Source organism: Pelobates fuscus, chromosome 5 (assembly GCF_036172605.1).
Source record: "Pelobates fuscus isolate aPelFus1 chromosome 5, aPelFus1.pri, whole genome shotgun sequence".
In the NCBI taxonomy this organism is placed as follows: domain Eukaryota; kingdom Metazoa; phylum Chordata; class Amphibia; order Anura; family Pelobatidae; genus Pelobates; species Pelobates fuscus.
The window spans coordinates 260011626-260155804 of NC_086321.1; the positions used below are offsets into that span (position 1 = coordinate 260011626).

At 44.8% G+C, this 144179-nt stretch overlaps 1 protein-coding gene across 2 annotated transcripts; it reads left to right on the forward strand.

Moving 5' to 3' along the window:
* Positions 1 to 12736: 12736 nt before the first annotated feature.
* Positions 12737 to 88684, forward strand: LOC134611398 (prostaglandin reductase 1-like). Of its 2 annotated transcripts, none has more exons than XM_063455262.1 (10): positions 12737 to 12861; positions 27343 to 27457; positions 29801 to 29846; positions 47477 to 47536; positions 47627 to 47794; positions 62161 to 62278; positions 80056 to 80211; positions 81886 to 81991; positions 87077 to 87201; positions 88454 to 88684. In XM_063455262.1, exons 2-10 carry the CDS (start codon positions 27352 to 27354, stop codon positions 88562 to 88564), a joined length of 996 nt encoding a protein of 331 aa, XP_063311332.1. In that variant the 5' UTR covers positions 12737 to 12861; positions 27343 to 27351; the 3' UTR covers positions 88565 to 88684. The 2 variants fall into 2 exon arrangements, with proteins under 2 accessions (XP_063311332.1, XP_063311330.1); XM_063455260.1 differs by having other exon boundaries at positions 12738 to 12861; positions 27314 to 27457.
* Positions 88685 to 144179: the final 55495 nt, after the last annotated feature.

Genomic DNA, 144179 nt, shown 5'->3' on the forward strand with positions numbered 1-144179 from the left:
ACTGCAAGCATCACTAGAGGAATATCCTACACGTGGGGAGTTTAAATACCACTGTATGCTGTTTTACTCAGAGCTGGTCATAGCTCTTCAAATTGTAAGTTGGCACTCTTAGGACCTCAGTGTTGTCTGTTGTTGCAGTATTACCTAAGTTATTGCACCATTGGGTTTTTCTCTCTTTAATAAATTTTATATGCTGACGTCTGCCTCAGAAGTTGTAAAGAATCGTTTGGAGATACTTCCAATTGCCCAGTAATATCCTACATGTGGGGAGTATTAAATACCACTGTATGCTGTTTTACCTAGAGCTGGGCTTAGCTCTAAAAATTGTAAGTTGGCACTTCTCCACGTCTGTGTTGTTTGTGATCCTTTCAGCATTACGGTTTTGCACTATTGGTCTCCCCCTTCTCTGCTTTTGTTTTCCATTTTCAACTACTGAGGTTCCAAAGCAAGAACAGTTACTCAAGGTCTACACTGTACCTAAAGATACTTTTTTTTCACCTTCTTTTATTTTATTTTATCTAGCGCACCCTGTATTTGCTGTCTTTTGTCCAGTAGCATGTTTGAGCCTGTCAAATAATTCCGTGATTAAAGGTATAGGGTATGCATTTTTGATGGTGATTTTATTTAGACCTCTATAATCGATACACGGTCTTAAATCACCTTCTTTCTTCGATACAAAGAAGAACCCCGCTCCAGCCGGAGAAGAGGATCTCCTAATAAACCCCTTTTCTAGTGATTCCTTAATATACTCCTCCATGACACAGTTTTCTTGAACAGATAAAGGGTACACCCTGCCCTTTGGAGGTATAGTGCCAGGCAATAAATCGATAGCACAAGCATAGGGTCTCTGAGGCGGTAATTTGTCAGCCTCCCTTTTATCGAAGACATTCTTGAGAAATAAGTACTTAGGGGGTATAACCAGGGGTGTATTTGCCGCGAGGCAAACAAGGCATTTGCCTTGGGCGGCATTTTCCAGGGGGCGGCAAAAAAAGCCGCCCCCAAACGCCCAGGGCAAATGCCTTGTTAGCCTTGCGGCTAACAGACACCCTGGGCTGGTGGCTGCTGGGCTGGTTGCTGGGCGGGCGGGCGGGCGGCTGGCGAGGGAGCACTTCCTCTGAGCTGTCTGCTCAGCTCCCTCGCGCGCCGCAGAGTGAGGCTGGGAGCCGGAATATGACGTCATAGTCCGGCTCCGCCTCCCAGCCTCACTCTGCGGCGCGCGAGGGAGCTGAGCAGACAGCTCAGAGGAAGTGCTCCCTCGCCAGCAACCAGCCCAGCAGCCCGACCGGCAGCCCCACTAGACCCCAGGGAGAGGGAGAACCCCCCCCCCAGCATTCCCAAAGGTAAGGAGGCTGGGGGGGTAAATTAAAAAAAAAAAGAGTTAATGTGAGTGAGTGTGTCTGTTAGTGTGTGTGTGTGTGTCTGACTGTGTGTGTCTGTTAGTGTGTGAGTGTGTCTGTTAGTGTGTGTGTGTGTGTGTCTGACTGTGTGTGTCTGTTAGTGTGTGAGTGTGTCTGTTAGTGTGTGTGTGTGTGTGTGTGTCTGTTAGTGTGTGAGTGTGTCTGTTAGTGTGTGTGTGTGTGTGTGTGTCTGTTAGTGTGTGTGAGTGTGTCTGTTAGTGTGTGTGTGTGTCTGTTAGTGTGTGTCTGTTAGTGAGTGTGAGTGTGTCTGTTTGTCTGTTAGAGTGTGTGTGTGTGAGAGTGTGTCTGTTAGAGTGTGTGTGTGTCTGTTAGTGTGTGTATGTCAGTGTGTGTGAGTGTGTCTGTTAGTGAGTGTGTGAGTGTGTCTGTTAGCAGCTAACAGACACACTCACACACTCACTAACAGACACACTCACTAACAGACACACTCACACTCACTAACAGACACACTCATACACTCACACACACACACTGACAGATACGCATCCATTAGCTAACAGTTAGCTAATGGATGCGTATCTGTCAGTGTGTGTGTATTTAGAAGGTGGGGGAAGGGTTGGGTGGGGGTGGCGGGGGGTGGGGTGGGGGTGAGGGGGGCGCCTGAGTTTTGTCCTGCCTAGGGCAGCACAAAACCAGGATACACCCCTGGGTATAACAGTAGACAAAGGAGGAGTAGTAGGAACATTAATAGAATTCAAAGGGGTGACTTCAATAGTACAAGACTCGTGGCAGGCTTCGCTCCATGATTTTATTTGCCCTGACTCCCAGTCGAAAATGGGATTGTGAGCATGTAACCATGGGTACCCTAACACGAGGTGTGAAGAGGGAGAGGTGATGACCTGGAACCGAATGGTTTCAAAGTGTAAAACCCCTGTATACATGTGTAACGGTACAGTTTCATGAGTAACAACTGGAGAACTTAATGGTCTACCATCTATGGCCTCAACGTCCAAGGGTATCTCCTTCTCTCTGATGGGAATGTTGTTTTTCTTAACAAAACCAGAGTCTATGAAATTTTCAGCTGCCCCGGAGTCAACCAGGGCTTGTATGTGCTCAGCTATGGAACTCTCTCCCATATGCAAAGAAACAGGGAGAAGCAAACGGTTAGGAGGCAATTTAGGAGACTTAGATATCACACCCAAGGCCAGTCCCCTATAAGGTCTTCGGTGCGAGAGTTGTCCGGAAGCAAGGGACATTCTTTTACCATATGGTCTCTCCTACCACAGTATAGTCAGAGTCTGTCCCTTCTCCTATGTAATTTTTCAGTATCAGAGAGTTTGGCAACCCCTAATTGCATGGGTTCCTCCTCAGATACTTTAACACTCTCAGGTTTATCAACTCTGGGGTTAATAGGTGTAACCAAACGTCTATTCCTATTTTTAGTATAGAGCCTGTCACGAATCCTATTATCTATATCAATAAGGTAGTCAATAGGGTCCTCTAATGCAATAGGAAGCTCCCTAGCTGCTACCTCATCCAATATAAACCCAGATCAGATAAACCCTCCATGAATGCAGTAGTTAACCCATTGTTGTTCCAATCTACCTGTGAAGCAAGGGTACGAAACTGAATGGCATAGTCAGCCACAGACCTAGAACCCTGTTTAATTCTCATTAATGCTCTAGCGGCATTTTTTGACCTTTTAGTTGTGTCAAAAGTTCTACGAAAAGCTGTAAGGAAACTATTGAAATCATGCACCAAAGGTCCATTAGCCTCCCAAATAGGATTTGCCCACTCAAGTGCTTTATCGGTAAGTTGGTGCATAAGGAACCCCACTTTAGACCTATCTGTGGGAAAGGAACGTGAATACATCTCAAAGTGGAATTCTATTTGATTAATGAAACCTCTGCATGACTTAGAGTCCCCTCCATACCTAGGAGGAGGTGTTAAATGGGCCAAAGTATTAGGCAAAGTAGATACTTCAGGAAGAAGAGGTGTAGGAGGGTTAGGTGTGGTTGCTGGAATAGTTCTAGATAAGAGTGTCTGGAGAGCCTGGGCTATTTGATCCATACGGTGATCCTGCTCTACAAATCTAGCCTCATGAGAAGCCATCTGCTGAGCTAAATCTGTGGGGTCCATGGCCCTATCGTAATGTAACGAAAATATACCCCAACACGCAGGATTCAACTCAACAGAAGACAACACAGAGGGAAGATACGTCTACTGGACCTTAGAATGGCCGGACTCGACGTATATGAGAGGAGTACAGAGTCAGGGCACAAAGAGACAGCGTAAACTAGGACTAGCCGGGGTCTGGTACACAGTAAACCGCAAGCCGGGACAGATAAGGATAACAGAACAGATAAGGATAAAGAGATAACATAGTCAGAAACAAAGCCAAGGTCAAGTACGAAGGAACACAACTGAACACAACAAGCGCTAAAGGGAACTGTAACAGAAACCACGACAGGGCAACGAACTAAGGGAAAAAGGTGAGTATATATGCCTTAACATCTATTTTGATTGGTCCCTGTCACATCCACGCCCCCAAAAGGTAAGTGTATGGGGATTGTGGCATGACAGGGACCAATAGGAGGCCTTTGCCAATTTAGGCTCCCACTGTCCCTTTAAGAGCGCGCCCGAGACCCGCGGCGCGCTCTTAGAGTCAGGCTGGACACGTGACCACTTCTCGCCGTCACTGCCCGCCTTTCTGTTACAGCCGTCGGATGAGCTGCACGCGGCTTGAACAGAGGACCCCGGCCGGCCCCTGGAAAGGGTAAGTACCCCTACACTCCGTTTGTCTCTCGGTTTTGGAGGGCTTTCAATAAACAATTGGATATTGAGTTGACTTTTTCTTCCTCCTACCACCCCTAAATCAATGGTATGGCTGAGAGGGCTAACCAGTCATTGGAATTATATTTGTGTTGTTTTGTTAATAGCACTCGAGATAATTGGTCCGAATTACTTCCATGGGCCGAGTTTGCTAGGAACAATGCTGACCATGACTCTTCTGGACATAGTCCATTGTTTGTTAATAACAGTCGTCATCCTACTGTTGTGCCGGCTGCTTTTTCTGACATGGCTATCCCCACTTTAGATGACCACCTTGCTTCCATTCGTGATACTTGGGTCAAAGTTCACTCCACTCTGGAAACGGTGACTGACCGTTTTAAACCTCATGCTGATAAACGGCGAGGTGCCAATCCTGTTTACCAAGTGGGTGAAAGGGTTTGGTTATCATTGCGTAACATCAAACTTAAATTCCCTAGCATGAAGTTTGCTCCTAGATTCCTTGGCCCGTTTGATATCCTTCGTAGGATTAACCCTGTCTCGTATTCTCTGGCTCTGCCTGCCTCCTTGCGTATTCCTAATACCTTTCATGTCTCTTTGCTCAAACCGCTTGTTTGCAATAGGTATACTGTCCCAAGTGCCCCCCCTCCTCCTTTGGTTGTTTCTGGACAGGAGGAGTATGAGGTCTCCTCTGTAATTGATTGCAGGTTTTCTCGTGGTACCTTACAGTATTTAGTTGATTGGAGGGGTTATGGGCCTGCTGAACATTCTTGGGTTCCAGCCTCTGACATCAATGCTGGCCGCAAGATCTGGTCTTTCTATGCCAAATTTCCTCTCAAGCCTGGTCCTGCCCGCCCGGCGTGCATTCTTCAGGTGGAGGGTAATGTAACATATTCATCCTCACCTTGCGGTATCTGCACCCAGCGGCCGTGCGTCTGTATAACTGACTCTTGCAGCATGTTTATCGACGCCGGCCGCTGCGGATCCACAACAAATTATACCCCCCACGTCCGCTCACATTAATGAGGACATCATTTTGATTTCCCTTTTTTCTGGTATCCCTGACTTCTGGCTTTCCCTTATCATTGTGTCTCTTTCTGTGTCCCCTGACCACGGCAAGTATCCTGACTATTCTTTGGTACGTTAAGTCCGGCAATTCGTAAGGCCCGGTAATATGTTACCTATTAGTCCTCAGTGTGACACAATCCTACTTGCTGGATCTATTAGTAATCCTAACAGATACCACCCTAAAACTTACCTCCATATTATAGGCATTATAGGCATACGGCCCAAGACAAATGCAACCTTCCTGCAATCGCTGGGACTTCCGAGGAGTACTACACCTCCAGTGATGCCAGCGACATCCGCATCCCAAGCATGGGACCCTGAGAGGACTGTACCATTTGTTCTCAGACACTGAGAGACCCGGGGACACTGAGCGACTTTGGGACACTGGGAGACATGGGGGCACTTGTGGATATAGACATGGGGACACTGGGAGACATGGGGACACTGGGAGACATGGGGACACTGAGACATTTGGGGACACTGAGACATTTGGGGACACTGGGAGAAATGGGGTCACAGACACTAGGGACACAGAGACTGGGAGACATGGGGACACAGACATTTGGGGTAACTAAGACACTAGGGACACTGAGAGACATGGGAACACAGATACTGGGAGACTAGGGGACACTGGGAGACATGGGGACACAGACACTAGGGACACTGGCTGGGAGGCATGGGGACACAGACACTTGGAGACACTGGGAGACATTGGGGCACTTGTGGACACAGAGACATGGAGACACTGGCTGTGAGACATGTGGACACAGGAAGACATGGGGACACAGACATTTGGGGACACTCTGAGACATGGGGACACTGAGAGACATGGGGACACAGACACTGGGAGACTAGGGGACACTGGGAGCCATGGGGACACTGGCTGGGAGAAATGTGGACACAGGGAGACATGGGGACACAGACATTTGGGGACACTCTGAGACATGGGGACACAGACACTGGGGGACTAGGGGACTAGGGGACATTGAGAGATGCTGTAACTGCATATCCCTGCCTCTCTCTATAGGCTTAAAAGTGTTCCCATTGGTCCACATCATTTCTGTGAGGAACTTTACAGAAACCACGATAGGGAAATAAATTGAGGCTTAAACAAGTCTTAAATAGGCTTAAAAGTGTTCCCATTGGTCCACATCATCTCTGTGACCCCAAACAGCTTGGGGTCGCCTAGATGATGTGGTCCCTTTAAGGTCATGACGTCATGGCAAATACTTTTATTTCTAGCGGCTGCAGTTCAGCCTGCAGACCCTCAGAGAGAGACGTTTGCGGGACGGAAGGGAAGTATTCTATTCCGGGCATTCGGGCCACGCCGCCTGAGGTCATGGGGACACACGGTGCATTCTGTCCGCGTTGCCAGAGGAGAGGAGAAGTGCAGACACCAGGCACAGGTAAGTTTGTGACACACGACACCTGCCGGGTGCACTCTGATGCATACTCCCACAAAATCCGTAGGCCAGTCTAGCTCGTGCTTACCTCTGTGGTGGCCAACTTTAACAGTCTAATCGACACTGGCCGCTGAGCATTAGAGCATTTTATGACTCTACCTTCTCAGCCCCTATTTCTGGCCACAAGCGTGCATCTGTCATCACTCTGACATACTACAAGCAAGTTACAATGTAACTTGACCTCCACTGTCCAATCAGAGCTATTTTTAGGCTATTTAAATTCAAAATAAATAGGTCTCTGTGCCGTATCATGGTTTCCCATTTGGTTATCCAAGAGAGCATTATTATCATTGATTTTTGTGTATTTTGACCTTGGCTTGTATTTTGACTATTCTGACTTCTGTATCCCTTGATCTGTGGAATATCTAACCATTTATGTACCTTTTATTTCCCTGACTTTGGCTTGTTCTATACTATTCTATTTATTAATATTCAATCAGGTAATTCAAAAGACCGGTAATATGTTGTAGTATTTCTTGTTATCATTTATTTAGTTAACTACAATTCTATCCTGACATTATCTTGCTTGATGTTGCATATTTCCATTACCTTGATTGGACATATAATGTGTTTTAGTATTTTACATATAGTAGAGCTTATTTGCAGCACTTAATTTGTACACGTTTAACCCCTTCAGGACCGGCCTGTTTTTGCGATGTTTGTACGTTAAGGACCAGAGCAGTTTTAACACTTTTGTGGTGTTTGTGTTTAGCTGTAATTTTCCGCTCTCTCATTTACGGTTCCCATACAAGTTATATACTGTTTTTTTCACGACAAGAAGGGCTTTCTTTACATACCAGTATATATATTATGTCATATATTGTATTTAAAAAAAATAATAAAATATGGTGAAAAATAAAAAAAAAAACATGTTTTTGGACTTTTACTTGAAAAATCTTTTACTTATCTACAAAAGCTAATGAAAAAAACTGCTAAATAGATTCAAAATTTTGTCCCGAGTTTAAAAACACCCAGTGTTTACATGCTTTATTGCTTTTTTTTGCAAGTTATAGGCCTATAAATACAAGTAGGAAATTGCTGTTTCAATATATATATATTTTAAATGTATCAATAGTGACATTGTTACACCGTTATCTGTCATAAATCCCCGAAACACACCTAACATGTACATATTTTTTAAAGTAGACAACCCAGGGTATTCAAAATGGGGTATGTCCAGTTTTTTTTAGTAGCCACCTAGTCACAAACACTGGCCAAAGTTAGCATTTATATTTGTTTGTGTGTTAAAAATGCAAAAAACGCTAACTTTGGCCGGTGTTTGTGACTAAGTGGCTACTAAAAAAAGCTGAACATACCCCATTTGCAATACCTTGGGTTGTCTTCTTTCGCAAATGGTATGCCATCATGGGGCTAATTCTCATTCCTTGGCTACCATACGCTCTCAAAGGCAACCTAACCAATCTGACAAATTTCAATAAAAAAAAAAAAAGTAAAATCAAGCCTTATATTTGACCCTGTAACTTTCACAAACACTATAAAACCTCTACATGTGGGGTACTGTTATACTCAGGAGACTTCGCTGAACACAAATATTAGTGTATCAGAACAGTAAAATATATCACAGCAATAATATCCTCAGTGAAAGAGCTGTTTGTGTGTGAAAAATGCAAAAAACTTCACTTTCACTGACAATATCATCGCTGTGATATGTTTTACTGTTTTGAAACACTAATATTTGTGTTCAGCGAAGTCTCCCGAGTAAAACAGTACCCCCATGTACAGGATTTAGGGTGTCATAGAAAGTTACAGGGTTAAACACAGTGCTAGCAAATTAAATTATCTGGACTTTTGGCCTGGGTTGGCAGGCAGGTCCCTCAAATTGCAATCATTAAAATTACTTAATTAGGTAAAAATATTACATAAATATGCACGCAGAATTTTAATATATATACATATTTATATATTTGACGTCTACGTGTATATTTATGAAATTATTTATGTAATTATGTATGTGGACATATGTATATTTCGTATTATTTTTATTTATTTATTTATACATAGATATATATATCATTACATTCTAAGTATATTTTGATATAAATATATATATATCAATATCAAAATACTGTTAGAATAAAACTGAATATATATATATAATTTTTTTTTAATTATTAAAAATTATTTTTATTTTTTGTTATTTATTTTTATTAACATATTATTTGTATTTTATAATAATATATATATACCATATATATAGTTATTATATATATTGTATATATTCGTGTGTAATTTAAATATAAGTGTATTTTTATAATTATATACGTATATATAAATATAAAAATACACTTAGTGTGACATTATATATATGATATATATACATATATTATATATAGGTATATATAGATATAATACATGTATATATAGCATATATATACACATATTATTTTTTTTTTTTTACACAGATTTTTTTTTTACACTTTATTTTGGATTTTTCACTTGCAGGGAGACTGCCTGTCAGCACAGACAGTCCCCCTGCAGGCAGACACATGGACACCTATTGCGGTCATGTGATCGAGTGATCACATGGCCGTGGGGTCCTGATCTGCCGAAGGGGGACTGCCTGGGCAGACAGGCAACCCCCCTGGACCGGGTGGAGCACTGATCGCCGCCGTGGGACCGACGGCGATCAGGTAAGTAGCCCAAAACCGTTATGACGGTTCAGGACCGTCAGCGGTCCAAACGCACGTTTTACCGCTGACGGTCCTGAACCGTCAGCGGTCGTTAAGGGGTTAAAAAAAATCTGTTTTCGCAAAAATTTTATGAGGGTTGATTCACATTGTTTGTAACCACACCTTTGGGTGGAGATCTTTAACTGTACAATTAACTATTGCATTCAAATAATGTGACTTTATGCCCCAATCCACCTTCTTGGCTGACCTCATCAGAACTGATGATGCAATTCAGGGGCGGGGCCAAACACCACACTAGTCAATCAGCATCTCCTCATAGAGATGCATTGATTCAATGCATCTGTATGGGGAGTGTTCAGCATCTCCATGCAGAGTGAGCTGTAGTTGTTCTGGTGACTATAGTTTCCTTTTAACCTATTAAGATCCATATGAACGTTGCAAGTGCATCCACATTGCTTGAATGTATTCTAAACTAACTTTTAAGATAATTAATACACGTGTGATTGTTATATTATTAATTTTGCCATGTTTTATTGTCGTTATTTAGCTTATTCGACCTTAAATTGATCAAATGGATTAACGAGGAATGGTTAATTAAAGTTGTTTGAACGCATCAAGTCAGCGGAGCATTTCTGATTGTCTGATTTTAAGGTTGTCTTTTTTAATTTTACTTTGTTATTTTTTCAAATTTGTTTAATTTAATTATCTATATATAGTATTAACAATTGAAGTGACCGTGACTTGGAGCTGTATGGATGTGTTTTCCTGAGCTCCGATTGTAAAGGACCCAAGGCATAAAGAAACTCAACGCATTTTATTTAATAATTGAGACTTACCAACAACTCCCAGTGTCTGAGTGGGGCAAAACAAGGGCATGAAGGATGGACTGAGTGCCATTTTTATTGTCAAAATTGCAGCTGCAAAATTGCGTAGATCAGGCCCAAGATGGTGGCACAGCCGCACTCAGCGCAGACTCACCATCTGCTCCAGGATCCCCAGTTTCAACTGCAGAGGATAAACCAGTAACTTCACAGGAAATGTATTATATTCTAGCTGACTTCTGCACCGACTACACACTTCAAAATCTTGTAGGAGGAGTTTAACACTATAGAAAAGAATAATTTAGGTTTCAGGCCCCACCATTAAAAAGGTGAAATTACTTACCTTTTTCTAGGGCTGTGCAGGTCTCCTTGCAGCTAGCTCCACCATCACTCTGCCTCCTTGACTGAGATCATCATTTTGCAGGCCATTTTAAATATGGATTCCATTGAGTCTGTGTTTGCTATATACAGCAGCTTTAAAACACAACTTGGGGAAAGATGCAAAGCCAGTGAACCACTCATGGACAGCTGTTTCATTGTTAACATAAATCATCAGCATGAGGTTGGTTATTGGTTTGCTATTGAGGCTTGGTAGTGCTGGGGAAGCAAAAAGGTTATGGTGGGGAAAACATTGTGATTGAAAACCCTTTCCACCTTCAATCACAATGTTTTCCCCACCATAACCTTTTTGGTTTTTGCTTCCCAAGCTTCCCAAGCACTACCAAGCCTACTTGTATACAGCAAACACAGACTCAAAGGAATCCATGTTTGAAATGGAATGAGGCAAAAATGTGATTCTTTGTTAAACTAATTTGCATCCAGAATCCTTTGCGGTAGAGTCTTTTGTGATTTATCATTTGTAAATTTGTGATTAAAGTGGGAAAAGCAAGTCTTATGGCTTGACTGGTGTGCAGATTTTTAACATTGTATTAACTAACCACAGACTTCAGGTGGGAGTGGTTTTCAACCACAATTTTTTTTATATATATATATATATATATATATATATATATGTATATATATATATATATATATATATATATATATATATATATGTAACGGACCGTTTTAGCAGACAAGGGGTTAAAATCGTTTAGGCGATAATCCCCTTTGCAGAGACAGGCACAGCTACTGTAGAATCACCAAAACTCACGAATTCGATATAAGTGAATGCACCAAACTCCCGAACTGCATACAAGGGAATAAGGTAGCACTCCAAACTCCCGAACTGGAACCTCACGAATAGCTGCTAGCAGACGAACAGGAAAAGCTCCCAAGCGGCTTACACTCCTGGCAATCAGTCTCTATCAGCATACAGTGAATCCGCCCAAGAACGAGACAAGGCTCCGTGTTGAGGGTCAAGCAGTGGTCTGTTTATTGAGGGCTACCTGCCCCTGTATTTATGCAGGTCTCCCACCTGGTGGACACTCCCCTAGGGGACCAGATGGAAGACTGTAACAACGGACAGACAAGTACCAATTACAGACATACAGTCACAATACTTTCCCACAATGCATCCTGGCTTCCTCCCCTCTGCCCTGGAAATAATTGAGAAGTAATTCAATTATCTCCCAGGACAGAGGCAAGACTCCATTATGCACGTGGTGAACACAAGATACAATATTACTTTAAAATACATAAAGACACATTTTATACATAAAACACAGACATGTCACATATCCCCAGATAGCTGCGATCTGAGTGCACAAAACTACCGAATAGCGCTCAGATCCTATTCACACAGTTCAATTGCCATGGAGCCAAAGTCTTTAATTACACGAATTGGCTCCATGGCTGTGCTATCTGGCTCCATGGCTGTGCTATCTGGTGCTATCTGGGTTATACAAACTACCGAATTAACATGTATTCGGTTAAATATGCACAAATAAGAACCAGAGAGCTGGAGGCTCAGCGGTGCCTGCACGTAAAAGTGTCCGCTTCTGGTGCACTAATTCTGGGCTGTGCACCGCTGCCCGTCCGGGGAGCTCCATAACACCGGCACCTAGCGGCCGCTAAGTGTAACCACGGCCACCCAGTAACAATCAATTAAGCTGCGGTTAACCGCAGGTTCTGGGAGGTAAATGGAGGGCACACTCCAGCTTCTGGGTGGCCAATTAACGTCGCCGGCCGGCTTCCCACGGCTCTGGGGAGGTTGAAAAAAAAAGCTGTTTGTTCGGTAGATAGAATCTACCGAACGGCTGTGCAGAAAGGAAGAAATAAATCTTTCTGCACAGTAAAATTAACCCTTTAACTGCTGGTCCATAATCCAAAGGCAGCAGGCGGGCAACCAGGCTCCTCCAATGCAATGTGGCGAGATTGGTCTCGTCACAATATATATATATATATAAGCTGTCTGTAAGAAGCTGTCTGTGCAGCATGTGGTGAAGTTGTAAACATTGTATAGAAAATAGTAGTATCAATATTGGCTGGAATTTACAACGCTTGATCCTGTCACAAGGAATAATGAATGGAATAATTAGTGGCCAACCGCAGCTATAAAGTCCACATATTAGTGAGTTGAGTCTTGGCCCCTTTAAGAAACTCTAGCGTTACAACTAGCTCTTCCTTGTGGGGGAGGGTGCTTCACAGCTCGAATGAGGGCAAAGTCGAAAGATATCTGCTAGTATGTTAGAAAAACTTACAAGAAAGAGACATTGTTCAGCTTCTCTGGTCCTGTCCCATACTCTGTACAGACGCAGCATTGCATCAGGTATAGTAACACGATTTCCAATTATTAAAAATCAACAAGGTCTGCATCATAATCCAAAGAATTTAGAATCACCCAGGATTTTGAAAGCAGCGGAGTCATCATGCTACAATAATGTTCTATCTGGAGGTTTATTGTAATGTGTGTTATACAGAGACTAAAATATTCTATAACCATAATAGATCCTTAAATTTCGATAGTTTGCATTTACCTCTATAGTAAAACATTATATGCAAAATAAAAAAAAAACAAAAAAAAAACGGGCTGCCCTGTATGCTGATTGCAAAAAGGCAGCAAGGGAAAAGTTATATTTAGTAAAAAAAAAAAAAAAAAACTCTTCTGCACGTGTTTAGTATTCTCTTTTTGCTACAAAAATTAAATTAGTACATTATTTTTTATTTTTGTGCTGTTATGGGCTTAGAGGATTTGTAGTAATCATGGCTCAAACAGAATTAGGTCTGAAACTCCAGCAAGTGTAAACATTTCGGGGTTTATTTATTAATCAGGGGTCTGTAATGAGTTGCGAGGTGTGTGTGTGTGTGTTTTTTTGTTTTGTATATGAATGTGTATATATATATGAGTTTATTATTATTTTTTTTACAGCATGTTTGTTTCTGGTTTGGTTTTGCAAATTGATTACCAATTCATCACATGTCTGTGTGTTGGTTATTTAGATGAGCATTATTGATACTGTGTTTTGTAATTTAAATATTTTGTGGTACTTTACAAGAAAAGTGTGCAATTTACATGTTTCAGGTAATCTTTCTTACTATGTACTTTTACTAAAATGTATTCTGTATGCATTGTCTTTTTTTTTTTTTTTTTTTTTTTTTTAAAAAGCTCAAAATAAACATGGTCTTTTTACCTTTTGTCAGGAACACATGCAATATCATATACATTAGATACCAGACCAAATTTTCAATTCAGAAAAAAAGGGGCATTTTGGGGCACACCCAGAACATGCATTTCTCAGCTGTGGTGCTGTCGTAAAGAGCAGAATTTATACAAAATGCAGATTAAGGAACAGCAAACACACAAAAATATATATTTTAAAATTTGACAGGGTTACCTAAATCACCTACCTCAGCAAATAAATATGGGGTTTCAGTTGCATCTTATCGCGTTAAGCCCACCACTACTCAACAGTATCGGTGGGTCCTACTCTAATTTTGACATGGGAGACAACTTAAAAGAGTGCTAAATAAATATAACAAGCTAAAGTGTATTTAATGTGTTGTAATAGCGTTGTGAATATATACATCATGTAAAATCAATGTGTCAAGAAACACAATTTAAAAAAAATACAGTGCCATAGCCAATTGACGTGATGGTGATTTTATGACTATATTTATAATGCATATCATGTGTTCTACATCAAATAAATATTATAAAAAATGTTGGTCTTTACGGCAGCACCACTGCTGAGTAATGCATGTTCTGGATGGACCCCCAATCCCGGTTTGGATAGCAATGCCACTTTTATAATATTTATTTGATAAATAGCAGATATTTGATATATGCATTGTGAGTATATTTATAATTACTTTATTCAGTTATGGCACTACATTTTTTTCATAGTTTATTTTTATTCATTAATGTTATATATTCAGTGTTCTTGCAACAGATTAATTACCCTTTAGTTTTTTTTTTATTTATTTAGCACTAGCACTATAAGTTGCTGTTTGTATTCCATGTCAAAATGAGTGTAAAACCCATCGATATTGGGGCACTGTGATTTAGTGGTGGGCTTAACACAATACGGCCTTATGATGCAACCGAATCCCCATATTTGTTTGCATAGAGGTGATTTTAAGTAGCCTTGTAAAACTTGAGTTTTGTGTGCACTGTGCCTTAATCTGTATTTTGTACATATTTCACTTTAGGGAAAACACCATGCTGTATAAAGTGTACTTTAATACAGTGTTCCCCAACCCCCGGGCCGCGGACCGGTACCGGTCCGTGGATCAAACGGTACCGGGCCGCCCAGGGGTGTGCGAGCCTGCCGGCTAATGCAGGGCTGGCATTGCCCAAGTGCCAGCCCTGCAATGTGCCTGCGGACCGGAGGGGAGATCAGAGATCTCCCTCCCCGGTCTGCATCACATTGCTGACAGCCGGCAGGGGAGGGAGTGAGAGAGGACCCGGGAGCTCTTACCTGCAGCTCCTCCGGGTCCTCCTCTCGCGAGATTTGGAGCGTTGCCGCGGTAACCACGGCAACGCTCCAAATCTCGCGAGAGTGAACTCTAGCCCTGTAACTGGGCTAGAGTTCATCTCACCACCACTGGGACCACCAGGGAATCCCCACCGGACCACCAGGGACTAAGAAATGTCCCCCCTCCTCCCAGTAAAGGTAAGAAGGGAGGGGGGACATCAATATATTATTTTTAATTAAATAAATTAAAAAAAGCCTCCCTACCCTCCTTACTCCCCATACACACACTGCCCCCATACACACACTGCCCCCATACACACACTGCCCCCATACACACACTGCCCCCATACACACACTGCCCCCATACACACACTGCCCCATACACACACTACACACACTGCCCCACAAACACTGCCCCATACACACACTACACACACTGCCCCATACACACACTACACACACAGCCCTACACACACTGCCCCACAAACACTGCCCCATACACACACTACACACACAGCCCCACAAACACTGCCCCATACACACACTACACACACAGCCCCACAAACACTGCCCCATACACACACTACACACACTGCCCCCATACACACACTACACACACTGCCCCCAAACACTGCCCCATACACACACTACACACACAGCCCCCATACACACACTACACACACAGCCCCACAAACACTGCCCCATACACACACTACACACACTGCCCCCATACACACACTACACACACTGCCCCCAAACACTGCCCCATACACACACTACACACACAGCCCCCATACACACACTACACACACTGCCCCCAAACACTGCCCCATACACACACTACACACACTGCCCCACAAACACTGCCCCATACACACACTACACACACAGCCCCACAAACACTGCCCCATACACACACTACACACACTGCCCCACAAACACTGCCCCATACACACACAGCCCCACAAACACTGCCCCATACACACACTACACACACTGCCCTCATACACACACTACACACCCAGCCCCACAAACACTGCCCCATACACACACTACACACACTGCCCCATACACACACTACACACACTGCCCCACAAACACTGCCCCATACACACACTACACACACTGCCCCCATACACACACTACACACACTGCCCCCAAACACTGCCCCCATACACACACTACACACACAGCCCCCATACACACACTACACACACTGCCCCCAAACACTGCCCCATACACACACTACACACACTGCCCCACAAACACTGCCCCATACACACACTACACACACAGCCCCACAAACACTGCCCCATACACACACTACACACACAGCCCCACAAACACTGCCCCATACACACACAGCCCCACAAACACTGCCCCATACACACACTACACACACTGCCCCCATACACACACTACACACACTGCCCTCATACACACACTACACACCCAGCCCCACAAACACTGCCCCATACACACACTACACACACTGCCCCACAAACACTGCCCCATACACACACTACACACACTGCCCCGCAAACACTGCCCCCATACACACACTACACACACTGCCCCACAAACACTGCCCCATACACACACACTACACACACTGCCCCACAAACACTCCCCCATACACACACTACACACACTGCCCCCAAACACTGCCCCCATACACACACTACACACACTGCACCCATACACACACTGCCCCCAAACACTGCCCCATACACACACTGCAAACACTGCCCCCATACACACACTACACACACTGCCCCACAAACACTGCCCCATACACACACTACACACACTGCCCCACAAACACTGCCCCATACACACACTACACACACTGCCCCACAAACACTGCCCCATACACACACTACACACACTGCCCCCAAACACTGCCCCATACACACACTACACACACTGCCCCCAAACACTGCCCCCATACACACACTACACACACTGCCCCCAAACACTGCCCCCATACACACACTACACACACTGCCCCCAAACACTGCCCCCATACACACACTACACACACTGCACCCATACACACACTGCCCCCAAACACTGCCCCATACACACACTGCAAACACTGCCCCCATACACACACTACACACACTGCCCCACAAACACTGCCCCATACACACACTACACACACTGCCCCACAAACACTCCCCCATACACACACTACACACACTGCCCCCAAACACTGCCCCCATACACACACTACACACACTGCACCCATACACACACTGCCCCCAAACACTGCCCCATACACACACTGCAAACACTGCCCCCATACACACACTACACACACTGCCCCACAAACACTCCCCCATACACACACTACACACACTGCCCCCATACACACACTACACACACTGCACCCATACACACACTGCCCCCAAACACTGCCCCATACACACACTGCAAACACTGCCCCCATACACACACTACACACACTGCCCCACAAACACTGCCCCATACACACACTACACACACTGCCCCCAAACACTCCCCCATACACACACTACACACACTGCCCCCAAACACTGCCCCCATACACACACTACACACACTGCACCCATACACACACTGCCCCATACACACACTGCAAACACTGCCCCCATACACACACTACACACACTGCCCCACAAACACTGCCCCATACACACACTACACACACTGCCCCCAAACACTGCCCCATACACACACTACACACACTGCCCCGCAAACACTGCCCCCCATACACACATCGCCCCAAACACACACACACACTGCAACTCTCACACACACTGCCACCCTCACATACACACTGCACCGCTCACACACACATACACACAATTTTGAGTCTATGTCTTTATGTGACTGTGTTTGTGATTTTCTGACTATGTATGTGTCTGCGTGTTTTTTTAATATATGTGACTGTTTTTTTTTTTTGTCTTATTAAATCAAAACAAGCGGGCCACGGAAAAATTATCAAATGTTTACCGGTCCGCGGCGATAAAAAGGTTGGGGAGCACTGCTTTAATACACGTGCTGTCATTCTGTCTCCTATCCTAAAAGTGACTGTGTTAATCCTGAATTGTTTACTTTTTCTGTATAATGTCTCTGGAAGTTGCAACATGAATAGAAAGTATTCTATAGAAGTCTGCGAAGGAGTAGCATTGGCAGGAAAGCCATTACATGGAGAGAGGTGGAAAGAGATTAACCCCTTAAGGACAGAGCTTCAGAAGCTTGTCCTTCACTTTATGACAACAGCATTTTTTGCATTTTTTGCTGTTTGCGTTCAACTGCCATTTGCATTTTACTAATTTATTGCACCGACACATATTATATATTGTTTTTTTAAAGGACAGAAAGGGCTTTAATTTGATGTAACACATGTATATATAAATGGTTATTTATTATAAAAAAAATACAGAAATATGCAAATAAATTAAAATTTTTGTGTTTTTTTTTTTACAGTTTTTGCAATAATAATATTCTAAACCTTAGTGTAGGATAATTTTTTGGTTAGTTTGTACCAAGTCTAGTTGCAATTAGCATTTTTTCTGCCTTTTTGACACACACTTGGAGATGTTACTGTATATTTTGCTATCCTTGCTATTGATAATGCTTTCCTATGCGACCGGCTGAATGCGCGCGCATTCAGCCGACGGGGCGGAACGGAGGAGGATCGGAGGCAGAGAGCTCCCTGCACAGCACTGGAAAAAGGTAAGTTTTACCCCTTTTCCCCTTTCCAGAGCTGGGCGGGAGGGGGACTCTGAAGGTGGGGGCACCCTCAGGGCACTATAGTGGTCCTTTAATTAAACAGAACTTGCAATAAAGAAAGCCTAAATAGGGCTCTCTTTACAGGAAGTGTTTATGGAAGGCTGTGCAAGTCACATGCAGGGAGGTGTGACTAGGGTTCATAAACAAAGGGATTTAACTCCTAAATGGCAGAGGATTGAGCAGTGAGGCTGCAGGGGCATGTTCTATACACCAAAACTGCTTCATTAAGCTAAAGTTGTTCAGGTGACTATAGGGTCCCTTTAAAAGAATGTATGGTTCCCAACTGTTTGACTATGCTTTTAGTTATCCTATAACCTGTTCATCCAGTAATTTTAAAGCGAATACCCATCCCAATTTACCACAAAACAAATTTCTATACCAATCTGTCAGAAGTCTACTGCAAATTCCTATATTTTTAGGTTGACAAATCTAATATGTTGGGGGGTGGGGGGGGGGGCTAGTATCTCCCTCTCAGGATCAGGTGTCACCCAATATCAGAAAACCATGCAGGACTCCGACAGGTGGATCAGTAGAAAAGAGATTTATTGATCACAATTTAAAAGTAGCTATTAAAAAGCAAGACCAAAATTGCTAACGTACCCACAAATGTTACCTCCCCAGACCCCTCCAAGAACCCATGACGAGGTTCAGTTCGTCACAGGGCCATAATCACAGGGTAGGAGGCTGGCAAACAGGCCGCTCCAAAAGCCAGTGATGAGGTTACTTTTGTCACATATCTTCCCTCCCAACGGGAGACTAACCAGGTACCTGACCTCCTGTCGGTTAGTACCCGAGATAGTCTAGCAACCCACCTACAACCAAGTACATTGTGATATCTTGCCTATTAGTCAAGGTCTAAACATGCATATTAACTGCTTGGTCCGGGGTTAACTGTTCGTTGTACCATCAGGATCGTGTTTTATCATTGTTGGCATTTTTACCACAGGTCCATGATGACATATGGGCATTGTCTATTCGGGGCTTGTATGAGGCTTCTGAGTCTGGGTATTCAGCTGGTTGAGAGTTCAAAACAGTCCAGGTTATAATTACCCTCGTGAAGCAGTGTGGTAGGTGCTTTAGCCTATACCCAGCGCTGGAAGGACCCTTGGGCTGTTACCGTCAGTCCCTTTAGGGCCCGGTTTCTCCGCTTTGGGGACCAGCTCCGACAACCCTCCTCACGATGAGCAGCCTCCCATTCGCTTTTGTTGCAGGTTTGGTTGGGGAGGGGTGCTTGGTGCTGCGCCGGTAGTTAGGTTTAAGGTCCGGTGCTTTATTACTGTGCGTCGCTGGATTTCATGTCCTGGCGTTGCTTGTATGCGAACGGGAGCATATGTCCTTGAGGCTTGGCACCGGGTCCCGTCTCGTGGCCCTCCGGTATCCATTTTCCCTGACTGCCATCTTGGGTGCTTGGGAGATCTGTTGGCAGTACCTGCGTCGCGCTGCTGGTCGTACCCACGAGGCCACCAGTAGGTCCGCTTGGCGGTGAGTCGCCCCTCGCCTTTGTAGAGCCGCCCTGAGGCCAGTGCAGATCCGATCAAATATGTCCAATGGGGACATGTGCGCCTTGGGGCAGATACTCCGCTTTCTCAGCTCAGGGTGGGCGGCCATTTTGGCAGTGCCTCGTGGGCTTGGTAGCCGCTGCTTTTGCCCCGGTTCCCGCATCACGGGTCGGAGCTCGTAGCAGGTGCGTCATGCACGGCTCGATGGTCAAACTCCGCCCCCCACAACCAAGTACTTGACCTGTAGCTCTCGGGTGTCCAGCTTTGTCTTGTCTGTCCCATGCTGCAGAGTGAGCATCCGCCACCCCCGATACCCTTGTGCTCCCCGGCATAAAGTTGTAAGTACTTGGTGGGCAGAGGCCAAATGCGCTCTGCCCTGGTGCCATCGCTTCTGCTGGTCAGACAGATGCATAGTCCTGCCCTGTAACAAGGGGGCAGGTAGGGCAGAGACGAAAGGGGCGGGCAGAGGCCAACTGCTCTCTGCTCGGATACCAGCTCTTCTGCTGGGAAGACGCTAGGGGGCTTGTCTCTGGACGACAGCCCCAGCTTCTGGTGGGTGGGACCACCCATCTCCATTTCCCTGTGGTTGGGTAGGGGGACCGACTGTCCCCTCCCTAGGTATCTCTCGAGGTTCATGGACCTTGTTGGGAACTCCATCACAAAGACACAGACCAATAAGAGCAGTGATTAAATGCACAACAGTCAACATACACAGCACACAATCTCCCCCCCCCCCCCCCCCCCCTCCTCTGCATGGGAGATAATTGGATCACTAAAGGTACTAATTCTAATCCAATTATCTCCAAGCACAGAAAAAATACTACTTTTTTTTTTTTAACACCCCAAAAGTACCCTGAAATACATAAAACCCCACAAATGTTACCTCCCCTGATAGCCCTGATCTGGGTGAACAACATATCCAAAAATCACCCAGATTAGTTCAGGGGTTCAGAAATTTCTTAATTTCTTAATTAAGTCTTAATTTGGACCCACTGTGCACATGGTCCCATGCCCAAAACAATTCCAGAGAATTAAGGCTAATGGTCAGTCTCTCTGTCTGGAGTACAAAAGTACATACTTCACAAGAATAGAGCCTTTTAAAGTGCATCGGGCAATGGGGCCCATAGTCCTGAGACAAGAGGCTGGCCAGCAGGCCCCTCCAAGAACCCGTGACGAGGTTCAGTTCGTAACAGGGCCATAATCACAGGCCCCTCCAAAAGCCAGTGGTGAGGTTACTTTTTCCTATTGGAAAGCATTGGATTGGCTGAGATCACCAAGTTTGATGATCTCAGCCAAAGTGAAGAACACACTCATAAAACTTCAAAATAAACAACCTAATTTGTTTTGTTTTTTTACAGCTGTGCACCAGCATACATGAACCATTTCAGTCCCATTATCAAACATTTGTTAATATGTCAAGGTAGTTGGACTGAAACAAATTTGCTCTTTTGTTTACTTTAAAGCCCTACGAGCGTGAGGACATCCAGTGTCAGGCTCTTTTTTTTTTATACTGTACTTTTCTAAATAAACCTACGTGTCTATGAAAACTGACGTTTTTGTTTTTTTGCAGCCCACATAAATTTAACCTTGTTTATTTGGCCTGTCTTAGCCTTTGAGTTTGACATGCTTGTTGTAGAGGTATGTCACATATAGTAGAGAATGCAGGCAAACCACATTAAGTCTGTGGGCGTTACAGCTTGTACTCCAGTAGAACACTGTGGAACAGGAGGCTGACAGGAGATCTGCTAAAATCAATGCAGCACTGCAAAAGTTGATGCAGGCCCAAGATAAAAATTGCTATGGTTATGGCAAAAGCACTGAGATCCTAGTGCAACAGATTATGGCTGTGCAAGCTGAGACATTCAGCATGCTTGTGAGGAATACCATAGTGTCATATGTGCTCTATAACAGGAGATTCATACCATATCTGAAAGGCTGGATCTTTGAGCGAACAGCAGACAGAAAAGGATGGACTGCAGCTAAGTAGGCAAACATACTTGCACCATTCCTGAGTGGAGAATTACAAAAGGCCCACTATTATTATTAATATTGCCATTTATATAGTGCCAACAGATTCCGTAGTGCTTTACAATATTATGAGGAGGGGGTATTAAACTATAAATAGGACAATTACAAAACAAATTACAGGAACCATAGGTTGAAAAGGACACTTAGGTTAGTCTGGTATGCCTAGTGCAACACTGTAGAGTAAATCACTATCTGCCGGCCGTTCGTGAGGTTGGCGTGTGTCCCAGGCCTCACTCTGGGTGATGTACGCTGCTGGCCGGTCGGTCCCCAGCTCTCGGAGTGTTCACTGCTGGGGGGTATGGGTACTGCTGGGGGGGTATGGGTACTGCTGGGGGGTAGGGGTACTGTGTGGGGGGGGGTAGGGGTGCTGTGTGGGGGGGTAGGGGTGCTGTGTGGGGGGGTAGGGGTGCTGTGTGGGGGGGTAGGGGTACTGTGTGGGGGGGTAGGGGTACTGTGTGGGGGGGTAGGGGTGCTGTGTGGGGGGTAGGGGTGCTGTGTGGGGGGGTAGGGGTGCTGTGTGTGGGGGTAGGGGTACTGCTGGGGGGGTAGGGGTGCTGTGTGTGGGGGTAGGGGTACTGCTGGGGGGGTAGGGGTGCTGTGTGTGGGGGTAGGGGTACTGCTGGGGGGGTAGGGGTACTGCTGGGGGGTAGGGGTACTGTTGCTGGGGGGTAGGGGTACTGCTGTGGGGGGGTAGGGGTACTGTTGCTGGGGGGTAGGGGTACTGTTGCTGGGGGGTAGGGGTACTGTTGCTGGGGGGTAGGGGTACTGTTGCTGGGGGGTAGGGGTACTGCTGTGGGGGGGTAGGGGTACTGCTGCGGGGGGGAAGGGTACTGCTGCGGGGGGGGTAGGGGTACTGCTGTGGGGGGGGGGTAGGGGTACTGCTGTGGGGGGGGGTAGGGGTACTGCTGGGGGTAGGGGTACTGCTGGGGTGGTAGGGGTGCTTGGGGGGGTAGGGGTGCTGTGTGTCAGTATCCCCCACTTCCCTCGTCCCCTCGTCCCCTCTTCCCCGTAGGGGGGGACACAGCCATCCCTGGTGGTCTGGTGGTGGTAAGCACTGCAGGGGGAGGGATCTGTGATGCCTCAATATTAACCCCTTAAGGACCGGCCTGTTTTTGCGATGTTTGTACGTTAAGGACCAGAGCAGTTTTAACACTTTTGTGGTGTTTGTGTTTAGCTGTAATTTTCCGCTCTCTCATTTACGGTTCCCATACAAGTTATATATTGTTTTTTCACGACGAGAAGGGCTTTCTTTACATACCATTATTTGTATTATGTCATATATTGTATTTAAAAAAAAAAAAAAAAAAAATATGGTGAAAAATTAAAAAAAAAAAGTTTTTGGACTTTTACTTGAAAAATCTTTTACTTATCTACAAAAGCTAATGAAAAAAACTGCTAAATAGATTCAAAATTTTGTCCCGAGTTTAAAAACACCCAGTGTTTACATGCTTTATTGCTTTTTTTTGCAAGTTATAGGCCTATAAATACAAGTAGGAAATTGCTGTTTCAATATATATATATTTTAAATGTATCAATAGTGACATTGTAACACCGTTATCTGTCATAAATCCCCGAAACACACCTAACATGTACATATTTTTTCAAAGTAGACAACCCAGGGTATTCAAAATGGGGTATGTCCAGTCTTTTTTAGTAGCCACCTAGTCACAAACACTGGCCAAAGTTAGCATTTATATTTGTTTGTTAACTTTGGCCAGTGTTTGTGACTAGGTGGCTACTAAAAAAGGCTGAACATACCCCATTTGCAATACCTTGGGTTGTCTTCTTTTGCAAATGGTATGCCATCATGGGGCTAATTCTCATCCCTTGGCTACCATACGCTCTCAAAGGCAACCTAACCAATCTGACAAATTTCAATAAAAAAAAAAAAAAAAGTAAAATCAAGCCTTATATTTGACCTTGTAACTTTCACAAACACTATAAAACCTCTACATGTGGGGTACTGTTATACTCAGGAGACTTGGCTGAACACAAATATTAGTGTATCAGAACAGTAAAATATATCACAGCAATAATATCCTCAGTGAAAGAGCTGTTTGTGTGTGAAAAATGCAAAAAACTTCACTTTCACTGACAATATCATCGCTGTGATATGTTTTACTGTTTTGAAACACTAATATTTGTGTTCAGCGAAGTCTCCCGAGTAAAACAGTACCCCCATGTACAGGATTTAGGGTGTCATAGAAAGTTACAGGGTTAAACACAGTGCTAGCAAATTAAATTATCTGGACTTTCGGCCTGGGTTGGCAGGCAGGTCCCTCAAATTGCAATCATTAAAATTATTTAATTAGGTAAAAATATTACATAAATACGCACGTATAATTTTAATATATATACATATTTATATATTTGACGTCTACGTGTATATTTATGAAATTATTTATGTAATTATGTATGTGGACATATGTATATTTCGTATTATTTTTATTTATTTATTTATACATAGATATATATATCATTACATTCTAAGTGTATTTTGATATAAATATATATATATATATCAATATCAAAATACTGTTAGAATAAAATTGCATATATATATATATATATATAATTTTTTTTAGTATTAAAAATTATTTTTATTTTTTGTTATTTATTTTTATTAACATATTATTTGTATTTTATAATAATATATATATACCATATATATAGTTATTATATATATTGTATATATTCGTGTGTAATTTAAATATAAGTGTATTTTTATATTAATATACGTATATATAAATATAAAAATACACTTAGTATGACATTATATATGATATATATACATATATTATATATAGGTATATATAGATATAATACATATAATATCACTGCTCTTCCTTTGTGAGTGATATTCCAATCTTAAAGGACCACTCTAGTGCCAGGAAAACATACTCGTTTTCCTGGCACTAGAGTACCCTGAGGGTGCCCCCACCCTCAGGGGGACCCCCTCCCGCCGGGCTCTGGAGAGAGGAAGGGGTTAAACTTACCTCTTTTTCCAGCGCCGGGCGGGGAGCTTTCCTCCTCCTCTCCATCTTGATCGCGACGTCATCGGCTGAATGCGCATGCGCGGCAGGAGCCGCGCTCGGATTCAGCCGGTCGCATAGGAAAGCATTTACAATGCTTTCCTATGGACGCTTGCGTGCTCTCACTGTGATTTTCACAGTGAGAAGCACGCAAGCGCCTCTAGCGGCTGTCAATGAGACAGCCACTAGAGGATTTAGAGGCTGGATTAACCCTCATTATAAACATAGCAGTTTCTCTGAAAAAGCAGTTTCTTTATAAAAAAAAGGGTTAATCCTAGAGGTACCTGGCACCCAGACCACTTCATTAAGCTGAAGTCGTCTGGGTGCCTAGAGTGGTCCTTTAAACATTTTTGGGTTTTAATACTTATTTCTTATACAGTATTATACTATGTTTCTCCTTTTGTGCTTTTTTAATATGTACCATATGTTCTAACTCTATTTGGAGTACCAAAGGATATTATCTTCTGTAAGTTTTTCGTTTTGGAAGTTATTTTTCACAATATTCACTTGCAATTTTGCACATATTGCAAATCTTCAAATTTTAAGTCATTTTACTTGTCTATAAAGGTGAATAGCCAGGATCAGTTGTTTACACTTGATAAAGCCTGTTTTGGCGAAACACGTTTTGTTTTTATAAGAATCCAATAAAAGTATTTTGCACACTTACTTTTATTTGTTGCTGTTTTATCCTGGTTGATTTTTTTAAATCATTTTAAAGATCCAGTACTACAAAAGAAATCCCTGGTGGGGATTATTCCACCTACGCCTGGTTCATAGAGCAGTGTGGCTGGTCTGAACACTGTAAGTACGTTTCATTTTACCTTTTACTGCTGTTTTTTATACGGTAAACACTATGGGCCCTCTCTTGTGATTTTATTTCATAAGACCGCCACTGCAAGCATCGCTAGAAGGATATCCTACATGTGGGGAGTTTAAATACCACTGTATGCTGTTTTACTCAGAGCTGGTTATAGCTCTCCCAATTGTAAGTTGGCACTCTTAGGACCTCAGAGTTGTCTATAGTTGCAGTTAACCTACGTTATTGCACCATTGGGTTTTTCCCCCTTTTATGTATTTTATATGCTGACGCTTATCTGGAATGCTGTAAGAAGGCTTGAGGATACACCTCCAAGTGTCCAGTTATATCCTACATGTGGGGAGTATTAAATACCACTGTATGCTGTTTTACCTAGAGCTGGGCATAGCTCTTTAAATTGTGAGTTTGCACTTCTCTACTTCTATGTTGTTCATGATCCAGCTTTCCTAAAACAGTTTTGCACTATTGGTCTCTTTTTTTTTTTTTTTTTTTTGCTTTTGTATTTCATATTTACCACTGAGGATTCAAAGCAAGAACTGAAGAATATACACTCCAGGTCTTCGCTGTACTTTAAGAGACTCTTTATATTATTTTTGTTTATTATCTCTCATTGTTCTTCTTAGCGCACCCTGTATTTGTTGTATCTTGCTCTATAATTGGGTCATGCTACCACCTCTTTTGATGACAGCAAACTGCTTGTTTTTGTTTTGTTGAGGCAAACCGCATGCAGATCTACAGCTTCTGGCTTGAATACAGTAAAATGTTGCTATATTTATGGAGGCATGAGGGGCCCAGGGGGGCTAGATCGTGGTTTTAACACTATAAGGTTAGGAATACATGTTTGTGTTCCAGACCATATAGTGATCCTTTAACTCTATCCCTACTCCATATAAGATTCATACATGCTTTGACTTACATCTATTATAATGTTATTTGGGGACTTTCTATAATATTGTCAGTGTTGATCATTTGAAGTATTTAGATTAATAACCAAAATATCAGTAAAGAATATTAATTTTATATTGCAACTAATGGAACAATAAATAAAAAATAATTTTATATATGTCACCGAATAACCATTTGTAAGGTTAGTTATTTATATACTTTTGATGTCTACTTAATTTTGTTTTCGATCCTTCATTTCTTTTAGCTCCTCTGTTTTTTGTTTGTTTTCGTCAGTGATAGAAGATGGTTAAATCAAAGTCATGGACTATGGTGAAACACTTTGAAGGTGCTCCTAAACTTGAGGACTTCAAATTGATTGAGAAAGAGCTGCCACCCCTTAAAGATGGAGGTAAACAATAATTGATATGTTTGTTTTTTAACATTTTGTTTCAATTGTAAGGACAGAAATTATTTTTTTGTTTTAATGGAGAAGAGTGAATGTTAAATGTGTCAGAACCTACCGCCAATTTAGTTTTTTATGCCCTATTTAGCATGTTTTGCCCTTTTCCGTTCGGGAGTTATTTGTATGCAAACCTCCTCCATTTGTCTCCCGAACAAGGACCACCCCTGTACCCAATTAGAACGTTCACACCAGCAACTTAAGTGCGAAACCTCAAGGGAAGTAATTAATGAATGCTTCCCCTGGGTGGCCGCCATTTCGTGTAACCGAATGCACATGGTCGACAAAAGAATAGCGGCCATTTTGTCTCCTGAACGTGGGCAACGGCACTTGGTCGTTGAGTGCCTGGAACTCTTTTCGGCTAGACACTCGCACAAACCGTGGTAAAGATTAAACCACTGCCCGTTCTACTTCCCGACCAACTATGCGAACGATGTTCGGGAGATATGGACTACTGAACAGGGGGAGCATTTGTACCCCAAAATTAAGACAATCACTTGCATGGTGTTAGCACAGGAACCCGCGAACAGAGACCGGCCGGGGGAACCTATTTCCCTGGAACTGTTTTAGGCTACTGCCTGGTGTCCGGGCGGTCCAAACTTTACCCCAATGGCATTCCTGTTTCACTGAACCGATCTGAGTGATATTTGGATATGTTATACACTCAGATCATGGCTATCCGGGGATATAACTTTTGTGTGGTTCCTAGTTATGGTGGGGCCCTTTTAGGGTACTGTATATTTTCTGAACCTGAGAGATAATTAAATTATAGGTTTTTCTCACGCAATTATCTCTCAGGCACAATGGATCATGGGAATGAAAACCCTGCATTATTGTGTTGGAGACCCCATGTTTCCTCTCCCTCTCTCCCTCCATCCAGTTGTACATTAACAAAGTACAATTAAGTTATATAATAATGGCATGAAGATTCTAGGATATATTTTAAATCTAATGAATGGTACATGTCCCCCTTCTCGTAAAAAAATTGATATTTCTATTTAGACTGGGAAGCTACTGACCACTTCAAAAGCAAAGCACTGTATCCTCGCATTTTTTTTTATAAACCTTGATTACATTCCAGCCGTTCATGTTTATTGGCTCCCGATAAGCCTGTTATTGATTACATTATTACCATTTAAGGCTTATTGAAAATTTATAGATATACTTAGTATTGAAAATACTGTATTTTGTGATTCGGTTCCATTTAACAAGGACATAATCCTCCATAACTGGCCTTGAAAAGTTTGACAACAAAACACTTTTAAGAATATTTTAGCTGTATAAATTATTAGCAAGTCATCTGTAGTTTCTCTGAACAGCCCAGCCGCTAGCCACATCTCTACTCACAACCCTTTAATTAAAGCGTCCATTGAAAAAAGTTGGCTGGGATGTATTTTGTCTAGTACATCCTTTGCATTTATTTGCAAACAATGTTATCGAGGTGAACATTACAAAATATTATCCACATATGGTGAATATAAGTTCATCTTCAGTTAGTCCATAAACAGACTGGCAGAGGGTGAGATTGTGATGTAATTCCAGTAAAATACAAGTTTAGCAGGCTAAGATTGCCACAAGGCATATGTATGTATATGTGTTTGTAGTATCAGTTAGTTAATTACACGTAGCTAAGATACTGTTATCACTGTACTGACCAGGTGCAGGAATGTAAGAACTGGAATTACGCGTCCCTCTCCTTTGTATCAGATGAGCCACGTGGTTAGACCGGATGGATGAGTTTAGACTCTATTTATTAAATAGGTTAAGGGTATGTGTGGGTGTAGTTAATTGTGGGAGGAGCTACAGTGCTATATAAGGAATGTACTCTATGTATTCAGTACTCAGACTTTGCTGTATTTTGGTGACGCTAGTCCCTCTGAGTCCCGATCGGTGATCCAATAAAGAATCTCTTCCTTCCTGAAGAAACCTGTGTCCATCTCTCTGTGCTTGGCTTCCGTCAGTTTCTCCGGTATCAAGATGGCTATGCACAGGGACCTTTTTGTGTCATGAACATTTCCTTGCACCTGAGTAATGCCAAAATTGGTTGCAGGAGTTTCAACTTTATTAAAACATTTTAAGACTAGGGAAGTATCACCAGAAATATCCTGCAGTGTCATTAAGTCAATGAACCTCCATTTATCTTCTCTATTTTCTTTTTGTATTTATGTTTTGTACTAATAGACCACACATTCCAAATTAAATAAATCGCTGTGTTTCTCTAATACAATCTACTTTGCAGGTCATTGTATGAAGTAGAATATTACATAATATTCTTTTTATTTACCCTTTCAGAGGTGTTGCTGGAATCTGTATTTTTGAGTGTGGACCCATACATGAGGTAACCTGTTCCTAATGAAACATTAAAGCATTACACACTTGTGTTTTCAAGAAGGCATACCAAGTAAAGTGTTAAACACCTTCCTTCTGCTCCTTCTCTACACATCATTTACATACTTTGATTTCTCTCTTCCAACTGTGTCATATACCAAATACAATTTACTTACTCTGAGATATTTTAGTATCAAATTTATTTTCAATTCCCAGTTTGTTTAAAGGGACACTCCAGGCACCCAGACCACTTCTGCCCATTGGAGTTGTCTGGGTGCCAACTCCCACTACCCTTAACCCTGCAAGTGTAATTATTGCAGTTTTCATAAACTGTAATATTTACCTTGCAGGGTTAACTCCTCTTCTAGTGGCTATCTACTAGACAGGCAATTCCATGTTTACAGCACACGAAAAGTGTGCTATAGCGTCGCTGGACGTCCTCACACTATGTGAGGACCTCCAGCGTCGCTGAAATCCCCATAGGTAAGCATTTTTCAATGCTTTCCTATGGGGAGGTCTAATGCATTAGGTCTCCCCCGCCGGCGGCCGCGCATGCTCAATAAGTATCCCCCGCATGATGACGTCGGCGGGGGAGGAGCGTGGGCGGACCCTGAACCAGCACTGAGTTACATTGGCGCTGGATACAGTTAAGTCACTGAAGGGGTTTTAACCCCTTAAGCAACTTGGGATGGGGGTGGGAGGGAGAGGGGACCTGCAGTGCCAGGAAAAATGTTTGTTTTCCTGGCACTGGAGAATCCCTTTAATGCTCAAATTCCACTCCAACACTTTTTTTTCTCCTTTGTGTCTCCCCCTCAAGCATATAAGACATATAGGTTGGCTTCATACATCTGATGGTGTATGGGCAAGTTCTTTCTGTGAAAAGGTATTATGCACTCCTTTATGGACCTTCCATAGATTAAATTACATGTGCCATTCAAAATAGTCAGTGCATAGTCATATAGCATTTTAATAACGGTCTATACCTTGTAGGCTAATTCATATATGTTCAACGGTTTTTGTAAACATTGTTTCGTAAAATAACTATAATATTACTGCAAGTAATATTCCAGCTAATATTATTATTATTATTATTATTTTATTATTTATATAGCGCCATCAGATTCCGTAGCGCTGTACAATGGGATATAATATAAGGCATATTGGGCATATAACCCATTCAGAAATGTCAAAGAACATTTTCTTAGTTTCCCACACAATGGAAGTCTGGTAGCTACCCTGAAAATCACAGATTTTTATTTGCTGATGACAAAACGCCTACTGCAGCTTCCTTTTTTCTTTTTTTTTTTGGCAAAACTAAAATACAAGGCACCATAAACCCTCTATCTCCTAGCCTCATACTCTCCTCATCTCCCACTGCCCCATAAATCCAATCAGTCACATTCCAGCACCATAATAACATCATTATGTTCTGCTTAATGATCCTAATTACATTACCCCATTCCAAGATTTGCTCTCCAGCTACATAACCATCTATCCCCTCACTACTTTCCCATTATTTCCTCATCAACCCAAGCACAATAACCATCACAATCCACATAATCCATTGGAGCATTGGATTGACTGAAATGGTCATTTCTGACAATCTCAGTCAAGAAGGCAGTGCGTAGGAGAGGGGTGGAGCCAAACTCTGCCCTGGCAAATCAGCATCTCCTCATTGAGATGCATTGACAGTGTGCAGCACTAACCCAGGAAGCACCTCTAATGGCCATCTGAGGAGTCGCCACTAGAGGTGTTAATAGGGAGCACTGCCTTTTTTTTTCCTCCTGAAAACCCTGCAGGGACAGGCTCTAGACACCAGAACCACTACATTAAGCTGTAGTTGTTCTGGTGACTAAAGGGTCTCTTTGTTTATTATGCTGTCTCGAAAACATCTATCTATCTATTTGTCCATCTTCTCATGTTCCTTCTTCCTAATGTTATCGTCACTGGGTATTGCAACATCCACCACCACTGCAGTCTTCTGTTCCCTGTCTACCACCACAATGTCAGGCAGGGCTTTTCTGTCTGGATTTGAAAGTCTGGGGACTGGTATGGCATATGTTTTGATGGTTTGGATCTTGTACTTGCCATTGAGCTGGGACCTGTCTGACTCTCTTGAGGTACTTGGATATTGCTATTCTCCTTGCCTCTTCCTTGTGGTCACTGTGGTTTTTGTGGTACTTGTAGCTGTTCTCTACATCTCCTATTTAACCTTCTGTCATGATCATCTTATCTCCTTTTTCTATCATCCACCCACATTTATCTAGTTCAAACGGCATGCCAATGTCCTTGCTGTATATCCTAGCTAGGTGGATCAGTGAGTCAATGCCATACTAAATCTTGGCATTCAGCTTGATGTTGTCAATGTATAGTAGGTGGTTGATGGTAGCTCCATCATTGAGTAATAATGGAACCAGCGCTTATTATACAGTAGTTTTTAAAACAGTATCCGATTTGTTAATTTATCAGCTGCTAAACATTCAAATAATTCCTCTTTATCAGCATGTGAAACAACAGTAAAACCAGAATGTAGCGCTTGTGTGACAAAAAAAATTGTTATTCACCTTTTAGAATTTTGGAGCAATAATCCACTATCAAATCGGTTCAAAACCTAAGAAAGATAACCATACATAGTGTAAAATTGTATAACATATTTGTGGTTAATAGTGGTGTAATTGGCACACTCCCAAACAAAGAGCTATGAACCCAGCTCTGGTATGAATGGCTTCTGGGTCTGTACAGGCGACCCACCCCTATTCGTGTTGTGAAACAGGAGGTCTGGAAAATATTAAAAGTACACCCAATTGCGCAGTATTGTTTAAAATGTTTCAAAGAAAATTATGTACTTGTCCCAAGTAAATACTCACAAGTCAGGAGTCAGGATATACTGACTCCAGGGGCGGGCTGGGCCGGGGGGCAGGGAGGCAATTGCCCCCCAGGCCGCCCTAAATCCTTTTACGACCAGCCACGGCGGGCCGGCCCTTTAAATGCTGCAGCCGCCTGAGCGCTCTGTAAAGAGCGCTCAGGCGGCTGCCGCACTGCCTCACCTCCCCTCCCCTGTAGTGTGGCCGAGCTGCTCTCCGGTCCGCGGTGCCGGCCGGAGTGATGGGAAGGTGCACGCTCAGTGTGCACTTCCTTTCAGTCCGGCCGGTTACAGGAAACAGAAACTCCTGTTCCGCGCGGAGTTTCTGTTTCCTGTAACCGGCCGGACTGACAGGAAGTGCACACTGAGCGTGCACCTTCCCATCACTCCGGCCGGCACCGCAGACCGGAGAGCAGCTCGGCCACGCTACAGGGGAGGGGGTAAGAAGAAGAGGGGAGGGGGGAGTAAGAACTGAAGAGGGGAGGGGGGGAGTAAGAACTGAAGAGGGGAGGGTGGGAGTAAGAACTGAAGAGGGGAGTGGGGGAAGTAAGAACTGAAGAGGGGAGTGGGGGAAGTAAGAACTGAAGAGGGGAGTGGGGGAAGTAAGAACTGAAGAGGGGAGGGGGGGAGTAAGAACTGAAGAGAAAGGGGGGGAGTAAGAACTGAAGAGGGGAGGGGGGGAGTAAGAACTGAAGAGGGGAGGGGGGGAGTAAGAACTGAAGAGGGGAGGGGGGGAGTAAGAACTGAAGAGGGGAGGGGGGGGGGAGTAAGAACTGAAGAGGGGAGGGGGGGGGGAGTAAGAACTGAAGAGGGGAGGGGGGGGGAGTAAGAACTGAAGAGGGGAGGGGGGGGGAGTAAGAACTGAAGAGGGGAGGGGGGGAGTAAGAACTGAAGAGGGGAGGGGGGGAGTAAGAATTGAAGAGGGGAGTAAGAATTGAAGAGGGGAGGGGGGGAGTAAGAATTGAAGAGGGGAGGGGGGGAGTAAGAATTGAAGAGGGGAGGGGGGGAGTAAGAATTGAAGAGGGGAGGGGCGGAATAAGAATTGAAGAGGGGAGGGGCGGAATAAGAATTGAAGAGGGGAGGGGGGAGTAAGAATTGAAGAGGGGAGGGGGGGAGTAAGAATTGAAGAGGGGAGGGGGGGAGTAAGAATTGAAGAGGGGAGGGGGGGAGTAAGAATTGAAGAGGGGAGGGGGGGAGTAAGAATTGAAGAGGGGAGGGGGGGAGTAAGAATTGAAGAGGGGAGGGGGGGAGTAAGAATTGAAGAGGGGAGGGGGGGAGTAAGAATTGAAGAGGGGAGGGGGGGAGTAAGAAGAAGGGAGGGGGAGAGTAAGAAGGAGGGGGGGAGAGTAAGAAGAGGGGAGGGGGGAGTAAGAAGAAGGGAGGGGGAGAGTAAGAAGAGGGGGAGAGGGGAGTAAGAGGGGAGGGGGGAGTAAGAGGGGAGGGGGGAGTAAGAGGGGAGGGGGGAGTAAGAGGGGAGGGGAGAGTAAGAGGGGAGGGGAGAGTAAGAGGGGAGGGGAGAGTAAGAGGGGAGGGGGGAGTAAGAGGGGAGGGGGGAGTAAGAGGGGAGGGGGGAGTAAGAGGGGAGGGGGGAGTAAGAGGGGAGGGGGGAGTAAGAGGGGAGGGGGGAGTAAGAAGAGGTGAGGGGGAAAGTAAGAAGAAGGGGGGAGTAAGAGGGGAGAGTAAGAAGAAGAGGGAGGGAGGGAGTAAGAAGAGGGCAGGGGGGATAATAAGAGGGGAGGGTGTAAGAAGGAGGGGAGATAAGAAAAAGGGGGGGAAGAAAAAGAGGGGGAAGTAAGAAGAAGAATGTCAGGGTACCTGAGGCCTCTACCTCTAAGGGAGGTAGAGACTTGGTGGTTTATCCGTCCAGGCGAGCTGTTTCCTCCGTTCCTCGCGGTTCATCCAGTCACTTAAACACCGGCCGCGAGGAATCCACGTCCTTTTCTAGCAGGACGCTCAATACGTGACGTCATGACGCTATCACGAGCGACCTGTCACTCAAGTGTCCGATATCCAATCGGTACTTGTCAGAGGCGTGATTACCATCCAGAGCCAGGGTATTTAAGCTTACTTCTCACTTCAGCTCATTGCCCTGTCGTGGTTCTAGCTTGTCTAGTCACTCAGTGCTCTGGTATTCTAGTTTGCTCTATTGGTTTTGACTCGGCTCGTTGTACTTCCCTGCTTCTCTGTTTTCCCTTGACCCGGCTTGTCTCTCGCTTATCTGTCTTCTCGTTCCCTCGACCTCGGCTTGTCTCTGACTATTCTTTATTACTCTCGGTACGTTAGTCCGGCCATTCTAAGGCCCGGTATACGTACCTTTCCACTCTTTGTACTCTGCGTGTTGGATCCCTGTCCCGATCCTGACAAAGAAGAGTGGAGAGTAAGACGAAGAAGGGGTAAGAAGAATAGGGGGGGAGTAAGAAGGAGGGGAGGTAAGAAAAAAGGGGGATAAGAAGAAGGAGGGGGGAGTAAGAAAAAGAGTGCTCAGGCGGCTGCCGCACTGCCTCACCTCCCCTCCCCTGTAGCGTGGCCGAGCTGCTCTCCGGTCCGCGGTGCCGGCCGGAGTGATGGGAAGGTGCACGCTCAGTGTGCACTTCCTTTCAGTCCGGCCGGTTACAGGAAACAGTAAGAAGAGGGGGGAGTAAGAAGGGGGTAAGAAGAACAAGGGGGGGAGTAAGTAGAACACAGGGAGGGGGGGAGTAAGTAGAACACAGGGAGGGGGGGAGTAAGAAGAACACAGGGAGGAGGGGGAGTAAGAAGAACACAGGGAGGAGGGGGAGTAAGAAGAACACAGGGAGGAGGGGGAGTAAGAAGAACACAGGGAGGAGGGGGAGTAAGAAGAACACAGGGAGGAGGGGGGTAAGAAGAACACAGGGAGGAGGGGGGGTAAGAAGAACACAGGGGGGGTGAGGAGAACACACAGAGGAAGGAGTGAGTAGAACACAGGGAGGGTGGAGGGGGGGGATGAGAAGAGCACAGGGAGGGTGGGTGAGTGTGAGAAGAGACCGCTAGGGGAGGGTGGGGGAGAGGAGAGACCACTAAGGGGCAGGGGAGAGCTAGAAGGGACAGCTCTATAGGACAGGGGGCAAGACAGGGAGCTCTTTCACAACACACACACACACACACTGCATCCCCATACATACACAGAAACACAACATGCTTCCCTTACACAGAGAAACACACAATGCATCCATTACACACACACACACACACAATGCAACCCTTACACACACACAATGCATCATTTGCACACATACACAGAAACATACAATGCAAACCCTTACACACACATGCAAACACACACACTGTTTTTCTTACATACACACAGAAACACAATGCATCTCTTACACTCAATGCACACACATACAGACACACACCTTGCATCCCTTATGCATACAAACACAGATTCACACAATGCATCCCTTACACACAACCAGAAACACATAATACATCCCTTATACACAAATACACACTGCTTCCACTACACACAAACACACTGCATCACCTGCACACACTGGTATCCCTATACACTACATACCATAAGCACACATATTAGATCCTCTACAATAACACATAACACATCCCCTACACACTCCACTCCCTGTGAGCGAACTCATGGGTGGGTGGAACATATAAGTGGACTTATGAGTGGGCCTTATGGGCATACCCACCGTCAGGACCTGGGGCCCAGACCTTGAGCTGTGTAAGAGGCCCCCAAAAAATGGAGCTGCTTCCAATTCTCCCAGAACATTGAATTTTGTGACCACAGTTGCAAACAGCCTCCAGAGATCCTGTTCTACACCAGACCAGTGGAGCCAAACTGCAGCCCATCATCATCCTCATCTAATTGTAAGTAGGCAATCTAGTATATTATTAGTGACACTAATCTATAATTTACCTCACATTAAAGGGACACTATCGCTTAATGAAGTGGTTCTGGTGTCTATAGCTGGTCCCTGCAGGCTTTTTAATGTAAACACACACTGTGTGCAGCACTGGCGTTAGTTCATATGGCAGATCATATGGGTGGGGCATTGTGATGTCACATGGGGGGGCGGCAAATTTATATTTTGTCTAGGGCGGCAGAAATCCTTGCACCGGCTCTGATCCTGGGCAGGTGCACCAGTCTACTGATGACCCACAGGAGGGGAGTGCACTGATTGCACTGCACTCTCCTCCTGCCCAGACCCGTCTTGACCGCAGTGCAAATGCCCTCTGCCCTCTGCCCCTAATTTACAGTGGCTCACACTCACAACAAGCAGTGCCTGGAGCCCTTTGCAGAGACGGAAACAAAGAGGCTCTGCGGCAGCTGGCCGTCCTGCAAGTATTACATTAAACAGCTGTTTCCCATGCAGCCACAGGCGGCATTGTGCTGGGAGACTGTGATTACTCTTCACTTTCTCCCAGCCTACAGAGCAGCGCATGGGGGGGGAAGGGGAGGAGGCATGATTTAATCTTACAATAAATCCTCTAAGCAAACCTTTATAAATTTGGGGGGGATCAGCTCTGTTTCCACAGTTTATTGGTGTTTACTCTGATGTCTGTATTAATATTGAGGGATGTCTAAGTAGTAACGTCAGTGTGTGTCAGCAGGGCCAGCCGTTGGGGTGGGCAAGCTGTGCGGTCACGCAGGGTGCCATGACAACAGAGGTCACAACACAGCTCACAAGTTGGGTACACCAGCATATTTAAATTAAACAATTTGCTGGTGGTCCACTGGTGCGCACCAGCAGTAGGTGCAGTCAGATCATATCCTCTCCCTCGTGGTTCCGGCGCTCAGTTAGTGAGTCAGAGCACAGGCTCAGAGATTCTCAGCCTGTGCTCTGACAACATTGAAAGTCAGAGCCGTGAAGGAGCGGGTATGGCAAAGAGCTACTGATTAGCATAACATCAATATCCGTTATAAAACCAGGAAAAGGTGGGCATGGATGGTGAACTGATTTGGTGGCGCAATGGGCCACTTGACTGGTTTTGCCCCCCAGGCCTAAGGCTGCCAGCCCTCCCCTGACTGACTCACTTTTACAGCGTTGTGCAGATTAGGGACTGCACTCCCTGATGAATGATGCTGGGAACCAGGATCCGTAAAAACAAATCGATTTATTACAAAAGTATGATATATAACAGATAAACAAAATAGCTGCAATGAGCTCTAAAAACAATCCGGGACGCGTTTCGCCACAGCAAGCGTGGCTTCTTCAAACCGGGTATAATCGATGAGTGTCCTAAGGTTCCCTATACAAGTTTAAATAACTAAAAACGGCGGGCAAACACATCATGCACAATAATCGTCACACGTCAGTACCACCCACAGGTACGACGTGTGCGGTCCAAGTCTCTTTTTGGTATCAGGTAACTTCCACGGTGCTGAAGTAGTTAAGTTCATTGTCCTCTTTGTGGCTATGCTGGTAGCTCCTTGTGGCAAGCTGTGTGTATGTCCATCCATTGCTGTTCATCTGACTTCGGGCTCGTCATTTTTTTCTTTTTTTTAATGCCAGGTTTTTTGTTAAATGTCCGCATTTACTTAATTTGTAGGAGACAGTATCAGCATATAAAAGAGAAAAAATAAAACAGAGGAGCAGTATCAATTGTCTTATCATAGTCAATAAATTCTGTACACCTTAATTCCTAACATTAGTGTGTCTTATTTGTTCCAGTTTTAAATGGACAATTCATTTTCATTTTTAGTGCAGACAATATTTCTTGTATGTGAGTCCGATTTAAATTGCAACTGTTAGATTTATAAGGTTAACAATGAAGTACAAAACTGTAACCTTGTATCCTTTAATTGGTTAATGTTATTTATATTCTGGTAAATGTTATTGCATCTCCATCCGAGCAATTAATTTAGCAGAGTGATTGCAGTTTAAAAGAGAAAGGGAAAAGGAGAGAGCGGAACGGGATAGAAACATTGAACTTATTCCTGCAGTTTTATAATTAATACCATTTACCCTATGTAATATTTGGAAACATTTAATTAAATGAGTAGACCGTACACCAGTAGTTAGAAGCAGTTTAAATAATTACATAAATGAGCCGGACTGCAAATCCAATCATTTACATTTCCCTTGTAATAATTTATGCAAACTATTGGGAAAGGCAGATTTAAAATAATTTAATAAATCCGACTATAATTTCGTCCTTGCTTATTATTTAGTGTTAAGGTACCGTTATCCTAAGTTTAGTGTAACGAATTCAGGTCCCAAGGGTATTCTGAATGATCCTATTAAGGGAAAAGTATCCTGACACAACGAATAAACAGTTAATAATAGTGTTATTGAATAAATGAACCTGTGCAGAAATTAAAAACCATTTAGATAATTAGATGAATAAACCGGGCTACAAATATGTCCTTTTTAATTGCTCTTATAATGGTTTCTTATGTCAGGCAGATTTTAAATAAGTCAATAAATAGACCGGACTGGAATTTCGTCCTTATTCGTTATTAAATATTTAAGTTGCCGTTATCCTATGTTTAGTGAAAATAAATTAGGTCCCAGGGATGCTCTAAATAATCCTATTGGGGAGAAGGTATCCTGACATAACGAATAGACTATTAATAATAGTGTTACAGTGAATTAATCTATAAGTGCATGTTGCTTATATGTAGTTATACATTATGTCGGCATCTATTTGAATTTTATAACATGACAGGAGGCTTCGTATTTGCTTAAGTCTCTCTTTACTAGAACTCCACAGCAGCACAGAAAAACAACCAATCAGAAAAAAGTTAGGTACTATAAAACTCCCCTCCCCATGCATCATTTCCTCTTTCTTTGCTGCTCCGCATCAGTACAGGTCAGAGTACCACTGCCTCCTGCTTCTAGTGGGTGGCTTTGGGATTTATTTTTGACTTATTTATGATTTATATTTATATTATTCAGTTACCATATTGTGTATGTATTTAGTTATATATTATATTATTTTCCTTTTATATATTTAATGTTTATTTCTGTATTTAGTTATTTATTATATATTTTTATAATTTATGTTTCTTGTTTATATATGTATATTCTGTATTTAATTTTTATATTTATATATTTTAGTTTGTTTTATAGTGGCTTTGGGCTTCTGCCCGTTTTTTCCTCATTGCTCCCCCTGTTGTTGGGGATGTTTCCTACATGTGGTTTTAGGGGGGTTTCCTGGGGATCCTTTTGGTTTTGCCCCTCTTCCCTTCCCGCCCGCCCCCTCCCTAGCGCCCTCCTATCAGCCCCTCGCGGGCTACGGGCGCTCTGCCCGGGGAGGCAGGAGACTAGCCATTTGGCTGCCTCCTCCATCTCCCCGAGCTCCAGTGAGAGCATGCCGGCGCCCGGGGTCTCTCGCGGTCAGATGCGAGTACACACACGCCGCGGCCGGCTTCTTCATGGAGCCACGTGCAGCCGACCGGCGAGAGGAGGGTGCACCTACTCACAGCCCTCCTCCAGAAGCGGTGGTCAGACCGCAGTGTTCTCCTCGCTGGCATTCTGGCTCTGTAACATGATGCATACAGAGCCAGTCTGCCAGGGAGCTCAGGGATAAGCAGAATTAGTTTTCTGCTACCAGTTGTTTTTTTGTTTTAAAACAAATAGGTGATAACTGCTTATTGCACTATTATCCAGAGTTCTTTGGTGCATATGCTTATACACAGTAGATATGTGCCTAATCCTTCTCAGGAGTCAGAGAGGAGACTTCTCTAGCATGCTATGCTCTGTACATGGCTAATCTACAAAGCTAAGCAGACCTGGCTATGGTTCAAACTGGTATGGGAGACCAGTCTATACTGACACTGATTCAATCCCATCAGATTCTGTGACTTGTAGAATTGGAAGGTGGTCCCTTCCAAGCTCAATAAGACGGTGCATTGAGTTGACTATTATTTTTGCCCTATTCCTGATATTATACCATGGGTAATATAACCTTCTGGCAGCATGCTGATGATGCATACTATGGATGAAGAAATCTGACTGGTCTGCATACCCTATTCTCAGTTACGTATTGCTCACTACGTCACGTTTTTAATGGACGCAGTTTTCACTGGAACATTTACAGTTTATACCTATTACAATTGTGATACCACTATTGCCTGCTAGGCATTTAGGGACTACTAGTCCCAGTTATATGTTATTAACACAGTATTATGCTGTCTAAAAGGGTTGGAGTCTGGGGGCCCTATGTCACAGGATGCTCTGAGGATCTACGATTTGTTGGGAACTCTACCCAACTCAGTGGTCCCCATTACTCATTCAATACCCATTGTAAAGCGCTGCGGAATTGGATTGCGCTATATATAAATAACATATAAATAATACTATATAATAATACACAACCAGGATTGGCCTGCTATGTCTGTGCCCCATTGATTGGCCTGCTATGTCTGTGCCCCATTGATTGGCCTGCTATGTCTGTGCCCCATTGATTGGCCTGCTATGTCTGTGCCCCATTGATTGGCCTGCTATGTCTGTGCCCCATTGATTGGCCTGCTATGTCTGTGCCCCATTGATTGGCCTGCTATGTCTGTGCCCCATTGATTGGCCTGCTATGTCTGTGCCCCATTAACGGCCTGCTATGTCTGTGCCCCATTAACGGCCTGCTATGTCTGTGCCCCATTAACGGCCTGCTATGGCTGTGCCCAATTTAACGGCCTGCTATGTCTGTGCCCAATTGAACGGCCTGCTATGTCTGTGCCCAATTGAACGGCCTGCTATGTCTATGCCCAATTGAACGGCCTGCTATGCCTGTGCCCAATGAACGGCCTGCTATGTCTGTGCCTATTTGCTTGGCCAACTGTTCTGTGTCCATTCGTTTGGCCTGCTGGGCCTATGCCCTTCTGGGAATATCACTGAGGAAAACTCAGTACCCACCAGTGTCATGGAGATAGGCAAGTGTCCAGGCACACACCATTGCCATACTGTCCAAGAGGACACCAGTATACGTCCATCTGAGTGTGGTGGGAAGGGTGAAGGCCCTAAACCTCATGTCTGAAGGGCAAGGTTTCTTATGATGACCCCAGGCACACGTCCATGGTTTACACCAGACCGGCGACGGCACGTCTCCAAGGAGAACTTCGCACAGACAAGGACCAGTACTCAGATGACTACAGGGGACCGCGGTGTTTCCTTGTCTCTACCAACTAACTCTATATCTGTCTCCGGGTATCCATATAGGTATCGGTAGTTATTCCTGCCTAAGGTTGGCTCCGGGCCCTGTTCAGTGGGGCTTACTTGTTTTGCCTTCCGGCCTGATATTTGCCTTCTATCTGAGATAGAATTTTCGTATTTACCCTTATCTACGTTTATTTTAGTTTTTTTGTTTTCGTGACTTCCTTTTCTTTTTCGCTCGGGTCGTCGAGAGGCCTGACTTGACCTCCTCCGACCTCCCAGGCGCTCGTGGATTGCGGAGAACGTCTCCAGCTTTCCTCAGGCTACCAACGGTCATCTTGGACCCCGCGCGCATGCACGGGATCCGGACTGTCAGTTGGTAGTTTTTTTCCATCTTTGTTTCCGTAGGTTGCCCTCACTCTTATGCTGATATTAGAATTGGTGTACCCTGCAGTTGGTCACCCCGAATCTCTAGGGACCCTAGTTTGGATCACAAGAGGGTGCGGCCCTCCATCACCTCGATCCGAGGATATTTTACGGTCATTACGATCTTGGGATAAGATGGCGGTACTGCCCCATCTCCTCGGAGCACATACCTGGTGACCAGGTTTCGGAAATGGTAGCCTTCCATCTATACTCTATATATCCCTCAAGGGAGCCGTTTTGTTTTGGATTCGCACTAACCCACTTTTTCAACTACCGCCAAGGAGACCTACGAGTCTCTATAGAGGTACCTGGTGTGCCCCGACACTTGCACAGACACCAAAATCGGATCACGTCCTACTGCTGGAGTACGGCTCAGGATGGTGGCAGACACAGACGGGGCTGCCGACATTCTCTAACAGGACCTCACATGTTTCGGACGGCTGAAGCTGGACCCTTCTTTTTTACTGTATCTGCTCTCTGGACTCGCCTGTCATGAGCGAGGGGACCTTACGCCTTGCCTGCGCATTGGAGAACGCTATGTGTTCGTGGGACTCCAAGATAAGAAGGGAGGTACCCCTCTATAGGGAGACTTTGACTTCAATTATCAAACTCACATTCCTGGTCCCTTGTCCTAGGGTCTACTTTGGGAGTTACGTGCCTGGACAGTCAGGGGTACAGGGACCTAGGGGTCTCGCTATATTATAACCCATCTTGTAGGTGGCGTGTATACCAGGAACCCCTACACAAATTTTGACAGGTCGGGCATGGAACAGGATCGTGCTATGGGTAATCGGATTATTTCACTCTCCCACTACAGCACGTGAGGACTCTTCGTGGTTTCCAGGTCCCAATCACCATTGGATCCGTACATCTGTCACTCTTAGACGATGATATATCTGGATGGGAATCTCCACTCCGGTTTACGCTTCCCATGCCTTTGTATATTTCTGGGATTCTCTATTTCTAGACTAGTCGACCACAGTTCATCCACACAAGTTCAGTTCAGAACCCTGAATGGACGTCCTTTTGGAGTCTTTTCTCTACTGCAGGCGAGGATTACACAGTCCATTTGCTTTATTGGAATCACTTAGGATACGGCTGGTTTGACCACACTCTTGCCTGCATACTAATTTATTCTAGGATAAAACTTCTCACCAGGAGGGAACGAAAGATCCTACTCGGTTCTATTGTGATATTGGTGATGGACTTAGGCGCACTCTTGAGATTGGAGATCTACCAGCAAGGCCGCATCGCCGGATGACCCTGGCACGATCGGAGGAACCACCTTACAGATCAAGAGTTGAGACATGGTGGCAATTTCTTCTCGCGGCCCTAAGTCCGCAAATGACCTTCGATATTTTACAGCTACAGGAAAATGGCTGATGGGTCAGATTGCTGGCTCATGGGCCGACTGCTAGGAAACAGATCACAACACCACGTTCAATGGATCTACAGGCAGATGGTGTTTTTTATCCGTGTTTGAGATGCTTCGTCGGCTGGCATCTTCATTGAACCGTCTTCTGTCCTTTATTGCAGTTGTTATGTCCGTTTTGGATTACTCTGATATCTCCTGGAATAGGTACCAGCGACACAATCAGCGTTGGACTGGCAATTTGAGCGTTGAAACAGCAAATACGAAGCCTCCTGTCATGTTATAAAATTGTAGATTATGCTAGCTTTAGTGGACCTATAATCTTAATTTTATTAATGACAGGAGGCGAGTATTTCCCGCCCATTCTTATCCCTCCCTTGTTTACTGTTAATAGTTTAGTTTTATCACGTACGTATGCAACTCTGCTTGTTGTCTCTGCTACCTGTCACTTGTTCTTATGTCTGTTTTTCATATGTAGGGTTGGGATATCTCATATTAAGGTAACTTTGGTTGCTACATTGGGTACCTACATGTTTTGTTCAGAGTACATTTCATTGGCTAACCAACCCTTTCGATTCTGTTTTTTCTCTCGTTTCAGTTTACAGTCCTTCATCGCTATCTGGTTCGACCGTTACTCTCGGAGGGTGGACATCGTTGTATTCATCGTATCTAGGACTTTGTTTCTTCCTCATTATGTTTTCTGCCTTTTATTCTGTTTTGTCGCAGCTTGAAAGAGGAAATGATGCATGGGGAGGGGAGTTTTATAGTACCTAACTTTTTTCTGATTGGTTGTTTTTCTGTGCTGCTGTGGAGTTCTAGTAAAGAGAGACTTAAGCAAATACTCGCCTCCTGTCATTAATAAAATTAAGATTATAGGTACACTAAAGCTAGCATAATCTACAATTTTCTAAATCTATTGTTCGTATACTTACTATCAAGGTAAACAGAAAAGAAAGAAAAATCTTAATCATTTTCGTTCTAAAACTTAGGTGCTGCAACTGTGGTACCAGTTTTTCAGACCTCTATAAGAACATGTGTGGTAGCTTCATATTAATATGTAGTGGAAAAATAAAAAGTCTTAATCTTTTTCGTTCTAAAATCTTATACAGAATAAATGTAAAAAGGGATAACAATGGAAGAATCTCTTTGACCTATTTGGATAAGTAGGAAAAAATAGAAAAAAGGGAAGAAGGTTCTTAAAAAGTCGAATAAAACGATAAAATAAGAGAAGGAGGGGGGGAGGAGTGGAATTGTTTCATAGAAAATGGCACAGTTCGAAATCAGCATTAAGGCCATGTGGAATCAGTGTGTTGAGTTTGTAGATCCACTCCATCTCACATTTTCCTAGGTCTATAAAATCTCCTCCTCTCCAATTTTTATTAACCTTATTCACCCCAAAAAACATTAAGCCCTCGGGTTTCTGATTATGGCATAGTTTAAAGTGCTTAGAGATACTGTGTTGCTCAAAACCAGCTAGAATTTTGTATATGTGTTCCCTAATTCTGATGTGTAGGGGTCTAGTGGTTCTCCCCACATACTTCAGTCCGCATGGGCAGATTAGGAGATATATGACATTTTTAGTGAAGCAGGTTATAAATTGTTTTATTGGGATTTTATTGTTTCCATTTAAATCTATATCTTTTATCACTCTTCTAGTGCAGCCTGATTTCTTGCAGGCTGCACATTGGCCACAGCCATAAAAGCCTTTCTCATTTCCGAGTATAGTGGTAGAGGGATTAAGTTATTTTAGGGAACTTCGTACTAGGGTATTTTGTAGATTTTTTGCACCCCTATAGATCATTCTCGGTTTCGTGGGGAGGATCTGTTTCAGAGCGGGATCTTGTAGTAAGATGGACCAGTATTTCCTAATAATCCTATTAATTTGAGGGTTGTTATTGTTGTAATTGCAAATAAAGGGAATGTCCTGCATATTGGTGTTAGTCTTTATTTTATATGTTAATAATTGTTTTCTCTCTTTATTCCTTATTTCACTTCTTGATTTCTCTAATTTTTCCACATCATAACCCTTAGTGATAAAGTCTGTTTTAATCCGTGATGAATGTTCATCATAGGTTATTAGGTCACTGCAATTACGCCTAATCCTAAGGAATTGTCCCTTGGGGGCATTCTCCAACCACGGGGAATGGTGGCAGCTTATGTGTTCTATAAAACTATTGCAATCCACTAGTTTAAAGTGGTTCCTAGTCTTTATCCTACCTCCTTCAATAAAGATTTCTAAATCTAAAAACGTGACGGTTTCCTTACTCCAATTGCTGCTTAGTTTGATACCCCAATTATTCTGGTTGAGAAACTCCAAAAAGGAAACAAGATCTTTCTCTTCACCCTTCCAAATTAAAAGAATATCATCTATGTAGCGGCCATAGAAGGCCAAGTTATCCCCCCAGCCATGTCCCTCATAAACATATGAGTCTTCCCAGAGTGACATAAACAGGTTGGCATAGCTGGGGGCGAACTTGGTCCCCATGGCCGTCCCATTGATCTGCAAGAAAAAGTTGTCATTGTACCAAAAGAAATTATTATTAAGGATGAGTTTTATTCCTTCCACTATAAATTGTATTTGTTCCTGTTTAAATTCCTTTGATTCTACTAAAAAATGTTCCGCTGCTCTATATCCATATGAATGGGAGATGTTACTATATAATGCTGCCACATCACAAGTGACTAGGATGCAGTCCTTATCCCAAGGCATATCCTCTAGAATTTGTAGTACTGTGATGGTGTCTTTAATGTGGGATCTAGTTCTTAGAACTAAAGGTTGTAGTTGAACATCAATGTACTGGGATAGTCTGCTCGAGATGGAGTCTATGCCTGCTATAATAGGTCTGCCTGGTTTTTTTTTTTTCATCCTTGTGGACTTTGGGTAAAAAGTAAAATACTGGAATTTTAGGAAATGTAAGGTTTAAAAACTGGAATTCTTTTAAACTTAAAATATTATCACTAAGACCTTTCTCTAAAAACGATAAGAATACAGCATGTATACTGTGATCTTTTAAAATTATTTCTGCTTCCGTATTATAAAATTGTTTAGACATGAGGACTATCCCCCCTCCCTTATCTGCCGGTTTTATAACTAGGTTTTTATCTGTTTTGTAAATCTTTTAATGCCTTTTTCTCCATTATTGTTAAATTGTGTTTAAACTTATCTTTGGGGACGATTTTTTTAATCTCACGCATTACCATAGTCTCAAATGAAATTATTTCGTCTGATATCATCTGTTTGGGGTAAAAGGAAAATTTGTTTTTTAGTGAGGTATGTTTAAACTCAGCTTCAGCTTCTGGTTGTTGTCTATTAAGTGGGTTTCCAAGAAATAATTTTTTTAAGCATAGACTTCGTTTGAAACGGTTCAAGTCTATGTACATATCAAAATGATTTAACCCTACGCTAGGGGCAAATTTTAACCCTTTATTTAACACTGACTTATGGTGGTTGTCAAGGGTTTTATCACTTAGGTTTAAAATGCCCTTTATTAGTTCCTTAGGTTGAGATCCCTCCTTTTTGATTTGTATTCGTTTTCCTCCCCTGGTCCCTCTATATCCAGGACCCTTCTTTTTCTGGGATTTGTTTGAGTAATTAAGTCCTGATCATCATTGAACCTGTATCTGTATACACTCTTTAAGATGGCTTGGCTAAGGGGGTTAGGGCCAATGCAGAACAGCATTGGAGATGGGGCATTACCTTGGTATATTTTATATATAAACATTTTTTTAAGACGTTTGTTGTCTTACTTTTGATTGTACAAGTGTCCTGAATTAATGAGACAAGCAAGATTATATTTTCATATAAACTATGATTGTGTATCTGCATTTTACTTCCAATGTGTTATCATAATATAATACACATAGGTTACTTTTATTTTATTTTATTTTTTTCTGTTTTCTTTTAACAGACCATACAGCAAACGTAGTTTAAAAGATGGTGATGTCATGATGGGATCTCAAGTAGCCAGGTAACGATTCACTTCAACCAATTCCTTTTTTTTTTTCTTTTCTTCATTAAACATTTTTTCCCCCTTACGTGTCTTGTATGTGTTCTACAGAGTTGTGGAAAGTAAAAATCCTGCTTACCAGGTTGGCAGCTATTATGTGTCATACAGTGGATGGACAACACACTTTATATCCGATGGCAAAGGCCTCCGTCCTCTGCCTACAGACTGGCCAGAAAATCTTCCAAGATCACTTGCCCTGGGGACAGTTGGCATGCCTGGGTAAGTTGCGAAAAGGAAATTTATAAATAAAAAAGAAAATTGGAGCAAAGTTTTAAAAGTTGGGCAGTCAATATAGAAACCAATAGTATGCTTGCAGCTTTAATGTTAGAACTTTGTCAATGCATAATGTCATCTGTCAACAAGAAAAATTAAGAGAAGACATGATGGCTATTAAATACATTTCAATTCTGGGACAAAGGGTTGCTGTCCATAGTATAAATATTTTTTGTTATGCCTATAAAATTAGTGGAGTGCTATACAAACAATATTTTCTTACCCTCACATTAAAAAGTGGTTGTGTGTGAAGTAACAAAACAGCATATGGAAAACAGAAAGGTACAATATTAGTGCAGATCGTAAATGTAGCAAACTGGAGTGCAGCGATGGGTGATAGGACACACTCACATGGAAAAGAGCCTAACAACTTTTGATATTGTGCCTTTTAACCCCTTAAGGACACATGACATGTGTGACATGTCATGATTCCCTTTTATTCCAGAGGTTTGGTCCTTAAGGGGTTAAAGCACACCTCTCTTCCTGCAGGGTTGTCACAAGAGATGCAGAAATTGAATAATAGTGCAGTATGGCCAAAATTATATATACAGTTGTGCTCAAAAGTTTGTATACTATATGTACTATTTTTAAAGAAAACACGAGTGAGCAGGCAATACACATTTCTTTTATTTCTTATGGGATTCATACGCAACTGTAGGTTATAAAAGAATGGCACAATCCTAAATCAAAACATGACGACAAAAAAAACAATGAAATGATCCTTGTTCAAAAGTCTGCATACCTTTCATTCTTAAAGCTGTGTAGTGCCCCCTTTTGCATCAATGACAGCGTGTAGTCTTTTACAATAGATGTTGTGAGAGAAAATGTGGTTTGGTAGTTGATGGCATATACATTAGGCCTGATTTACGGAACAGCAGCCTGAGGTTTGAGAGTTAAATGTCCCAGGGAGAGATATTAGGTTTGCAAGATGCATTACTGGTTCTCTGCAAACCATGGTATGGGTCCCTGGGGCGGAGCACTTGGAGAGCAGGGTGGGCCAGTGCTCCAATAGCACCAGCTGCTAAGTAACAGTCGGACCAGAACTTTTATTTTGTTTAGTAGTTTCACTTATGTCTAATTGCACCTCACCTGAATCTGATCAATTAGCTAGCAGGCTTTTAAAAAGAAGGGATCAGCATGCTACAGAGAGAGGAGGAAAAGCCAGAGGAATGGTGTCTTGCAGTTATACTTTTGTAAATTGTCAAGTGGGAAAGCCACCCAATTCCAGATAGGGATTTGCTGTGTATAGTAAGTGCTCAAGCAAGAGCAAGGAATTTTGTTTTGTTTATTTTTAATTTTCGAAACTCCTGTATATATATTTCACCGAATAAATCTGAAAAACTGAGCTGGATGTGTCCTGGACTTTCATTACCCTAGAAGGCTGTGGTTACAAGATCTGTGACAAGATCCTACCTGGAAAAGAGGTGGTGTGTTACAATGTCTATGAGGCCCCTAATTCTTGCAGGTTGTATAGCTGCCCATTCGTCTTGGCTAAATGCCTCCAGGTCATGCAAAGTCTTTGGTTGTCTTGTATGAGATCTCCCCAGAGTGGCTCACTGATATTAAGGTCAGGGTATGTGGTGGACGCCTCACGCACCACAGTCATATGCAATGCCAATAGAGAAATGGAGCTCCGACTCAATCATATTTTCGACTCATTCTGGGAGAAACTGGAGGCACTTATGAGGCCCCCGGAACCAGTGACACCGCCCGTTAGCACAATACAGGGCCGGACACGTGAAGTCAAAGAGAGGGGCCAAGACGGGCAGGCACAGAGACACGCTGAGGGCAAATACAGCCCGGGAACAGCCACCCAAAACAGTGGGACACCTGCAAACAACCATCAAAGGCCACATCGCCTGCAAGCAGTGACACAACAAAGGCCCTGGAGAGGCACAGCTCATCGCGACTGAATGAGAAAGTCAAACAAGGCAGCAGCACCTGAGCACTTGCAGCGGACCAGCAGCAGCCCGCAATCGCAACCAAAAGAAAGACCCACAACCAGAACTATGACTAACTTACTTGTCAAGTGAGCCAGACCTCCACACCGGAGATACGTCCCCTTGCACTCCTGGATCTCCGAGGGCGAGACATAGATCACCATATAGGGGGGCCACCGAGATCCCACAAAGAATCAGCTGATGGCACTAATATTCAGGCAGCCACACGGACACAGAGACTGCACCCTCTGCCAAATGCGCTCACAATTCACAGTCTCAGGGGAACACAGCACCACACATATCTGCAGCTGAGTATTAAGCCCACTCCACACACCTCCACCCTCTAGGCCTTAAACATTAGACAACCACACATACCACCCAGGAGATCAGCAGGAAACACCAGCACCACTACAACACCACGACAAGTAATTAAATAACAAAATACAGGATACCACACACCAATTAACCTCATCTCAGTCAGCATACATAACCATACACACTCATGCCGAGATACCGAACCGCTGACACCCTCATAACTACATGCGCATCTTGTATTATTCGTATTTTCTGTAGCCTTAATGATGCAATGGACACCCTGCCAAAATTAGGGATTAGCTGACTATGATTAGACAGCATACTGGTAGTATATGTGCAGATGTGTGAAATCTTGTTGATAATCTGCGAATTGGAAATGCTACCTCTGTCGTCCCCACTCCAAGTTTATATGTTGGGATTCAGTTTCTTTAATTTGATTGTGTATTAGTGTTGTTTGATATGCTCCTCACATGCTTAGCAAGATATCACAGTTTCCAGCCTTGCTCAAACAACTATACAGGCACTAACTCTGTCTGAATCACTATGCAATCTTTTATTAATCTTGGCACGTAGCTAGCAATTAATCGAGCTGAGGTAGCTCTACCCACTAATCATGTCTAGCATATTGTTATAAGCAAAATGTCTGTTTACTCGGCTTAACATGGGGTTCCTCTTAAACCGCATACGTGCCTTCATGGCCTGCTGCATTGTATAGCATGACCACCTCACTCAGACATATCTGTACTGCAAGGTGTAGAAACCACTATACTCGTCTAGCATGTCACTTCTGTTCAATATTTTACATAATAGGACAGTTAACTACAACTCGGTAGCTGCTTGGATAACTGCCTACTATATCATTATTTCCTCAGAAGCAGATTATCTGAGTTGCTCTTGAGTTACATTTTGACCTATCCGAAATTTTCTGTTTAAAATCGTACCTATTACCTTGACACAATCTCTCAATATTTAGCCTGCTTTTCATAATATAACATAAAATTGTGCGGTTTAAAAATAAAAAAATTAAAAATTAAAGACCACTATAGTGCCAGGAAAACACTCGTTTCCCTGGCTGTATAGGGTCCTTGGGTCCCCTTTACCCTCTGGGTCCCCCTCCCGCCGGGCTCTAGGGTGAGGAAAAGATTAAATTCCTACCTTTTTCCAGTGCTGGGGAATCTCCTCCTTCTTCTGCCATCATCGGCTGAATGTGCATGCGCGGCAAGAGCCGCGCACGCATTCAGCCAGACTCATAGGAAAGCATTCTCATCGCCTTTCTATGGACGCTGGCATCTTCTCACAGTGAGAAGCGCGGAAGCACCTCTAGCGGCTGTCAATGAGGCAGCCACTAGAGACTTAATTAAGCCATTTGTAAACATAGCAGTTTCTCTGAAACTGCTATGTTTACAGCTGCAGGGTTAATCCTAGATGGACCTGGCACCCAGACCACTTCATTAACCCCTTAAGGACACATGACGTGTGACATGTCATGATTCCCTTTTATTCCAGAAGTTTGGTCCTTAAGGGGTTAAGCTGAAGTGGTCTGGGTGCCTATAGTGGTGCTTGTTGACTCCTCTCCAAACATAGCGCTTTACTTTGGTCTTGCCACTTCAAATTAGTGTGCCAGAAGCTGTGAGGCATGTCAAGTTGTTGTTGCTCATATTGGAACCGGGCTTTTTTGTGGCATTGATGCAGTAAAGGCTTCTTTCTGGTAACTCAACAATGCAGCTAATTTTTGTTCAAGTATCGTCACAATGAACTCCTTTCCAGAGCAGCCTGAGGTTACTTGTGGGTTTTTCTTTGTATCCCAAACAATTATTTTGGCAGTTGTGGCTGAAATCTTTCTTGGTCTACCTGACCTTGGCTTGATATCAAGAGATCCCTGAATTTTCCACTTATTAATAAGTGATTGAACCGTACTGATTGGCATTTTCAAGGCTTTGGATGTCTTTTTTTTTTTTTTTTTTTTTCATTTTTATAAAGTTCCATTACCTTGTTATGCAGGTCTTTGACAGTTCTTTTCAGCTCCCCATGGCTCAGTATCTAGCCTTCTCAGTGCATCATTGACCTAATTGCAATTCAAAAAGCCACAGGTGTAGGAAATGAACCTTTAATTGCCATTTTAAACTGTGTTTGTCACCTTGTGTGTCTGTAACAAGGCCAAACATTCAAAGGTATTGTGATGATAGTCACCGGCACTGGGGATGGAAGACTGACACTATGTGTGGGTCCCCAGATTCCTTTTGTGTTTTTGTCATCCTATGCTCATTATTGGTGCAGGGTATGTTGAATGTATTGCTTTTCTGTGCCTCTCCCCCTACCCCTTTTTCCTGTCCTATTGTTTCCCCAGCAGGGCGTTGTCTTGTTGACACTGCTAGACCAGTTTAACCCCTTAAGGACCGGACTGTTTTTGCGATGTTGTACATTTGCGACCAGGCATCGTTTTACACTTTTGTGGTGGTTGTGTTTAGCTGTAATTTTTCGCTCTCTCATTTACTGTTCCCATACAAATTATATATTGTTTTTTTCAGGACAAAAGGGGCTTTCTTTACATACCATTATTTATATAATCTCATGTAATTTCATTTAAAAAAAAATGAAAAAATGATGACAAATTGAAAAAAATACATGTTTTTTGACTTTTATGTGAAAAATCTTTTACTCATCTACAAAAGCAAATGAAAAAAACTGCTAAATAGATTCAAAATGTTGTCCTGAGTTTAAAAATACCCAGTGTTTACATGCTTTTTGCTATTTTTTTGCATGTTATAGGGCTATAAGTACAAGTAGGATATTGCAGTTTCAAAAAATACATTTTTAAAATGTATCAATAGTGACATTGTAACACTATTATCTGTCAAATCTCTGAATACCACCCCACATGTACATATTTTTTTTTTTTAAAGTAGACAACCCAAGGTATTCAATATGGGGTATGTCCAGACTTTTTTAGTAGCCACTTAGTCGCAAACACTGGCCAAAGTTAGCGTTCATATTTGTTTGTGTGTGAAAAAAGTAAAAAACTAAATTGAATGCTAATTTTGGCCAGTGTTTGTGACTAAGTGGTTACTAAAAAAGACTGGACATAGACCAATTGCAATACATTGGGTGGTCTTCTTTTGCAAATGGTATGCCATCATGGGGGTAATTCTCATTCCTCGGCTACCATACGCTCTCAAAGGCAACGTAACGAACCTGGCCATTTTCAATGTAAAAATATTTGACCCATATATTTGACCCTGTAACTTTCAAAAACGCTATAAAACCTGTACATGGGGGATACTGTTCTACTCAGGAGACTTTGCTGAACACAAATATTAGTGTTTCAAAACTGGAAAATGTATCACAACAATTATATCATCAGTAAAAGTGTGTGTGTGTGAAAAATTAAAAAAAAGTCACTTTCACTGACAATATCATCGCTGTGATAGGATTTACTGTTTTGAATCACTAATATTTGTGTTCAGCGAAGTCTCCCGAGTAAAACAGTGCCCCCCATGTACAGGTTTTAGGGTGTCGTAGAACGTTACAGGGTAAAATACAGTGCTAACAAATTAAATTCTCTGGACTTTCGACCTAGGTTGGCAGGCAGGTCCCTTAAATTGCAATCAATAAAATTACTTAATTATGTAAAAATATTACATAAATACACACGTAGAATTTAAATCTATATGCATATTTATATATTTGAAGTCTACGTGTATATTTATATCATTATTTTTGTAATTTTGTATATGAACATATGTATAATTCGTATTCTTTATTTATATATACATGGATATATATACACAATTTATATTATATATTAATATCAAAATACAGTTAGAATAAAATTTCATAGATATAAGTTTTTATTATTTTATAATAATATATATATACAATATATATAGTTATTATATATATATATATATATATATATATATATATACACACATGTGTAATTTAATTATAAGTGTATTTTTATATTAATATATGTACATATTAATATAAAAATACACTTAGTATGACATTATAAATATATGATATATAGACTTATATTATATAGGTATAATATGTCTATATATCATATATATATACACATATATAATTATTATTTTTATTTATTAACTTTAACCTTTATTTTTTTTTCTTTGATTTTACACTAGCAGGGAGACTGCCTGTCAGCACAGGCAGTCCCCCTGCAGGCAGACACATGGACACCTATTGTGACCATGTGGTCGCTCTGTTGAGCGATCACATGGCCCCAGGGGTCCTAATCTGCCATGGGGAGACTGTCTGGGCTGCAGGCAGTCTCCCCACACCGGGACCAACGCCGATCGCCGCCAGGGGAACGACGGCGATCGGGTAAGTAACTAAGACCGTTAGGACGGTTCACGAACGTCAGCGGTCGGCAATGCAAAAATGCCGGTGACGATCCTGAACCGTCCTCGGTCCTTAAGGGGTTAAACTAGCTGCCCTGTCCCTCTTCAATCTCCCATCAGCCCTTGCTGTTGTCTGACCACCCTTCCTTGTACTATAGTATGTAAAGGAGGCCGCTGGGGGCTTAAAATATGTTTGTTATGCCTATTAAAGTTAGTCGCTGTTTTAACCTTCACGAAGTGTCTTCTGGAAAAGGTCCACCCTGATCCCAGTCAAGCCTCTGCGACTGAGTCTGAAGTGCTCCAGGGTCCCTGATAGCTACGAGAAACAGAATATAATGGCAGATAAGAACCATTCGGCCCATTTAGTCTGCCCAATTTTCTAAATACTTTCATTAGTCCCTGATTAGTCCCTCATTAGTCCCTGACCTTATCTTATAGCTAGGATAGCCTCATGCCTATCCCACGCATGCTTAAACTCCCTCACTCTGCCACCTTAGCTGGATGGCTATTCCATGTATCCACTACTCTCTCAGTAAAGTAATACTTCCTGATATTATTTTTAAACCTTTGCTCCTCTAATTTAAGACTCTTGTCTCCTCATTAACTGTGTTGATTCCCTTTATGTATTTAAATGTTTCTATCATATCCCCCCTGTCTCATTTTTCCTCCAAGCTATACATGTTGTGACAAACTTACTTTCCTGTGTGTTTGTCCAGGATCTTTTGGCAACTGCACAGCCCTCTAGGGTAAGAAAACCAGGTCAAGACAAAGTCCAGTTCCACAAAGGCCTCTGTCCTGTTTATTTTCTGTTGTTAAGAAGTAACCTCCTCAAAACACTTCTCTCACTCCACCCTGCTTTAACTGCAGTTATATAGCTGCTCACAGTCCCTACAGGTGAGGCTAATGACCTCGTTAGGCAGTGAGCCAGAACTCCTTAGAAAACCTGGGCTGGACTCATGCACAACCACTCTGACAGTGGGTGGAGAATCAGCCCACCCTGCTCTTCCGAATACTCCACCCCAGGGACCCAAATAACAACAGAGAAAAAAAACTACATTTAACCCCTTAACGCCGTTACGACGTACCATGCCGTCCCGCATTAAAAGGGCTTTAAAGCCGTTGCGGCGGCATGGTACGTCGTAACGGCTTAAGCCCCCAGGAGGAGGGGTGTACTCACCTCCGCCGCGATCCTCTTCTGGGGGGCTGCCTGAGAGCCCAGGTAGCCCTCCTCCGGCAAATGAGGCCCCCGGGGGCCATGTGATCGCTCTCAAAGAGCGATCACATGGCCCCCTATAGCTGGCTATGGATATGCCAGCAGGGGGACTGTCTGAAATATCACAGTCCCCCTGCTGGTGGGAAAGTAAAAAAATATATATTAGACATGTGTAAAATTAAATTGAATATATTTATATATATATATATATATATAATATGTATATATATTTATTATATATATGTAACGTCATACAAAGTGTATTTTAATATTAATATAAGTATATATATTAATATTAAAATACACTTAGAATGACGTTACATATATATAATATGTATATATATATTATATATATATAATACATGTACATATATATTATATATAAATACGTATAATTAAAATAATAAATACATAAAATAAATAAAATATTGAAACAAAATTTAATATAAATTATATATGCATATGTAATTTCATTCTAACTGTATTTTGTTATTAATATATATATATATATATATATATCGGTAACAAAATACACTTAGAATGACATTCTATATATATCTATCTATATATAAAATACAAATAACCGCAAATATATATATATATATATATATATATATATATATATATATATATATATAGATAAATACATATAATTACATAAAAGATTACATTAGTATACACGTAGAATTGAAATACCTATAAATGCCTATATATTCAAATTCTACGTGTATATTTAAATAATCTTTTAACGTAATAATGTGATTTGTAATAATGTATAATGTAATTAAATTTGATTGACATGCCTGACAACACAGGGAGAAAGTGCAGAGAATTTAATTTGCAAGCACTATATTTGACCCTGTAACTCTCCAAGACACCATAAAACCTGTACATAGGGGGTACTGTTTTACTCGGGAGACTTCGCTGAACTCAAATATTAGTGTTTCAAACTGGTAAATTGTATTACAACGATGATATTTTAAGTAAAAGTGACGTTTTTTGCATTTTTTACAAGCGAACGGCACTTTTATGGTCTATATTATTGTTGTAATATGTTTTACTGTTTTAAAACACTAATATTTGTGTTTAGTGAAGTTTCCCGAGAATAACAGTACCCCCCATGTACAGGTTGTATGGTGTTTTGGAAAGTTAGAGAGTCACATATAAGGCTTGCATTTCATTTTTTTCACATTGAAATTTGCCAGATTGGTTATGTTGCCTTTGAGAGCGTATGGTAGCCCAGGAATGAGAATTACCCCCATGATGGCATACCATTTGCAAAAGTAGACAACCCGAGGTATTGCAAGTGGGGTATGTCCAGTCTTTCTTAGTAGCCACTTAGTCACAAACACTGGCCAAATATTCGTTTTTTGCTTTTTTCACACAAAAACAAATATGAACGCTAACTTTGGCCAGTGTTTGTGACTAAGTGGCTACTAAAAAAGACTAAACATACCCCACTTCAATACCTTGGCTTGTCTACTTTTTCAAATGCTATGCCATTATGTGGGTAATTCTTATTCCTGGCTACCACACCGTCTCAAAGGTAACATTACTAATCTGGAAAATTTCAATTTGAAAATTGAATGTTCTATATTTGACCCTGTAACTTTCCAAAACAACACAAAACCTGTTAATGGGGGGTACTGTTGTACTCGTGACACATCGCTGATTACAAATATGTGCATTTTTTTGCAGTAAAACCTAACAGTATTATGACATTCACAGTTAAAATGTCAGACGGAAATTTAAAAAAAAATCTTATTTTCTCACTTTTTTTACATTTTATTCATAATAAATTATGTTCCATATATGAATAGTTAATGATAAATTAAAGCCCTATTTCTCTTGAAAAAATGATATATAATAAGTGTGGGTGCATATAATTTGAAAGAGGGGAACTACGGGTGAACAGACATATAGCGCAAATTCTAGTTTTTGTTTACGTTTTGTTTTGATCAGAACGTGCACTATTGACTCCGTCCTGAAAGGGTTAAACTTAACTTTCCCTGGGGCTGCATGTGCTTACCCACATGTCAGGATAGTGGCAGTGCAAAAGTCTGGGTGCCAGATATACACCCCTGACCACCATCCCCAACACTCTGTCACAATGTTAAGATCCTTTAACCTTTCCTTGTAAGTTTTATCCTGTAATCCATGAACTGCTATGCTTATGTTCGGGTTAATCCAGCCTCTAGTGGCTGTCTCGTTGACAGCCGCTAGAGGCGCTTGCGTGCTTCTCACTGTGAAATCATAGTGAGAAGACGCCAGCGCCCATAGGAAAACATTGTGAATACTTTCCTATGAGACTGGCAGAATGCGCACATGACTCTTGCCGCGCATGCGCATTCAGCTGAGGAGGAGGAGAGACCCCTTCCACCCCCTACAGCCCGGCGGTCCTTTAACCATATTAAAAATACATCTCCTGTCTCTGTGAGCAGTAGCTCCAGGAAGACATCTCACAAGGCCGCTATTGTCCAGCTCCACACCTTTTATGATAGAATCCCCAAACAATGATCTGCAGATACCAGAGAACAGCCCCGAGAGAAATGGGTGGTTCAACTGGAGAGACCGGTCTGGAGAGAATGGGGGTTGATAATGGCTACCGGGTTTTATGGTGGGATAGTAGTACCCATGGCTAGCCGATGACGACCCGCCAGAGGGTGAGTACTATAATAGATCGGCCTATTGTGGGAGGCCTTTTAGGAGGAGACTGAGTTTGGAAGTACTGCGGTACCCCGATTCTGAGACATCCAGGCACTTAGGCGAGACGTCCTGGAACCCGATTTGTTCTACCTGGCCCTTATAGAGTTTGAGCTTGAACAGCATTACAGGCGACTGCTCGACGCGATACAGCAGCAGGTTCTAGAGACTGGGGACTTAATAGACTTCACACCCGAGGATGTTGGCCAGGTAGGTGTAGAGGAACCTGTGTTTCCCTTACCTGAATCACAGGGATACTGGGCAGCCGCTCCAGATCCCCAACCTCCTGGCATGGCAACCCAGGGAGCAGAGGTAGAGGTTGTCGGCCTCCCCCCTCAGCAGCAGATTGAGTTACTGGGAATAAAGACAGTCAGTCTCTCCCCAGCAGCGGTGTGCATTCCAGGGTGAGGAGAGTATCGTCCTTCCATCCCAGCGGCAGTGCGAGTTACAGGGATGAGAGACAGCCGGACTCTCTCCCAGCACCAGTACTTATTACAGGGAGTGGAGACAACCAATCCCCAACCCCATGTCAGAGTGGCCCCAGCCTCTCTGACTTTCCTGCAGTGGCTGAGAGAGATCCAGGGAGACAGGACAGTGGGCACGCATCGCCAGTGGCAGGTATATGCTTCAGTAGATGCAGAGGTCGGCTAGGTGAGTGATCCTCTTGCATGGGAAATTTTTTGGAGGTACCGATTTTGTGAGGACCTTGGTGGGCTGGGTGAACTGACTAACTTCGGAGAAAACTTGTCTGGGGTTTCCTGTATTGGTCTCCTTCCAAAGGGGGAGATATATGCTGGAAACTATCCTGGGCTAGATTTGTTATTAGTGTGTGTGGGTGTCACAATGGCCCCCTGAGAATGGAGTCATATGGGGATAGCTTTGAGTTTGGGAGAGGGGCCATGACAGATTTACTGGGAGCTCCATTTTCTCCACTTCCAAGTGCCTCTTATGTCTAAGTCACCCTGAGCTTATTAGGGGCACAGGGTGACCAGGAAGCCCAGTCTGGCCTGCCCAAACCAGACTTCCACGGTTATGATCAGTTATGAGGGCTCCATGCTTAAATATTTTGCCTGCTCTACTGTACTAATGAGGATTGCTACCAACTTGGTGGATTTGGCTATGGAGCCTGTGTAATGCCCTCTGTTGACAGCAAGAGCAATATGCACTACCTGAATAGGAGGATTAGTTAATTTGCATATTCAGCTAGATTTGCATATTGCTATTTCTGCAGGCAAAAGATATTTTATGTTGACTGTCTTTCCCACCCCTTTATAAATATGTCATTATGTTATTATAAGTTCCTGTATGTTGTCTGTGATTTGACTGTTTGTATTTTTATTGAGTTGTCACAGCAATCTTGAGGTAATAATCACATTAGAAAAGAAAAATAAAGTTTTGTTTGTCAGTTCATTTTGGAAATTGTGTCCTGTGTGGATTTGTAGGGATTCTAGTGGCAGAGTCTTCGGACCTGTTTGCTGGTTGCAGGGTTCCACTAGCCCTGGGATAAATCAAAAGAGCTAGGCCTGAGAGCTGCAGTTGCCCTTGTAAAGGCAATAACTATAATCACTGTAAGCAGAGCTGCAGCGGAATAGGCAGGAGGGACGATACCTGCCTGGAAGAAGGGCTGCAGCAGAAGAGGCAGAGGGAATGATGCCTGCCTGGAAGGAGAGCTTTGACCACTGGAAGCTGGACCCAGGTTGGAAAGCACCGGTGAGACCTCGGCCAAGCTGTGGCAGCTAGGGGCTGAAGTACTGATTGTGTCGTGGCGATAGCTAGGAAGTGTGTTTTGCGGAGGTACCCAGTCCTAATAGAAGGAATGAGATTCTGATTGAAGCTGGGGTGGGTCTGTCTAGAACTACAGTCAAATCCACTAAGCGGTAAACAGAGAGATGTTTTGCAAGTGCAGGAGGATAAATATCAAATGTAGAACATGAAAAAACAAGGGCAGCACTTCCTGTAATGTGAAATTGTGCATACAGTGCTACACAACTGTTTTATTGAGGGACACAGAGAAACACAAATGTTTCGGGTATTACCCTTATATCAATGCAAATGCCCTTGCATTGATATAAAGGTTTCTCCATGTCCCTCAATAAAATTGTTGTGTAGCACTTTGTGCACAATTTTGCATTCCAAGAAGTGCTGTCCTAGTTTTACTATTTCTGTTCAAAAGAATACTAAGTGAGAGCGGCTTGTACCCCCAAATGACTGTGCAGAAGGGGGTGCTCTGGCTCTACTTTCACACTCAGAGAGGGTGGAACACAACATAGGTGGGGTTGTTTCATGGTATATCTTCGCCTCTCTGTCAGTGTATCATGGTCAGAGAGGATGGAACACAACATAGGTGTGGTTATCATGGCATATCATGGTCTATCTGTTTGTGCAAGGGTCATCAAGTTTTTCTTTGGATTTAAGCCCCAGGTGTTTCTGGAACCAAGCAACGTCTCTGCCTATGAACAGCAAATAAATAAATATATATATATATATATATATATATATATATATATATATATACCGTATATACTCGAGTATAAGCCGAGTTTTTCAGCACATTTTTTGTGCTGAAAAACCCCAACTCGGCTTATACTCGAGTCAATAGTCTGCACTCATACACACACACTGCACTCATACACACACACTGCACTCATACACACACACTGCACTCATACACACACACTGCACTCATACACACACACTGCACTCATACACACACACACTGCATTCATATACACACTGCACTCATACACACACACTGCATTCATATACACACTGCATTCATATACACACTGCACTCATACACACACTGCACTCATACACACTGCATTCATACACACACACTGCATTCATACACACACACTGCACTCATACACACACTGCACTCATATACACACTGCATTCATACACACACTGCACTCATACACACACACACACTGCACTCATACACACACACACACTGCATTCAAACACACACTGCACTCATATACACACACTGCACTCATATACACACACTGCACTCATATACACACACTGCATTCATACACACACTGCATTCATACACACACTGCATTCATACACACACACTGCACTCATACACACACACTGCACTCATACACACACACTGCACTCATACACACACTGCACTCATACACACACTGCACTCATACACACACTGCACTCATACACACACTGCATTCATACACACACCCACTGCACTCCACTCATACACACACCCTGCACTCATATACACACACTGCATTCATATACACGCACACTGCATTCATACACACACTGCATTCATACACACACTGCATTCATACACACACTGCATTCATACACACACTGCATTCATACACACACTGCACTCATACACACACTGCACTCATACACACACACTGCACTCATACACACACACTGCACTCATACACACACACACTGCACTCATACACACACTGCACTCATACACACACTGCACTCATACACACACTGCACTCATACACACACACTGCACTCATACGCACACACTGCATTCATTATACACACACTGTAAATAAATATTCAATTAATATATTTTTTTTAGGATCTAATTTTATTTAGAAATTTACCAGTAGCTGCTGCATTTCCCACCCTAGTCTTATACTCGAGTCAATAAGTTTTCCCAGTTTTTTGGGGTAAAATTAGGGGCCTCGGCTTATATTCGGGTCGGCTTATACTCGAGTATATACGGTATATCTATATCTCATTGACCACGTTCTTCTTGAATGTACATATTTTTTTCCCCCTCAGTCTCACCGCATATATTGGCCTACTGGAAATCTGCAAAGCAAAACAAGGGGACGTTGTTCTTGTCAACTGTGCAGCTGGAGCTGTTGGTTCTGTAGTTGGACAAATTGCAAAGCTTAAGGTAAGTGAAAAATTGTCGGTAACATTACTTTAATTTTGTAGATAAATCTATATTTTGTTTTTTTTAACTGTTTTACCAGGGTTTTGTGTGGTTGCTGCATGCAGAGATTAGTGACACTTTAATATTTAATTATTTATTGCACTTCTTAAAGTAAACCTGCACCATTTTATTCACTTGGGATTTTTTGTTGTTGATTACTTTCATTTTGGTCACTCATTCTGTAGTGGTTATTCTATAACCCTCAGTAGAATTCTCATCGTTCTGAAAACTGTATTTAGACATTTTTATAAAATTATGTAAAGAACAGAATATTTTTCTTTTTTTAATTCATTTAAAAAAAATTATTATCTATTAACACTTTAAAGCGGCACTGTCATGCCGAATTCCGTTTTTTTTTTAACCCCCCCTCCCGCCTCAACTACATCCAATCGACCCCCTAGTCACCCCCAAATGCCCCTATGCCCCCCACATTACCTATTTTTTATTCTTTATTTTCTGCCCCGATCTATATTCAGGGCGCCGCCATCTTTGTGTGGGTAGGTGAAGTCCCTGTGGGACACGTCATCTACCCACACTAGACAGACTGTGAGATTCCCGCACATGCCCAGTGAAACAACTGGACATGCGAACGGGAATTTCACCTATTCATTCATTCATCAGACAGACGAATGAATGAATAGAAAAAATCAGACGAACAAACTAACACTGTGTATCAGTGTTCGTTTGTTTGTTCGGTTTATTACAAGGAGGGAGCTACCGGCGTGCAGCTCCCTCCTTGCAATATGTAAAGACAGAAGCGGCAGGGAGCAGTGCTCCCCACCACTTCATAAGCCCCCCAGGTCCCCTCCTCACTCTATGGGGGTCAATATGACCCCCATAATAGCACAAGGGAGATTAAAATCTCCCCAATGCCCCTACTCGCTATACCGCGAGTAGGGGCATGTCCACTAAACAGTGAGCAGCCTGTGGCTGCTCACTGTAAAAAAAAAAAAAAAGGGTAATAAGGGGGGGACGGGGGACCTACTGTCCTCCCCCGCCGGCCCCCACCCCTGGACGGCGGGTGGGGGCCATAATGGGAATGAGGGAGGACCTACTGTCCTCCCCTCAGGCCCCCACCCCTGGGCGGCGGGTGGGGGCCATAATAGTAATAAGGGGGGGGGGACCTACTGTCCTCCACCCCCCGGCCCCCACCCCTGGGCGGCGGGTGGGGGCCATAATAGTAATAGGTGGGGGGGGACCTACTGTCCTCCCCCCCCGGCCCCCACCCCTGGGCGGCGGGTGGGGGCCATAATAGTAATAAGGGGGGGGGACCTACTGTCCTCCACCCCCCGGCCCCCACCCCTGGGTGGCGGGTAGGGGCCATAATAGTAATAAGGGGGGGGACCTACTGTCCTCCAGCCCCCGGCCCCCACCCCTGGGCGGCGGGTGGGGGCCCTAATGGTAAAAGGGGGGGGGGGACCTACTGTCCTCCCCCCCGGCCCCCACCCCTGGGCGGCGGGTGGGGGCCATAACGATAATGGGGGGTGACCTACTGTCCTCCCCCCGCCCCCACCCCTGGGCGGCGGGTGGGGGCACTAAGTAAATTCCCCCCCCCCCATCAAGGTGACTAGGGGTGCCCAAGCCCCTAGTCACCCACCCCCCACCCAAATAAAAAATGCCCCTACCTACCCCCCTCACCCTAAAAAATAGTGAGGGGGGAATAAAATTGCTAACCTGTAAAGTAAAATTAAACTTACCATTCGACGTCTTCTTTTTTCTAAAATCTTCATTTTCAGCCCCAAAAAAGGCCAAATAAAAAACCATCATAGCCGTCGAACTAAAAATAAAATAAAAAACCCGAGCGCAAAAAAAAAACCTGACGAAAAAGAAAAAACCCGAGCGCACAAAAAAATAATCCATCTTCACCCATGGAGGGCTCCGCGCAGACTGAGCTCCGCAGGGCGGGGCAAGGCTTATAAAGCCTTGCCCCGCCCTGCAATTAGCCTAAGAACACTCTGATTGGTGGGTTTAAGCCAATCAGAGTGCTCTTTGTCATTTTACAAGCGTGGGAAAGTTCTTTGGAATTTTCCCACGCTTGTAAAATGACACAGAGCACTGTGATTGGATGGATTTCAAGCCATCCAATCACAGTGCTCTGTGTCATTTTACAAGCGTGGGAAAATTCCAAAGAACTTTCCCACGCTTGTAAAATGACACAGAGCACTGTGATTGGATGGATTTCAAGCCATCCAATCACAGTGCTCTGTGTCATTTTACAAGCGTGGGAAAATTCCAAAGAACTTTCCCACGCTTGTAAAATGACACAGAGCACTGTGATTGGATGGCTTGAAATCCATCCAATCACAGTGCTCTGTGTCATTTTACAAGCGTGGGAAAATTCCAAAGAACTTTCCCACGCTTGTAAAATGACACAGAGCACTGTGATTGGATGGATTTCAAGCCATCCAATCACAGTGCTCTGTGTCATTTTACAAGCGTGGGAAAATTCCAAAGAACTTTCCCACGCTTGTAAAATGACACAGAGCACTGTGATTGGATGGATTTCAAGCCATCCAATCACAGTACTCTGTGTCTTTTTACAAGCGTGGGAAAATTCCAAAGAACTTTCCCACGCTTGTAAAATGACAAAGAGCACTCTGATTGGCTTAAACCCACCAATCAGAGTGTTCTTAGGCTAATTGCAGGGCGGGGCAAGGCTTTATAAGCCTTGCCCCGCCCTGCGGAGCTCAGTCTGCGCGGAGCCCTCCATGGGTGAAGATGGATTATTTTTATGTGCGCTCGGGTTTTTTCTTTTTCGTCGGGTTTTTTTTTTTTTTTGCGCTCGGGTTTTTTATTTTATTTTTAGTTCGACGGCTATGATGGTTTTTTATTTGGCCTTTTTTGGGGCTGAAAATGAAGATTTTAGAAAAAAGAAGACGTCGAATGGTAAGTTTAATTTTACTTTACAGGTTAGCAATTTTATTCCCCCCTCACTATTTTTTAGGGTGAGGGGGGTAGGTAGGGGCATTATTTATTTGGGTGGGGGGTGGGTGACTAGGGGCTTGGGCACCCCTAGTCACCTTGATGGGGGGGGGGGGGGGGAATTTACTTAGTGCCCCCACCCGCCGCCCAGGGGTGGGGGCTGGGGGGGGGCAGTAGGCCCCCCCCCTCCTTATTACTATGATGGCCCCCACCCGCCGCCCAGGGGTGGGGGCCGGGGGGGGAGGACAGTAGGTCCCCCCCCTCTTATTACCATTATGGTCCCCACCCGCCGGCCAGGGGTGGGGGCCGGGGGGGAGGACAGTAGGTCCCCCCCCCCTACTACTATTATGGCCCCCTCCCGCCGCCCAGGGGTGGGAGCCGGGGGGGGGGGAGGACAGTAGGTCCCCCCCCCCTCTTATTACCATTATGGCCCCCACCCGCGGGCCAGGGGTGGGGGCCGGGGGGGAGGACAGTAGGTCCCCCCCCCTACTACTATTATGGCCCCCTCCCGCCGCCCAGGGGTGGGGGCCGGGGGGGGGGAGGACAGTAGGTCCCCCCCCCTCTTATTACCATTATGGCCCCCACCCGCGGGCCAGGGGTGGGGGCCGGGGGGGAGGACAGTAGGTCCCCCCCCTTTTACTACTATTATGGCCCCCTCCCGCCGCCCAGGGGTGGGGGCCGGGGGGGGGAGGACAGTAGGTCCCCCCCCCTCTTATTACCATTATGGCCCCCACCCGCGGGCCAGGGGTGGGGGCCGGGGGGGAGGACAGTAGGTCCCCCCCCCCTACTACTATTATGGCCCCCACCCCACCCGCGGTATAGCGAGTAGGGGCATATTATTTACTAATACCAAGTCATTTTTACTTAGTGTTAGTAAATTTGGCTGAAAGACCAATTTAGGTCTTTCAGCCTTTTAGTAGATAGCTCCCTGATACCGTGGGAATAAGGGAGTTATCTACTAAGCGGCTGCAAGATGCAGCCACAGCAATGAATAGGATCGGAGTTTCATTCATTTGAATGAAATTCCGATCCGAACAAAGTACCGAATTGCATCCTAACACCAATGGAGAAACAGTGCTCATTCTGTTAGGATGCAATTCGGCAGTTTTGCCGGCGTTCTGTCTAAGTGACAGGACGTTCGGCAATACTGACAGGAAGCATTGTGGGAACTGGGAGGAAAGCTAGGGATCATGGGAAAATTGCTCTGACCAGCGGAAATGAAGCACACTTTGCCCCTCCGCTGGTCAGAGCTGGTCAAGCGGAGGGATCCTTCATAAGACAGAGTCCCTACTTTGTCTTATGATTTTAAAGAAAACTAAAGACAGGAAGAAAAGAATAACAGATCCCGAGAGAGGGGGAGAAGAGGAAGAGATTGAGGAAAGGTAAGTTCGGCATGACGGTGCCGCTTTAATGATGTTAGGATGTGCATGTAGACCTTTAATTCCATACAGAACACTGCCACTGTGGTGATTCTAAGACTGCAGGGCGCTGATTCTCCCCAAGCTGATTGTCAAACAGGGTAGATCAAAACTAAGGGTGGGAGGAACTAATGATTTCGACCACTAAATCGTACCACTTAAAAAACTGTGTGTGTGTGTGTGTGTGTATATGTATATATATGTATATGGGGCCATTCCAGTAATGGAAATGAAATTGAGATTAAGTCATCTACCTTTAATAAGCAAAGTCGGTTGAGGTGTGCCGATACTGACATATGTGGTGGGCCTACCTTAGATAGAGTTGAATAGAGGGAGTGAAGGGTGGGCCAGCAGTACGTCTGGAACCAATCAGGTAAGTAGGGAAGGGGGGGGGGGGGGTGTCCCTTTTAAAAGTACATAGCCCCTTCCACAACTTCAGGCCCAGCCTTCCAATTTGTGTTCGGGGCAATTCCAGTAATGGAAATGAAATAGAGATTAAGTCATCTATCTTTAATAAGCAAAGTTGATTGAGGTGTGCCTATACCGATGTATGTGGTAGGCCTGTAAATAAGTAGGCAAAAGGAATACCAATCTTGCTCAAAAGATCTTTATTACGAAACCACATGGCATCATACCAACATATCTATGAGAACATCTTAACAAATGCGTTTATTTCCTGTATTGGTTGAGACATATAAACAGCATAGACTGACGACTTCCAGCGGCCTAAGGTTTTGATGACATCTACCTGAATGTCTTGGCTTGAGGCAGTGGATGCTGCCCCTATCCTGAATGAGTGCCCCTAATATTTGTTGGCGTTCACGCCGAGTCGTGTCAACAATAGTCGTGTGTGTGTGTATATGTACCATGAATTTAGACGTGGTGAGGGTAGCCCCTTGAAGGGACAGGAGAGGGAGTGAGGCGTGAGTGGGTACTGAAAGTAGGTATGCGTCAAAAACTTTCACCGAGCACCATGAATTGTCGGTGGGGTAGTAATGGATAAGAACGGTTTGACCTATCTGACTCGTCATAGTTGTGGGTAAGCTCAGAAGGTAATGGTCTTGTTGCTGTTAAGGTATGATGTGCGAAGGCAATTTTGACAATCGTGTTGCTCGTGATAGTGAACTCTCGTGGTTTGAGAAAGCCATAGAAAGCCAAGTATATGGCTGTTTTGATAATGGAGTTTGTATGTGGTTCAAAAGGTGCCGTATCCAGTAAGCCTGATATACGCTTGAACTGTTGTTTGTCTATAGGCAACTTACATTGTGCAGTAGGACCGTTTGCTTTGGATATACCTTTGAGAATGGTTTTGATAGGGTAGGATGTGAGGAAGCCTGACTTGTTGGGAAAAGTTTAAAACATGTGGTGTTGGATGCCAGTGAGGTATAACTAGATGGTGTTATGTGATCGCTTCAGTTTGAAGTGGCGAAAGCCACCAAGGTTGTAATGTCAAACCAGTTGGCCAGGTGGTGATCTGTCATGAACCGATTATACAAAACGAAAGCCCTGTCATATGCGTTATGCATGTTTTTTGAGAACGCCAGTTTTGCCAATTCTTTGCTATGACGTGCAAGTCTTCTAATTCATGATTAGATCTTGGAGCAGGGGAGCGGTCGTGGCTATTGGTGAGGCTGTCGGTAGGGACCTTCTGAATGCCTGAAGTTGAAGGCGAGATTACTGGTCAGCAGCCATGTTAAAAATGCCTGGTACATGGTAGCATACCAGAAACTGGTGACAGGCTGCCAACCACGTCAGTCTCCTAATAAATTTCATGATCATTAGGGGGAAGATCAGCCTTTGTTTATGACGTGGCAAATTGCCAAATTATCAGAAAAACATTGCACCGGTCTCCCTGCCCATAAATGGCCACATGTCACTGCTGCAGCTACTATGGGGTATACCTCAAAGAGTGCGGAGTTCTTGTAGAACCTTCAATCTGTCCACCTACCCCAGAGCCATTTGTTCCCGAAAATGCCCGCAAACCCAGTGGATGCTGCTGCGTCAGTCCAAATGGTGGGGGAGTCTACAGATACCTGAGGGAGGAACATGCTTCTTCCATTCCAACTTGCGAGAAACATATTCCACAGGTGTAGGTCTGCAGTGGCTTGCTGGTCAAGAGGGATACGGCTGTGGTCATCTGGGAATGTAGGGAGAAGGCCTTGAAATTAACAATCTGCCTTGTGGTATTATACGCATGGAAAAATTCAGTGAGCCAATCAGTGACTGCAGCTCTTTCCTGTTATATGAGCCTATGCGTAAGTAGTGGTCTATGGCCTGTCTGATATTGATGATTTTGTCCTGTGGTATGCTGGCTTCCATCGCTACTGAGTCGAGCTGTATTCCCAGGAACTGTATAACGGTGTCGGGTCCTTCTGTCTTTTTTGGAGATACTTGTACCCCTATTATGTCAAATAAGTGTACTGCTTATTGAGACTGCGTGTGGGGGATGTATTGTTCTCTACAAACAGAAAGTCATCCAGGTAATGGATGATGCTATGGCACCTGCTTGCATTTAAGAGCAGCCAACACAAGGTCAAAAATCTTTGAGCTACTCTTAGAGCCAAAAGTGAGCTACGTAAAAAAGTAATATCGGTCCTTCCATTTAATGCCATGCAGGTGCCATAGTGACGGATCGATGGGAAGTAGCTTGAAGGCGTTCACAATGTCGGTCTTGCTAAGCCAGGCGCCTACGCCCGCAGATATGATGGTGGATACTGCGTCGTCAATAGTAGCGTACTGTAGGGAGAATTCTTCAGAGGGGATAAGAGAATCAAGACTAGGAACCACAGAGGAATGTGGTGCAGAGAGGTCTATGATTAATCTCTGCTTATTTGTGTTATTCCTTGTGACCAAACCAATAGGTTTGGTTCTCCAGCTAGAGAAAGGGGGATCAGTGAATGGTCGTAGTACAAACCCTTGTTCTTGTTCAATCAGTAGCAATGTATCTACTGCGTCTGTGTCAGTCAAGGCAGACTGAAGATTGTTAGACTCCCAAATCCCTCCTGGCATGTAGATAAGACCCTTGGGAGAAACCCAAAAATAAATACTCAACTAGATGTTTAGATGGGTGGTAGGACAGTAGCCCCACCAGAACGTCAATATTAACTGAAGTTAGGTACGGTTTCATATGCATTTTATTAGGGCACATTGCTTTTGCGTGTGCCCTGAAACAATGCAAGCATACATGCAACAGACAACATGCACTATAAACGCAAGCCCCAACATTAAAGTTGTTACAAATTTGGGACTTGCCTAGATACACAATTGGGCGATCCAGTTTATCCCTCCCTTGTTTTTCTGCCATCGAGGTGCTTGGGATGGCAGTGGTTGGGATAGAGTCCAGTGTAACCTGGCAGAGGTTTGCAGTATGTGTAGTTGCTGCACATATTGCACAAGCTGGGGACCTAACCCCAGAAAAGTGTCTAAGGAACAGCTCTGTATCCAGTTGGCTTCAATCCATCATTGCACCTGTTGATGCCTTTGTTGCAAATGAACGGTGGTAGTCGTAGAAAGACGAACCACTGTATTTGTTGCCCAGGTCCACCAGCTTGTGCATATATAGGTCTAATTCCTTCCTTCTAGGTTGGTACACCGAACATAGCACATCCTTGTAAATCCCAAAGGCAATTATAAAGTCAGGGCTGGATAACTTTTTGTTCAGTCTTGGGTCTCTAGCCTTTAGGACCACCGAGATGTTGCTGTATGAGTAAGAGCGATTCTTTACGACATCCTGGGAGGCAAGACGAGATTAACGTCTTTGCTCTCCAGGATGTCGTTCTTGAGGTTCGCCGGTACCATGTGGGCCGGGTTAATGACCTGAGACCCCAGGTTGGGACTGAGAGGAGCCCGCAATTTCGGTTGTGGGAGGCTCTGGTGTTACAACGGGAAAGCTACAGGCTTCCAGTCTCTCCAGCCTATCATTAATCTGCCCCATGGAGGACACTAGCGAATCAATCATGGTAAGAAGGTTGGCGTTGCTCGTGCCACTCCTGCCTTCCCCCGTGTCTGTATTGTCAGTATTGACTTGCATCAGCCAAAAAAGTTCTGCTTTCCTGGCAGTAGCTGGAAAGGGGATGCTGCACCTGCGTAGTGCGGACGTGATGTGGGGGATAGTCCATGATATTATTGAAGATGGGCTACCGGTGTCCCCCTTGCATGTGGGGGTGGCGGTCCTGGCTGGAGTACTGGGGATTGACATGTCATCTCCATCTTCTGGTACCTGGGACATACTGAAATATATAGGAATCGTATGCTTTAGCCTAAGGACGTATACTTGTATTTTAGCTAATGCCGAAGAGGCGAAGACATTCGCTAGATTGGTGACAAGTGAGTCCCTACTAGTTGCCAAGTAGCTTAAGAGGATCTACCTATGGTTGGCGCGAGGGGGTAACCTGCGGTGTGTTGGCCTCTCGGGGAACGTATCAATCAAGTGGGGAGAAGTTGTGACAAGTGAGGCCCTTACTATGCAAAAAGCGAGGTGGCTAGCTATGTTTTGGCCCGTGGGGCGTATTACCTCTCTCGTGGAGGATGGGTGTTGGTCTTGCGGGACCTCTATCTACGGCAGAGAGTGCCTGGGCAAAATACCTAGATGGTTCTATTGTTGGTTCCTTATACCTTTACCCTTGAGTAATGGAGCGGGAGCAACGTACCTTTTGAACAATGTATGCTTGGTTCTGATCCTGGTGGACAACAGAAGAGATGGAAGGGGGCAAGTATGTATGTTTGTATGACACTCAAAACTGTTGAATATCTCCATCCGTAGTGCTTAAATCAACTATGGTCTAGCCACCTATGAGCCTTTAGCTGGCGTGTCAACTTGTCCTAGTTTGGACCATCAATCTCTGACCTCGATAAGCCAAGCTTGTCTAAGCTTGGAGCCGGAGTCTGTAACACATGTCAAAATAAGTTATAGTTGGTTACGTATGTTGTACCTTACGTACATTTATGCTCTTGATCACTGAGTTGCAGTAATACGTCTGAATAACGAAACGTATGACTGTTACAGATAATGCACGTACCAATTGGTAGGAACACCACACTCTTGACCTTTGTCTAGGTCTCCTAATCACGAAAGCACACCTAATCAAAATGACAAATACGGAGTTAACATCTACCGCTAAATGACACCCTCCTTCCCCCCCCCCCCCCCCCCACCTCCCCTGGGAAAATGCCAGTCAGCTATGATTTAAGACGCTTGTAACTGTTATCTAATGCATGTACCAGTCAGAAAGAAACAAAGCACTTCTTAAGCTCTGACTAGGTCTATAAACACGAAAGCAGACCTATAGATCAGAATTACAATTACAAATTAATTTTAAAATACAGTTAGTACGAAATTACGCATGTTTATATATTTTTTTTATCTATTTATTTTTTATTATTTTTTCAATTTGATTTTTTAACGTATTTATATATTTATTTATTTTTATTATATATAAATATATATGATGAAAATTATATATATTTAATCAATATCATTGTACGTGTATTTTGATAATATATATAATTATGTATATATTAATATTAAAATACACGTAGACAGTGTATGTATATTTATGTGTATGTGTGTATATGTGTATCTATATACTTAGATCATATATATAATATATATATGATCTAAGTATATATAATCTTATTTTTACACTGTTTTAACATTTTTATTTTTATTTTCAGGCAGCAGGGGGAGTACCTGTCATTACAGGCACTCCCCCTGCTGGCATTGACATGGACGGCTATGCCGTCCATGTGATCGCGGGGTCCTCGCAAGGACCTCACGATCACATGGCCCTGGGGGGCCGAAGAGGAAGGAGGGGGACTCCCTGGGCTCCCAGATAAGTCCCCCATACCGCAATCGCCGGCGTGGGATCGCTGTCGACCGGGTAAGTAGAAAAGATTGCAGGGCGTTCTATGCCGCCCTGCGGCGTTTAGAGCCACCAAAATGGGGACGGCATAGAACGCCCTGCGGTCTTAAGGGGTTAACCCCTTAAGGACCGCTGACGGTTCAGGACCGTCAGCGGTAAAACGTGCGTTTGGACCGCTGACGGTCCTGAACCGTCATAACGGTTTTGAGCAACTTACCTGATCGCCGTCGGTCCCACGGCGGCGATCAGCTCTCCTCCCGGTCCAGGGGGACTGCCTGTCTGCCCGGGCAGTCCCCCCTCAGCAGATCAGGACCCCACGGCCATGTGATCACTCGATCACATGACCGCAATAGGGGTCTGTGTATCTGCCTGCAGGGGGACTGTCTGTGCTGACAGGCAGTCTCCCTGCATCTGTAAAATCATAAAATAAAGTGTAAAAATAAAGAAATCAGTGTAAAAAAAAAAATATGTGTATATATATGATATATATATACATGTATTATATCTATATATACCTATATATAATATATGTATATATATCATATATATAATGTCACACTAAGTGTATTTTTATATTTATATATACGTATATTAATATAAAAATACACTTATATTTAAATTACACACGAATATATACAATATATATAATAACTATATATGGTATATATATATATTATTATAAAATACAAATAATATGTTAATAAAAATAAATAACAAAAAATAAAAATAATTTTTAATAATTAAAAAAAATTATATATATATATTCAATTTTATTCTAACAGTATTTTGATATTGATATATATATATTTATATCAAAATACACTTAGAATGTAATGATATATATATCTATGTATAAATAAATAAATAAAAATAATACGAAATATACATATGTCCACATACATAATTACATAAATAATTTCATAAATATACACGTAGACGTCAAATATATAAATATGTATATATATTAAAATTCTACGTTCATATTTATGTAATATTTTTACCTAATTAAGTAATTTTAATGATTGCAATTTGAGGGACCTGCCTGCCAACCCAGGCCAAAAGTCCAGATAATTTAATTTGCTAGCACTGTGTTTAACCCTGTAACTTTCTATGACACCCTAAATCCTGTACATGGGGGTACTGTTTTACTCGGGAGACTTCGCTGAACACAAATATTAGTGTTTCAAAACAGTAAAACATATCACAGCGATGATATTGTCAGTGAAAGTGAAGTTTTTTGCATTTTTCACACACAAACAGCTCTTTCACTGAGGATATTATTGCTGTGATATATTTTACTGTTCTGATACACTAATATTTGTGTTCAGCGAAGTCTCCTGAGTATAACAGTACCCCACATGTAGAGGTTTTATAGTGTTTGTGAAAGTTACAGGGTCAAATATAAGGCTTGATTTTACTTTTTTTTTTTTTTTAATTTGTCAGATTGGTTAGGTTGCCTTTGAGAGCGTATGGTAGCCAAGGAATGAGAATTAGCCCCATGATGGCATACCATTTGCGAAAGAAGACAACCCAAGGTATTGCAAATGGGGTATGTTCAGCCTTTTTTAGTAGCCACTTAGTCACAAACACTGGCCAAAGTTAGCGTTTTTTGCATTTGTAACACACAAACAAATATAAATGCTAACTTTGGCCAGTGTTTGTGACTAGGTGGCTACTAAAAAAGACTGGACATACCCCATTTTGAATACCCTGGGTTGTCTAATTTAAAAAATATGTACATGTTAGGTGTGTTTCGGGGATTTATGACAGATAACGGTGTAACAATGTCACTATTGATACATTTAAAATATATATATATTGAAACAGCAATTTCCTACTTGTATTTATAGGCCTATAACTTGCAAAAAAAAGCAATAAAGCATGTAAACACTGGGTGTTTTTAAACTCGGGACAAAATTTTGAACCTATTTAGCAGTTTTTTTCATTAGCTTTTGTAGATAAGTAAAAGATTTTTCAAGTAAAAGTCCAAAAATATGTTTTTTTGGTTTTTTTTCACCATATTTTATTATTATTTTTTTAATACAATATATGACATAATATAAATACTGGTATGTAAAGAAAGCCCTTCTTGTCGTGAAAAAAACAATATATGACTTGTATGGGAACCGTAAATGAGAGAGCGGAAAATGACAGCTAAACACAAACACCACAAAAGTGTTAAAACTGCTCTGGTCCTTAACGTACAAACATCGCAAAAACAGGCCGGTCCTTAAGGGGTTAAAGGTAGTTTTTTTCCCTCTGTTGTTATTTGGGTCCCTGGGGTGGAGTATTCGGAAGAGCAGGGTGGGCCGATTCTTCACCCACTGTCAGAGTGGCTGTGCATGAGTCCAGCCCAGGTTTTCTAAGGAGTTCTGGCTCACTGCATAACGAGGTCATTAGCCTCACCTGTAGGGGCAGTGAGCAGCTATATAACTGAAGTTAAAGCAGGGTGGAGGAGAAAGAAAGTGTTTTGTGGAGAAAGAAGGTTTGCTGCTATTTGTATCCTGTTACTTTTTAACAACAGAAAATAAACAGGCCAGAGGCCTTTTTGAAGCTAGACTTCGTCTTGACCTGGTTTTCTTACCCTAGAGCAGTGATGGCGAACCTTTTTGAGCCCGAGTGCCCAAACCGCAATACATGCCAAGTGCCAACACGGCAATTGCGTGTGTGTGTCTGTGGGGGGGTGCGTGTGTGGTGGGGGGGGTGCGTGTGTGTGTGGGGGGTGTGTGTGTGGGGGGGTGTGGGGGTGCGTGTGTGGGGGTGTTGTATGTGTGTGTGGGGGGGTGCGTGTGTGGGGGTGTTGTATGTGTGTGTGGGGGGTGCTGTGTGTGTGTGTGTGGGGGGGGGGGGGTGGTGTGTGTGTGTGTGTGTGTGTGTGTGTGTGTGTGTGTGTGTGTGGGGGGGGTGCTGTGTGTGTGTGTGTGTATGAGGGGTGCTGTGTGTGTGTGTGTGTATGAGGGGTGCTGTGTGTGTGTGTGTGTGTGTGTGTGTATGAGGGGTGCTGTGTGTGTGTGTGTATGAGGGGTGCTGTGTGTGTGTGTGTATGAGGGGTGCTGTGTGTGTGTGTGTATGAGGGGTGCTGTGTGTGTGTGTGTGTATGAGGGGTGCTGTGTGTGTGTGTGTGTATGAGGGGTGCTGTGTGTGTGTGTGTGTATGAGGGGTGCTGTGTGTGTGTGTGTATGAGGGGTGCTGTGTGTGTGTGTGTGGGGGGGTGCGCTGTGTGTGTGGGGGGGTGCGCTGTGTGTGTGGGGGGGTGCGCTGTGTGTGTGGGGGGTGCTGTGTGTGTGTGTGGGGGGGGGGTGCTGTGTGGGGGTGCTGTGTGTGTGTGGGGGTGCTGTGTGTGTGTGGGGGTGCTGTGTGTGTGTTTGGGGGGGTGCTGTGTGTGTGTTTGGGGGGGTGCTGTGTGTGTGTTTGGGGGGGTGCTGTGTGTGTGGGGGTGCTGTGTGTGTGGGGGTACTGTGTGTGTGGGGGTGCTGTGTGTGTGGGGGTGCTGTGTGTGTGTTTGGGGGGGTGCTGTGTGTGTGTTTGGGGGGTGCTGTGTGTGTGTTTGGGGGGGTGCTGTGTGTGTGTTTGGGGGGGTGCGCTGTGTGTGTGTTTGGGAGGGTGCTGTGTGTGTGTGTTTGGGGTGGTGCTGTGTGTGTGTGTTTGGGGGGGTGCTGTGTGTGTGTGTTTGGGGGGGTGCTGTGTGTGTGTGTTTGGGGGGGTGCTGTGTGTGTGTTTGGGGGGGTGCTGTGTGTGTGTTTGGGGGGGTGCTGTGTGTGTGTGTGTGTGTGAGGGGGGTGCTGTGGGGGGGTAGGGATACTGTGTGTGGGGGGCTAGGGGTGCTGTGGGGGGGTAGGGGTGCTGTGTGTGGGGGAAGGGGTGCTGTGTGTGGGGGGGGGGGTAGGGGTACTGCTGGGGGTGGTAGGGGTACTGCTGGGGGTGGTAGGGGTACTGCTGGGGGGGTAGGGTTACTACTGGGGGGGTAGGGGTACTGCTGGGGAAGGGTAGGGGTACTGCTGGGGGGGGTGCTGCTGGGGGGGTAGGGTGCTGCTGTGGGGGGTAGGGTGCTGCTGGGGGGGTGGGGTGGTGCTGCTGGGGGGTAGGGTGCTGCTGGGGGGGTGGGGTGGTGCTGTGGGGGGTAGGGTGGTGCTGTGGGGGGAAGGGTAGGGGTACTGCTGGGGAAGGGTAGGGGTACTGCTGGGGAAGGGTAGGGGTGCTGCTGGGGGGGTGGGGTGGTGCTGTGGGAGGTAGGGTGGTGCTGTGGGGGGTAGGGTGCTGCTGGGGGGGTGGGGTGGTGCTGCTGGGGGGTAGGGTGCTGCTGGGGGGGTGGGGTGGTGCTGCTGGGGGGTAGGGTGCTGCTGGGGGGGTGGGGTGGTGCTGTGGGGGGTAGGGTGGTGCTGTGGGGGGAAGGGTAGGGGTACTGCTGGGGGGGTAGGGGTACTGCTGGGGGGGGTGGTGCTGGGGGGGTGGGGTGGTGCTGGGGGGGTAGGGTGCTGCTGGGGGGGTAGGGTGCTGCTGGGGGGGGGGTGGTGCTGGGGGGGTAGGGTGCTGCTGGGGGGTGCTGCTGGGGGGGTGCTGCTGGGTGGGTGGAGTGGTGCTGCTGGGGGGGTGGGGTGGTGCTGTGGGGGGTAGGGTGCTGCTGGGTGGGTGGGTGGGGTGGTGCTGTGGGGGGTAGGGTGCTGCTGGGGGGGTAAGGGTACTTCGGGGGGGGGGGGTAGGGGTGCTGTGTATCCCCCCCCTCCCTCCCTCCTTCCTTCTTACCTTTAATGAAGTGGGGGGGGTGGACACAGCCATCCCTGGTGGTCCGGTGGTGGTACCGTCATCCCTGGCGGTCCGGTGGTGGCAGGCAGTGCTTCCGTGTCGGGAGGCAGGGGGAGGGATCTGTGATGCTGATACCCTGTCCTCCCGCGCGATGCTGTGTGGAGCGTTGCCATGGTAATGCTCGGCAACGCTCCACACAGCATCGCGCGGGAGGACAGGGGATCAGCATCACAGATCCCTCCCCCCTGCCTCCTGACATGGAAGCAGAGTAGGCGCCTGCCGTTTCGGGCAGGCAGGTGCCTACTCTGCAGTGATGACGGACCTGTGGCCGCGTGCCCACAGAGAGGGCACGGCGTGCCACAGGTTCGCCATCACTGCCCTAGAGGGCTGTGCAGTTGCCAAAAGATCCTGGACAAACACACAGGAAAGTAAGTTTGTCACAGTATGTATTTAGCAAATGCCAGACCTATAGTTTACAAATCAGAGAAAAAAACAGCACTAAGGGGGCTATTCAAAGATAGACAGTTTGCCAAAGATGCAAATATTGGTGACAAACGTTGGCATTTTAAAAAGAGAAATTGAAATGATGGCAGAAGAGGCTTCATGAGTGAACCTTCCCCTGCCATTGTTTTAATTCCATTTTGTGACGCTTTGGGCAGCATCACGTTCCCTCATCAGAGGTGGCTACATCGCCAGCTGGCCTGCCCTGAGCGAACGTGAATTCCAATTGATGCAGAGCACAAGCATAGTCCTCCCTGGCAATTATCGGAAGCACTTTGCAGTGCAATAGACCTTGTCAGCGTGCTCTCCCCAATGCTTCCGCTCACTTTGTGCCTCTGGCACATAACAAGCAATGTGCCATTTAATTTTTAGTAGTTGGTCTGGACCGAATTATTTTGTTGTGCAATTTTTTTTTCCAGTTACAAAAGTATGTGCTGGCTAAATTATTGTGCATATGTAAACCTGAAATAATGTAAAGATTTTTTTTTTCACAACCTTTTTCTTATTGCCATGTTTTAATAGAATACAAATATGATTGTACATTTTTATGCCCACATTGCCTACACATATTTCAGATTTCCTCCATTTATTATGCCCACGTCATGACCAATTGCCCCCATTTTATTACAGCCAGCCATGCTACACTGCCCACATGCCACATTGGCTACATTTATTTCAGTTTGCTTCCATTGTACCCAATTCACATGCATACCATTATGCGCACATCATGACACACAGCCTGCATACCAATAAGCAAAGCATTATAAAAATCAAAGCAGGATACCACAATAGCATAGACAAGTGTGTTACTTGCATCCTGAGTGAGAAAGGGGGCAAACGTCAGGCTTTTTAGGTGAAAGCTGCATGATGTTATGATAGATATTTTGTAAGGGGTAAAGGAAACATCAGAGTCAAAAAGCACACCAAGGCAACATGCCTGCGTTATACAAGTTATGATGGCTCTATTGACCTTCAGAGAAACAGGCATGTATGTACTTTTGGAGGGAGCAAAGACAAGGAGTTTGGTCTTGGAGTGGTTGAGGTTCAGATACATGCCACCACATTTGTGGTGTACAGTGGCAAACTCTTATGCATCTGGCAGACCTTGTACCAAATGCACCCTCTGGATGTAAATTATAGACATCTTGTTAAAAGTCAGAAATTGTTTGCAGGTGTGGTTTCTCTTTAACCCCTTAAGGACCAAACTTCTGGAATAAAAGGGAATCATGACATGTCACACACGTCATGTGTCCTTAAGGGGTTAATGTATACATTTAGTTGTGTTTTTGTTTAATTTATTTGTTTAATTCAGTGCTGTCCAACATTTTCACCAGTACTGTAGAATCAAGGTTCAACAAACATAGTGAATTAAAACATATAATTGAATAATCCATACCAACACATTCGCCTTACATATCCTGCCACACAAACACACGGGCATCACATTATGAACTGAAAATCACCACCCTTTGTTTTCCAATTCTTTCTTGTCTCTTTTTTTTCTCCATCACCCTTTTTCACCTCCTTACTCCATTTCCTTTTACGTCTACTTCCGGTCACTGATTCCACCTTTCATTCCACCTCCTGCTCCCTTTATGACTCCACACTCAAAATCCCTCTTTTATTTACATATTATATATACGTGTGCCATTTATCAAACATTTTATGCCTTCATAAATACAGTTGTGGAATGGCTGGTTCATGTATGTATTCAGTATTCTTTGTACATACCTTGTATCAGTGGTGTATTTTGGATTTGTTCTGTCCCAGGCACGAATAAATTTGCCCCCCCCCTCCTCCCAATTCGTGTCAAGGCCATTTTTTTGACTGACACACATGCCCTCATTGATACATGCCCTGATATACATTCACTGACACATGCAGTCATTGGCACACACTGTTTAACCAGCACACACTTTTACTGACAGACACACACTGACACACCCACTCACTGACAGTCACACACTCTCAGATACACATAAAATGACATACACACACTGACACATACTCACTGGCACACTCAGACACACACTGACAGCTACACTTACTCACTCACAGTAAGGTGGACAGCCCCAGAACACGAGGCAAACAAGGCATTTGTCTGGGAGCTTGGGTGGCATTTTTTGGTGCCGCCCCAGGCAAATGCCTTGTTTGCCTTGTGGTAAATACATCCCTGCCTTGTATGTGTTTTGCCCACTATGTCTCTGTGCACCAGACCAATAAAAGCTATGGTGATAGTCACATACATTCAGCAGTATGTTTGGTTTTATTTGCATTTTTATTTCATAATCAGGGCTGCAAAGTGGTTGGATCTACGGGCTCAGATGCAAAAGTTACCTACTTAAAAGAAATTGGTTTCGATGAAGCCTTTAACTACAAGACTGTAAGCTCTTTGGAAGAAGCTCTGAAGAATGCATCACCAGAAGGTTATGATTGTTACTTTGAGAATGTAAGTATATATTCTGTTGTAAAATATGTAAAATGTAAAAGGCTATGCAATGCTAACTAACTTAATGAAGCAGTTTTGGTATATAGATCATGCCCCTGCAGTCTTACTGCTCAAATCTCTGCCATTTAAGAGTTATATCACTTTGTTGATGAAGCGCTAGTCATACCTCCCTGCATGTGACTTACACAGCCTTCCTAAACACTTCCTTTTCAAAAAAACTGTTAAAGTAAGTAATCTAATGTTTACACTTCATTTATTGCAAGTTTTGTTTGATTTATAATTTATCTCCTGATCCAAAATTTGAAAGTAAGTTAAATCTGATTGAAAATGAAGCCATTTTGTTTCCATGCAGGCTGTGTCAGTTACAGCTATGCTAGGCTGTGGGTAAGGCTGCATAAACAGACTCAAAAGTAATTTAACAACTAAATGACAGAGAACTGAGCAACAAAACTTCAGAGGCATGATCTATCCACCAAAACTGCTTCATTAAGCTAAAATTGTTTTGGTGACTATAGTGTCCCTTTAATTTGCCTTAGCATTCCATATTTTCTTTGCCTTTCATCTCATCTTTTTGTTACAAGTTTACTAAAGTTAGATTTCAAAGTAAATTGAAATGAAATGTAACATTTTTATTTTAGTGTTGCGAACTGAAAGCCGAGGCGATTTAGAGAATTTCTTCTGTTTGGCTATTTCGATGTTAAATTTTGAATTCACGTTGACTTTACGCTTTAGTAAATAATTTTGTTGGTTTGTACTTTTGCATGTAGTTCCATCATTTATAAGTTCTCCATGTTATTCCATATGCAGTCTTGGACCCGGTTTTCCCATCACACAAAAATAAATAAATAAATAAACCATGTTGTGAAATATACAAGCTATCCTCCTACTTCCCCTGAATTTCCTCTTTGTGGCTTGACTATTTGTCTTAGCTATTGGCACGATGGTCTGGCCCTCACGTTACATGTTTGCAAGAGGTTTGCTATATCAGTTTTCTACAGATATTTATAAGCATTATGCATGCTGTTTCACACTGAAAAGGAATGTGAAAAGCATTTGTATGTTTCCTAAGGAGGTTGCCCTACTATTGGAAATGTTTTGTGACACACTACTTAAAAACTGAGAAGAATTATTTTCTAGGGAAAATCAGTACACAGTTACAACTAAACACAAAATGTCATGTTTTAAATAAAAAAGCATAAACAAAGGTTTTACCCACAAAACTGTGGTGCAATCAAATGTTAATGAGTGTTCCGGTAGGAATATATTTCTCCCATATATTTACTAGAAATCGTGCTTGCAAATTTATTGGAATGCATTTGATTACTTCCCATAAAGAAAAGCATGCAAGCAAGCATGCAAGACTTTTTATATGTTATGATGGTAAAAGTTTGAGTCAAATAAACAAGTAGAAGGCAGGTGAACAGAAAAAGGTCATTACGAAATTTTAGAAATAAGCATGAACAAAATCCTAGAAATAAAATGAAATAATTTGGAAAAAATGCAAAGTCCAAAATACCCCACCACGGAGAACCAATTCAGGAAAAGCGTACCTCTATTTTCTTGCATACTTGACTTTCATTTTATATTAAACTTCTATGAAGCATGAGGCAGGTCTCATTTAGTAAAACGTGCCCTGTGTTGTCCCTTACACTATTCTCCCCATTGTCTGTACAGGTAGGTGGGGTGTTTTCTGATGTAGCCCTGCAACAAATGAAACAATTTGGAAGAATTGCTGTGTGTGGAGCTATTTCTACGTACAACGATTCAGTGCCTCAAACAGGTAAGAACAGTTGCAGCTGGTAAACCATTTTAGACAACTTGCTTCAATACACTATAGATTTTTTTTTTTCTAGATCTGACTTTTTTCTTTCACTTTTCTTTCTTACATGTATTAATGATTTGCACACTATATTAAAGGGACCATTTGGACACCAATACAACTTTAGGTTTTGGCCTAATTAATACGCTGCAATTTTTGCATGCATACAGCATATTAACGAGGCCAAAATCTATCAATTTATAGTGCCACCATATTCCATAGCACTGTACAATTTGGGAAAAGACAGTGCAAGATACACAAACCAATACAAAATGGAAAGAGGGCAATGTCCTTGACCCAAGATCTTACTATTGAAGGATTTTTATACAAAGTGCTGGGATAGCTCATGAGCTAACAATCTAAAGGTTATAATGGAATTTGAGACAAAAGGTAGCAGGGAAATTTTGGAAGTGATGACCAGAGGAAAATTGCAGCTACTGGTAAATGTAAAAGAAATGAGTAAGATCTCAAGCAGTTGGAGAAGCATTCTATAGCGTTAGAAGGAACCTGCATTAAAGTTGTATTGGTGCCATAGTGGTTTTTTTTTTGTTGTTTTTTTTTTTTTTTTTAACACTAGGAAACTCCAGACTGGTGCTGCCACACAGTTAAAGCATGCATACATTCTACATGCACATACTACACAATGTAATGTAGTGTTAAGATTGGCTTATTGCAGCTTATTCCTTGAGCTTTACTAAAATAAAGTCCAAGGTCAAGCCCATTATGTCAAACTTTTCTTTTTATATTGCTTTGCATTTAAATTGATATCCACATGCCAAGAATCTGAATACTGACGGACAGATGTGATTACTTACAAATATACACTGGTGAAGTGCTAATATGATGCTTGAAACTGCACCCAATAGTGTAGTGTAACATAAACCATAGTTTATGAAAATATACCTTATTCTTAGTCTTGGTATTTAAATGACGTCTCTTTAAAAACAGATACACCTAATAGAGCAGACTGTGTAAAAAAAACTGTTGTAAAAAATTGCTGCGCCAAGAAAAAACTAAAAACTTAGCTCAAGTATGTTCACCTTAGGGTCCGTTAAGGCGACCCTTTTCCTTCTATAGGAGCGGTTTTCTTGTTTTGCTGTCCTGTGTGGTATTTAGAGAAAAGACAAACAGTGCAATATTGTAATTCATCCAATATGAATACAAGTGAGTGGTAAAGTAAATATACACAAACCCAGAGCCATGTGCTTGGCTCAGATCAAATCGCATATGTGGTTTGGCCTGATATTAGGATTATTGAGCATAGTGATTTTCAGGTCGTAGGGAGCGAGTGTGTTTGTAGAAGGGAGGGGGATATAAATGGGAGTGGGTAGGAGGCCGTGTGTGTACAGTCTAGGCAAGTAGAGTATGTGGAGCATCGTCTGACCGCTCCATGTATAGCCCGGATAGAGATGGTAGGGGAAATGTAGTCTATGAAAGAGGAAAGGTAGAGAGCAGAGGGTCCATATAGGTCCTGTCCTCCCTGCGGGACATTAGCTTGAAGGGGTGACCCATGCCTCTGCTGTGTAAGAGCTTGAGTTAAAGGTCTGAGTGCTTTCCGTTTGTGCAGGTTGCTGGGCGCCAACTTCTGAAAGAATTGGACCTGGTGGCTGTCTATTTGTACAGGGTTGTCTTTAGTGGTTGCATCAGTGCTTCCTTTATGTGGAAGTAATGCAGACGGACTATTACGTCTCTTGGCTTGTTAGTGTTTGGTGAAGGAGCTCTGAGGGCTCTGTGTGCCGTGTCACTGATGAGCTCTACTGGAGGTGCTTCAGGCAGTAGGCCGCAGAATGTCTCTTGGAGCGCTGAGTTAAGCATGTCCAGCGCAACGGATTCTAGCAGCCCTCTAATTCTTATATTGTTTCTGCGTTTTCTGTTGTTTAGATCTTCTTGCGCTTCTTCTAAGGCTCGTACCTGGCCGTGGATCTCTTGCAGGGCCATGTCGTGATTGGCATTGGTCATGGAGATCTCCATCTTGTCTTCCGCCGCTAAGGTGCGCCTGGTTAAGTCTTCTAGGCCTTCCCGGATAGGGGCCAGATGTTTTGCCAGCTCTGCTGCCACGTTTAGCTTGATATCATGGAGCAACTCCTTCAGGTCCCCTCTGTTCACCGGGTTAAGGTCCTGACTGCTTCTTCCCGCTTTGCTGGCGTCTGAGTCAGACTCAGATGAGACTCCTATACGTGGCAGGCCCTTGTCTGTGCTACCGCTGTTCTGTGTCTCGATTTTTATTTTTTTCTCATGAGCATGCTTGGGAGACAGGTGGGGCAGGTTGTGGCGGAAATATTTAGCGATTTGTGCTTTTGTAAGCTGTTGTTTTGCCCGATATTGCGGAGCTCTAGCAAAGAGCACAATATTAAGACGCACTACGAATAATTAGTTATCACTAAATATTAGTGCTAGTACATTATCTGTTCTATTACTTAGAACCTCAAGTCTAAGCTAAAGAAACAGTAGATGGGACAAATATATTGTAGAATATTGCCTATTCTATATTTCTATTGATTATATATGGATGTGTGGATTGACATAAGTAACAGATGGTATAAGTCACAAGTCTTTCTTTGTCTGAGAGCTCTTGAATGTAAGTTGGGGGTTTTGTCCTTATATGGCTAGAGTTATAGTCTGACATCATTCTGGTAATATCTATATAGAAACTGAACACGAGGTCTCTCACTCTCTTGGCTCTCTTTCCTGTACAAGATGTAACTCTCCCTTCAGGAGTCCAGCATTTACCACCTGCTGTTGAAATCCATTATCCTGTAACATCCTTTGTTGTTTTATTATGTATCAGTAACTAAGAATAAACCTGAAGAAACCATAAGTCAGATTGCGTATTAGTACTTTTCATTAATATAGACCTATATTAATGTCGCGAGCAAATTTGGCCCAAGACTATATATACAAAAGACGTGTGTGTGTGTGTGTGTGTGTGTGTGTGTGTATATATATATATCAATCAACTGAAGACAAGAAGAAATTAAGAAGATTTTACATTAACGTTGACGATTCGAGCTATATTTTACATATACACACACTGCTCAAAAAAATAAAGGGAACACTTAAACTACACAATGTAACTCCAAGTCAATCACACTTCTGTGAAATCAAACTGTCCACTTAGGAAGCAACACTGAGTGACAATCAATTTCACATGCTGTTGTGCAAATGGGATATACAACAGGTGGAAATTATAGGCAATTAGCAAGACATCCCCAATAAAGGAGTGGTTCTGCAAGTGGTGACCACAGACCACTTCTCAGTTCCTATGCTTCCTGGCTGATGTTTTGGTCACTTTTGAATGCTGGCGGTGCTTTCACTCTAGTGGTAGCATGAGATGGAGTCTACAACCCACACAAGTGGCTCAGGTAGTGCAGCTCATCCAGGATGGCACATCAATGCGAGCTGTGGCAAGAAGGTTTGCTGTGTCTGTCAGCGTAGTGTCCAGAGCATGGAGGTGCTACCAGGAGACAGGCCAGTACATCAGGAGACGTGGAGGAGGCCGGAGGAGGGCAACAACCCAGCAGCAGAACCACTACCTCCGCCTTTGTGCAAGGAGGAACAGGAGGAGCACTGCCAGAGCCCTGAAAAATGACCTCCAACAGGCCACAAATGTGCATGTGTCTGCTCAAACGGTCAGAAACAGACTCTATGAGGGCCCGACGTCCACAGGTGGGGGTAGTGCTTACAGCCCAATACCGTGCAGGACGTATATCACAGATGAAAGCAGGTTCACACTGAGCACATGTGACAGACGTGACAGAGTCTGGAGACGCCATGGAGAACGTTCTGCTGCCTGCAGCATGACCGGTTTGGCAGTAGGTCAGTAATGGTGTGGGGTGGCATTTCTGTAGGGGGCCGCACAGCCCTCAATGTGCTCGCCAGAGGTAGCCTGACTGCCATTAGGTACCGAGATAAGATCCTCAGACACCTTGTGAGACCATATGCTGTTGCGGTTGGCCCTGGGTTCCTCCTAATGCAAGACAATGCTAGACCTCATGTGGCTGGGTGTGTCAGCTGTTCCTGCAAGACGAAGGCATTGCTGCTATGGACTGGCCCGCCCGTTCCCCAGACCTGAATTGAGCACATCTGGGACATCATGTCTCGTTCCATCCACCAATGTCACGTTGCACCACAGACTGTCCAGGAGTTGGCAGATGCTTTAGTCCAGGCCTGGGAGGAGATCCCTCAGGAGACCACCCGCCACCTCATCAGGAGCATGCACAGGCGTTGTAGGGAGGTCATACAGGCACGTGGAGGCCACACACACTACTGAGCTTCATTTTGACTTGTTTTAAGGACATTACATCAAAGTTGGATCAGCCTGTAGTGTGTTTTTCCACTTTAATTTTGAGTGTGACTCCAAATCCAGACCTCCATGGGTTGAAAAATGTGATTTCCATTTTTATATTTTTGTGTGATTTTGTTGTCAGCACATTCAACTATTCATCTAGGATGTGTTTGTGTGTTCCCTTTATTTTTTGAGGTGTGTGTGTGTTCGTGTGTGTGTTCGTGTGTGTGTTCGTGTGTGTGTGTGTGTGTTCGTGTGTGTGTGTGTTCGTTCCTGACTGCACATATAGGAAGAAGATCAATCAAAGTGTTGCTCACTGTTTTGCTTTATCTTTTGCAAAGTGTATTTTTTTCATTTATTTACTTTTGCAATGCATTATACTTTCCCTGATCTCATTGCATTCCTTCTTTTTTTGCTTCTTAACCATCATTTTTTAATGCACTTCATTTTTAGGCAACTCAATGGAGTGTTGTTTATTTACTTCTCTTTTTTTCTGTCATTTTAAATGAAGCAGTCTTTTCTGAAATGGATATTTCTTTAAAAATAAATGAACCTATTTTAAGCATTTTTTTTCATCATTTACAACCATTTAACTTTTTTCGGAAGACTGTGATATTATTGTTAGGGACACTATGACTATAGATAATTTTAATATTGCTCTACTAAATGGGCTCTTTAAATGAAGTTGAACATGCTGCATTGATCCATATTTAATTTTATTGTTTTTGTAATCACCAGAATACAAATCTGTCTCCCTACAGGACCATATGTACAGTCATATTTTGTTTTTAAACAACTGCGCATGGAGGGGTTTCTGATCTTTAGCTGGGAAGACAAACCTCAGTATCAGGAGGGACAAAAGCAGCTCTTGCAGTGGATTGTAGAGGTAATAACTGTCTTAATTGTTGTGATCATAGCTACAAAAGATAAGTTTAGATTTGACATGGTGAAAGTAAACTATCATGTGTCTGTCAAACCTACACTAACACACACTCTGCATTCATTACACTAACACACACTCTGCATTCATTACACTAACACACAATCTGCATTCATTACACTAACACACACTCTGCATTCATTACACTAACACACCAGCACTTTAGCATACCGCAATACAAAAAGAAAGTGCCGCGATCCTCATTTTCCTACATAGTTCCTTAAAGGGACACTCCAGGCACCCAGACCACTTCTGCCCACTGCTCTTAACCCTGCAAGTGTAATTATTGCAGTTTTTTATAAACTGCAATAATTACCTTGCAGGGTTAACTCAGCCTCTAGTGGCTGTCTACTAGACAGCCACTAGAGGGCACTTCCTGGTTTCTAGCAAAGGAAACCTGTGCTAGAGCGTCGCTGGACGTCCTCACGCTATGTGAGGACCTCCAGCGTCGCTCATTTCCCCATAGGAAAGCAGTGAAATGCATTTTCAATGCTTTCCTATGGGGAGCGCTAATGCGCATGCGCGGCATTGCCGCGGATGCGCATTAGGTCTCCCTGGCCGGTGGGCGGGATCAGTCTCGCCCACCAGCCGACGCAATGCAGAGGAGGAGGAGCAGCGGCGGCGGAGGAGGAAGCAGCGACGTGGGACATCGTCACTGCCTCAGGTAAGTGACTGAAGGGGTTTTCACCCCTTCAGCACCCGGGGATTGGGGGGTGCGAGGGAGAGGGGACCTGCAGTGCCAGGAAAACTGATTGTTTTCCTGGCACTGGAGTTTCCCTTTAATTATGGAATAACCTCAGACACTATCAAATTGTCCTCTAGTTTAAGTCAACATATCTCAATACTGAATGCACTTGTAATCATGGTTGATTATATTTCTTACCCGCTATTTGTTACATTTATATAGGTGTATTTTAATAGTGTTTTGTCATTTTGTACTCTATTGTGGGCCCATGACATTCTTAAAAATTAGAGGAATTTCAATGTATCCTTCCAGGTCAAATGTGTTAAAAATAAAGGCATTAAAGTCCATTATAGTTGGGATATAATGATACGTCCTAACGTCGTTAAGGGGTTAAATTTAAACCGTTTGGAACATACTACTCCATACGTAATGAAGGCAATGCACTGCAGATTTGCTTTGTTGTTTTTTTAATTGTAACCATGTTTTTTTTTTCTTACCTTGTTTTTTCTTCAGGGAAAGCTGAATTTCCACGAACATATCACAAATGGCTTTGAAAATATGCCAGCTGGTTTTATTGGAATGCTTAGTGGAGACAACATTGGGAAAGCCGTAATAAAGGTGTAACCACCAGGATTTGCAGTCTTTTTTAAAGCATTGCAGTGCTGCTTGTTGTGGGAGCAGTCTCGTTTTTGTGAAAATTAATAAAATAAAATAAATAAATAAAAGGTTCTTGCTAAAACTGAACTTTGTTTCTCTGCCTTAGCACATACAATTACTGTAAATGTCTCTTTGTGCAGTTAATCCAAGTGTAGCCAATACATCCCCAAATTCATTTTATTATATCTAAAATTATTTCTCATGTCTGCTTTAAGCAATATTTTTATTCTAGCAGTGGTGATTTTCATTTGTATACAGTGTAATATAAAATTCAATTACCATGAAGTGATGTAAGACGCTGAAGGGGCGGGGCATCTAGGTACGAGCAGGAGAAACCCAAGTAAACCCCTGCATACATTAAGAAAGAGAACGGCGGATGATTAGTGAAAGCTGATAGAGGACTGCGAGCAACTCGAACCCGACTTTAGCGGAAATTATTTGAGCTCCAGTGAGCATCTACTCCTCGCAACCTACTGCAAGGCTTGGAAGGAGTTGGAGCGAGCAGAGACCCGTTTTGAAAATCCTCAGACAAACGGAAAAGAGGTCATGAGAGGAGAAGGCGAAAGCGAGAAGCGAGGTCTCATTACTGACTGAGGGAGCACAGATCCTGATTTAACGATCGAGAAAGAAGGGGCAGAGAAAGAAAACAAAAAGTGAGTCAAACGGTATCTGAAAAAAAATATTTAACAGTAACTCCCATAAATAAATAAGCGGGAAGAAGGGAGGAAGAAAAATAAAAGAAGGAAAGGAAAATAAAATAAAAGGGGAGGAAAAAAAGGAAAAAAACACTGAGTTGGGAGAGGTAGGAAGAAAAGTTAATTAAAAGATACATGATAAATAACTAAAAAAGGGGAAAGAAGAAAGAGGTTTCCAGAGTAGGAAAAATTAAGTCTGGATTCCTGAAATGAAATAACTGCATAGTCAACATGACAAAATCCACTTCTTAAACCCTGGTGTATTACCCTCCCCCTATCAAAGTTCCTCCACTTAAAGTCATTACCTGCCTGAACTGAGAACCTGAAAAAATAATTAATTCCAACTCACTATCGGTTTAGTTAAAGGTCTGACCGTAAGACTCAGAATGTCCACACAAAAAAAGCAGCAAAAGTAAACAAACTGCTAAAAGAGAAAAAAAGCAAGACATTAAATTAATTAAAGGAAAAAAAATTAACATCAATGTTCTCTCCTCAAAATAGAAAATCTAGTGGGAAAGCAGAAATGTCTCTGAGCCTAGAGTCTAATAGCTCAACAGAACATGAAATTGAATCCTCATCAGATCAAATTAATAAAACAAAGTCGGCTGCCTCTCTTACAAGAGCAATTCCATAAAATCTTGGATCAACAGCTGAAGATTGTAAAAGAATTAAGAGAAAACATCCAGAAAGGATTAAAATCCCAATTACATCTAATTAAAGGATCACTATAGTGCCAGGAAAACAAACTCGTTTTCCTGGCACTATAGTGCACCCTCAGGGTTCCACTCCCACCGGGCTGAAGGGGAAGTAGGGGGTTAAACACTCACCTTTCTCCAGCGCCGGGCTCCCTCGGAGCTGTGGACTCTCCTCCTCCATCGGTCGTCATCGGCTGAATGCGCATGCGCGGCAAGAGCCGCGCGCGCGCATTCAGCCAGTCCATAGGAAAGCATTCTCAATGCTTTCCCATGGACGCTTGCGTCTTCTCACTTTGAAAATCACAGTGAGAAGCGCCTCTAGCGGCTGTCAATGAGACAGCCTCTAGAGGCTGGATTAACTCATATGTAAACATACAAAACTGCTATGTTTACAGCAGGCAGGGTTAATCCTAGATGGACCTGGCACCCAGACCACTTCATTGAGCTGAACTGGTCTGGGTGCCTATAGTGGTCCTTTAACGAAGAACTGAATGAATGTTTTAAAGGAATCAAGGAAGAAATACAACAGATGGCAGACAAGATTAAAACCATGGAAAATAAAGAACAGATGGAAATTTATAAGAATAAACTGGAAGCGTTGGAAATAAAAGTAACAGACTATGAAGATCATGCTCGTTGAAAGAACCCACATATAAGAGGGATCCCTGAAGAAATTTGTTCTGGTCAACTAAATAGCTATATAATGGATCTGTTTAACCCCTTAAGGACCAAACTTCTGGAATAAAAGGGAATCATGACATGTCAGACATGTCATGTGTCCTTAAGGGGTTAAAGAACTGGGAATACAAGAGATCTTAAATGAAAATATAATCGAAAGAGCTCACAGATTGCAGAAACCTAAGAATATCCCTAAAGACATTCCACAAGATATAATTATACGTTTTTCTACCTACTTTATTAGACAGAAAATATCTCTGGCATTTAAATCTTTCACGATAGAAAATGAAAGATGTAGCAAAATTTAAAAAATGTTTCAAGATTTATCAAATGAAATTAGATCAAAGAGAAGATCATATCAATTCTTAACAGATATCCTAAGAGATACAAATATAAAGTATAATTGGGGTTTTCCTGTAAAGATCTACCTTAATTATGAGTAGTTTTTTTTTACATTACTAATGATGTTAGTGAAGCCAGGAAATGGATAGAAACTCATATAACCAGAACCGGCCAAATTAAAAAAGCAAATAGAGTATAGGGGTAAAGAATATGGTTAACTATTTAGGAGAGTGTGGATTAAGAGAAAAGAAGTAATACACTTAATTGATAGAATTCATTTTAAAGAAGGGAAGGGAATAGAGGGGTACGGGGTGGAAGGGAGATTGGAGAAATCCTCAGTTTTGTTTTTTTGAAAGTTTTTTTTTCCCGCTCATTGCACCTCTTTATCACTTTTAATGCTGTCACGTGAATAGTGATGTACCGAACGGTTCGCTGGCGAATAGTTCCTGGCGAACATAGCGTGTTCGCGTTCGCCACGGTGTGCGAACACATGCGCGGTTCGATCCGCCCCCTATTCGTCATCATTGAGTAAACTTTGACCCTGTGCTTCATGGTCAGCAGACACATTCCAGCAAATTAGCAGCAGACCCTCCCTTCCACACCCTCCCACCTCCCTCCCAGCATCCATTTCAGTTTCATTCTGAAGCTGCATTCTTAGATAGAGGAGGGAAAGTGTAGCTGCTGCTCATTTGATAGGGAAATTGATAGCTAGGCTAGGGTATTCAGTGTCCACTACAGTCCTGAAGGACTCATCTGATCTCTGCTGTAAGGACAGCACCCCAAAAAGCCCCTTTTAGGGCTAGAACATCAGTCTGCTTTTTTTTTCTGTGTAATGTAATTGCAGTTGCCTGCCTGCCAGCTTCTGTGTCAGGCTCACAGTGGATACTGTGCCCACTTGCCCAGTGCCACCACTCATATCTGGTGTCACAATAGCTTAAGCTTGCATTTAAAAACCAAACATTTTTTTCACTGTAATAGATTGAATAGCAGTTAGTTGTCTGCCAGCTTCTGTGTCAGGCTCACAGTGGGTACTGTGCCCACTTGCCCAGTGCCACCACTCATATCTGGTGTCACAATAGCTTAAGCTTGCATTTAAATACAAAAACATTTTTTTCACTGTAACAGATTGAATAGCAGTTAGTTGTCTGCAAGCGTCTGGGTGTCAGGCCTTCAGCGTGTACTCTGCCAACCTCTGCCAGTCCACTTTGCCACTCATATCTGTGTGACAATAGCATGCCTTTAAAAAGAAAACACTTTTTTCACTGTAAGCTAATAGCAGTCAGTGTCCTTCAAGCGAGTGTCAGGCCTTCAGCGTGTACTCTGCCAACCTCTGCCAGTCCACTTTGCCACTCATATCTGGTGTGACAATAGCGTGCCTTTAAAAAGAAAAAAAAGGTTTTCACTGTAAGCTTAAAGCAGTCAGTGTACTTCAAGTGGGTGTCAGGCCTTCAGCGTGTGCTCTGCCAACCTCTGCAAGTGCACTTTGCCACTCATATCTGGTGTCACTATAGCGTGCCTTTAAAAAGCAAAAAAAAATTTCACTGTAAGCTAATAGCAGTCAGTGTCCTTAAAGCGGGTGTCAGGCCTTCAGCGTGTACTCTGCCAACCTCTGCCAGTCCACTTTGCCACTCATATCTGGTGTGACAATAGCGTGCCTTTAAAAAGAAAAAAAGTTTTTCACTGTAAGCTAATAGCAGTCAGTGTCCTTCAAGTGGGTGTCAGGCCTTCAGCGTGTACTCTGCCAACCTCTGCCAGTCCACTTTGCCACTCATATCTGGTGTGACAATAGCGTTTAAAAAGAAAAAAAGTTTTTCACTGTTATAGATTGAATAGCAGTTAGTTGTCTTCAAGCGGGTGTCAGGCCTACAGCGTGTACTCTGCCAACCTCTGCAAGTGCACTTTGCCACTCATATCTGGTGTGACTATAGCGTGCCTTTTAAAAGAAAAAAGTTTTTCACTGTAAGCTAATAGCAGTCAGTGTCCTTGAAGCGGGTGTCAGGCCTTCAGCGTGTACTCTGCCAACCTCTGCCAGTCCACTTTGCCACTCATATCTGGTGTGACAATAGCGTGCCTTTAAAAAGAAAAAAGTTTTTTCACTGTTATAGATTGAATAGCAGTTGTCTTCAAGCGGGTGTCAGGCCTACAGCGTGTACTCTGCCAACCTCTGCCCGTGCACATTGCTACTCATATCTGGTCTCACAGTAGCTTACACGCATAGCACCACTAATCCAAAAAAAAATTGACAGGCAGAGGCAGGCCACCCCGCAGAGGCCATCGTGGTCGTGGTGCTGTGATTCCCTTTGGCCTTAGAATAATGCCCAGTTTTCAGAGGCCACGTAACCTGAACTTGAAAAGTTCTGAGGACATAGTTGACTGGCTAACACAAGCCACCCAATCTTCTACAGCTTCCGCTCGGAACCTTGACGCACCATCCTCCTCCAGCTTAGCTTGGGGCACCTCTCAAGATACCACTCACCCGCCTGCCGCCACCACCAACACTAGCACCACAGCCGCTTCACTTGGTATGTCAGAGGAGTTATTTACACATCCGTTTGAAGAAATGAGTGATGCGCAACCATTATTGCCAGAGGATGTAGATAACAGGGATATGTCTCAGGCAGGCAGCATTACACACATGGACGTACGGTGTGATGATGATGATGTTGTACCTGCTGCTGCTTCCTTTGCTGAGTTGTCAGATACAAGTGAAGCGGTTGATGATGACGATGCGTCCATGGATGTCACGTGGGTGCCCGCTTGGCAAGAAGAAGAACAGGGCGAAAGTTCAGATGGGGAGACAGAGAGGAGGAGGAGGAGACGAGTTGGAAGCAGGGGGAGGTCGTCGCAAGGAGCTAATGGCACAGTCAGACAGCATGCATCGGCACCCGGGGTCAGCCCGACAGCACGCCAATCAACGCATGCTGTGTCCACCACAGAATGCCGTCATTGCAGAGCTCAGCAGTGTGGCATTTTTTTTGTATGTCTGCCTCTGACAGCAGCGATGCCATTTGCAACCTGTGCCAAAAGAAACTGAGTCGTGGGAAGTCCAACACCCACCTAGGTACAACTGCTTTGCGTAGGCACATGATCGAACATCACAAATGCCTATGGGATCAACACATGAGTACAAGCAGCACACAAACTCAAAGCCGCCATCCTCATCCTGTTCCAGCATCTTCAGCCACGTCAACCACTGCTGTCCTCCTTGCCCCCTCTCAACCATCCGCAACTCTGTCTCTCGCCTTGAGCAGTTCCCGCTCATCTGCCCACAGTCAGGTGTCTGTCAAGGACATGTTTGAGCATAAGAAGCCAATGTCAGTAAGTCACCCCCTTGCCCAGCGTCTGACCGCTTACTTGTCTGAACTATTAGCCCGCCAGCTTTTAACATACAAGCTGGTGGAGTCTGAGGCGTTAAAAAAATTAGTGGCTATTGGGATACCGCAGTGGAAGGTACCCGGACGAGATTTCTTTGCACAAAAGGCAATCCCCGACCTGTACTCGATTGTGCAAAAGGAAGTAATGGCATGTCTGGCACACAGTGTTGGGGCAAGGGTCCATCTGACCAATGACCATGCAAAGCATGGTCAGGGCAGGTATATCACCTAAACTGCGCATTGGGTAAACCTGCTGACGGCTGCCAAACATGGAATGCGTGGCTCTGCAGAGGAGTTGGTGACACCGCCACGACTTGCAGGCAGGCCTGCTGCCACCTCCTCTACTCCTCCTACTCCATCCTCTTCCATAACCTCCTTGGCTGAGTCCTCTTCTGCTGCTACATCTTGCTCCACATCAACGGCACCCCCCCAGCTCCCCAGGTACTATTCCACATCCCGGATGCGGCAGTGTCACGCCGTCTTGGGTTTGTCTTGCTTGAAAGCAGAGTCACACCGGACAAGCACTCCTGTCCGCCCTGAACGCAGCAACTGGATATCGGCAAAGTGGTTTGTGACAACGGAAGAAATTTGTTGGCGGCATTGAAGTTGGGCAAGATGACACATGTGCCGTGCATGGCACATGTGTGCAATCTGATCGTACAACGCTTTGTGCATAAGTACACAGGCTTACAGGACGTCCTGAAGCAGGCCAGGAAGGTGTGTGGCCATTTCAGGCGTTCCTACACGGCCATGGCGCACTTTGCAGATATCCAGCGGCGAAACAACATGCCAGTGAGGCGCTTGATTTGCGACAGCCTGACACAATGGAATTGAACACTCCTAATGTTCGACCGCCTGCTCCAACAAGAAAAAGCCGTTAATGAATATTTGTATGACCGGGGTGCTAGGACAGCCTCTGGGGAGCTGGGATTTTTTTTGCCACATTACTGGACGCTCATGCTCAATGCTCATGCTCAACGCGTCCTTTTGAGGAGGTGACAAACCTAGTCAGTCGCACCGAAGGCACCATCAGCGACATCATACCATTTGTTTTCTTCCTGGAGTGTGCCCTGCGAAGAGTGCTGGATCAGGCCGTAGATGAGCGTGAAGAGGAAGAGGAAGTGTTGTGGTCACCATCGCCACCAGAAACAGCCTTATCAGCATCGCTTGCCGGACCTGCCGCAACGCTGGAAGAGGATTGTGAGGAAGAGGAGTCAGAGGAGGAATGTGGCTTTGAGGAGGAGGAGGAAGACCAACCACAACAGGCATCCCAGGGTGATCGTTGTCACCTATCTGATACCCGTGGTGTTGTATGTGGCTGGGGGGAAGAACATACCTTCATTGAGATCACTGAGGAGGAGGAACGGGAAATGAGTAGCTCGGCATCCAACCTTGTGCAAATGGGGTCTTTCATGCTGTCGTGCCGGTTGAGGGACCCTCGTATAAAAAGGCTGAAGGAGAACGACCTGTACTGGATGTCCACGCTACTAGACCCCCGGTATAAGCAGAAAGTGGCGGAAATGTTACCGAATTACAACAAGTCAGAAAGGATGCAGCATTTGCAAAATAAATTAAAAAGTATGCTTTACACAGCGTATAAGGGTGATGTCACAGCACAACGGGAATCTAACAGGGGAAGAGGTGAAAGTCATCCTCCTCCTCCCACGACAACGCTGGCAAGGACAGGACGCTTTAAAGACGTGTTGTTGATGGAGGTCTTGCAGAGCTTTTTAAGTCCTACGCATCGCCACAGCCCTTCAGATCGACCCTCAGAGAACGACTCAACCGACAGGTAGCAGACTACCTCGCCTTAACTGCAGATATCGACACTCTGACGAGCAATGAACCCCTTGACTACTAGGTGTGCAGGCTTGACCTGTGGCCTGAGCTATCTCAATTTGCGATCGAACTTCTGGCCTGCCCCGCTTCAAGTGTCCTGTCAGAAAGGACCTTCAGTGCAGCAGGAGGTATTGTCACTGAGAAGAGAAGTCGCCTAGGTCAAAAAAGTCTAGATTACCTCACCTTTATTAAGATGAATGAGGGATGGATCCCGAAGGGACTGACACTGGGCGATACATTCGACTAAAAAAGGCCTAATGAGAAGAGCTGCCTTGGGCTAAAAATGGTCCACACGCTGCTGTATTTTAGCTCTGAATGCCGGTTGACTTGCATGACTTATCCGCCACCAACTAGGGTTCAAGTCGCAATGTTATAGGGCACTTTCTGCCTGGGAAACAAACATCAATTTTTATGTCCGCTGCTACAGCAGCGGCTGCAACAATACCTAATTTTTGAGGCATGTGTACATGCCTAATTTTTCGGCCCTCTGGTGCTGCACTGTGGCTTCAAAAACCAAACGAAAAAAAAGGCACATAACAGGGATTAAACTGATAGGAATAGTACTACTTAACACACCACTCCTATCTGGTGGCACATTAGATTGCACGCGCGGTGCCCCAAATTTGAAGTAGGAGGACCGACCAAGCATCTTTTTCCATCTCTCGGTTCCTAAAATCGATGCCATATACACGTCTCCTGATAGGGCGCCAGCTCGTTATTCTCTTTGGCGCCAGCTCGTTATTCTCTTTTTCACTTCACTAGGGACACTTTACTGCACTATGGGTACTTAGACCCACTCTTTGTCTTGCACACTGTTATTCCTAGCCAGCATCTGTGATGGGAAATCAGGCAGTCATCTAAACGTTTAGATTGAGCTTTAGCTTAGAACACCCTTGAAGGTGTTTAAGGAGATTAGGGCTAGTTTAGAGGATTCTTCTTAGACCTCTCTGGTTCTTTATAGCCCTTCTACCTATCCAGCATATCTGGAAACTAGCTAAGAGAAAGGGTGGCTGCGTGTCTGTGATACATTTCACTTTATATCACCTTATTGACACTTTATCACTCCGGTCTCCATACTCTCTGCCTATACCCATCTATTTAGAGGGAATTTCCTTGCCCCTGCCAATATTATATAATAGGTAATAGTATTACCATTATTACACAATCCATATAGGACAGGTGTCAATCCATATCTGCCAAGTGACCCTATGTAGGGGGAACAGTCCCTATTCTGCTCTGTGTCAGTGTGTATCAGGGGCTCTGAGGACAGGTGTCAATCCATATCTGCCAAGTGACCCTATGTAGGGGGAACAGTCTCTATTCTGCTCTGTGTCAGTGTGTATCAGGGATCCTTAGGACAGGTGTCAATCCATATCTGCCAAGTGACCCTATGTAGGGGGAACAGTCTCAATTCTGCTCTGTGTCAGTGTGTATCATGGTCTCTGAGGACAGGTGTCAATCCATATCTGCCAAGTGACCCTATGTAGGGGGAACAGTCTCTATTCTGCTCTGTGTCAGTGTGTATCATGGTTTCTGAGGACAGGTGTCAATCCATATCTGCCAAGTGACCCTATGTAGGGGGAACAGTCTATATTCTGCTCTGTGTCAGTGTGTATCAGGGATCCTTAGGATAGGTGTCAATCTATATCTGCCAAGTGACCCTATGTAGGAGGAACAGTCCCTATTCTGCTCTGTGTCAGTGTGTATCAGGGATCCTTAGGATAGGTGTCAATCCATATCTGCCAAGTGACCCTATGGAGGGGGAACAGTCCCTATTCTGCTCTGTGTCAGTGTGTATCAGGGGCTCTGGGGACAGGTGTCAATCCATATCTGCCAAGTGACCCTATGTAGGGGGAACAGTCTCTATTCTGCTCTGTGTCAGTGTGTATCAGGGATCCTTAGGACAGGTGTCAATCCATATCTGCCAAGTGACCCTATGTAGGGGGAACAGTCCCTATTCTGCTCTGTGTCAGTGTGTATCAGGGGCTCTGAGGACAGGTGTCAATCCATATCTGCCAAGTGACCCTATGTAGGGGGAACAGTCTCAATTCTGCTCTGTGTCAGTGTGTATCATGGTCTCTGAGGACAGGTGTCAATCCATATCTGCCAAGTGACCCTATGTAGGGGGAACAGTCCCTATTCTGCTCTGTGTCAGTGTGTATCAGGGATCCTTAGGATAGGTGTCAATCCATATCTGCCAAGTGACCCTATGTAGGGGGACTAGTCCCTATTCTGCTCTGTGTCAGTGTGTATCAGGGTCTCTGAGGACAGGTGTCAATCCATATGTCAAGGTGTCAATATGTCATATGTCAGGTGTCAATCCATATCCATTGTGACCTAGGAATGTTAGGTGATTTATGCCCTTTATGGATTAAAACTAGACTCTGCATCAACTGTGTAATTTTCCATGGGAGTTTTGCCATGGATCCCCCTCCGGTATGCCACAGTCCAGGTGCTTGATACTTGGTCATACGGCTGTTACTAAACCAATGATTTCCTTTGTAACCCAACAACGTCTGTACTGCATGTGGGACTCGTACATAAAGTTCTTGACCCAGAGTGAGTTTATCGGCTTCAGCTACTAGCAGGGCAGCTGCAGCTACAGCTCTTAGACAAGGTTGAAGTCCGCTGGCCACTGCATCCAGTTGCTTAGACATGTAGGCAACAGGTCTTTGCCATGATCCCAAGTACTGTGTCAATACTCCCACAGCCATTCTTCTTTGCTCATGTACATACAGGTAGAATGGTCGTGTGTGATCAGGTAGACCTAATGCTGGGGCACTCATCAAAGCCTTCTTCACATCTTCAAATGCCGTTTGCTGTTCTTGAGTCCATAAGAAGGGGTCGTGCTCTGTACCTTTGATAGCTGCATACAGAGGTTTTGCCAGTATCGCGTAGCTGGGAATCCATATCCTACAGAAGCCGGCTGCCCCCAAGAATTCTCGCACTTGTCTTCTATTCTTGGGTATCGGTATTTGGCACACAGCTTCTTTTCTCTCTGGCCCCATAATTCTTTGACCTTCAGAGATATGGAATCCCAGATATTTGACAGTTGGCAAACACAACTGAGCCTTCTTTCTAGACACCTTGTATCCTGCCTTCCAGAGAATGTGTAGTAGATCGTGCGTTGCTTGCTGACATATTTCCTTTGTAACTGCTGCTATCAACAAGTCATCTACATATTGTAACAATACACACTCTCCTGGGATGGACTCGAAATCCAATAAATCTTGACTTAGAGCTGAACCAAATAGGGTAGGTGAATTTTTAAACCCTTGGGGCAGTCTTGTCCAGGTCATTTGGCGTTTTGAGCCCGTTACAGCGTTTTCCCATTGGAAAGCGAAGATACATTGACTTTCTGCGGCAATTCTGAGGCAAAAGAAGGCATCTTTGAGGTCTAAGACTGTAAAATAAGTAGCCCCGCCCGGAATTAAAGCAAGCAGGTTATATGGATTGGGCACAACTGGATGTATACTAACAACCGCATCATTGACTGCTCTCAAGTCCTGCACAGGTCGATACTCATCTGTACCGGGCTTTTGAACAGGCAGCAATGGGGTGTTCCAGGGGGAAGTACAGAATTTTAGGATACCATACCGTATGAACTTATCCAGATAAGATTGGATGTTCTTCTTAGCCTTCTGCGGGATGTGATATTGTCTTAGGCTCACTGGATAAACCCCAAGTTTTAGTTCGATTTTAATAGGTGGAATATTGCGGGCCAGTCCTGGTGTGTTGTTCTCTGCCGAAACTCCTGGTATGTTGAATAAGGACTCATCACTCCTAGGGTTTTGGCTAGTCAACGCTGTATAAAGTCGCCACTCTTCTTCCTTTGGTACGGATAATGTCATAATACCTGAAGGTCCATTAAACTTTAAGGATGTTGTTCCATTTGGTAGGAACGTAATCTGCGCTTGTAACTTAGATAGCATATCACGTCCCAGCAATTGGACTGGACATTCAGGCATATAAAGGAATTGATGTTTTACTACGTGGCCTCCCAATGTACAGAGTCGACTTTTAAGAACCGGTTTTGCAGCACTTCTTCCAGTTGCTCCTAATACAGTAATAGTTCTTCCAGATGGAGGAGCAACTAGATCAGTCACCACCGAATGTTCAGCACCAGTGTCGATCATGAACGCACTCCTTTTTCCCCCTATTGGTACATCGACCATAGGCTCCGCTCGACCAAGGGGGATGGAGCCCGGTCGGTATCAATAGTCCTCCATGACCGTGTCAGCCAATCCTACAAAGTCCCTACCTTCTCTATCGCGGGACCTTTGCGCTGCTGGATAGTACCTATCTTCCCTTACACTTCCTCTGTTCCCATTACTCCCTCTATTACCATTGCTCCCTCCGGGGCCTCCTCTACCTCTCGCTCTGCCTCTAAAGTTTCCATAACTTGTCCTAGGTCTGTCTCTCTCATACTGTTCTCTTCGCGGACACTCATTTCTCCAATGCCCTTCTTCCCTACAGTATGCGCACTGATTTCTACTCAGAGGTTCCTCATTCCACTTACTATCGCCTCTATCTGGGCCCCGTCTATCTACGCCTGCGATCGCTACCGCTAGCATATCTGCCTTTCTACGCATCTTGCGCTCTTCCTCTTTCTTTGTCTCTGTTTCCCTGTTCATATATACTTTATTCGCTACCTCCATTAGTTGGGTAATAGACATACCTGCGAACCCTTCTAACTTTTGTAGCTTGCGCTTAATATCTCCGTAAGCTTGGCTGACAAAGGCGGAGTTCACCATTCGGGAATTATCTGCGTCTTCCGGATTAAAGGGGGTATACAAGCGGTATGCCTCCAATAATCGGTCATAAAAGACACTGGGCGCTTCATCACTTTTCTGAATCACCTCAACTGTCTTCGACATGTTAATAGCTTTCTTCCCTCCGGCTTTCATGCCAGCAATTATAGCGTCTCTATAGGCTCTGAGTTGAACCATATCTGCGCCATTTACATTCCAATCGGGATCGGTATTAGGGTAATGTGTTGCGGCCCATGCTGCTGGATTGGCTTGATTCAAAGCACGGGCTCTATCCTCTAGCGCTTTAATGGTCGCTTGGTTAATCCTTGTCCTTTCCTCATTATTAAACAAAGTCATTAATAACTGCTGGCAATCAGCCCATGTCGGATTATGTGTCTGAACTATCGAGGTGAACAGATCGGTCATAGCTTGTGGTTTCTCAGTGTACGAGGAATTGTGGGTCTTCCAATTCAAGAGATCGGTAGTCGTGAACGGGACATATACGAAGACTGGGTCAGCATGTGCCATTTGACCTGCGGCATCAATATAAGCTGACCCGGGATTCAGAAGAAGAGGCATCTGATAATGTTTTAATTGTTGGGTACCGGTCAGTTGTCGGGTTAGTATGGGGCTACGTGGAGGGGCGTCAGTTAGAGGTTCCAGTCGGGGGGAAATAGGGCATGAGGATGTGGGAGCTTGATTTTGGGAAAAGTTAGTAAATAGAATACTCCCAGCCGAGCTAGAAGAAGCTTGACAGGAAGTTTGAAGTGGCGCCAAATCAGGATATTTAGATCTAACGGGGGTTGGTTCTGGTTCCGGAAGGGGAGGTTTAATACGAGGGGGGGTGGATTCTGTACTAGAGGAGGAAGCGGAAGTGGATGAGGGCAATGAGGGGAGGGGTATAGAACTTCCTGCATTCGCGTTACCTCTTCCTGTAGGGAAGTAAGGGGGCGGCAAAGGGATCTCGGACTCAGGGGGCGTGTCCAAAATGGGCCTTACCACCGTCCTAGTGGACAAACAAGTCGTGGCCACCATGAGGCGACATTGCTCCTCGTGGCATATCTGAATCCATTTTGGCGAGTCGTTTACGGCCTGTCTCCAACAATCAATATATGGAAACTGTCCGTAAAGTTCAGGCCTACCTGACACAGCCACGTGTACACGCTGTATCAGGGTTGGATCCAAACTACCACGTGGCGGCCATGCCGCAACCAAAGTAGGCCACTCCCTAGTGCACAAAGTGACCAAACGTACAGGAGACATTTTAACCTCAAAATCACATGTTTTGAATCCCTTTTTAAAATTCTTTACCATACAACCTAAGGGATCCGGAATCGTTGACTCCGACGCGCCCATACTTATCAATGGAACGTCGTTGACAACGAATACTATGCACGCATACTATTCAACAGTCACACCCGTTTCCTCTGGCAACAGCACCACGTGGTACGGTTACCAAGTGAAACGTACACAATAACACAATAAACACTCAGGGAATTCCCGTACACACACAGCTGTTACACCAGTCACTAAATAATCAATATTATGCCCTTTGGCGAAACTATACAGTCACCCACGCTATAATTCTCTATATATGAATTACCCGTCTATAACACACCCCAGTAACATCGTCTTTTACAAATAGCGGTTACAGTACGGTTAGCATAGGTCAAAGCACAATTTAAGGTCACAATACAATTATTAGTGGTTATGGTGTTAAACATGCAATAGACGACAATGATTAGTACTTATATACAGTGTCAGTAAATATACAGGGTTATGGTACCGTGCACTATGATACAGCAACACACTATTAACACTCTCGCTAGACGGCTGAGCTCGCGCTATCTAACAAGATATACACTTTACTAACAATCTTTAACACATTTACAATCCCAACTAAACTATTGGCCAGTACCTTGAATGGACTACCTAAAACTATCTACATCCGTTTTGGTTAGCCACACTGCCCAAGCACCACATATAGCGAACTAGAGGACCGAATTTACACAGACGCCTCTTAGTCGATTACCCTATCAAAAATCTAGTGGGTTCCAAATTTACACGCCTTCCCACTTAGCCAAGATAGGTTGAGAGCTAGCGAACCGAATTTACACAGACGCCGCTTAGTCTCCCGGTCCCTCCGACCTAGCAAACAAAATATACACCCTAGAACGCTAGTCTAGACAAGACACCGGTGTCCGGCTAGGGCTATTTACACCAGAACCCCGCCTGACTAACCAAATCAAACGGTCTTACTAAAGAGCGTTCGATTGAGCGGTGCGCCTTCGCTCCTTCCCTCCGACAGAGGGGGCAGATTCCATACACAATTCAAACCCCTTATGGGCCTACCGCACAATCGGTATACCCCTAGTGGGTCTGCCGTCTAAAACAGCAGTTGTCTTACCTCCTCGTTCCTGAACCTGAGTTCACACTCATCGACGGGGACACCCCAGCACTTCTTACGTAGAGGCCGATAATCTCCTGGACAACAGACCAGTGGCGCCGAGACGAAGGGAGGTCCACGCAGAAGTTCAGGGGTGCAGCCGTAGAGAACGTGGGCAAAGATAGACCGTCTCACGCCTCTGCCTCTCAGCTACCGTTGAACGATGAGCTTCCCGGCCAATGCACCAAATGATACCGGAGAAACTGACGGAAGCCAAGCACAGAGAGATGGACACAGGTTTCTTCAGGAAGGAAGATATTCTTTATTGGATCACCGATCGGGACTCAGAGGGACTAATGTCACCAAAATACAGCAAGTTCTGAGCCCCGGACAATAGTGCAGGCTCCTTATATAGGCACATAACTCCTCCCATATTAAGCTCCACCCGCACATTCTCTTGACCAATCAATACAAATAAGAATTAACTTCCTGCTTGACCGCATGGCCTGTCCAGCACAATGGAGGAGGGGAATACTACATCCTGTATTCTTGCACATGCTCCGTACACTACTGATCGTATCTTGCCTCGTGCAACCAACTGATCGATACGTCAGCATATGAACGTACACATGCCACGTGGTAATCTCGGCCTACTAAATTTATTTTTACCGAGATTCCACCACAATACAGTGAAATATGAAGAGATTTATAAATTAACAGATAAAAAAGGTAGATACCTTTTTTAATATGCATGTTAAATGATAAGTACTCCTTGCTCAATATTTACTCCCCCAACAAAAAACAGTAAATGATTTGATACAGGGGTCCTTCTTATGTATGGGGGGTTTTAATTGCGTTGCAGATCCCACCATAGACAGAAGGACACAAAAAGTCAAGAAATTAGACTCGGCATCTAAAAATCTAACATGTAGCCAAAGCACAGCTTAGCGGAAAAGGGCCTTGACAGGGGTTAGGAGGCGGGCTTAGGAGGAAGCGGCCAGGACTGGTGGTTTGTGGGTAAGGGGTTTGGTTATTTAAATAGGTAGCCATTTTGTAAGTATCACTTTTAATCTCCTACCTGGTTAAGTTTGTGTGCACGCCTGTGCTTGCAGATTTAGCTGGGTAGGGCTTTCCCTTTTTCTGTTTCTGCAGGGCCATGGAGGATGTGGAGAGACTCCTGGAGGGGATCCGAGTGGCTGCGCGGCAACAAGGTGCGGACTGGCTGAGGGCCCAACTGGGGCCGGTCCTGACGGCGGCAGTGGAGCGGGACGGCGGCGGAGGGCGCCCGGCGAGGGCCAGGAGGCCGCCGAGGCGTCTGAGCCCGGGTGCAGGAACCGGAGACGGCCGGACCGGCGGGTGCGAGTCGGCTGGTAGTAGCCGCGACAGGCCCGGTGACCGCGTGGTCGAGGCTCCACCTCCCCGTGTGCGACCAGGGCCTCGGCGGGGAGCAGGACGACGGGCGGTTGCCCAGGACGACGGTGGGGTGACCCCCGGGTCGGACGGGGCCCCGCCGGATTCGGAGGCGGCAGGACGGCGTACTGGAGTGCCGGGTGGGAGGGGGCTGCGGCCCAGGAGGGCGCACCCTGCTTCAGAGTCCATGCCCAGAGGGGATGTCGCCAGGTCTGCACGGAGCAGACCCCAGGAACACCAGGCAAGTGCAGGGGGTCCCTTCCAGGCCCCCCTTGGCAATCAACATAGGAATGGGGGGGCGAGCAGGGCCAGGAGAGCGGGTTGGGGGGAGTGGGGGGTGAGAGGTATTCCCCAGGGTCACGGGTGGTTAGGGACAGGGGATCAAGGGGGGACCCAGGCAGCTTATGGGGGGCCGGTGAGTGGTGAGCTTCAGCTGGCAGGGGAGCCCTGTCAGGTGTTCAGGGGACGTCTGAGGGGTCCTTAGCATCGCCAGGAGGGGGTGGGGAGCTGGTGAGAGCTGCCAGAGGTAAGTCTGGAGTTGAGAGGAGCGGCAGGGAGTCCAGTACTTGGGGGGCAAGGGGATTCCATCCCGGGGACAAGGGGTCATGGTGGGGACCCTGGCAGCCCAGGGGCCCTGTCCGGGGGGATAGGGGTCGGTCTCGTGATAATAGGGGTGGAGGCAGGGGGCGTAGGTCAAGTGTTAGGTCTCGTTCGGGGTCCAGCAGTGTTAGCCCCATGTCAGTCGGGAGCGGGGGCGAGCGTGGGGGGTCGCGATGCAGGTCCTTGTCAGGTAGCCGGGCGGGGGGGGGTCGGGACCCCCAGGAATGGTTCACGGGGGCGGACATCCAGGAGGGGATCTAGGAGTCGTAGTCCCAGGGGCAGGAAGGACCAGGCCTTAGGTGTACCACGGCAAGGCAGGTCACGGCGGGAGGCCTTGGTGACAGGCAGGCGCTCCCTGGGGTGGGACGGGCGGGTGGCACGGGAACAGTTCACCCTGCCCAGGACGACTTCTCCTCGTTTCAGGTCTCGGAGCCGCTCCTCATCAGTGTTCTCGAGGCACCGGGCAGGCTCCCCGGTTGGCGGGAAACGGGTGGAAGTCGTGCATCCGGGACGACCAGCGGAAGGCGTAGCAGCCCCGGGTGCATCTGGATCGAGGGGCTTGGTCGGTGAGTCCAGCGGATCTATGCATCCCAACGCTTTAGTACACGCACTGCAGTCACTACTCCACTCACTGGGAGCGGGGGGTGCCACGGGGAATAGTGTGGGTCAGTTTTGGGCGCAAGGGGCAGCGGTCGAGGGAGCAAGCGAAGGGGTCACGGTGTCGTCAGGCGTCAGCGGGGACTCCGGGGTGTCGACCAGCGTGGTAGAAATGGGGTCCGAGCGGGCCGAGCTGACAGGTGGGGTGCCGGATGCGGCAAGGCAGCACGCTTACGTGTCGTTCGCGGGTCCGCTCGGGGTCCATCTCAAACAGGAGGTCAAGGACAAGATTTGGGGGGGTGAATTTTGTGAGATCTTCTCCCTTCTTCCTTTAGAGGACTATATTGACCTCAAGGAAGAGGATAAGAAGGACGAAAAGAAGGAGGAAGAGGAAAAGCGGAAGCGTTATCGCAAGATCCCGAAGTCTTTCGGGAACTGGTTGAGGGCGTTCTGAGTTTTGGCCAGCGTGATTGGCGAGAAAATGCCAGGAGCCTGCTCCTCCCTGTTCTGCTATTTGGATGGGATTTGGGAAGCGTACCGCACCTACGGGGGGCTGGCCTGGTGGCGGTACGATGAACAATTCCGGCAGCGGCTCGCGGCCAATCTGGGTATGAGGTGGGACCAAATGGACCTGCCTCTATGGATGAAGCTTATGATGGCGCAGAAGGCGCAGCCCTTTCAGCACGCGGCTGGCGCAAAGGGTCAGTCCACCTCGTCTGCCGCCTCGCAAAAGGGCTTATGCTGGCTTTTCAACGAAGGCCAATGCAAGTGGGGTGCGTCATGCCGCTTCAAGCACGAGTGCTCGGGTTGTGGAGGGGCCCATGGACTGCAGCGCTGTTTCAAGAAGGGTAAGTCGGGAGGAGCCTCGGGGTCTAACCCCGGTGAAATTAGGAGCGATGAAACCTTGGCTAAGCCTCTATGGTAACAGGGCGGACGCCGAGTTACTCCGGGCTGGGTTTGGGCGAGGGTTCTTCATCCCCTTTCGGGACAGGGGCGGTACACGGGACTTGCGCAACCTTAAATCGGTGGCGGAATTCCCGGGGGTGGTACGGGACAAGCTTGCTAAGGAAGTGCTGCTGGGAAGGATGGCGGGACCATTCCGGGCACCCCCGATGGAGGGCCTTCGGGTTTCACCACTCGGGGTGGACCCCAAAAAGGAGCCGGGGAAGTCTAGGCTCATTCACCACCTTTCCTACCCCAAGGGAATGTCGGTGAATGACGACATCGACAAAGACTTGTGCTCAGTCACCTATGGATCTTTCGACCAGGCGGTCGAGCTGGTGAGGCGGGCGGGGCGTGGACACTGATGGCCAAGTTGGACATCGAGGCTGCTTTTCGGCTGCTCCCAGTACACCCGGCGTGTCACCATTTGCTGGGATGTTACTTTGAAGAGCAATACTTTGTGGACCTATGCCTCCCAATGGATTGTTCCATTTCATGCTCCTACTTTGAGAAATTCAGTTCGTTTCTTGAATGGGTAGTCCGGGTTGAGGCAGGGTGCAAAGCGGTCGTACACTACCTGGACGACTTCCTCTGCGTGGGACCGGCGGACTACCCCGAATGCCCGCACTTGTTGCGGACCATGGAATGGGTGGCAGGCCACTTTGGGGTGCCGCTGGCGGCGGATGAGACTGAGGTCCCAACCAAATGTCTTAGCTTCCTGTGTTTGGAAATAGATTCGGTGCATATGGAGTGTCGGCTTCCGCTGGCTAAGTTGGAAGGGCTGAGGGGCGTAGTGGCCACGGTGGCACGGGCGCGAAAGGTGACGCAACGGCAGTTGCAGTCGCTAATTGGGATGCTAGACTTTGCCTGCAGGGTCATACCAATGGGCAGGGTGTTCAGCCGCAGCCTGGCGGCGGCTACGGCAGGGGTGCGTTCCCCGCACCACTTCAAACGAGTGTCGTCGCATATGCGGGCAGATTTGGAGATATGGGACGCCTTTCTACGGGATTTTAACGGGACGGTATTCTCCTGGCAGGGGGGCGTATCGGCAGCCGAACTGGAGCTGTTCACCAGTGCGTCAGGTAGCGTGGGTTTTGGGTCATACTTCGGAGGGAGGTGGTGCGCTGAAACGTGGCCGGAGGGGTGGGGGCACAGCCCCCTTATGCGTAACCTGGCCTTCCTGGAATTGTTCCCGTTGGTGGTCGCCTTAGCCCTGTGGGGTGAGGGGCTTTGTGACCGCAAGGTGGTCTTTTTATCTGACAATATGGCAGTGGTGCACACCGTCAACAACCAGTCGGCAGCATCTAAACCAGTGGTGAGACTCCTCCGGCGCTTCATCTTGCTGTGCATGTCTCTTAATAAAGTATTTCGCGTGCACCATGTGCCAGGGTATTTAAACGAAGTGGCTGACGCTCTCTCTCGTTTTCAGTGGTCCCGATTTCGGACGGTGGGCCCGGAGGCGCGAGAGGTGGGCCAGGCGTTACCAGACGAGATGTGGCAACTGGAAGCGTCCTGCTTGGCGGACTTGTGAAGGCTTCGCTGGCACCGGCCACTTGGGCCGCCTACAGTAAGGTCTGGAGTACATGGGAACGGTCCTGGGTTGTGATGGACCTGGGGTCGTTGGGCGAATTGCCCGTGGACGCTTTCCTATGGTTCACCTTTCAACTCCTGGCGGGGGGTGCGTCCCCAGCGGTGGTTGACAGGACCATGGCGGCGATGGCCTTTTGGTTCAAGCTGCACGGGAAAGAGGATCTTACCAAGGCTTTTGTCATTAGGCAAGCACTTAAGGGGTACAGAAAGGGTCGTAGGACTCAGGACAGCAGGCGCCCCGTGTTGGTACGGGTGTTGGGCGACCTACTGCGGGTGCTGCCTGACATCTGTTTCGAGGCGGCATTTCTTTTGGCTTTCTTCGGGGCTTTCCGCATAAGAGAACTGGTGAGTGCCACGCGGGCGGCGCTGGGGGGTCTGCAGGCAGTCCTCTCTAAGAGGATCGCGGCAGAGGTAAGTAAATTTTACCTCCTGGGGCTGCAAGCCGTTACAGTGTTCTAGGCCGCTGCAACGGCTTAGCCCATTTAAATGGGGACGGCATAGAACGCCGTAATGGCGTTAAGGGGTTAATCAATAAGAAGAAAGACAAAGGGAAATAGCTATCAGCAGTGTCTTCTGTTTTTTCTTTTTTGTACCCTTGTATGAAAGTTTAATCTTAATTTTATTAATGACAGAAGGCAAATATTTGCTTAAGTCTCTCTTCACTAGAACTCCACAACAGCACATTAACATAGAGAGAAAACAGCCAATAAAAAAAAACGGTAATGCACAATAAAAGTCCCCTCCCAACAAACTACTTGCTCTTTCAAGCTGCAACAAAACAAATGACAGTATAAACTAAACAATATAACTGGATTCTCAGAAGATACTAGTGCCAACTGATGAGCATCATACAGAGAAGTGGTTCAAACATGGTATCATAGATGAAGCTTTAAACTGAAACAAGATAAACAGAATCGAAAATTTGGTTAACTTATGAAATGTACTTAGAAAACACATGCAGCCACCCAGAGTAAAGTTAACCATTACTAAAATCAACAGTAATTTCACCCGATCATTCCAGAAGTATACCCAAAAACAACTATGTGACAGACAGAAGTGCAAACTCTGGGAGACTAGGGGACACTGTAAGCCATGGGGACACAGAGACACTAGGGACACTGGCTAGGAGACATGGGGACACTGGGAGAAATGGAGACACTGTGTCCCTAGTGTCTCCGTGTCCCAATGTGAATCCCAATGTCTCACAGCATCCCCACATGTCTCAGCGTCCCCATGTCTCACAGTGTTCCCTAGTTTCTCAGTGTCCCCATGTTTCCTGGTGTCCCCAAGTGTCTCATTGTCCCCAGGTCTCCAAGTGTCCCCTAGTGTTTCAGTGTCCCCATGTGTCCCTTAGTGTCTCAGTGTCCCCATGTCTCCCTGCTGCCTTTCCCCTCATCCCTCACTTACCTGAGCTATAGCCTGTTTCTGCAGGCTGGGAGCTGCTGTCTAAACTCTCTGTGCTGTGTAGCTGCTCCCCCACGGATTATTGAGTAGAGAGAGGCAGGGAGGGATATGCTGTAACTTCCTTTCCCTGCCTCTCTCCACACACAGTTACCTCTACTGGCTGGTGCAGGTATAGCAGAGCAATCTCAGTTTATACTGAGAAAAATATCTGAATTTGTATTGCCGGTATTGCTGCAGAACCGGCATGGACAGGCAGCCTCAAATACTGGCTGTGCCGGTAAAATACCAGTCAGGTGGCAAACCTAAGAGTAGTGTGTAAAAAAATAAAATAAAAAAAAAAGTACATTTTATTTTTTTCAAATGGGCATGGGCATGGGCATGGGCCTGGAGCTGCAGCTCCATCAGCCCCTATTTTATCTTGCCCTGGGGCAGGGAGTGAAGGGGTTACAGTGTGGGGAGAGGGCAGGAAGAGAAGTGTTTACAGTGTGGGGAGGGAACAAGGATAAAAGGGGTAACAGTGTAGGCAGGGGGCAAGGAGAGAAGGGGTTACAGTGTGGGGAGGGAACAAGGAGAGAAGGGGTTACATTGTGGGTGTCAGGAGTATGATCCAGCACGTAGAATTGTGTAACACAGAGGACTGATAGGTAACATATACCGGATTTCAGAATGGTCGGACTAACGTACCAAAGAATAGTAAGGAATAGCCTAGGTCAAGGGACACAGAAAGAGACACAATGATAAGGAAAAGCCAGGAGTCAGGGATGCCAGAAAACAGGGAAGTCAAAATCAATTCCAAAGTCAAATAACCAGAAAAAACTGAATCAATAATGTGCTCTTGGACAACCACAAGGGAAACTACAACCGGGCACTGAGCAAGAGGAGAACTGGGTCTAAATACCCCAGCTGTGGATCTGATTGGTTGTAACTGGCCTTTGACCCCAAAGGCTGTTATCAGATTCCTATTTGCATGATTGCTGCTCAGCACAAACCCTTCTGTGGATTGATTGCTGCTCGGCACAACTTTCCCTGTCAGGACAGTAATTTTGCTCGGCACAACTTTTCCTGTCAGAACAGTAAATGCCATTAATCACATTTTTATGTGCGGAATACGTGACATTACCCCCCACCTAAAGAACGTCCACCGGGCGGGCAGGACCAGGCTTGAGAGGAAACTTGGCATGAAAATAGCGAATCTTGCGGCCAGCATGTATATCAGATGCCGGAACCCAAGAACGATCAGCTGGTCCATAACCTTTACAATCCACCAAGTACTGTAAAGTGCCCCAAGAAGACCTGGAATTAGTTATGGAAGAGACCTCATAATCTTCCTGTCTAGAAACAAACTAAGGGAGGAGGAGGGACACTTGAGACAGTATATTTATTGCAAACAAGAGGTTTGAGTAAGGACACATGAAAGGTATAAGGAATTTTCAAGGAGGGAGGAAGGGCCAGAGAGTATGCAACAGGATTGAGCATACGAAGGACACAAAAAGGTCCAAGGAACCTAGGAGCAAATTTCATGCTAGGGACTTTGAGCCTGATGTTACGAGAAGATAACCAAACCCTCTCACCCACTTGGTAAACAAGTTTGGCACCTCGACGTTATCAGCATAATGCTTGAAACGGTCAGCAGCAGTACCCAGAGCAGATTGAACTTTAAACCAGGTATCACGGATGGAAGCCAGGCAGTCATCCAAAGCAGGAATAGCCATATCAGAAAAAACAGCCGGTAGGACAGTAGGATGCCGGCGATTATTAACAAAAAATGGACTATGCCCAGAGGAGTCATGGTCAGCATTGTTCCTAGCAAACTCGGCCCATGATAGTAATTCGGACCAATTGTCTTGAGTGCTATTGACAAAACAACGTAAATATAATTCCAAGGACTGGTTAGCCCTCTCAGCTGTACCATTGGTCTGGGGGTGGTAAGAGGATGAAAAAGACAATTCAATCCCTAATTGTTTATTGAAGGCCCTCCAAAACCGGGACACAAACTGAGAACCTCTATCAGATACTATATTGTGAGGAATGCCATGCAGACGGACAATTTCTCGTATAAAGATTAGTACCAGGTCTTGAGATAACGGCAATTTCTTGACAGGTATAAAATGAGCCATTTTAGAAAAAACGGTCCACAACCATGAGAATAGTGGTATAACCGTTAGAACTAGGAAGTTCAACAATGAAGTCCATAGACAAGTGGGACCATGGGACCTCAGGAATAGGAAGAGGTTGTAACAAGCCACAAAGGAGTTTATGAGGCACTTTGGAAACCGCACAAACAGAACAAGCCTGCACATACTCCTTAACATCCTTCCTGAGGGAATCCCACCAGAATGACCTCATGATAGCAGAAGTGGATTTATTAATACCTAGGTGACCAGCAGACGCATTGTCGTGAAACACCTTCATGATATTAACCCTTTCCCCCAATGAAACAAACAGTTTGTCCTGAGGTTTACCAAAGGGCGCCTGAGACTGAGCCTCAATGATGGAGCCAAGTGGAGAGGACAATGAAAGGACAGTGGACGCCTACATACATTCCGGGGGAATGATATGGGACGTTTCTTGCTCTAGTATAGCCTCAGTATCAAACTGCCTGGACAAGGCTTCGGCCTTGACATTTTTAGAACCAGGTCTATAAGTGATAAGAAAATTAAAGCGGGAAAGAAATAGAGACCACCTAGCTAGTCTAGAAGATAATCACTTGGCAACTCCTATGTAAGCCAGGTTTTTGTGATCAGCAATGATTAAAAGGGGTCCTTGGAACCCTCTAAAAGATGTCACCACTCCTTGAGAGCTAGAATAATGTCCAACAATTCTCTATTGCCAATGTCATAATTGCGCTCAGCAGGAGAAAACTTTCTAGAAAAGTAACCACAAGGATGTAACAGAGTTTCCTGGTTTGAGCAGTGAGACTTCAGGGCATGATCTACACACTAAAACTGCTTCATTAAGCTAAAGTTTTGGGCAGACTAGATGGGCTGAATGGTTCTTATCTGCCATCACATTCTATGTCTCTATGTTTCTAAAGTTGTGTTGGTGACTATAATGTCCCTTTAATAATCTCAGGTCTCATAACCATCTAAATTTTGGTGAGACCGACCCTACTCATAGTCCTGTCTGAGAAAACCAGAGAACTGTTTTCTGAGCTGTGGAGCTCAGTCTGCGCGGAGCCCTCGCTGGGTGAAGATGGATAATTTTTTGGGTGTTTGGATTTTTTTTCAGTTGTTCATTTTTTTGTGATCTGTCTTTTTTTATTTAATAACTTAAACAGGAATTATGGATTTTTATGTGTCCTTTTTTGGGGCTGAAAAAAAGAAGATTTTAGAAAAAAAGAAGACATCTAATGGCAAGTTTTTTTTTCTTTTTACATTTTAGGTAATTTGTTTATTATTATTAGAGTAAGGGGGTAGGTGATATAGTTTTTTGAGGGTCATTACTGTGGGGGGTTGGGTGGTAAGGGGCTTGGGAATGGGTGGTTAGGAGCTTGGGAACCACTTGGAAGGTAGGAGATTTATTTTGATAACTTGCTCCACCCATTGCTCCCCCCCTTTTGCAAATTAAGTGCCCCCACCCGCTGCTCATAAGTGGGGGCTGAGGAGGGACATTAGGTCCCTCATTTAGTTTAGAAGCCCCTACTCATGGTGCACGAGAGGGAGTTCGGGACACACACTATGTTCCCCCTGTTAGTTATTTTTATAGGTGCCACACCAAGGGGCACTTTATTAGAGTCATAGGGGGTCTTTCTGCTCACTGTTTAGTAAACAACTGCTCACTGTTTAGTAGACATGCCCCTTATCGCGGATTAGCGAGTAGGAACATTGGGGAGATTTTAATCTCCCTTATGCTAATATGAAGGTTGTTGTGACCCCCATAGAGTAAGTGGGCGTGGGGGGGTTATAAAGTAGCAAGGAGCACAGCTCCCCGACACTTCTATTTTTATATATTACAAGGAGGGAGCCGTGATCTGGTAGCTCCCTCCTTGTAATAAACTGAACAGTCTTCCTTCGTTCGAAGACCGATCGTTCTTTGTAATTTCTATTCTTTCATTCGTCTTTCTGCCGAATGAACAAATAGCCGAAAGTCCCATCCGAATTTCAGACAATAGCAAATGCCCAAGTTAAACTGGGCATGCATGGGAATTTCCCCGTGCCATCTAGTGTGGGCAGATGATGTGTCCCACAGGCCTTCATCTGCCCACTCTAAGATAGCGACGACCAGGACCTAGGTCCAAGCATGAAATTTAAAGGTAAACAAGGGTGAAATGGGGGCTTAGAGACATTTGGTGGTGACTACGGGGACAACTAGATGCAGTAGAGTCAGGAGGGGGGGGGGGGGATAAAAAAATAAATGGGTGCAGCCATACCAGTGCCGCTTTAAGACCCTTTTTGTGTGTTTGACTTTTTATTTTGTTAATATGCTTATACAGTCATTGGAAAAAGAAAGTACATCCTCTTTGAATTCTCTGGTTTTACATGTTCTTCAGCATGTTTTAAAATTAGGTAAATACAACCTCAGATGAACAACAACAACACATGACATATTACACAGTGTCATGATTTATTCCAATAAAAATAAAGCCAAAATTGAGAAGCCTTATGTGAAAAACGAAGTACACCATTACTGCTTACATAGGAATTAAGAGGCTAGCTAGCAGACAAACACTGTTAATCAACTACCCTTGAATAATTGATCATCAGCACATTTGACCTCCTCTATAAAAACTGAAGTTTTAGCAGTTTGCTAGTCTGGAGCATTCAGGTGTGTGTTAACACAATGCCAAGGATGAAATATATCAGAAATAGAGATGTCCCGAATGGTTCGCTGGCGAACATAGCTTGTTCGCGTTCGCCACGGATGGCGAACATATGCGATGTTCGGTCCGCCCCCTATTCGTCATCATTGTGTAAATTTTTACTCTGTACCTCACAGTCAGCAGACACATTGCAGCCAATCAGCAGCAGACCCTCCCTCCCAGACCCTCCCACATCCTGGACAGCATCCATTTTAGATTCATTCGGAAGCTGCATTCTTTTTTGTTTTTGTTTTTTGTATTATTATTTTTTTTTTTTTTTAGACAGAAGTGTGTTATATTTGAGCATGCTAGGCTGAACTTGCGTATATCATGGCTAGTTGTACTGAGGGTATGAGTATATAGCAGTACATTGTTGTGAAAGATGGCTGTCATGTTTAGGGTGTAGCTTGCACGTTATCAACTGTGTATTTATATTAGCAGCTCCACCACTAGTTATAAAGTGTGAGTCGCCCCATGAGATGAGACTAGTGAATAACATAATACATGAACGGTTAAGGTAAAGGCATGTAAGGAACTACGACAATAAACTCTTTAGGAGGTGAAATAATGACATGTTTAAACGCTTGCTACTTTACGATTAGTTAATGTGCAGAGAGCAGTTCATGTGCTCAAAGGCATGGTGTGGAGGATCGGCTATAGTGGGACATGCTTGGCAGGCTGCTGTTTACTGCTTGTGCTCATCCGATCCCTTCTGGGCGCCAGGTGCAGACCCTGGGAGTCCCTGATACCTGGAACAACAAAGGCAAGTCTCTGTCTAAGTGCCGGGTTCGCGGCTTGAGGTGGTGGAAGCTTGTTTTGTCGGGTGGCCGGATCTGTCCAAGGTGGTGCTTCACGTCCGGTGCGGGATTGTGGTGGCTTAAGTTGGAGGCGAGTGCTTGACGTGGGGCAGGCTCTGCATTTCTGTTTGTGCCTCCGATCCCATCTTCGACGCCTTTTGCGTTGGTGGATTTTAATGGGGACTGCTTTGCTTAGCTGTGGTGGAGCTTGTTGGGGCTGTGGTGGAGCTTGTTGGGGCTTCCTGCTTGTTATTTGCTTCCACAATTGATTAAAGAGTCTTTCCAGCTTAGACTCAGAGTCGCAGATGAGTATGTCAGCCTGGGCGGCTGTGCTCTGTGCGTCCATTAGCTTCAGACAGCCTCTCAGGGGTGGACCGGGATAACTCCCACCTGTCCGAGGGGGGGGGGGGGTAACGGAGCTCCTGCCGGGAAGTAGCTGCTCCTGGGCATCCCAGGATCTGGAGATCAGCCGCCTCTCCCGCTCGGTGAGCACCAGGCCACACTTGCCACGCGGAGGTAAGTAAGACTCTGTCGAGTTGCTGACCGCTATTAAGCATGTCGGGTCGGTCAGGTAGGAGCAACATTGCTGGGTCATCCCCTTCTGGGGTGAAATTCGCTTGTTGATAGCTGCTTAAAGTGAGATATTGAGGGAGCTCACACGAAGTGCGTCTTTCCTCCATGACAGCTAGGTCCCGACCCCCGGAAGCTGCATTCTTAGTGAGAAGAGGGACAGTGTAGCTGCTGCTGATTTAATAGGGAAATCGATAGCTAGGATAGTGTATTCAGTGTCCACTACAGTCCTGAAGGACTCATCTGATCTCTGCTGTAAGGACAGCACCCCAAAAAGCCCTTTTTAGGGCTAGAACATCAGTCTGTTTTTTTTTTTTTCTGTGTAATCTAATTGCAGTTGCCTGCCTGCCAGCGTGTGTGTCAGGATCACAGCGTATACTGTGCCCACTTGCCCAGTACCACCACTCATATCTGGTGTCACAATAACTTTTAAAAGCATTTAAAAAAAAAAAAAAAAACTTTTTTGACTGTAATATAATAGCAGTCAGTTTCCTTCACACGTGTGCGTTTCAGGGCCTGCCAGGGCATAGTGTCACACCAGTGCAACTCATATCTGGTGTAACAGTAGTGTACATTAAAAAAAACGAGAAATTTGACTGTGAAATAATAGCAGTCAGTTTCCTTCACATGTGTGCGTTTCAGGGCCTGCCAGGGCACAGTGTCACACCAGTGCAACTCATATCTGGTGTAACAGTAGTGTACATTTAAAAAAAAAAAAATACAGAGGGCTTGTTGTCACCTTTCGGGGACCCTTGGTGTTGTACGTGGCTGGGTGGAGGAAGAGACCTTCAATTACATCAGTGAGGACAAGGAACGGGACATGGCTAGCTTGGTATCCAACCTTGTGCAAATGGGGAGTTTGCGGTTGTGCAAATGGACTGTTTGTGTTTGTTTGCGGTGCGTTAAACGGGGAGTTTGGTCTGTCACTGTGAAGCGGGCGTAACCCTTACACTACCTGATTGATACAACATCATACCTGATGTTTTAAAGCACGTTATTCCAAACAATTTAGGAATGTTAGGTGATTTATGCCCTTTATGGATTAAAACCAGACTCTGCATCAACTATATAATTTTCCATGGGATTTTTGCCATGGATCCCCCTCCGGCATGCCACAGTCCAGGTGTTAGTCCCCTTGAAACAACATTTCCATCACTATTGTGGCCAGAAAGAGTCCCTGTGGGTTTTAAAATTTGCCTGCCTATTGAAGTCTATGGCGGTTCGCCCGGTTCGCCTGTTCGCGAACATTTGCAGAAGTTCGCATTCGCCGTTCGCGAACGGAAAATTTTATGTTCGCAACATCTCTAATCAGAAACGATCTTTGAGAAGCAATTGTTGCTGCACATCAAACTGGGAAGGGTTATAAGGCCATTTCCAAAAATGTAAAGGCAATCATTCTACAGTGAGAAAGATTATTGAAGTGGAAATCAATCAATAAATTGATTACTTTGTGTATCTGCCCCATGCCAAATTAAGAAACAGTGCATGCACGCTCCCTGAAGTAATTCACACCAGACACATGTTTCAGGTTAATGAAAAACTTGAGGAATGTTTATTCAGAGGGGCAGGCGACCCCTTATAAAGCACAATTACATCATAAGCATTGTCAGAGATAACATAGAACTATACATCAATAATTGGTTAAGTGTTAATTGTTTTATTCACAGCACGTCCTACTGGGTGTGCCATCTTATGTCATTACTGCCGTCATGAAGTTCTCCCCCGGATTCCAGCACCATCTTGGAAATGAGAGTGTTTAGTCGATGGGTGGGGTACTCCTGAGTGACATCTAGTGGTCATTTTAGTAAATTATTGAATAATGCTGATTATAACAAAATGGTGTAAATAGGCATTTTACTTTAGCTAATATCTGTCCACAACAATTATTCAAAAGTGGAAAACATTCAAGACAGTTGTCAATAGTCCCACGAGTGGACATCCCAGCAAATTCACTCCAAACGCAGACCAACAGTCTCAGAAAGCCTCTTTTCTCTTTTGTTTGCAAAGTGGCATCTGAACAAACCACAAGACTACTGGAAAAATGTTCTTTGGAGTGTTGAGACCAAAGTGAAGATGTTTGACAATAATGCACTGTGCAACTGTTGTCGAAAACCAACAGCATACCAACTGTCAAACATGGTGGCGGAGAGGTGATGATTTGGTGGTGCAGGGGTGATGATTTGGGCTTGTTTTGCAGTTGCAGAACCTGGTAACCATGCAGCCATTTTGTTAATTCCTCTGTATACCAAAGTATTTCGGAGTCAAATGTGAGGCCATCTGTCCGACACATTAAGTGTGGCCGAAATTGGGTCATGCAACAGGACCATGATCCCAAGAACACCAGCAGAACTACAAAGGAATTGCTGAAAAAGAATCAAGGTGATGCCATGGCCCAGTCAAAGTCCAGATCTCAACCCGATTGAAATGCTTTGGTGGGATCTTAAGAGAGCTGTGCATAAACAAATGCCAGCAAACCTCAATGAACTAAAGCAATGATATAAAGAAGAGTGGATCAAAATTTCTCCACAATAATGTGAAAGTCTGGTAAACAAGAATAAGGGGTGGACCTAATGTCCTCCCCCCTGGCCCCCACCCCTGAGCGGTGGGTGGGGGCCCTAAATTAAAATTTAACCCCCCTACCCCCAGGTGACTAGGGGTCCTCAAACCCCTAGTCACCCCCTCCCCCAAAAAATAAACTCCTACCTACCACCCTCACCCTAAAAATAATGAGGAGGGACCGTTAACTAAATACCTGTAAAAATAAATAAAAATAAACTTACCATTCAATGTTTTCTTTCTTCTAAAATCTTCTTTTTTCAGCCCCCAAAAAGGCCAAATAAATATCCATAATAACCAACGCAATAAAAAAAAAAAACATCGTCACCCGGCGAGGGCTCAGCGCAGACTGAGCTCTGCACTGATGCACTGGAGTTTCCCTTTAACTAAAAACCTGTAAAAATAAAAAATTAGATAAAAACACCTACCATTCGATGTTTTCTTTCTTCTAAAATCTTCTTTTTTCAGCCCCAAAAAAGGCCAAATAAAAAACCATAATAACCGACGCAATTAAAAAAAAACCAAAAAAAAAACGAGCGCACAAAAAAAAAAATCCATGTTCACCCATGGAGGGCTCCACACAGACTGAGCTCTGCAGGGCGGGGGAAGGCTTATAAAGCCTTGCCCCGCCTGCAATTAGGCTAAGAACACTCTGATTGGCTGGTTTAAGCCAATCAGAGTGCTCTTTGTCATTTTACACAGCGTGGGAAAATTCCAAAGAACTTTCCCACGCTTTGTAAAATGACACAGAGCACTGTGATTGGATGGCTTGAAATCCATCCAATCACAGTGCTCTGTGTCATTTTACACAGTGTGGGAAAATATTTTTTTTTGGGGGGGGGTGACTAGGGTCCCCCCCCTTTGTATTTAGGGCCCCCACCCACCGCTCAGGGGTGGGGGCCAGGGGGGAAAATAGGTCCCCCCCTTATTGTTATTTTTAGGGCCCCCACCCACCGCTCAGGGGTGGGGGCCGGGGGGGGACAATAGGTCCCCCCCTTATTGTTAATTTTAGGGCCCCCACCCACCGCTCAGGGGTAGGGGCCGGGGGGGGGACAATAGGTCCCCCCTTATTGTTAATTTTAGGGCCCCCACCCACCGCTCAGGGGTAGGGGCCGGGGGGGGGACAATAGGTCCCCCCCTTATTGTTAATTTTAGGGCCCCCACCCACCGCTCAGGGGTAGGGGCCGGGGGGGACAATAGGTCCCCCCTTATTGTTATTTTTAGGCCCCCACCCACCGCTCAAGGTTGGGGGCTGGGGGGGACAGTAAATAATATTGTTATTTTTAGGGCCCCCACCCACCGCTGAAGGGTGGGGGCCGAGGGGGACAGTAGGTCCCCCCTTATTGTTATTTTTAGGCCCCCCACCCACCGCTCAGGGGTGGGGGCCGGGGGGGACAGTAAATAATATTGTTATTTTTAGGGCCCCCACCCACCGCTGAAGGGTGGGGGCCGAGGGGGACAGTAGGTCCCCCCTTATTGTTATTTTTAGGCCCCCCACCCACCGCTCAGGGGTGGGGGCCGGGGGGGACAGTAAATAATATTGTTATTTTTAGGGCCCCCACCCACCGCTGAGGGGTGGGGGCCGAGGGGGACAGTAGGTCCCCCCTTATTGTTATTTTTAGGCCCCCCACCCACCGCTCAGGGGTGGGGGCCGAGGGGGACAGTAGGTCCCCCCTTATTGTTATTTTTAGGCCCCCCACCCACCGCTCAGGGGTGGGGGCCGGGGGGGACAGTAGGTCCCCCCTTATTGTTATTTTTAGGCCCCCAACCCACCGCTCAGGGGTGGGGGCCGGGGGGGGGGACAATAGGTCCCCCCCTTATTGTTAATTTTAGGGCCCCCACCCACCGCTCAGGGGTGGGGGCCGGGGGGGGACAATAGGTCCCCCCTTATTGTTATTTTTAGGGCCCCCACCCACCGCTCAGGGGTGGGGGCCGAGGGGGACAGTAGGTCCCCCCTTATTGTTATTTTTAGGCCCCCCACCCACCGCTCAAGGTTGGGAGCTGGGGGGGACAGTAAATAATATTGTTATTTTTATGGCCCCCACCCACCGCTCATGGGTGGGGGCCGGGGGGACAGTAGGTCCCCCCTTATTGTTATTTTTAGGGCCCCCACCCACCGCTCAGGGGTGGGGGCCGGGGGGAATGTATATAATATTGTTATTTTTAGGGCCCCCACCCACCGCTCAGGGGTGGGGGCCGAGGGGGACAGTAGGTCCCCCCTTATTGTTATTTTTATTGCCCCCACCCCCACCCCTGTCCCCCACAAAAGGTCCCCCCCTTATTGTTAATTTTAGGGCCCCCACCCACCGCTCAGGGGTGGGGGCCGGGGGGACAGTAAATAATATTGTTATTTTTAGGGCCCCCACCCACCGCTCAGGGGTGGAGGCCGAGGGGGACAGTAGGTCCCCCCTTATTGTTATTTTTAGGCCCCCAACCCACCGCTCAGGGGTGGGGGCTGGGGGGGACAATAGGTCCCCCCTTATTGTTATTTTTAGGGCCCCCACCCACCGCTCAGGGGTGGGGGCCGGGGGGGACAGTAGGTCCCCCCCTTATTGTTATTTTTAGGGCCCCCACCCACCGCTCAGGGGTGGGGGCCGGGGGGACAGTAGGTCCCCCCCTTATTGTTAATTTTAGGGCCCCCACCCACCGCTCAGGGGTGTGGGCCGGGGGGGACAGTAAATAATATTGTTATTTTTAGGGCCCCCACCCACCGCTCAGGGGTGGGGGACCCTTTTTATTTTATTTTTTTAAACAGTGAGCAGCCACAGGCAGTCACAATCACAGTTACACACAAACACAGTCACAGACAGTCGCAATCACAGTTACACACTCACACACACAGTCAAAGACAGTCACAGTTACACACAGCACACACACAGTCACAGACAGTCACAATCACAGTTACACACAGCACTCACTCTCTCACTTACAGTCAGCTTGGCGGTGTGAGCAGCAAGAGGCTGCATTTAGCTCCGCCCCCACGGCTGGTCTAGCTCCGCCCCCAACTCTCCGTGCAGGTTTCCTGCTTGCTCCCAGCCCCTGCGTGTGAGCTGTGTCGGCTGCCCAGCGCCCCTGCTGCCATGGCACCCGGTGCAGCCACACAGCTCACTGAATAGCAAGCCCGGTCAGCCCTGGTGGCACCCCCCTGCCTGATGGCACCCGGGGCGGACCGCCCCCTCCGCCCCCCCCCTTAGTACACCACTGCGTCAAGGTAAATCTCATAGGTGGATCCTACACCTTGCTTCCTTTAGCTGCATGCCATTGGAGTGAAACAAAAAAAACCTCAATTTATTTAAATATGCATAGGGGTTTGATGTAGTGCGCAAGTAATTGTTTTCTTTGTTTTTTATGGTATGTATTTGGGCTGATGTGTACTATGGTCATTGCTGTTGCCCAGGAGTAGTGGGAGTCTGAGTGCAGGACTTATTTGTGTGTGTTTGTATTTGCTTTTATATCAAACAGTCAAGTTACAATGCTGCTGCCAACCCCATGTGTTCCCTATTAAGGGTTAATAAGTATGTAGGTGATTAGAAAAATACACCTATCTGTCTTATTAGAGATTTGTTTACCTGAAGTTGATGGAAGCAAGGTGAATTGTTAGTGTAGGAATCACCTAAGAGGTTTGGCTTGACTTGGCAGGTTGGCTTGCACCTAAGGTCATTGGAGTGCAACAAAAAAAACTCCATTTATTTAAATATGTATAGGGATTTGGGATAGTGTGCAAGTAACTTGTTTCTTTGTTTGTCACTCTATGTATTGGGTCTGGTGATGTGTACTATGGCCATTGCTGCTGCCCAGAAGTAGTGGGAGTCTGAGGGATTTGGAATGTTTCCTAACACATCCAGCAGATGTTGGAAAGGCAGAGATGGATTAGGCACAATGTTTCACTTGTGGTAGACCTGCACGAACACACAGCCCTATTGGGAGACTACTTGCAGATCTTCTACACTATCTTAAGCCCAAACAGGGTCTCCTATTCATGGACTGGAACCACCTAGACAGACTCCACGCTCGATTAACATTCCAGGTTTTGATAGCCGCAAACTCCCTCATAGCGAGACCATGGAAATCCCTCCAATCACCTAGTGAGCAAGCCCTTGTGGCACAAATAACTACTAACTGGGAATATGAACTTATGGCAAACAATCACATCACACCTAATGCAACCACCAGAGAAGCTAGAGGAATCTGGAAAGATTATGTTTCCATAGCCAGAACGAGTAGGGTATGTTTTTTCTTATATATCCTGAGTTACGCTCCAGCACAACCTCCACCAGATACATGACGCTTGGGAGGTATGACTGTTTTAGTGTTTTCTGTCGATAAGACTCTGTAATTAGGCCTATCATAATTGTCAGCCCCAGGCACAATGGGCTCTTAATCTGGCCCTACCTAGGAGATGTCCAGGGGATAATTGCCCAATTAAAAACACGTGTGGGGGACCGAGGATTAACGCAGATACATCAGTTGGAACCGAACAGAATTGCTTCAATGTTCGTGCAACATCAGACGCAATCATGCGCATGAGTTCGTCATATCAAAAAAGGAGAGGCGCTGTGGGATCAAAAATATCTAATGGGAAATCGCGTAAGCCATACTTCGAGAACGGCTGTGCATGGGATAAGCCATCCGTGTGCATATATATATATATATATATAGCAAAAAAAACTTCTTGGTCCCCTACTGTTCTCCATGTATACTGCCTCCCTTGGTAAACTCATTAGCTCCTTTGGCTTCCATTATCTCTACCTGTCATCTCCTGATCTCTCTCTACCCATCTTGACTCGTGTCTCTGAGTGCCTCTCCGCAATTTCCAATTGGATGGCTGCTCACTTCCTTAAACTCAACCTGTCCAAAACAGAACTTTTGGTCTTTCCTCCCTCAAGTGTTGCTACTCCCATGTCTGTCACCCTCCAAGTCAATGGCGCCACCATCACCTCTTCCTCGCAGGCTCACTGCTTAGGTGTTCTCTTTGACTCCGACCTCTCCTTCCCCCTTCATGTCCAGTCGATCACCAAATCCTGTCGCTTCCATCTCAAAAACATAGCTTGCATCCGCCCCTGTTGAACAACAGACGCGGCTAGGGTGCTGGTCCATACTGTTGTTCTTTCTTGTCTTGACTACTGCAATCCCCTTCTCAGTGGTTTTACGTGTTCCCAGATTGCACCACTGCAATCTATTATGAACATGGCGGCAAGACTCATTTTCCTGTCCGTCCGCACCTCCCATGCCTCCCCCCTCTGTCAGTCCCTACATTGGCTATCCAGTTAGATATAGGACTAAATTCAAGATTCTGGTGCTTGATTACAAGTCCCTACATAATGCTGCTCTAACCTACCTATCCTCCCTAATACACAAGTATATCCCGTCGAGGCCCCTGCGCTCTGTTAAAGAGCTACGTCTATCCTCTGTCTGTACTCCCACATCTGATGCTCGCCTCCAAGACTTCTTCATGTGCTGCACCTTTTCTGTGGAACTCCCTTCCCTTCTCCGTTAGACTTTCACCCAGTCTCCACTCCTTCAAAAAATCTTTGAAAACACACTTCTTCAGGAAAGCACATCATTTTAACTGTTAGCGGATTTTCATTCCTCCCCCCCATGACTCCTCTCCTGCAACTGTCAAAAATAACCTACTAAGTTCCCAGTGAATACTTTTCTAGCAACCTATTTTATTACCCCTACTTATAACCTTTGTGTCTCTATACCCCACTCCCTCTAGCATGGAAGCTCATTGAGCAGGGCCCTCAACCCCTCTTTCCCTGTGCGCTCATTTGTCTGGTTACAATTATGTGTCTGTTAGTCCACTCATTGTACAGCTCTATGGAATTTTGCTGGCGCTATATAAATAATAAAATAATAATAAGAAGAATTATCTAGCTGCAAAAGTATGCTTTTACGTTTCCCCTTCCCCTTTTTCCTTTCTGTATCCTAATCTTAAAACCAATAAAAATTGTCAAAAAAAAAAATTACATTATAGTTGATAACATGTGTGTCTTCAAAGACTAAAGTCTATTACGAGATAAGGTTAACTATTAATGTTATTATGTTAAATATTTTCCATTTTTGACATTGTAGCACTGATCCAATCTTTGATTTACACTCTATGGCCCCACCTGACTTTCAATGTCGTAGGAAGGATTTAACAATAGGGAGAAAGAGCTACAAGCAGTATATTATAAGAATATGTCTAGATTTTACCAGACATGCACAAAGGGACAGTCCAAGCACCAAAATATTAGCTTAATGAAGCGGTTTTGGTGTATAGATCATTCTTCTGAGGTAACATTGCTCAATTCTCTGCCATACACACACACATCAATTATGTTTATATTACGTTTATATTTATATAGTGCCAACATATTCCTCAGCGATGTACAATAGGTAAACAAAATAGACACTAAATTCGAATAAACACTAAAACCCTGTAGCAACACTAAGACCACCCTCACGGATATACTTGGGACATACTCGACAACAGAAACATTAGTTATTAACATCTCATCTAAGGTTCTATCAGCTGCCCAGGAACAAGTACTGCAGAAATGTATGGGGTTTGTGGAGGTTTTTGATGGAAACAAACTGACATTCGATATTGAATTCCAGAATTTCTTTAGAACTCTCAGACTAAGGGTTTGCTTTCATTTTAGTCCAGTGTCTTTACCTCCCTCTGGAATATCTTTACCTTCCTCTGAAGTGGAAAGCTCCTGGCCGGTCGATAGAACCAGATGTAGAGTGGTAAGTGTGACAAAGTGCCCTTTGCCACTTGTTCTTGGAGAGGACTAATGGCTAGCCTTTTGCCTCGTTACTATGGCCCCTGGGAGGTATTGCCATTTAAAAACCTCTATTTATGGCTATTGTATTTTGGAGACTGTTTCTGGCCCGTTAATTTGTACTGTTACAGTTCTGCACTTTTGAAGTGGCACTTCGGATGCAGCCGAAGTACCGAAGTAGTCGAAAGGACCGCCATTCATGCATACGAACACGTGGCAGCGACCATTTTTATTTAGCCGAACGCGGTCAACGGTGTTTTGCCGTTCATGGAACTAAAATCGGATACGCGACGGCACGAACACCGCTGAACTTCTACCTTCTCTGGAACTTCGACGCTTCGACAGTAGTCGAACAGCGTTCGACAATACAAACGCCACATTAACGGCCTCCATTTGTACATTTGAACAGTATTTGACTATGGTGAATAGACCGGCTGCACAGCCCAAATCTGTGGAACTGTTTTGGGCAGGAAAGCCATGCTTGCGGTCGGTTAAATGTGACTTCCAGCTATCTCCCGAGCCACTGGATCAATTCGCATGATTTTTGGATATGTTGGTTCCCTAATTATGCTGGTTCAGAAAATGAAAATTTATTGGAATTGCATGTATAATTGGGAAGTTATGAAAAATTTGTAAAGTATATTTTTCGCTTGGAGATAATTGAGTTGATACAGCAATTAACTCAATTATCTCCCAAGCAGAGGGGAGGAATTTACTGTAATGAATGGGAGTGTTTATCTGTGCGACTGTAAACTATTGGTTGTTGAGTTTGTGTTTTCAGTGCCCAACAAGGTCCACGTGGGTGGTAACCTTGTAGGAAAAAGTGTATAAAAGAAACAATAGAGCCTCAGTGCATTCTGTTCATGTTTGACCCTCAACACGTAGTCTTGTCTCGGGATTGGAGGGGAACTGCTATAATCACATTGGGGATTGCTATACTTGTATACTCCACTGAGCTCTATTCACTTAGCTCTTTTAAGAGCTGTTCCTGATAAGCTCTCCTGGAGGAGAGGTCTTTCCCACACAATCCTGGAGGACAGAGGCTGATCCAGGGTGGAAGGAAGACGGCGAGACTCCAGTTAAGCTACGGCGGTTGTGGAGTCCGCGGTGGTTGTGGTGTCCGATGTGGTGCTTATGGTCCTCGGCGCAAGCTAGGAAGCGTCCGTCAACAGAAGGTACTCTGTCAGAGTACAGGTGATCCGTTACAGTAAGTAAATTCAAAATAATATCTTGGTAGAGGCTTATGTCAAATTGGTCAAAAGGGATGTTAATAGATTGAACTGGATGAAGACTGGTAAACAATTAAATCTCACAAGGACCAGAAGAACAGCCCTCGGGAACATTAGGTCCTCCCCCCTTATTTTACTGTAGGGCCCTCCCCCACCTCTCAGGGGTGGGGACCAGGGGGGAGGACATTAGGTCCCCCCCTCTTAGTATTTAGGGCCCCCACCCACCACTCAGGGGTGGGGGCCAGGAGGGAGGACATTAGGTCCCCCCCTTATTTTACTGTAGGGCCCCCACCCACCGCTCAGGGGTGGGGCCAGGGGGAGGACATTAGGCCCCCCTAATTAGTATTTAGGGCCCCCACCCACCGCTCAGGGGTGGGGACCAGGGGGGAGGACATTAGGTCCCCCCCTTATTATAATTTAGGGCCCCCACCCACCACTCAGGGGTGGGGGCCAGGGGGGAGGACATTAGGTCCCCCCCTATTCTGATTTAGGGCCCTCACCCACCGCTCAGGGGTGGGGGCCCTGGGTAGGACAATAGGTCCCCCCCTTTATTTTACATTAGGGCCCCCACCCGCCGCTCAGGGTATAGCGAGTAGGGGCATAATGTACTAATACTAAGTAATCTTTACTTAGTATTAGTAAATTTGGCTAAAAGACCAATTTAGGTCTTTCAGCCTTTTAGTAGATAGCTTCCTAATACCGTGGGAATTAGGGAGTTATCTACTTATTAATTCCTGTCATTACACTGACTGGCCAAGTAACTTACATTTTATGTGAATGTATGTTACTTGATTGTTGTAAGTGTTGCAAATACTTACAGGTGAATTCTGGCTATGTTTGTATACCTTTTATTTAAAATTGTATGCAATTTTACATTCTTCTTCTTTCACTGGGTAAGTATATTAGTACTTAGACAATACTGTGCTTCGGAACTTAGGCACTTTGACACTTCGGAACTTCGAAAACTTTGGAACTTCGGCACTTCGAAACTTCGACACTTTGGAAATTCTGTCATTTTGGAACTTCGGGACCTCGACAATTCAGCACTTCGGCACTTCGGCACTTCGGCAATTCGGACATTCGGAAGTACCCGAATGTCCGAATTGCCCGAAATTCGTCCAAATTCATATTCGGACCGAAACGAATTGCACATGTCTACCGAAAACCTGTACATGGGAGACTTCACTGAACACAAATATTAGTCTTTTAAAACTGTAAAACATATCACAGCGATGCTATTGATGAACTGCGTACAATACTTCAAGTGAGGTCTCACCAGTGTCCTGTACAATGGCATGAGAACTTCCCTCTTTCTACTGCTAATACCTCTCCCTATACAACCAAGCATTCTGCTAGCATTTCTTGCTGCTCTATTACATTGTCTGCCTACATTTAAGTCATCAGAAATAGTCACCCCTAAATCCCTTTCCTCAGATGTTGTCGTTAGGACCCTATGAAATGTTCTGTACTCTGCCCTTGGGTTGTTACGTCCAAGATGCATTATCTTGCACTTCTCCACATTAAATGTCAGTTGCCACAACTCTGACCATTTTTCTAGTTTACCGAAATCATTAGCTATTTGGCTTATCCCTCCTGGAACATCAACCCTGTTACATATCGTAGTATCATCAGCAAAAATACATACCTTACCATCAAGACCTTCTGCAATATCACTAATAAAAATATTAAAGAGAATGGGTCCAAGTACAGATCCCTGAGGTACCCCACTGGTGACAAGTCCAAGCTTCGAATATACTCCATTGACTACAACCCTCTGTTGCCTGTCACTCAGCCACTGCCTTACCCATTCAACAATATTGGAATCCAAACTTAAATATTGCAGTTTATTGATAAGCCTTCTATGTGCAACAGTGTCAAAAGCCTTACTGAAATCTAGGTAAGCAATGTCTACTGCACCACCCTGATCTATAATTTTAGTTACCCAATCAAAAAAAAAAAATAATTCCCTGCTCTGGTATGTTTTTCTGTGTTCAGGGAAATTTCTACGAACATAAATTAGAGGGATTCCCTGCTACCCGAACGTAGACATACGCACCAGAGCAGGAAATCCCTCTAATCTATGTTCGGGGAAAATTCCCCGAACATAGACCAGGTAGGGAATCCCTCTAATCAATGTTCAGGGAAAATTCCCCAAACATAGACCAGCTCTCTAACGTGGGGAATCCCTTGAATCCCCATGCTAGAGAGCTGGTCGTAAGTGCGAGCCGTTGTAAAACAGATAGGTCGCAAAGAGAGGAAAACCTGTATTTGGAAAGGATAGAAAAAGGGGAGAGGTGTGTCTTTATGTTAAACCTGAATTAAAGCTAAGTGTTCAAGAATTTTTACGTGATGATGCAGGTTGGGATGTGGAAGCAGGAGGAAACAAGGAATTTATTAATACTAGGAATATGTTACATGCCCCCAAACATTTATAATGATGGGTAAGAGCAACTGTTATCTCAAATTAATAAGGGTGCACAACTGGGTAAATTGTGAATCATGGTAGATTTGAATTATCCAGTCATTGATTTGGCCAGAGAGATTAGTAGAACAGTTAGTGGAAACAGGTTATTGATTCTGATAAATTATCATTTCATTTCTCAATTAGTAGAAGCGCCAACAAGAAGAGATGCTTGTCTGGATCTTGTCCTAACTAATAATGTTGACTTATTTTCAAACATTTAAGTTAGGGAAGACTTCCTGAAGAAAGGATACTTGTACAGTACTGACTCACTTGGAGGACAGGATATTTATGGATACCCACGGGGTACCATTGTTTAACCCCCTTCCAATCCAGCATCAAAGATCATCGGAGAAGAGCTTACCTGACCACTTGGCCCAGTTTGGTCATTTCTGGCTTAGGAAGCAGAGGTGCGCATGCAACTTTGGGCTGAATGCCCTAATCCGCTGCTCCCAGAGAAAATGGCTTAGCTTGACACCACAGTGGTTGTCTTTATGTCCCGGATGGGTTGTGATCTCCACACGGTAATTCAAAAGGGCCTGAAAGTGGCCAAAGACAAGCTTCTGGTTGTGCTCAGTCTTCTGGCATAAATATTATATTTTGCAGACATGGCCCTCTTAAAGGGCACTCACTCGTACCCGAGTGCCATCAGGGAATGAGCCCAGTGTTCTATCTGCATATTGGGCAACACAAATGTTGCACTGTATATGGAATAATGCAAGGCATTGCTTCTGAGGATTAATGCTAAGCTGATTGATTTGGGCTTAAAGGAACTGGGAACCTCGTCCAAGGGACTTCGCGGAACCCTTCATTGCCTAGTTAAAGAGGCATGTAAACCTCTTCACAACTTTAAATAAAATGACCTTACTGAAACAAGTGTTTCATCCAGAAGGGGTGTTTTTGGGAGGGCTAGTCATCAGAAGAGCCAGCCATTACCAGGTTCTAGACTACTGTCCACAGAACCTACCCTCCATCCTCATCCTTCATTCCGACCAGCTCCACACGGACTATGCTCCATAGAGGCACAGAGAGAGCTAGAGGCAGAGATCTTTCCACAGGTGAGTATAGCCTTGATTCTACCTTATACTAAATTTACTGCAGACAGTATGTCCCTCTTTTTACAGAATTGGATGGCAATTTTCCCGGATGCCTGTATCCTGCTGGTGTACAAGGTTACATCACCGAGCTGCATGTGTTGCCCATGCAGGCTTTTTCTCCTCCTTCTTTAGATGTATCTAAAGAACACAGGATCCTCATTGACATGGGATCCAGACACTGTTCTCCAAAGACACAGTGCAATTCTCACTGGATAGAGAGGGATTCTTCAGCAACATTTTTCTTGACAGGAACAAAATTATGCACTACCGAACCTTCATCAATTTGCGTCAGCTCAATGGTTTCGACATTTCTAGATGAAAGGGATCGATCTTCTATGGGATCTTTCTTGAGAACAACTGGTTCACTCATCTTGAGCTGAGGACGCATATCTTTCGGTTCCCGTCGCCCAACATGTCATCGCTTTCTGCGCTTTATTTGATGGGAGCATCCCTGCCAGTTCACCTGTCTCTCCTTCAGTCTCAGTTCCATTCTGTGGTGTTTCACAAAGCTTCTAAAAACCAGTAATGGTTCAACCAATGGCATCCATTGCCTTATCTACCTGGACAACTTATTGATTATTTGCACCCAGACTGCGCCCTCAGATGATATTTGTTATTTACTTTCTTGAGTCGTGGAGATTTGTAGTGAACAGAGAGAAATCAGTGCTGCTTCCTTCACAGGTCATCCAGTTTTTCAGTTTCGAGTTGCATTAATCTGTCCACATGAAATATAGCATCCATAGAAAGGAGTTCTAAGGGGTCCTCCTCTTGGACTCCTTTCCTCTCCACCTTCTTGCTCACACCGTATGTGTCACGACAGTGACCCCTTCATGCAGAGTGCAACCTAACTATAGAACGTATACCGGACCTTAGAATGGCCGGGCTCACGTTAGAGTAGTCAAATGGGATAGCCAGAGGTCAAGGGATAACAGAAGACGGAATAACGATTAACAAGCCAAAGTACAGGGAACCAGAGAGTAGAATAGTCAATTAGAGTAGCCAAAAGTCAAATACCAGGAGAGAATACCAATATTACATAAAGAGCACTATGGGAACCAGCAAGAACCACACTAGGGCGTCTTACTGCTGTCAAGACAGCCCTTTTATAATGTGGTGTGTTTTGCTTTAAAACCACGCCCCCAAAAGGTCCGGGTGCGTGGTTGCGTCATGATCTTGTCGGCTTCCAGCCGACGGCAGTGACGCGCATGCGCCGAACTTAGAAATTCCGCTCTGAGTGAGCGGCCGGCGTCAGAGGTGCCGTGCCGCTCAGTGAAGGAGGATGCTGTACTGCGTGGGTCCGAGGATGACAGGTAAGGTATCGTGACAGTATGGCTCTTATCTTCCTCAATCTAGGTTATTTTCCCAAGGCCTCTGCATTATCTGGTATTGCAACAGTTAAAAGCGAAGTGCCTACAATCAGGCCAGTCATACAATCACTGAGTTACTCTCGATGGAATTTTGTGCGGAGGAAGTCTGTTGGTGGCTGCTTCACATGCAGGCCTGGAATGGCAAGGCAATGTTTGGTCGCTCGACAGACTTCATCATAGAATCAGATGTCAGCCTTTGCACACTGCGCAGATTCGTTAACAGGAGGACCCTGACTGGACAAAGAGATTGGCTTACACATAAATTGCCTGGAACTGATTGTGGGAACCTTTGCCATCTGCAGTCTGGCCAAAGACTTGTCCAATTGCTGCATTCTGCTCTGCATGGACATTATTTACGCGGTCTCTTACATCAGTCATTTGGGCAGAGCCAGGTCCCAGGCTCTTACAGAGGTGACGAAGGACATCTACACGTTCTGCCTCTCATGCTGCATCGCACTCTGAGGGCAGACTATCAAACAGGGGTTACCAACCCCACGGCAGATTGGGTCTCTCAACATTGGTGGGATGGCAGCAATTGGCAGCTGGGCGACGGTTTTTGCACAGATTGGTGGCATTCAGGGGCCTGCTTCGAATGGATCCCTTTGCCTTACGGACCAATCGACAATTTCAGAGGTATTTCAGGCAGCTTTTGGATCCGGAGTGATGGATATGTGTCTCACCCCATACCCTTCTGTGTGTTTTCCCACCCAAGCTGCTCTGTTTGTTAGGGGAATGGGGTGACTGGCAGGAGGTGGATCATTGTGTGCTCTCCTCCTGACAGTCACTCGGGGTTGGCCAGAAGATCCTCAGCAAGGTAGGAGGCAACGACCTTACAAAGGCAAAGACATAGAGCTACAAGAGGCTATTACCGGGCCTTGGAGTGGCTGGGCTTAACTTAACTAAACTAGAACCTAGGAAGTAACAGGACTAAAGTAGACAAATATATTTCAGGCCAGAAAGGAACAGACACAAAAAATCCCCCAGAAAATATACAAAATTGTGTACCGGACAAAATACAGGCTGGTATAGGAAAAAAAACGTAGTGAAACAGGCCAAAGTCAAAAATAGGAACTGGAATGGGTCAACAAGGGCATTTCTACTAAGCAGTGAGCTGTATGTATTTATTTTATTTGGGCAGCAGAGTTTCCTTGTAACAATCGCCATGGACAAAGTGTATCCCCCTTTCAAGAGACAATTGTGCTTGAAAAGGTGAAACACAAATTTAGAGGAAGTGGAAGGTGAAAAAACACCTGCCATGATATGTTGTCTTTCTTAAAAGGCATTTTCAGTATTCCTTCATTTGTTATAAATGCTAATCCTATTTTACTCCTTAATAGGGGTTTGAGTTAGGCTTCATATTCATAATGTCAGTGGAATGGGTCGTCTCAAGAAAGCACTTGATAATCCACTTGACAAACAAATGATATTCAACTTGGCAACATTGTTAAAGGTTAGTGATACAGAATTTAGGCTTAGTTAGAATATTGACGTTAAGCACATCAGTGAGGCAAACATTGAGAATCCAACCTTCAAGCTCCACCTCGTTATGGTGCAGTCATAGTGAAAGATATTCGTTGACAGACTTTACACTTAACTATATTTTTTATTTTTTGAATTTTTTATTTTTGCAGTGCATATTATGGATACAAACTGGCTTGAGGTACCCCAAAGGCAATCCTCGAGCTGCTTAGCATAAGTAACAAGTAGGGTAATCGTTAGACAATACACAATTTTATATTATATGGTAGCAGTAACGTTGGTGAAACATAAGAGTATTAAAGGTAATTAACAAGCATGGCATGACATATCCCCTTACTGATAAGAGATAGGTACTATGTGTAGATAGTCATGGTAAGGTAAGGGATACAGTAGAGTTTACCACCCCAGATAGCCCCAGCCCCCCAGCAGAATAGATTATAGGAATAGCAGCAGAATAGGTTGCATTACCCTCTGGACCTGGCAAAGTAAAAGAAGTGTGAGGTGCATCACTAGTAAGTTACACGTGTATGGCAATTAAGAGGTCCAGTACGGCCCAGGTACCCCATACTGGGTAGGCGCTGGGTTCAGAGGCCCATCTTGGTGGTCAGCCTATCCCCCTTATAGGGAATTTAGTGTCCCAGGGTGCTTGGCTTCTCAGGCTGTCCGCCAGGGGAGACTCCTGCATTTTTTTTTGTGCTGCACTTGCATTCTACTCCTCTCCCGGACCCTGTGCGTTTCCTTCTGCATGTAGCTGGGGTTAAGAAGCTTTGCGGTTTGCCAGCCGGCTAATTTTACCGCCTTACGCTGCTTAGGCCGTCGTCGCTGTCTACGGTATGTCGGGCTCGTGGTGTGTGCAGTAGGTTGCTTCGGTGAGTAGCGGGATGGTTGTGGAGGTGCCTCGGTGGTCTCAGTGGGTGTCAGCCTGCTTTCCAGCTTTTTCCAAAAGGCGTCGAAGATTGCCTCTAGGCGCCGGTGTGTATCAGGAATCTCCCCTCCAGGAGTATAGGGACGCGTGTCGTCCGCCATCTTAGCTGATGCTCCACCTTGCTTGCGGGTGTTTGTGGCTCTGCTGCGGCTCTCCGGTAGGGTTTGGGAGCCATCAGGGTAGGGACCGGGATAACCCCCGCCGGTCCAAAGGGGGGGGTAGCAGGGCTCCAGGTACATGTTCAGCACTTCGGTCGCGCCGTTCTGGGAGAGCGGCCGCCTCTCCCCTCCTCAGCGCTCACTAGGCCTCAGTGAAGCTCGGCGTCTGGAGTGCTTGAAAAGGCTGATGGAAGCATTCGCAAGTCGGGTCTTCTCTGTGTACAGTTAGGGGTAAGTCGCTTGATGCCCGGTTTTGGCTATTTCAGGCAAAATAGCCGTTTTGCTTAGTGTGTTCCTGGGAGCTCACAAGAAACACAACCAGTCGCCATGCTTGTCAGGCCCCGCCCCACTTAACTATTTTTTAACCTCCACAGTGGTTCTTTTAGATTAAATTGATTATATTAAACAGTCCTTTAAGGGGACAGAAAAAAATCTATTAAGAATATATGATCAGTCGAAAACCTTCTGCAATGAACTGGCTTTGATTGTCAAGGAAACTGCAGAGAGAGAGGCTGTGACGGTAAAAGGAGACTTCTTTTGTCAGCTCCTGGAGTAGATTTTTTTGCTTTTATTACTTGCTTGATCCGTAGAAATATTTCTAATCCCTCCAGGTAGATCTATTTTTTCCTAAATTGGTTTCTGTAAGGACATGTTATCGCCTTCCTGTGGTGTATCACCAAATTAATATAAATATTACACATGGTTCGTCTACATTAAAAGGTATTTATTTAGAAGACAACAACACAATACTATAAATGTATCACAAACACACAGCCCAGACCCATGGAGCAACAACCCTTTTAAATCTATCTATATAGTAATCCCCTTCCCCACACGTTTGATCTCACCCACGGTTAGGCCTTCACATCTAGTAATGGCTCACTGCTGCAAGTCCAACATCACATCCACCAAGGAAGAAAAGGAAGCAATAGAGTGTAACATGGTTCCCCATGCTAGCACATGGCGTCTGCACATCTGCTCTGCAGCAGAGCCAAGAAGGAACAGAGAGAAATGAGGATAGTGGGGGGAGTGGTTATCTCTTTCCTGACTTGTAAATTACCATGTCAATTACCATATCAAAGTAAAGCTTATCCCCCTGTAAGAAAGATCTACATGAACTTGATCACATGACCCCTGGTCACCATGCTAGTTTGATGACAGAATGTCACCACACTTCCTATGACAGTTTGTGTATGGGTCTGTAGGAAGATCTTTACATTTGGTCTAATAATACATGGAGGCAAAATTTGACCTCAACCGTCTTTTCATTGATGATAACATTTTCATGTAGATAGTGGGCCATTGATTTTTTTATTTATCTTTATAGAATTTGGGTAAACTTTGATCAGATTTTGGTTACCATTTACACATACAACAAACACATTTTCTATTGAGTTCTATGATTTATTACTGGAATAAATTTTCTTTTTTGAGTTTTACAGCAATCAACATATACACACAAGTCCAAAAGTTTTGTGTCGTCATAACCTCACGGTATTCATTAATTGTGTGTTTTATAATTTTTTTTAATGTAAGTTACTGTGTATACTATATTTAAAGAGAAGCTAGTGTACCAAGGAGTGAGCTGGGATGGCTAACAGATATCCAGATATGAATACTAAATCCAGATAAAGGAAAATAAAAAAGGGAAAAAAACTTGCCCAACGGCCAATACCATGTGTGCTGTGAACAAACACAAATGTAAAAAGACGAATACAAAGAAAAATCCCAAAATGAAATCTAAATCAGAAATAGGAGTATGGTAGATCTAAAGAAGTAGTCACCACCCAGTCAGGTAACTATAAACGTGGTCTGAATAGATCGTACTGCCTATTCCAGGATAAAGTGCAAAGGTATCACCAATATCATGAATATAATAATATGCAAACGTCTGTACCAAAAGTTATACTGAGTAGGTGATGTATCAGGGAATAGTCAATGGCTACTAAGATCGGGATGAAATCAGTATTATGGCATATAGTACGTGCACTGCAATGCCTGCAACTGTTGCACACATATAGGTAGAATAAGTAATAAGTGATTTCAATAGCATGGAGTAAGCCACAAAGTCGGCCAAAATACTAATATGGAATCAAACTCCAATCACTCCCATGAATAGCAGGCATGGATTAATACAATTGAGGTTTATTATAAAGACACGTTCAGCTAGAGTAGTGCCAAGAGGAGAGGGCGGGTAATAGTACTGAGAGTATTAAGTCTCTTGGCAAGGTGGTCTACTGCCTGTGAATGATGAGCCTTCTTGCCTGAATTAGAACTACACAAATGGTCTGAGTCATTAAAGGTCTATGTAGTAGTAACTATGCACTAAATAGATGGCCATGCTAACATGCCCCCCCATGCCTTCGAGGGCACCTCAAGCTATTCCCATTCATACTGTTAGAGCGAGAGCAGAGAGAGGGTAATTATGCTGTAATTCTACTGGCTGTGAATGAGGAGCCTTCATGCCAGAATTAGAGCTAAACAAATGGTCTGATTCTTTAGATGTCTATGTACAGGTAACTTTGCACTGTAATAGTAGCCGTGCTAACATACCCCCCCGTGCCTTCAAGGGCACCTCAAGCTATTCCCATTGATACTGTTGGTACAAGATCCTTAATAAAGCTGGGTAGTTAAAGGCATGCTGGTAAGCCAGATAGCTAGTGAACGAAATAATCAATAGATACAATGATAAGTCCTTGTGCTGTCAACTGATGATACGAGACAGCACCATGTGGACCCCTGATGCGCGCCTTTTGCCCGACCTGGCTCGTCAGAGGGGACGTCCTTGTAAATCCTATTCAGCACCACCGGTGTGCCATGCCAGAATGAGATAAACTTTTAATTGACCTCTAGGTATCTGGTGCATATTGAGCTTTTATGTTGTAGTACTAGGATTTTGTCCCACTGTTTCTCCATAAACTCCATACCCTAATGTTCCTCCCATTGCCATTTAAACATATGATCGTCGTTTTTATCTCCTGTCAGAAGAGTCTGGTATAGGCAAGCGATTGTTCTGGGTAGTTCCCTTCTTATCCGGTACATCTCTTCAAACCATGTTAAATCATGTTATAGTTTAGCCTTGTTCGGTAGACTGTTTTTGTAGCATGCTATTTAAGTGTATGGGATTATTATATCATCGCCGTTTCGTTTTGATCTCCCAGAATATCTGTCAGTGATTTTAATCCATTAGTAGTCTGAATTGTTGGGAACATGGATCCCCTGCTCTATAAAGGAGAGCTCTCCTCATCTGAAGCCACGTGCAAGAGCTTTATTATATGTCAAATGCAGCACCGCGTCCTCGGTATGGGTTCAATCCTGGTGTTCCTACGTATTGTTTTCAATGTATTTAGTGTATGCGTCATTGGAGCTGTGCAGTTATTGAGATTATTATTAGCGCCAACAGATTCCGCAGCGCTTTTCAATGGGTGGGTTAACAAACACGTAACAGACAAGCTTGACGCACAGGAACAGAGTGCCCTGCTCAATAAACTTACATGCTAGAGGGAGTGGGGTAAAGTATTACAAAAGGTAAGGGAAGTATTAGGGAAATAGATTGTTAGAAGACCCTGAAGAGTAGTTTTTTTTTTTTTTTTTTTTTTTAGTTTAATGACAATTGCAGGAGAGGAATCAGTTGGGAGCCATTAACAGTTAAACTGAAATGCTTTTGTAAAAAGTGAGGTTTTAATTATTATTTTTTTTTGAACGGTGGAGACTGGATAAGTGTCAAGGGGAAGGGAGTTCCACAGGAACTGTGCAGCCCTAGAAAAGTCTTAAAAGCGAGCATCAGAGGTTGGAGTACGACCAGAGGATAGACGTAGGTCTTCGGCAGAGCGTAGGTGCCTAGATGGAACATACTTGTGTATTAGGGAGGAAAAATATGTGGGAGTAGCATTAAGTAAAAATTTGAAAGCAAGAACCAGAATGTTACATTGAGCTCTATATCTTACAGGAAGCCAATGCAGGTATAACTGCTTATTTCTGTAGACCACGCGCATGACTATAAGGAAGCTCCTATCCCTCTTACTTTTAACTCTACCCATAGCTTGTGTTTAGAAGCAGTATGCCACTTTCATATATCCTCTGTAAGGATGTCGTAGTTGTGATCTCCTGCCTTTTCAGACATAATTAATAATCCTCAATATCAAGGATATGAAGAAAGCCTTAGGCAGAGAGAACTGGCATTATTACCACCATCAGAAACCGGTGGATGTTTGGAGAATATCTTCCCTGAATTCACCTTGAATTCTGACTTTAGTGAATAACTCAGACATTTAACTCAGAAACATTGGGTCTATTGGGCAATTTCTCAACCATCTACTAATGTTAGTATTTTATCAAAACATTTTATCCGAATATGAATTTCCAATGCCCAGTTGTACTTTAGCTGCCTAGAGCACCTATTTAAGTAATACAGATTTCAAACAAATTACCTTTTTTTCCATGTTAGATGTACAGCTTATATTGGCCTATTGGAGGTTTGCAATGCAAAAGAGGGTGAAGTTGTACTTGTTAATTGTGCCGCTGGAGCTGTCGGAATGATAGTTGGTCAGATTGCCAAAATCAAGGTATGTGAAACGTGTATATCGATAGACCTGAAACCTCTGTAGCAACTGGAAAATCAATTACATGTTGGAAATATGAAATTATCAACTTAATGACAATATCTAAGTGGATTAATAAAAGATAATTAGCATGAGGGTAGAATAAATTACTGTAAGTAATTCCGCACATGATAAATACCTCCCAAAAATCTGGATCTGTCATGGCAGCCATAATGTAAGGCTTGTGTATCACTAGCCAGAATTAGACTCTTGTCAGCCATTTTTTACCATGTATCACCAATGGCATACATTGCACTAAGAGCTAACCTGACCATTCTCCTTCCTTTCACACTTTCATATCTCCCAACAATGAAAGTTATTCATCATGGTCACCTGAAACAGCTCTTTAGAAAATGGCTCCCTAATTTGCCATCCTTTGTATATCACATACATTGTATAAACATACTGTGTATACCACATGCATTGTGTATACATGCAGCACATACAATCTATATAGATATATGCAATTGCCATATTTAATGGTACCAAATTGGAGAGAAAGCTGTGATTAGTCCCTTTTTTGTTATCCCTAAATATGGCAGTACCACATATATAATGTATGTAATGCATGTATATAGAATGTACATGACATACACAGTATAGCACATTAGGGAGCTATATGATAGACAGCTGATAAACATTTTCTTAATTCTGGTCTTTTGGCTGTTTAGTAGGCAGCTCAATAATTAAAGGGACACTATAGTCACCTGAACAACTTTAGCTTAATGAAGCAGTTTTGGTGTATAGAACATGCCCCTGCAGCCTCACTGCTCAATCCTCTGCCATTTAGGAGATAAATCCCTTTGTTTATGAACCCTAGTCACACCTCCCTGCATGTGACTTGCACAGCCTTCCATAAACACTTCCTGTAAAGAGAGCCCTATTTAGGCTTTCTTTATTGCAAGTTCTGTTTAATTAAGATTTTCGTATCCCCTGCTATGATAATAGCTTGCTAGACCCTGTAAGAGCCTACTGTATGTGATTAAAGTTCAATTTAGAGATTGAGATACAATTATTTAAGGTAAATTACATCTGTTTGAAAGTAAAACCATTTTTTTCCCATGCAGGCTTTGTCAATCATAGCCAGGGGAGGTGTGGCTAGGGCTGCATAAACAGCAACAAAGTGATTTAACTCCTAAATGACAGTGAATTGAGCAGTGAAATTGCAGGGGAATGATATATACACTAAAACTGCTTTATTTAGCTAAAGTAATTTAGGTGACTATAGTGTTCCTTTAACTTATGTGGGATAACCATTTTTAAGGATGCCAAATTAGGGACCTCTTTGCTGAACAGAGCCCCACTTGGACTAATGGGCATATGTTCTTCAGAAGCTACTGACATTTTTTTTCTGAATTGTGTTTCGTTTCAAAATGATGATTTCTGAATTTGTGATTGGCATAAAGGGAGTGTAGACATCAATTTATATTTGTAATTTATCTTTAGCTTTTTGTTAACTATTGTTGGTGTAGGCATACTTAAATTTTTCCATATCTGGCAATGAGGTTTCTGGCAGCCAACTTTCTTTTTAAAACCATAAATTGTAATGGTTTACTCAGGGGCCATTTTCTTTCTCTATTTGTTAAAGCGGCACTGTCATGCCGAACTTACCTTTCCTCAATCTCTTCCTCTTCTCCCCCTCTCTCAGGATCTGTTATTCTTTTCTTCCTGTCTTCTTTAGTTTTCTTTAAAATCATAAGACAAAGTAGGGACTCTGTCTTATGGAGGATTCCTCCGCTTGACCAGCTCTGACCAGCGGAGGAGCAAAGTGTGCTTCATTTCCGCTGGTCAGAGCAATTTTCCCATGATCCCTAGCTTTCCTCCCAGTTCCCACAATGCTTCCTGTCAGTATTGCCGAACGTCCTGTCACTTAGACAGAACGCCGGCAAAACTGCCGAATTGCATCCTAACAGAATGAGCACTGTTTCTCCATTGGTGTTAGGATGCAATTCGGTACTTTGTTCGGATCGGAATTTCATTCTGATGAATGAAACCCCGATCCTATTCATTGCTGTGGCTGCATCTTGCAGCCGCTTAGTAGATAACTCCCTAATTCCCACGGTATCAGGGAGCTATCTACTAAAAGGCTGAAAGACCTAAACTGGTCTTTCAGCCAACTTTACTAATACTAAGTAAAAATGAATAGTAAATAATATGCCCCTACTCGCTATACCGCGAGTAGGGGCATGTCTAGTAAGCAGTGAGCAGCCTGTGGCTGCTAACTGTAAAAAAAAAAAAAAAAAAAAATATTGCCCCCCACCCCTAAACGACGGGTGGGGGCTGTAAAGTAAAATAAGGGAGGGAGACCTATTGTCCCCCCCCCCCCCCCCCGGCCCCCACCCCTGAGCGGTGGGTGGGGGCCATAAAGATAATGAGGGGGGGGACCTGGACCTACTGTCCTCCCCCCCCCCCCGGCCCCCACCCCTGGGCGGCGGGTGGGGGCCATAATGGTAATAAGAGGGGGGGACCTACTGTCCTCCCCCCCCGGCCCCCACCCCTGGGCGGCGGGTGGGGGCCATAATAGTAGTAGGGGGGGGGGACCTACTGTCCTCCCCCCGGCCCCCACCCCTGGCCGGCGGGTGGGGGCCATAATGGTAATAAAAGGGGGGGGGGACCTACTGTCCTCCCCCCCCCGGCCCCCACCCCTGGGGGTCGGGTGGAGGCCATAACAGTAGTAGGGGGGGGGACCTACTGTCCTACCCCCCCCGGCCCCCACCCCTGGGCGGCGGGTGGGGGCCATAATAGTAGTAGGGGGGGGGGGACCTACTGTCCTCCCCCCCGGCCCCCACCCCTGGCCGGCGGGTGGGGGCCATAATGGTAATAAGAGGGGGGGGACCTACTGTCCTCCCCCCCCCCCGGCCCCCACCCCTGGGCGGCGGGTGGGGGCCATAATAGTAATAAGGGGGGGGGGACCTACTGTCCTCCAGCCCCCGGCCCCCACCCCTGGGCGGCGGGTGGGGGCCCTAATGGTAAAAGGGGGGGGGACCTACTGTCCTCCCCCCTGGCCCCCACCCCTGGGCGGCGGGTGGGGGCCATCATAGTAATAAGGGGGGGCTACTGCCCCCCCCCCCGCCCCCACCCCTGGGCGGCGGGTGGGGGCACTAAGTAAATTCCCCCCCCCCCATCAAGGTGACTAGGGGTGCCCAAGCCCCTAGTCACCCACCCCCCACCCAAATAAAAAATGCCCCTACCTACCCCCCTCACCCTAAAAAATAGTGAGGGGGGAATAAAATTGCTAACCTGTAAAGTAAAATTAAACTTACCATTCGACGTCTTCTTTTTTCTAAAATCTTCATTTTTCAGCCCCAAAAAAGGCCAAATAAAAAACCATCAAAAGCCGTCGAACTAAAAATAAAATAAAAAACCCGAGCGCAAAAAAAAAAAAAACAGACGAAAAAGAAAAAACCCGAGCGCACATAAAAATAATCCATCTTCACCCATGGAGGGCTCCGCGCAGACTGAGCTCCGCAGGGCGGGGCAAGGCTTATAAAGCCTTGCCCCGCCCTGCAATTAGCCTAAGAACACTCTGATTGGTGGGTTTAAGCCAATCAGAGTGCTCTTTGTAATTTTACAAGCGTGGGAAAGTTCTTTGGAATTTTCCCACGCTTGTAAAATGACACAGAGCACTGTGATTGGATGGCTTGAAATCCATCCAATCACAGTGCTCTTTGTAATTTTACAAGCGTGGGAAAGTTCTTTGGAATTTTCCCACGCTTGTAAAATGACACAGAGCACTGTGATTGGATGGATTTCAAGCCATCCAATCACAGTGCTCTGTGTCATTTTACAAGCGTGGGAAAGTTCTTTGGAATTTTCCCACGCTTGTAAAATGACACAGAGCACTGTGATTGGATGGCTTGAAATCCATCCAATCACAGTGCTCTGTGTCATTTTACAAGCGTGGGAAAGTTCTTTGGAATTTTCCCACGCTTGTAAAATGACACAGAGCACTTTGATTGGATGGCTTGAAATCCATCCAATCACAGTGCTCTGTGTCATTTTACAAGCGTGGGAAAGTTCTTTGGATTTTTCCCACGCTTGTAAAATGACACAGAGCACTGTGATTGGATGGCTTGAAATCCATCCAATCACAGTGCTCTGTGTCATTTTACAAGCGTGGGAAAATTCCAAAGAACTTTCCCACGCTTGTAAAATGACACAGAGCACTGTGATTGGATGGATTTCAAGCCATCCAATCACAGTGCTCTGTGTCATTTTACAAGCGTGGGAAAATTCCAAAGAACTTTCCCACGCTTGTAAAATTACAAAGAGCACTCTGATTGGCTTAAACCCACCAATCAGAGTGTTCTTAGGCTAATTGCAGGGCGGGGCAAGGCTTTATAAGCCTTGTCCCGCCCTGCGGAGCTCAGTCTGCGCGGAGCCCTCCATGGGTGAAGATGGATTATTTTTATGTGCGCTCGGGTTTTTTCTTTTTCGTCGGGTTTTTTGTTTTTTTTGCGCTCGGGTTTTTTATTTTATTTTTAGTTCGACGGCTTTTGATGGTTTTTTATTTGCCCTTTTTTGGGGCTGAAAAATGAAGATTTTAGAAAAAAGAAGACGTCGAATGGTAAGTTTAATTTTACTTTACAGGTTAGCAATTTTATTCCCCCCTCACTATTTTTTAGGGTGAGGGGGGTAGGTAGGGGCATTTTTTATTTGGGTGGGGGGTGGGTGACTAGGGGCTTGGGCACCCCTAGTCACCTTGATGGGGGGGGGGGGGGAATTTACTTAGTGCCCCCACCCGCCGCCCAGGGGTGGGGGCGGGGGGAGGACAGTAGGTCCCCCCCCATTATCGTTATGGCCCCCACCCGCCGCCCAGGGGTGGGGGCCGGGGGGGAGGACAGTAGGTCCCCCCCCCTTTTACCATTAGGGCCCCCCCCGCCGCCCAGGGGTGGGGGCCGGGGGGGAGGACAGTAGGTCCCCCCCCCCTTTTACCATTAGGGCCCCCACCCGCCGCCCAGGGGTGGGGGCCGGGGGCTGGAGGACAGTAGGTCCCCCCCCCCCTTTTACCATTAGGGCCCCCACCCGCCGCCCAGGGGTGGGGGCCGGGGGCTGGAGGACAGTAGGTCCCCCCCCCTTATTACTATTATGGCCCCCACCCGCCGCCCAGGGGTCGGGGCCGGGGGGGGGGAGGACAGTAGGTCCCCCCCTTATTACTATTATGGCCCCCACCCGCCGCCCAGGGGTGGGGGCCTGAGGGGAGGACAGTAGGTCCCCCCTCATTCCCATTATGGCCCCCACCCGCCGTCCAGGGGTGGGGGCCGGCGGGGGAGGACAGTAGGTCCCCCGTCCCCCCCTTATTACCCTTATTACCCTTTTTTTTTTTTTTTTTTTTTTTTACAGTGAGCAGCCACAGGCTGCTCACTGTTTAGTGGACATGCCCCTACTCGCGGTATAGCGAGTAGGGGCATTGGGGAGATTTTAATCTCCCTTGTGCTATTATGGGGGTCATATTGACCCCCATAGAGTGA

Coding starts and splice junctions, on each gene's coding strand:
- LOC134611398 (XM_063455262.1), top strand. CDS start 27,352: ATGGTTAAATCAAAGTCATGGACTATGGTGAAACACTTTGAAGGTGCT. Junction 47,537..47,626: donor ATGGGATCTCAAGTAGCCAG/GTAACGATTCAC, acceptor TGTGTTCTACAG/AGTTGTGGAAAGTAAAAATC. Junction 62,279..80,055: donor GACAAATTGCAAAGCTTAAG/GTAAGTGAAAAA, acceptor TTTCATAATCAG/GGCTGCAAAGTGGTTGGATC.